Genomic DNA, 121896 nt, shown 5'->3' with positions numbered 1-121896 from the left:
AGTTGTTTTCCCAAAATACTAAATAAGGAATGATGAAAGGGAAAAGCAATGATGAGTAAAAACCCACGAATGTTGCATGAAAAATAAAAATAAAACAGGTTATCTTTAAATAAGCCTATCACAACTATAAACTCAGTTCAGCAGAAAGCACATGGTCAGAAAACTAACAGATACAGATGTGAAAGGTCACTCCCCTCACATCAAACTGAGGCTCATGACGTAACTCATTCAAACTTTTATCCTTCTTTCCTTTGACGTAGCCTTAGTGATATCACTTTTGATGAAATCTAAGGAACCACATAGACACTTTAAATTATGACTTCATGCTGCAGCCTACGCCTCCTCAGACCTCCGCCCTCCTGCTGCGCCCTCAAAAAGTTCCTCCTTTTTTTGCACGCTGCAAAAAATACCCACCTCACTCTAAGCGGTGTCAGTTCATCTAAACGGACAAGCCGCTTAAAGGCGATAATCGAGTTGGTTCAAGGGGGTCGTTAGTCGATCAAATTTGGTAAACGCCAGGCAACAGTGCGTCTGAGTATCTCGCACGGACTGATTTTTTCCTTTTCGTTTTATTTTTTACAGTGTGAGACCTCCTGTCTCTACCCCTCCTGCATCATTTGGCTCCGCGCGCTGCACAGACGCTACTCCTCCTCTTCACCGTTTTTCCAGGAGGGACCAGTCCCTGTCAGGCTCCCACCACTCACACTCACACTCACACACACACACACGCTCCCCTGCACGGAAAGCTGCTGTAGCGACCGACAACCATGGCTGCACGGGACGCTTCCTACCTGCTCCTCGGACTTTTTGTCATCCTGAACACCTGGGGAGGTGAGTACGCTGGCCGGGGAGGGCACTACTTTTACTCAGCAGAGGTGAAGGATGGTGTGTTCACATTTAAAACATGAAAAAGCACAAGAAAGAAAGTGAAAATATATATTCATGACAGTAAGAGTGGGTACAGAAACGCTGATTTCATTTACAAACATCAACTTATTGACAGTGTTTGAGAGAAGGACTGACTTTTCATCATTTCTTTGATCTGAGGAATAACTTCAAGAAACTTTCTTCTGCAAATAAAGAAGTCTAGGTTATCTGTTGCTTATCTTCTGTGCACTTGAAGGATGTGATACTGCACAGCCCCTCTTGCTTACATTACTTTTCACTAAAAATCCCCCAGAGCAGTAAACCATCCAGCCCCTGCAGCTCTGTGTGGCTTGAACCTGGCTGTATGTTTATGCTGAGATGGTTTCTCAGGGTCAGTATCTTTGTAAAGTCTTCACAGAAGTGGATTTAAAACACATCAACTTCCCACATCTTTATTCTTAATTCATGCAGGACACAGGATGTGTTGCGTGAAGGTTGTGTGATGCATGAAAATGGAGGAATGTAAACTGTATCTGTGAAAAAGACTTGAGGAGAACGTGGTGATTCACACATGTTGAGTTCATGCATGTTAGGCTTGGTGAAGAATATCTAACTGGATTTCCTCTAACCAGACATCTCACTTTGTTTATTTTCCCTGGTGAAAGAAGCTAGTTATGGTTAGTTTGAAAAGTTTGCTGCGTGTATTTTTAGCTGCTGACATCCACAGAGGACCGGTTGTAGTCAGGCGACTCAGTCTGCTTTCTGTCAGCTCCTGCCTGTTAAGTGTGTTTCTATCAAACACACACACACACACACACACATTCCCACAGTGAGATACAGCTCTCATGCTGTAAGTTTACAGTCAGTTAACTGTGTGGTAGTAAAGAAAGTTCTCAGTCCATCGGCTCTGCTTTCTTTCTTAGTCAGACTTCTTTTTTTTTTTTATAACAGCTGTTTGAGGGTCTGTAATCAAAGCTGGATGGTGCATAGTGAGGAGCAGATCAAGTTTATTTTTAGCACAGAGCGCGTGAGTGTAGATTTATCTGTGGTGTTATGTAGATGACAGGAGGCACCCACATCATAACTTCACTTTACAGGACTCCTGTTTTACTATTTGGGCTTATCTTGTTTATTTAAACACAACAGGTTATTACCCACCGCCCCCCTCCTCGCATCCACCCTTCCTTTTTTTTGTGAATCTGACCCCCTCCACTCCACCCTCTCTTCATCTTTACCTTTTCCTATTCCTCCTTTTCGTCCACCATATGAGCTCTTCCTGTCCCTGTATTGTGCTGATCTCCTGTTGAAGTGCAGCCTCACTTGAGTCTGTGATCTCCACCAGTGCTCTCTGCTCTTATCAGGTCCACTTCCTGTTCTTCTTCCTCTTGATACTTACCCTGTCACTTGGTTTGTAACTTCTGGTAAGCATGGTGCCCAACTATAGGATGTTGTTTTCCTCTGATCATAGATTATTTCATCTCTGTGGTGCTGTTTTAGGAGCACGCAAAACCATGGCTTATTCATCTCTCATTTTTATTTTCAAGATTGTAGTTTTAAAGTATGGTTAAAAATACTTATAACTCATAACCTCATGTTGAAATGATGTTATTTACGGTACAAGCAGGACTTAAGCTCAACAAGTGCGTCTTATAAGAGGGTTTTTACTTAAAGCTGCCTCCATTTGATAAGGTTAAGATAAGCAAAGACTGGCATGTTTACAGGCCACCAAAAGTAACACCCACTGACAGTCCCTCACAGGCGCTATAAGGATTTCTTGTTTGACAATATCAAAATTGGGATTCTTAGTCAAAAAACGTTTTTTTAATTCAAATTATTCATTTAGGTCTTGGTCTATAAACTGGATTAGAAAAAAAGTTACCACTTTTCATCAGCAGAGGGCGAAATGTTTCTCTCTGACTAACGTGACGTGCATGTTATAGGAAAATATGGCTCCTGATGTAGTCTGTAAACACATCATCATCATTCAACTTTTCACAATGTCTGGTGTTAAAAAAGCACTAAAAATTGCAAAATTGAAGAATTGCAATTTCAATTGAATCTGCACCATAGACTGTAAAAAAAATGGGCATCCTCTAGCTCGGTTCCTAGTGAGGTTGCCACAAAAACTGCTCCCCCTGGTGGCTGGCTGCAGTATAGGTTTAAAAATCTGGCTTTCCAGCCATTCCAGATGGGCTGTGGTCAAACTTTAAAAAATTAGTACACCTCATAGAAATGATTCTCACGTTTGATTGTTGTGGTGATTTGAGGATAATTTTTGGCTGTCTTGTATTCAAGTTCTCTTTTTTTCTGAAAAGTTTCATTTTCATTAGTTATACGAGGTTAAAAACGAGGCTTTACGTCACATTTAACAATGATTGACAGCTGCCGTTCTTGTGTATTTTTTTCAGGGATTGTAAAATATGTCAGGAAGTAGAGTCAAGAAATGAGTAGACTCACGAAAGAAAAAAAATATTATTATTTTTGTCACCCAGCTCCACTCAGATTTACCCAGAATCCCTCATCGTCTCTACTGCGCAGACTCTGGCTGCACAACTACTTTGATGGCAGCGCCTGTGACTGTGGTATTTTGGCTTCAAAACCGTACAATGATAAATGGCGGAGCCACACTGTCCACTCTATATACAGTCTATGATTGGCACCCAAAAAAACAAAATAGAATGTAACTGCGAGAATATTGTCCCCGCCCTTATAGACAGTGATCAAATATTGGTTAATTAATCTATCATACCAGCTTTAATTTGTTGTTGTCAAGCTTCATGATCAAAACAGCCTTTGTAGTGAGTCCGCTGTAAATGTTTTATCAAAAGTGAATCTTACTCTCTGATGTCATATTTAACATATTTAATATTTAACAAATAGCGACTCAGGCCTCCAACGTCTACAGAGCAGCTTCCTTTGAGAAAATTCTCATATCTGTGCACATGGAGAGCAAATATGGGTGATTATGTCTATCCCACATGTCTGGCTCCAGCCCCCCGATGACACTGGGAGACTGTGCTGTCAGGTTGTGACCCTCAGTGGGCAAACCATTCACTTCCTGTGACATCACCTAATCAAGACAGGCCAGAGAGCAGTCACATTAGACCTCGCTCATTTAAAGGTCAGCACTTTCTGCTGCCGCTTCTGTGCTTCAGATTCTCATGCTCAAAACAACCGCTGCTCTTCAGAAGAAGTGAGCTGGTCACGGACAATAAACGTCCTTGTTGTATCTTGACTGCATCATATGAAATTGAAGTAATCTGGCACAGGATCAGCAGTGTGCTGGAATAAAAGTCCCGAAACTCAGACCTCGTCCGGCACACAGCCGAGACTGTGACTGTTTTAGTGCGTGCATATGAGCAGCTGTGTGGATTGCAGGTCAGGCATAGTTAGAAAAGGGAAGTGTTTTAAACTGTATGATGTTTTACAAACAAAAAATGGTATTTATGAGTTCTGTGTATTCATTTTTGAATCGTGGATGCTCATTCTGTTCCTACTCTCTCATCTCCTCTGAGTGGCCAGTTACAGTTTACATTTTCAGCACAAATATCACAAGTATTTTTCAGTGAGTGTTGCTCAATATCTGACTGAAACAATGAATTTGTGTGGATACATTTCATCACAACACAGTGTGTTTTATTTCTGTTGTGACAGAAAGTCCAGAGCTGTTCAGGCTCAGTGTTTCTATGTTTCCAGACTCGTCAGAACTCACATAGAGAAGGAGCACCCATCCACCAATTGTTTTGACCTGGACCATGACAGAGGGACATTAATCTGAAGAGATCAAAAAGCATTGTGGTCAGTTATGTTTGTTAGGATTAGTGAAATTGAGATCCTCCGTGAAACCTGGAGAGGAAATGATTGAAAGACCAGGCAGAATGAGTCCTGTGCCTCAGACAGCTGCAGTAAAGCTGAATTAAACTGTCAAAAAGACATCTATAGCTACAAATAGATTTACAGTTGTGTTTTTTAAATTTCATAAAATACTCTCAATAACAAGAAGTAAAATGTGTGACTTGCAGCCATTATTTGAGACTTTGGCAGATTTCTTTCTTCCTGCTTTTGTTACGCGATGATTTATCAAAGTGGTGAAACATTTCATTGTTTTCAAACACTGCTGTAGTAAAGACAATGAAAGACAAATATCCTGACCTGATCTGATCTGTGTTTGGTCAGGTGGGACAATAATGACATCAAGTGGCTGCTTCAGAGATGAAGGGGATTTTCGTGCAGCATTGCTCAGTAATCCATACGGTCATTGCCGTCTGTGGCATCAGCTGTTGCTCCTCTGTAAACAAACTCAGGCTGGCTTAAAAAGATCAGAGCCAGATAAAAAGTTTTATTTTGTGGCCATACTGCAATATGTCAAATGACTGGCAATGACCAAGACAAAGAACAAGAGACACAGATATTCACATGTACCACAAATACAAATAAGGTAATACACTGAAATGCACAATAGTGATTTGGAAATGTTGCTGGTCTGTGACATTACTAGAGACATATGGGTGTATACTCACTGATACTGAAATATTCTATATAATATATGGATGGCCCTATCAGCCATACACACCAACAGAGATGATCAAATAAACTAATATTGATAATAAGATTCTAGCTTCTCAGCTTCTGTCTGCTGGTACTGACACTATACCGATAACATCGTGCAGTTTAAGTGAGTTTGTATAGATGTGACAAGCGATGACAGATCTGTTTGGTATTCACGCAGTCTTCATTTCCACTCATGTCTTGCCCAGGATGCTGTGTTAGCGAGATAACTGTTTCAAAACTGAGGATGTTGTACTAGTTTGAGAAGAGAAACTTCTTTAGGCTCTGTTCATTCATCATGTAGCACCAAGTACTGATTCACGTGAAATTGAACGGTATGGTTCGGTATCTAAACACATCCTTGTGACTTGGAGGAAGTGGACGAGTAGGCAATTTTCCATACTGGGCATGCACACAGCACTGCAAGTTTGTCTATTGAAGAGAAAATATGTTAAATTAAAAAAACTTTGAGATTTTTCTATTAAAAACAATCATATTTATTAACACATAAACACACAACAGTACCAAAAATTGGAGCTGCTGAGTACCAATACTAATTACCAGGTGCCAGGTAGGGACGTCCCGATCCAATCATGTGATCGGAATCGGGGCTGATCATGTCATTTTTTAACGATCGGTGATCGGGGAAGGGGGAATCAGAAAAAGCCTGGGGCCGTAGTTCTCTAACCTGACATGCCAGACGGACAGTTTCATATATCCACCACAGAAATATTTCACAAGTCCATCTGGGTAGCAGCTCCTCCGATTTGATTTCAGAGGCGGGACTTCAAAAAAAATCCGCAGCTGGTGATTGGACGACCGTTCTGATTAACACATTCACCATGGACCAAACCACATCAAGCCACGGTATGATGTAGCTTATGTGAGCCGATGCTTTTAAGAAACAATAGATGAACAACTACTGGATCACGAGAAACAGCTGTGAAAAAGGCGTTAGACGACAGCTTCCGTTTTTATAAATTTAACTTAAGAATCAAAGGAACGCTGACAAGTACGAAAGTCTGCTGACGTCACGTCTGCTCCCGCCTCTCTTCCCTGGTTGGGCCGGTTAGAATTTAGCCGAGTGAAATCGTTGGTCATTGGAGCCTGGCAAGATGGATCTGCAGGATTTCAGAAACTGAATCAGGCAGGTCCATCTGCTCTGCAAGGTTATTAGTTCTTGTTTTTAATTAAAATGTGTATAATAGCACATCATCATTCATTTTAGAATAGAGCTTTATTTGTCATTTTAACAAGTACAACGAAACTGCAAACAATGAAATTGCAACCTTATTGTCACACACATACAAGGTTATCTTGTGGTGCACTATTGAGAAGCTTTATTTTTATTTTGTTGTTCCAATGCTGCACTAAGTGGAGAAAAAAAAGCTATATGCATGTTGGAAAGAATGATACCTTCATTTAAATAAAATAAAAAAAACTCAAAGGACAACTTGTAGTAGTTTTTTTGTTCTTTTCTTTTTTCTTAATGCATTGCTAAAAGATTGGATTGGGAAAAATCGGGATTGGCAGATATTCAAAATAAAGGAATTGGAATCAGATCGGGACAAAAAAAAAAAAACGTTATCGGGACATCCCAAGTACCAGGCGTTGTTATTGTATCATTTTAAATGTGTAAGGTGTACATCTCTGATCAGGTGTTTTTGATGGGTTTGTTAATAAAGCTCCCTGACTTGAGTAAATCCTGAACACTTGCTTTACTGTTTTTGGCAGTGGTGTATGTTTTAGGTGCATTGTGTGGAAACATAAAGAGGAGGAAAACACACCTATTATTTTGTTGCCAATGCATGTGTGAGAGCTGAAAGCACAAGAAGAGCTGCATTTGTTTTCTGGTGTTTTTTATGAGAACAGCTTTTTGATCTCCCAGCTGAACTGAATAATGGGCTCAAACTTTGCACAGGGGAAGCAGGATTGTTCGAGGGTTTCCTTTTACTGTTTGATCTTCATGTAGCTGGAATAACATCCATTATCACCATTACCTGGGTCAATATAGCACAGCAGAGATGAGCGGCTGTGTGGGGCTGCTCTGATGTGGAAAGCTCACAGGACTTTGTGCTGTTGTCATCGAGGCCATTTTGTGTGCGTTCAGTGTGTCACAGCAAACGACTGTTTGTGTAATGTAGCTCAGGCAGCCGTGCTGTGCTGAGTGATAACTCATTGAAAAATGTTTCCATTGTGTCAAATATATGAGGGAAGTTAGTCTGTGTTTATTTCTTTTTGCTTACAAAAATGAGGACAAACACTGTGCTTTTGATCAAATCTTGTCTCAAAGAAATTCACCACGTATTCATGTCAGCCTAAAACAGGAAAATCAACCAGTGTGAAGGTTTGTTTAATATCATCCTTTATGTCTATACATATACTCAGGATTTCTAAATTTGTGTATTTTAGTGTTTGTTATGACATAATTTCCACACATTGGCCGAATTAGTGCGATCCTGCTAGTGTTGCCCAAAGAAAAGCCTGAACACAGTATCTGCCTTGTCTGCAGATGTACAGTGAGGCGTTTCATCTGTGAGCCATATTGAAGCGCCTGAACACACACTGAACAGCTTTAGTGTACTCTGATGTATAGCTCTATATTTAGCTGCAGGGTGAATCCACCCATAAGACAGTTTGTGCTCATTTTTGGCTAACACTGCTTCTGAAACTCACCTCTCAGTGTGAACGGCAACTGCTGCGCTGCCTTTGAAGTTCCCTGATCAGACAGACAGCTGCCTACACCTGGTGCCTTCAGAGGCCTGAAAACACTCTGCCCCATGGGACCCTGTCTCCAAGACACTTAACACAACACACACACACACACACACACACTGGTCAGCTTTCTGGCCGGACTTAATGGCCTGTTGTCATCATGTGTTATTTTAGCTAAAGCAGCGTTACTGTTTCATTGCCGACCGTGACAAACTGTGACACTTATTAGGCCCCAAAGACTTACTCATGACACTACACAACACTGCATGTGTAAAAACTTCACGTTAATGATTGAGATGTTGATTTTTGAGTGGGTTTGAGATGTTACGTCATAAACATACAAACATAGCCAAAGAAACAAGTAGTGTTGAGGTAAAGTTTGGGTCAGTTATGAGTTTGTCCTCTGATAATTATCAGTCTCTACTGAACAGAACAGTCGTCCTCTTTGGACATGCTACATTAGGTCTATAAAGTCCTTGATTTCTCTGAATTTAAATGCAAGATCTGTAATCCTGCTGTTGCCTGATTAATTTGCAAAGTAAAACAGGGAAATTTTTTTTTATATGAAAAAAATAGTTATATTTTTATTTAATTTTCCAAGCTTCTTTAAGTTGGTGATTCTCTGAATTCAGTGCACATCAGGTTTTCTGAGACAGAAGCACCTCCTGACCCCTGGAACATCCAGCCAAGGTGGGACCAACCCATCGTTAAACCTTTGTCTAAACTGAGACATAAAAACAAAGTCAAAGGCTTTTGTGTTAAGCTGACTCAAGAAAACAGGAAAACTGTAACTTCTCCAAAAGGACCTTCCCTGATTTTATTTTCTGACCTAAGGCCTGTTTTAACAGCACTGTGAGAGTTGAAAAGGTCAATGAGGTGCTTTCAGGGCACAAACAGGATGTAGCGTTTTTATTTGCTGCATCCACTGGTAGCTCAGTTTTCAGTGTTTGCCTCGTCTCTGAAGATAAAAGCAGGATGCCGCCTAATCCGTGCATCATTTATTCAACTGATATTAAATCATTAATCAAAATTGAAACACTGAAAAATGATTTGTTTCTGGTTGTCATTAGGGATGGGAATCAAAAACCGGTTCCTGTTGGGAATCGATAAGAAATGTTTTAATCCATCGATGTTGTTAGCCTTTGGTGCCTAACGATTCCCTTATTAATTCTTTACATTGTGCCGGAGCCGCGGGGCCCTACGACGACTAGTCTGCTGAAGCTATCTCAGCTTAGCAGTTAGATAACTTTTTCCAAGAAAACTCTGATTCAGGATTTTCAGCTTGAAGTTTTACTGAAGAACTGATTTCATAAAGAAATGTACATTACTCTCTCTCAGGAGATTCATATTCAGTACATTCAAAATGGTATAAATCACCTTATTTACCAAAATAACAAAATAGCGCAAGCTTGATGCTAACGTACACGGAAAACTGCATTGATATGCTAGCAGTTAGCATACATCAGTATAACTTCAGCTTCAGAATAGGATTTCAACTTTCATCACAGAAACATATCACATCAACTCTTTGTAAAAAATACTGAGAATTTCAAATGTCAAAAGCTAACAGGTAATTGAAAGGCTCATGGCTGACTTCATAACTACAGAAAGCTTCCAAACAACTTAAACCATTGCTATAACCACTTTGAGACACTAGATGGCCTCCTTGAATGATTAATATATTACAACACAGTACATCAAAGTCACATTGTGTGCAATTTTTACCTGTTTCTGTATAATTATGCCCAGAAATATCCAGACTCAGGGACCAATTACATTTTTACAGTATTAACTCAATGAAATGTTGTTGACACAGAAAACTTGTAAAGCTACTTTTTGTACCAAGAAATTTCACAAGAGGAATTGATAAGGGAATCGATAAAGAATCAGATTGATAAGCAGTATCAATAAGGGCATCGATATTGACAAAATCTTATCAATCCCCATCCCTAGTTGTCATGTCCTCATCCTTAAGAGTCGCTTAGTTACTTTGTCTACAACTTCCTGGTCACAATGATCGGACAAATTGAATAACAAAATCTAAACAAGTTTTCATTTATTTGTCTTCATTTCAAAAAGGAAAAAACAGAAAATGAACTGTTTTTTGTGTTTTTTAATTCATAATTGAATATCAACTGAATGAATGATACACAGATTCTGCCTGGTTTGCTTCTGATATCCAACTCAAAGCAGATTTTGTCTGACAAATATCACAGGACTGCTCATGGGATTTTATCATATCAGCCCTGAAAAACTACAAACCTCCTGTCAACTTTTCTTGTTTGGACAAAGAGAGGAAACTCTCATCAGCCAAATTTATCACAGATACTTGGCGTCCCTGAGGAGACTACTGAGATTACGTAGGACAGAGTTAAGACATGCAGGAGTTCAGTGTTGTAGTATAGAAATAGAAGAAACAGTTTTTGAAATTGACATTTGTTTTTTATTATAATTGAGCTCTGATTTAGTATTGTACCTTAAAGAAGTGCAAACTGTGGAGAGAGCAATCGTTTTTCCTCCTCCAAGCATCCAGTTTGAGTTTTTGTTCACTCTCTCTGTCTGGTTCACTTTGATTTGCAAAAGTGAGAGGTTTTGTTTCTGTCTGACCAGCCCGTGGACCAGTTAGCTGTTTGTTCAAGAAAAGATGTAACAAAGAGGAAGTTGCTGTCCAGCTCAGAGAGGAAGGGTGGTTGTTATTCCTGTTTGTGCGGCAGCTTGTCATTCTTTTAGCTTGAGTGAGCTTTTATCCACATTTACATTCATCACAGCCAAAGTTTTGTTTTTTTGGCTGCAAGTGGATTCAAAATCTTAAACACTGGATGGTTTTACAAAATCAGACCTCAGAACAAAGTTGTTTTTCGTACCCAAATGTAACACCTTTTACAAATCTAGTTTTCTGAATAGATGAAGGAAGCTTTTATGAAATAGTTCAGCTGAAAACAGGCAACCCAAGGGCAGCCTGGCGACACAGTATGTTTGTGCTAAAAGCTTTACTAATGGAGAATCTTGTTGTTTCTTTTGGTTTACCACAACAACCAGTTGGTACAATGGTATTTTCCTCCTGCACAAAAAATCTCTGCATGTCTTAATTTCACAGTATCGAATCAATGAAGTCACAACCACTGGTTGAAAACAAAAAGACAAAATCTCTGTGTGTATAGATTTGTTTTGCTTGAAGAAATCTTTGCAAGCTTTAGGCCACAAGAGATTAAATGTTGAAACCTGGCATTTTACCCTGGCATGGTAACAGTGTGTAATGGCATTTTTTCTCCTTTACTCCAGCTCAAACCTTTTTTTTTGCCCCCCAGTCGAGCCAGCTGTTCCCTCTTGTCAGTCACTCCGACTCCAGTGTCAGACTAATGCTTTCTTCACTTTGCTTTGGCTTGACGAAATAGTGATCATTCTTTGGGGTTTCAGAGGCGTAGACTTTTACCAAAATGTTGAAATCAATACCACTCACACTGTCAGACTAGATGTGGAGAAAGTGATATATGGGCCATATGTGTGTCATAAAATGCATCCGGACTAATACGCATAAACTTGACTGACATGTTGAAACTCCTACTTTTCTTAATTTTTTAAGAATTTATGTCTCTTTGAACCACGAAAGTCACACAAAACAATAATTACTCAGTTTTTGTTAGCCGCTCAAGGATGTCTGCATCATTTAAAAAGAAAATCATTTAAAGGGGCTGTGACGAGTTTCTGAATGATCTTGACAAAGTCTCCCTTCTAGATATAGATACATGCTTGATCATAATTCACACTTTAAAATGAGATTATCAGCATCAATAAAGGTTATTTCTAAATGCTACTTCTTAGCTTCCCAATCGGGTCGAACAGGACTGGATTGGTTTACGGCATGTCTAAGTCTCTATAATAACACCACACCGGCTGATGGAGTTTAGCAGTGAGAAGAGAAATCCATGTTTTTCTCCACTTAAAATAATTTTTGTGATTAATTTTATAGTGATGATGGACACTGGAGCCTAACTGTCAGCTAAACAGGAGAGTGACAGAGCACGAGCTAAAGGCTAAAACACAAGCTAAGCTGTTTGTGATAATGTTCATTCCAACCCACATGAAGCAGTAATTCTGCAGTGGTCTGTTCAAATTTGAGAGTCTATCAATAAAAAGAAGAGTGAGATGACGTTAGCTCTGCTTGGTAGATGACCTAGCTGCTAGTAGTGATTCATATAGCTGGCTACTAACTTGCTACTAACTTGCTACAAACTTACGTCTGCGTGCTGTCACGTTTCAAACTACAGAGCAACGTAACTGTCCTGATAAATGACCCACCTCAGTAGGGCTGAACAATTTATCGTTTTCAGATCGAAATCGCAATTTTAGACGATGCAATTTTGAGATCGCCAAAGCAGCAATTTTTTGCAGCGCTCCTGACTGACTCAAGATCTGTTGTGTCAAGTATTATACACATTCTGTTTTACAAATTTGTAGACAGTCTATATGTTAAAAGTGCTGGTAAGCAGGTCAACAACACGAAGCCTCTGTTTAGGAGTAGAAGTTGATGAAAACAGATTATTTATCATCACTATTGATGATTAAAAAATCGTGAATTGCAATATCTGCCAGAAAAATTAGATCTTTTCCTAAAATCATTCAGCCCTACATGTGAATATCCCAAAGCTTGATTTGAAGAAAATCGTGAATCGAGTTGAAATCACAATATCTGCCGGAAAAAATCGCAATTCAATCTTTTCTTAAAATCGTTCAGCGCTACATCTCAGTGCGTTGTATCCCGTAAAAAATGGTCTTAAACAAAGAAAACTGTTTTGATCTAATCTCCATTATTACCAAAAGAAACACATGCCTTGTTAAAAGTTGCATCTTTACGACAGCGTGTGTGAGACTCCAGGCCTGAAGGTGGCGATGGAGTCCAATTAAAACAGATCCTCCTCACAGCATCTAGAAATCTAGAAACAGCTGCTTTTGAAAAATTAAGCTCAAAAACTTTGATTGTGCTCAGATAAGTTTCCCACTTCAGAAAGAAGAGGATGGACGCACATGCCTTTTGCCTCTGACCACTTAATAAGGAATAAATTATAAATGAGATTGTATGATCCAAATTAAATATACAGTACTGCCGCACTCTGGGTGTGGATTACAGGTCTGACAGAAACACAAGCACAGACAAATACACAAGACGATTCTCTTAGTTTTCTTTTACCACGGTGCATAAAACTCTTAAGGAATATGAAATCCAGATGTAACTGTATGTTTAGAAACTATTCTCTGTGTTTGCTTTGATTGATTTTAAATTTCATATTTAGAGCAGAAGAAGTTAGCTACAGTTATTTAATGACATCCCAGACCATTAATGAAGTCTCCATGGCTCAAGTTCGTCAAAGCAGAGAAGCTTTTACCCTGAGCGTCCAAAGAGCTGCAGGAGGTCCAGTTAGTACATCTGTGATCCTGGAAAGCATCAGTACGACATTAATGCTGCAGAATACAAGCTGTTATAGCAGAGCCAGCACCTGCAGAGCTGGCCTGTGATACTGATCAGATGATGAGTCAGATCAGACTGCAAAGATAGGCTTGAGTTTTCCAATGCCCTGACGCTGGAGACGTGGTTTCCAGACTTCAGCATGAGACGCACCTACAGAGCTGTTGAAGTGCACACGGAGTTCTGCTGTGAGATTGATTTTATCCAGCATGTTGTACAGTCATGTGTGTGCAGTCATGAGAGGAGTTTGTTGTGGTGAGGAGAAAAAAACAGGCATGTGTGCTTTAGATGAGATGTGAAACATGAGTCTTATATGAAACAAGAGCACCACGACAAACTTCTTTAACTCTTGGTGGTGCATTTTTTCATCAGCTTTTAAAAACAAAACTCTGCATAGAGAGTTAAACAGTTGAACTATTGTCAGGTAATGTTATAAAATATACATGATACTTATATTGGTAGCAGTAAAGGAATGTCAGGCTGGCTTGTCTTCCTCCTCACAGGTTGCTACACTTTTATTATCAGGTGGTGAAGTTGCTCTTTTTCACACTGATTTATGTGTTTCTTCACCTCCAGCCTCTGCTGTGAGGCCAAACACACACACACAGAGTCCTCTCTGTTGTGCTGCAAAGTGTTACCAATGTGAGAAAAACACACGGCCCTGCTGAAGGGCCTCTCCTGCTGCCCTCTGGTCTCTTTGGCTGTTAAGAGCGATACATGTGCTTCTTGTTTACCATGAACCATGACTAATTATTGCAAAGTAAAACTGTTATGACTCATAAACCCATCACCTGTCCTGCTGAGCCTCTGTTTGTGGGCTGCCAGTAAAGAAAAATGGCCAAAGGATGTAGTTAAAAGGTAGGATGATTTAGTCAGAGAGGAGAGTTGTGGTCTTTGAGTGATTTCTGTGTAGGACAGATTTGGAACCAACAAAACATGAGCAGCACTTAAGAAGAAATCCCACAAATACAGCACAGACAGTTTTACAATCTAAAAAATGCACCAACAAAAAAATTAAACCAAAACATAAATGAAGGCGCAGAGCAGAGATCATGTTCTCCAGCTTCAACAACGCAAGTTGAAAGTCTGAATTTCTGGAGAGTGCTTTAAAGTGATCACTGCAGGCTCTTTTACTATTGCTGATCAATAAGTTAACCTGTACAAACTTCTAAACAGAAGTCTCACTAATATGAAAGATTGAGATTGTTTGTCTTTCTGTGTTTGTGTGTGTATAAGGATAAATTCACAGTGAGCAGAATCTGTGTGTCAGTAGTAGCCATGTGGACATGGACCCAAATATTCCGCTTGCATTCAGTTTATTTCCTCAAATGGAAAGAATTTAATCTTTGTACACACCTCATTCTGAAAGAAAAGTGCCAATCTGAATGGACATTTAATCGGTTTCTCAGGGATGGAATAGTCCTTTCCTCAAACTGATTGAGGTATCATGTATCCACTCAAATGGAAAGTTGTCAGGGTGTGTTCTTTCAGCGCATGCTCAGATATGACGTAAGACGCAACTAGAGATGTTCCTCAATTTGTTTACGGTTGTTTACGTTTGTTTGCGCATGCCCCATTGACTATTCTGTTTGATTATAGCGGCGCATGTAGACCAGAGATTGGAATATTCCTTTCCATGCATACTATTGTTTTCGGAAAAGTCATTCAGAAAGACGAAAAACTCCTCATGTAACCGTGGCTAGTGTTGCTCATTCTGGCTCTGGAGCTGTATGTGGAACAACCAGTTCAGAGCTCAGCTCACGGTTGTTTTAATTATTGTGGAGTACAGATACCGCTAGACATGCACTGATTGGTGCAGATTTCCTTAATTTTGGGGACCGGTGATTGGCCCATCTTTACATATAAAACTGATTTCATATACCTTTGGGAAGGTCTGACAGCCAGCCATTGTTGCTTTTTGCTCTGAGACCTAAAACTCATGACACTTTATTGGCTGTTTATGTTAAAACATAAAGATTGTATTATTTCACATGTATTGTCCAATGATTTTCAGTAAAATAAGATTGGAACATTGAAGGTAAAATAAAAATCGGTATCGGCCCAAATCAGTCTCGGCAGGTCAGGCTTTTTAAAGATTGGTGATTGGCCAGGAAATTGTAAACGGTGCACCCCTAGCTACCGCCTTTGTCCAACGTACCTTTGTGTCCACCTCCACTGTTTACCTGTCATCTTTTTCGGAGGTAAGGGCATTAAAAGGCACATACTGTCATGAAACATTCAATTTAATGTTTTCATTAGGTGTAGACTGACAATCGGTGCTGATATTCATTGTTTTTATGCATAACAGCATCAGCCTTTTTTAAAAAAAATCCACTAAAAAATCAATTTGATACTATTTTTTTGGCTCTGGTGCAGCCACACATTTCTGTCCGCAGTCACTTCTCTGTCTCCAGCACTGTCCCACCCGTGGTACCATCTGATTGGTTACACACAGAGCTGGCTCAGGCAACAGCCAATCAGCAGTGAAAGCTGTGCATGCACAGTGCTCACACACACTGTGGAGAGGAGGAAATGTTTTGCTGGGTGATGAAGCTCCAGAGAGCAGATATATATTTTGAAGGCAGTTTGATGTTTTGATGTGTTTTATGTTTTTATTTTGCTTTGTAAGACATGCTGCTGAGCCTGGGAGCTGTTTAATAAACACATGGTTAAAAATATTTAATTTGGAGCGCAGATGACCGAGCGGTCAAATCATGCTCCTGCATGGCACTCCCCACTTGCCCTGTTTCCTACTCTATCGGCTGTCCTCCTCTATCCAAAGGCATTAAAAGTAAAAAAATAAACTTTAAAAAAGAGCATTTGAAAAAAGTTCAGTGTTAGAGTTTGTATTGTTTAAAATTTTGATGCCAATAATTTGACTTTTATTGCAAATGAATATCAGCTCAAATTATCAGTTGTCAGCCTCCTTGACTGCGTTAATCGGTATCAGCCCTGAAAAACAACATAACTATCTATCTCTAGTTTCCATTCCAAGCTTGGTTATTGTGCATTTTGCATGTTGTGTAAGGAACAGAGTTTTTAGCTCTCTGGCCCTCTGTAAATTGGTCCTACGGAGACATTAATCAAACTAGCAGAGATTGGAGCTGTAGAAGCACAAAGCTGGCGCTGAAGTCATCCTCTGGGGGCTGGCTCTAGTGGAGATCGGTGGTCCGGTCTGTCTGTTCTCTGAGAGTCCAGCACCCTGCTTAATAATAGATGTTGTTTTCCTGAAATAATGCTCTGCTCTCATCTAAAGCACATTAGGATCCTTTTAACCTAATGCAACCTGTCAGGCCTCAGCTGTGACACCGTGCCGCTGACTCCACACCGCGGACTGATGTGTTTGTGTGGCTTGACAGTGTTAGTTACAGTCAGCCACTGTTAGCTGTTAATTTTAATGGTTGGCTTTTTCCCTCTGTAGGTAGAGTATAAATTCATAGTCTTTAAGTGTCCATATAACGCTTTAGCCACACCATCATTTCTCTTCTCCAAGTTTCTCCCCTTGAAACTGTGACTACTGAAATATTTCTTCTATCTTGGTCTCAGCAGACATCAAGCACAGAGAGATCTGATGTGGTTTGATTCAGTTTGATTCATTTCATTTTTTTATCCGCCCTTTCAAAGTAGAAACAGCTGATGTAATAAAAAGGGATCATTGTTTTCATGGCTTCGCTGCTCCATCGTGCAGCACAAACAAGCCTCAGATCAGGACATGTGAGGTATTTTAAATTGATCTTTTTATTCATTCAGTGATTTAGAGGAAAAGCTTTTGGCTTGTAAAGCATGTGAGCCACGGATGAGTCACAATCAGCATTGATGCGAGGTTTTACCCACAATCTTTTGTAAACTGCACAGAGCACAGCAACACAATTTTTGTGAAAAAAACAAGACTGTAATGCAACTGAGAAGTGGAAACTTCCTCTGATATCTCCTTTAGATATAAGTGATGTAAAAAACTATCTATTCTGGCTGGACTACTGCAGGTAACTGCATCGGGGTCTGGCCCTTTAAGAAGTTTGGATTTCAATAAAAGTCATTTTTCTTTCAGAAGACACTTCTGTGTGACTTAAAAACACACACATACAGACTAAAGCGCTCTATGCACACGAAGGAAACAAATGGATTTCCTTACACGAATGGACCTGCGATTTATTGTCACCCCTTTCACCATCCACCAAAAAAGGAGAGAACTGCTGCTGAGTACCTCGCCCTGTGGGTGAAAAATCTTTCACTGTGCATGTGTGTGTGCGTGTTTGCCTCTGCAGTCTATCTTTAGCCATCGTTTGCCAGCAGCAAGTAATGCACATCTCATACTTTTGAAGCCATGTCATGGGACCGCTCTCTGCCTGTACCCTCACCATCATCTGAGCAAAAAAAGAAAAATAGTGTCCCTGTTGGCCTTTCCCATACTTTCAGCAGCTTGTGTTGTTTTATTCCAGCCTGCTCACAGAGTGGAGACTGAGATGGAGACCATTTTGTCGTCTTGAACGTGGGAAAGAGGATGGAGGGGGCGTTTGTACCACCATGGGAGCAGGCATGAGGAAATGACCCACTTGAGACTCAGCCATACACACGGACACACAGACTTATATATAGAAGTTGAAGTAGGCATAGATTTGTCAGATTGTAAGTGTATTTTTAATGTTATGGATTTGGACATGGGAAGATAAGTGTGGCTCACATTATGTCAAATGTCACATATCAATCTTATTTTTATATATATATATGTGTGTGTGTGTGCATGGACATGCCAGAATAGCTGAGAGTGGAAACTTTGAGTAGAGGGGAGAAGGTCTTGTTTTGTTGCCAAGTAGTTATCAAAGGCAGGGGAACAGAGTGAACTCTCTTCAGAGCGTGGCTGCTGAGAGGAGACCAAAGAGCTGCTCACTAAAGAGGGATTAGCCTCAGGTCAGCGATCCTGTGCTGCTCCTCGCAGCTGAAGGTCTGAGGTTAGATCTTCACAGCTGGGATGCCAGTTCAGCACTCTGTCAGGAGTCTTTACTACCTGAGGTCTTTATAGAAAAGAAGAAGTGAACAGCTACGGCTCAAAATGCCCCAAATATGTGATGTGAAACATAAAGTAGAACAGATCGTTCTCACTGCAGCAGTGCTGTTTCTATGTGTGAAAAATTGGTGGCGCACCCACACATTTAATGCTATATAACAGTAAAACCCAAGTGCTTTTTTCCTATTTTAGACGTGAAATGGACATTTATGGCTTTACAAAGATCTAGAGTGGTTTCTTGTTACATCTATTTCACACATATCCAGGGAGAAAAGGAGGAGAGAGAGATACAGAGATACCAGAATTAAAAGAGATGAGTGGAGTGTTACCGTAATTACCGTTACAAGTCTATATTAAGAAAGCAACATTAACAAACACAAATAAGCTGAGAACAAATAAAGGGACTAGGGATGGTCAGGGCTGATACCAGCCTTTTTTCAAGGTATCAGTACTTGTGAAGGCTACAGATACCAGCAGCCGACACTCTAGGCAAAAAAAAAAATCTTTCGCAGAGTAAGTCCTCCTCGCCATTAGATGCTGCTAATTGCTGTAGTTTAACACCACTGTAAATGTGCACCGGGTCCTTTTCAGTCAATATGAATGAACCAGGAAGATTTAACAGTGAAACTTTTTTTTATTTTGAACTTTAGTTACTTTGAAAAACACTTAAACTCTGACAGTTGTTAGTTTTATTGTGCACTTTTAATATTAGTTTTTTTTTTAATATTGATCAAAAACTTTCTAAACTCAGAGAGAGTTGTTTGTATTTTATTTCGACTCAATGTCAGAGTGACTGTGCTGTCTTTGATCAAAATGATCTGTCATTGTTAATTGAAATTTTATGTATCAAAAGTACTAGTAGTCTCGGTACTCGGTATCGGTGAGTACTCAAGAAGGAGTATTCGTACTGGTATTGGTCTGCATAAAAAGAGGTATCAGAATCACTAAAAGGGACCATAAGTAAACATGGATTATGGTACACAACCATAAACTGTAAAAAAAATAGACGCCCGCTTGCTCGGCTCGAAGTGAGGTCTCCACAAAAAAATGCTCCCCCTGGTGGCTGGCTGCAGTATAGGTTAGAAAATATGGCTTTGCAGCCATTCTAGATGGGCTGTGGTCAAACTTTAAAAAAGTTAAACTCCTCGTAGAAATGTTTGTAACGTCCGATTGTTGTGGTGATTTGAAGATATCATTTGTATTCAAGTCATCTTTTTTCTGAAAAGTTATATGAGGTTAAAAACGAGGCTTTACGTAACGTTTAACAATGATTGACAGCTGCCGTTCTTGTGTATTTTTTTCGGGGATTGTAAAATATGTCGGGAGGTAGAGTCAAGAAGTGATTAGACTCTCAAAAGAAAAAAAAAAAAATCTTTTGTCACCCAGCTCCACTCAGATTCTCCCAGAATCCCTCATTGTCTCTACTGCGCAGACTCTGTCTGCAATTGCTGCCAATGATTGCGGCTGTGACGGGGGTATTTTTGGCTTCAAAACCGTACAATGATAAATGGCGGAGCCACGCTGTCTACTCTATATATAGTCTATGTACACAACCAAGAAGATCCAAACCTTATTTAGCCCAGTTTTTCACTCACAACAACAAGAAACAAAAACATCTAAATAAAAGTCTCCCAATAACTGGTTGTGCTGTCTTACAACAAAATAGTTTACACCACTTAAGGCTACAAGGAAGCATACAAACCTCATATGAATTCTTTCCATGACAACAATCTTTTAAAAATCCCACAATCCCACAGATCACGACTAGATAGCTGTTAGTGACTTTTTCTTTGAAAACCACATTTTGTTTAATCCACAGTTTGTCTTACCCCCAGTTTGCATGATGTTAATAATGTCCAGTTTTTCTTGTAATGTCGAGGTTTTCGGACTTATACTCAGTCAAAAAGTCCACTTTATTGTACTTAATGGTAGTTACAAAAACATGTCTTGTCAAGAAATGGTTTGCTAAGTTACAGCAGTTTAGAAGCTTGAATGACAGCAGCCAGTCACCAAAACCACTTTGAATTCTCATCCAATCAAGTCTAATAAAAAGGCATGAGCTGAGCCCACTTACCATTGTTTCTGTGGATTTACATTTACTAAACAAACACAAAATTTTCCCATATGCAACACACACAAAGATGTAAGAGAGGGGCGGGCCCCACATTGACCCTAGCTCGCTGCAGATGCGAATTGGGAGGAGAAGGACTCATACAATCATTAATACATACAGCGGCCACTGCACTGCAGACATTTTTCACTTTCTAAGTATAGATGTTATATGCTTTATCGAGTCAGGTGTCTGGCTGTTATTGATCTGAGAGCAATTATGTAAAATTAGCTCCTGATGCCGTCTGTAGACTTTTGAGGTTTGTGTTTGCAAGATACTGTCTGAAAGATGAAATGATGTGAAGATGGAAAAGAGCTAGATGACTGTGATGTAAGAATGCCAGTGAAAGACAAAAAAACTTGAAGCTTACAGTGTTTCATGTTGAGTTTCAGTATCAACGTGGTAGTGGTGATTTGTTTGCTGGTTACCTGTACAGTTTTCACCTCCTGAAAATGGTGTTACTTTCTAATGTTTATGTTACATTTAGCTGCTCTTGGGGTTGCATAAAAAGTGTAACTTAAAAGTGTAACCTTAACTTATTAACAAAAGTTAAATTGTTGAATTGGTTACATTGCTGCACATTGCTCTGGTTGAGCGAGGCAGATGTTTTGAATCATGGTGAACTGACAGATTTTACTGTACATCAAACTTTTTGCTTTGCTCACAGAAACAAAGTTCATTCTTGTGACCTCTGTTAGCAGTGACCCCCTAAAGGGCCCATGTAAGGCTTTTCCCAATACACTGTGTGAGTCTGCAGAGCCCTCCTGAAAGATGGACTGGAGCCTGGCGTGCTGAGAACCGAGCCAGGTCTGGTCTGGTCTGATCTGTGTAACAGGTGGTCTGATGAAATGGAATCCAGTGTCAGATCAGCAGCAGAAATCAGAGAGGGATGAGACTCCCTCCTTCACTCCCCTGTTGTGTGGTCTGCTCTGATCCTCTCACTGTATTTACATTCTTTGTATCCTCCGTCTCCTCTGCCTTTTGGAAACCGTTAATTCTGATGGCATGTTGAGTGGATACTGCAGGCATTCGGCTCCAGCACCCTGGGGATCAGTGTGTGTATGTGAGCGTGTGTGTGTGTGTTAAAGAAAGTGTCTGCCAGGTCGGTGTGACAAGTTGACCTTGTTTTCTCTCTGGCATCGTGGGAATGTGCAGTTTGGTTTCTGCAGCTGTCACTGTCCATCTCATTGTCTCTGCACACAGCAATTAAAACATCACCTGAACCCCACACAGGCTTCACACAGAGGGGACACTCTACCTCTTTACACCTCTGCTTTTATGACCTGCTGATTTATTTGCACTCTACAAAAGGTTTTAAAGTGATTACAGAAGCTATAACAGTGGAAAGGGTGTGTTTACACTATCAAAGTGCAACTTCGGTCTCCTCCTTCTTTTCACACATTTCCAGCTTTTTTATGATTTGTATTGCAGGTGAAACACAACAGCATATCAATTTTTACTGTATTGGTGTATTTAATCTGGCTGACCCCATGTTGAAACAGATAGACAGAAACAAGCAGAAATCAACAGAACATGGCTAAATCCTTACAACGTGAATTTATCCAGTGAGGTGCTGCATCTGCCAGTTTCATGCAGGAAACTCACATCAAGTCTGTTACCTTGTTCAATTTTACTGTTTACTTTAAAACATTCAGTGCGTTTATATGCAGTCAGTAACCCTTTCATATTTGGGATACTTGCAATTAGAGATAGACTGATATGTATTCTTCCAGGCTGATACAGATTATTTGGAGTCAAGAAGGCCAATAACGATATTTGAAGCCGATAGTAATTTGCAGTCAAAGTAAAAATACTGGTGTCAAAATTTTGAACAATACAAACTCCAACACTTAAGATACCTTTAAACATGAGTTTATTAAACAGCCCCCAGGCTCAGCAGCATGTTTTATAAAGTGAAATGAAACTTAAAAAAATAAATAGCTTAAGTTTGCTACAGTAAATAAAGTTTTCCAAAATTTCTTTGTAACTGCAATAACTGTAATAACTTCACTGCTGATTGGCTGTTTCCCAAGCCATGGCTCTGCTTGTAACCAATCAGATGGTACTGTGGATGGGACAGTGCTGGGGACTGAGTAGTGACTGCAGACAGTGGGGCAGCTGTATCAGAGCCGCAACAACGCAGTTTTAAATTTGTTTCTTATCAGCCATAGGATTAAAAAAAAGGCCGATGGTGATATGCCTCAAATTGTGGGTCACGCAAGGGCCATGTAAACACCAGTAACCATTTTGAAAAACCGGAACATGCTCATACTGCTGTTTATAAAAACCTGAACCCTGAAAAACACCCCTGGGTTGCTCCTTTTCTAACATGAATATTTGGTCATGTATAAACTTATCAGGATATCCCCATCGAAAGGAACATTCATTTGTGCTCTGCGCATTTTCTGTTTGCAAGGAATCTTGGGCTTTTGAGTGCAGGAAGTCCACTGTGCTGCTTTTGTTGTTGTTGTTGCTATGGATACAGCAAGATGAAGTGAAGATGACGTGCATTCCAGAATGGAGAATGTTCTATAAACAGGAATATTGACCTTAATCTGAATATTGACTGCATGTAAATGTAGTGATTGTTCTGAAACCTGAAACCTCACTTGTTAAGACTTTGCTTTACAGTACCACTTGTCATGCTGCAGTAAGCCCCCCAAATATTTTGGTTTTACTTTTAAGGAGCTGTCACATTGGCCATCATTTTTACAGTCTGTTGTTTACAAACATCAAGTATTAGTCCATATGATCTCCTACAGATGAGCTTCGTCTGGTTTGCTCATTTGCACTCTTCCTGTCTCGATAAGTTCACACCTGAAACTCGTCACTCAAAATCACACTGGAGCCCTGTTTCTTGCTGCTATTTCTGTTTGGTGCTGTTGGCACGTCCTCTGTACTCGAGGGGAGTTACTGTGTGCAGCCAACATAGCGGGAACAGAGCCATGCAGCCAGCCAAAGGTCGCAGCAACAAGACTAGTTTTAGAAATGTCTCCTTTTGATGAAACCCTAACAAGGTCACGAGAGTCCTCGTTAATAACGTAAAGCCTGGCTAACTGGTGACGACTTTTGGAAGAAAAAAAAAGATAAAAAGAGCCATACATATTTATGAGAAAAGAGTAAAACACAGTTTGGTCAAAGAGCATAGTGTCAGGGGAGTTTGTAGAAGCTTCCTAATGAGCACCGTCGTCTGCAATGGATCAAAGAGGTCAAGAATTCAGTTGAATAATCTGGAATAATCCTAATTTCTGTAGATGGAGCCACACAGTCTTTAGCAGCTTACAACGCTGACTTCACACATTTGTCCTTGTTGTTCTCAGAACTGTGATACTTTTATTTTGGTGGCTAGCCCTTTAAACGGCTGCGTGTAAAGTTTATGATGAAATTTAATGTGTGTCTGTGAGTGTGTGTATGTGTGTTAGGACATGGTGCTTGTGAGTTATTGTGAGTCTTTTTCTCTGATTGTGCTACGGGCAGAGGGCACAGAGGACTGTGTGTTAAAAAGCCCCGTGGCGTCACTGAACTGATGTGATTGATGAACGTGTGACAGGGCCTTTAGTATATACATTTTCAAGAGTCTCTCGTAACATTCCTCTGAACCATTAAGCTGAGCTGGGCTGACCCAAACTAAGTGGGGCTACTGTTCTGCTAATGGACCTATGGAGGGGAGACTATCTGTCTTCCAGGAGGATGGGCTGTAGATCCTCTAGATTAGATTTATTTTCAGCAGGAGTGAATGGCTTCTTGTCCTTCTGCTCTGATTTTTACTGAAACCTTTTTAATTCTTTAAGAATAAAAAAAATGTCAATATCAAACTTTCAATAGTTTAAGTTTAGTTTTAGTTGTTTTTTTTAATAGAGAAGGGACTTCAGGACATGACTTCAGGAAACTCATCAGCTGCCTCAGTTTAAGTCAGTTCACCTTGTATTTAGAATTTCATTTGTGCAACAAGCCAAAATATCTCAAGGTGGTAGTTGCACTTTAATACACAGACAACAGATAAACTTGGTGTTTTTCTGGGATGATAAAATGACTTGTCTGGTGTCACTCTTAAACAAATTAGCTTGGATGGACCTGTGTTGGGTCACTTTGAAAGTGATTTTGTTGTCCCACAGAGGATGCTGGTGGGCTTCGCCCTCTTATTGAGAAATTGTCTGGAGGGATGAGTGGTGTTTCCTGTTGTCTCAATAAACATCATCACTCAAATGTATGTTTGCATATTTATTTATCTAAAGCCTGCGGACTTGATCAGCTGATCATTGAGCACACTGAACATGTGTGTTGAGTTTAGGCCTGCACAATATATCGTTTGAACACCGCCATCGCAATATGCACACGCACAATCGTCACATCGCGCATGTGATGTGACTATTGCATTTCCCCCATTTGTTAGAGAAATGGAAAAAAAAAAAAAAAGTGAAACTGAAACCTATTGTATTTTGTACAGAGACATGGCCTCCTGGATCCCTTTCATTAAACAGCAATCTTCATCATTCACAGATAAACCCCCTTAGCCTGGATTAAACGGTATTATAGGAATACAATGGTGTCATTGTGAGTCAACCAAATTCTTCCCAAACAGAGCTATTCAAGTCATCTGGTGAAAACTCTTCTATCTTTAATACTGCAATATATATCGCAAACCCCAAATAAATGTCAGTTTTTTCCAATATCTTGCAGCTCTAGTTGAGTTCATGATTTGTGCAGAAATAAGTGTACTGTGACGGCAAAGTAAAACACTGCTGTAACTAAATATGTTATTTATTCTCTCCTGAAGCTGTGATCCCCTGTGGGTCACTCACACAACCCCACTCCAATCAAACCTGATAGATTTTCTGTTTGTCTCAAAGACGATGCAGGAAGGTTTACACTATTTGTAGTTGATTCCCCTATAGTCTACTTTTTGATATTTTTTAGCATGATTTAATAATTTAAGTACCCCATACCAATTTCCATATCTAAGAAACTTCAGACACTAAGAAATAATTAGATTTTCCAGACTTGATTTTGATGAAGGCTTATTTAATGTTTAATGCATAATGTATTTGCATATCAAATAAAAAAAAAGCAGTTTGTGATGTTTTACTGTCCAGCCCCCCTTCATTTAACATTGGTGGTAAAAAATCAAGGACACATCTGTGTTAGTTTCACAACACGGTTAAATCTTGAACTGTCGGGGAGCAGGTCTAGCCTCGTGGTTGGAGACAAGGTTGGATAGTCCTCAAAATTCAGCAACCAAGGTTTGATTCTGTGAAAGTGTAGTCCTTTGCAGCATGTAAATACCCATTCTGTCCTTTAGTTGCCTGTCCTGTTAACTGTCCCCTCTGCTCAATGAGGCATACAAGATTTATTTACGCTGAAGCATTATACCATGATCACTAGTTAGTTTTTGTGAATATCTCTCTGATGAGGAGCATGTAAAAGCTAATAATCTAAAGCCACAACTGATGAAATCAGTCTGAAAGAAAGTATCTAATCTACAGCCGCCAGTGTAAATTCCTGTTATTTGTTATTGTTACGAACCAGAGAGGTTTCGTCCTTCAGCTCTTCAGGACACAAGCAAGTGGAGGGTCAAGGAGTTCTCACTTGTCTGCATTTTGATCTTGACTTTTCCTCTCAGCACGCTGAGTGAAAATAGTTATCTTCAGCTCGATAACGTTTTCTTCCTGCTGTGAGATACTATAAGTGTGCCATTGAGGGATTAGTGCGATGAAAGTCAGAGGCCACTGACTGTCAGAGAAGAAAACACCTCTTCTTTACCTCTGTCTTTTCTTTTTTTCCTATTTTCCTCTTTTATCATTTCTCATGTTGAATTCTCCTTCATTAACATGTGTACCAAGAGGAGTCTGGCTGAGGCACTGTTTTTCCCATGATCCCTCCCTCTCAGGCTCACCCTGTCCTGGAGCAGCTCTGCTATTTCTGGTTTCTGTTGGGTCAGTGATCTGTAACTCTGCTGTATCATGTAAGCAAACAAGGCTTGATAGGCTATTGTTATTCTTAGATGTGACAGGGCTGGAAGCACGTCCCTGAGCTGCCACTTTATTTCACAGACTGCTTTTGAGGGCTTCAGATGATCTACTCAGTGGAGTGAATGTTGTGTTTGTTTAAATGTAAAAATAAATGTAATTTAATTAAATGTAATACAACCTTTACATGTTTTAACACAGTTAAAAGTCTTCCTCAGACTGTCAGCTTTTTGGCTGCTTGAACGTTAGCACTGTGTCTCTGCACTGATCACAACAAACAGTTGAGGCAGTTAAAACTAACTTCTTGGCCACACAGACACACATCTATTTTTGGTACCTGATCTGTCTTTCTTCCTCTCTTTTAAAATGATCATTGTGAACTTTCAGTGTTTGGCTTCAGCAGAGCTTTGTCCTTCCTGAAGCAGACACGCCAGGGATGAATTAAACATGAATAAGAGTCTGAGCGGGAGAATCCTTGGTATGTAAATATTAATACCTTAAAGTCTACTTCATGAGAGATGGAGCAGGCGATATAAAGACCGTGTAATCCTAACAAAACTGGCCTGCGTCACTCCTTTTACTGAGAGCAGAAGGATGCAGTTTGAGAGCTTACATAAGAATAAGAAAGTAGTGAATGAAACAGGAGAGGAGGAAATATGTCATGTGACATTTCAAACCAGGTTGTAGAGTGGTCGGACTCAGAGGCTCAAGTTCAGGTCAGTCATCAGACAAGGCTTAGAGACGTTTGGGGATGCCTGTGAGTGTGTGTTTGACTCTACGTGTGTGTGTTAATACCAGATCTTGTTGCACATGGGCTCATCCCCACAGACAGGCCAAAGGATCTCAGGTTGTGTCTGGTGACCTTTGACCTCAGCGATCATCCTGTCAGTGGCTGCTGCTGCTTTGATCTGAGTGTTTATTCAACAGATTGGAGAGAGGGCTTATTTCTCACCACAGGCAGCTGAACTGAACTAAGGACATCAGTGTCAGACTGTCCACTCACACGTGAAATATCTCGACAGCAAGTGTCCTGGTTGACCTGAAATTATGTTATGATGTTCAGATCCTTCTTCCACCATCAAGACGCATTTCCCAGACATTATAATGATTCATTATTTTCATATATCAACTGTGAAATTAATATGTTTTACTGTTAATTCTTTTAGATAATGTAGTTAAACTTGCAGACTGCAGTAAAACATAGCGTCAGTTTTTGTGTTCTTCAGGGGATGAAACATTTTGAAAAACCTTTCCTGTTGCATACATTTCCCTTATTATGTCACATCACACTTATAACTTCAAATACTAAATTAGTTTTTAAGATAGTTTAAGTAATATTTTGGAAGGATCTCTAAACCTTTACATAATTGTCCAAAAGTGTTCACTCGTACCTGCAGGAGGTAAAATAAGGTTGAAAAAATGTTGGTCCATGGTTGTGTTTATCCACTCACAGCACTTTGTTAGGTTTAGAAGAACACAGAAAGTAGTTTCCGTATAACATCTAAACAGAACCATAGAGTCTGTAGCTGAGCTCCAGGATGTGTTTGGCAGGTATACATTTTTTGTTTAAGCCGTACCACAGACTTCTCTCCAGTGACAGTGTGCTTTAAAATGAATTTGCAGCACAGATGATGAATGCCCTCCATGTGTTTATCCAGGTCTTGTTTAAATAGTTGCCAGGGTTGCTCCAAGGGTATGTCTTTGACTTGACACAAAGCTGAACTTAAAGATGCTGTGAGGTAGGGCTGAACAATTTATCGTTTTCAGATCAAAATTGCAATTTTAGACAATGCAATTTTGAGATCGCCAAAGCAGCAATTTTTTGCAGCACTCCTGACTGACTCAGGATCTGTTGTGTCAAGTATTATACACATTCTGTTTTACAAATTTGTAGACAATCTATATGTTAAAAGTGCTGGTAAGCAGGTCAACAACACGAAGCCTCTGTTTAGGAGTAGAAGTTGATGAAAACAGATTATTTATCATCACTATTGATGATTAAAAAATCGTGAATTGCAATATCTGCCAGAAAAATTAGATCTTTTCCTAAAATCGTTCAGCCCTACATGTGAATATCCCAAAGCTTAATTTGAAAAAAAATCGTGAACCGAATTGAAATCACAATATCTGCCAGAAAAATTGCAATTCAATCTTTTCTTAAAATCGTTCAGCCCTACTGTGAGGAGGATCTGTTTTAATAGAACTACACCGCCACCGTCTGGTCTAAGGGTCTCATGCACACTGTTGTGACGATGTGACTTTTAGCAAGGAGTGTGCTTGTTTTGTAATTAAAGAGAGATCAGATCAAAAAAGAAATTCTTTGTATAAGACAACTTTTTACAGATACAACGCGCTGAGGTAAGGTGTTTATCAGTACAGTTATGTAGCCCTACGGTTTGAAACAGGACATCAAGCAAATGTGTTTTAGCCTTTAGTCTATGCACTATCTCTCTCTCGTTAAGCTTTCTTCTGCTCTTCTGTCCTTTTTCTGTTTGACAGTTATGCTCCTGTGTCCACCATCACTACAAAATTAATCACAGAAATCATTTTCAGCAGAGAAAAAAAAACAGATCTCGCTTGTAACTTCATCAGCTAGCTTAGTGTTGTCATAGAGACTCAATCCTGTCCTGTTCGACCTAACCAGGAAGCTAAGAAGCAGCATTTAGAAATAACTTAGGGAGACTTTTTCGAGATCACTTACAACCTCCTCACTGCCCCTTTAAACTCCTGTAACCCTACTGATCAAAATTCAGTGATCAGATCAGTATTTATGACTGTTTGTGCCTTTGACTTAAATTCTGTGGTTATAACAGTCATCACTGCAAAAAACAAAAATTGAATCAGTCATCAAAATTCATGGTAGCTTCATCTCACTCACTTTTCTGGGTGGAACTTGAACAGATTTGTGTTAAAGTGGGATCCTTGATGGATTTTCTGCAAACTGAACATGTTGCACTTTGTTGCTTGTATGTGTTATAAAATCTGTGACAGCAAACAGAAAATCTTCTGAATTCTGAATCGTGACTTTAACAGGATGGCACATGATGAATGTTCATGCTAGTGAACACACACAAGTCAGCCCATGATTGAAAACTGAATAGATTATTAGGAGCGCTTGCAAAAACAATGTAACAGTGCTCTTCTTCCTCTTGTGAATCTGAATGCTGTGGGTCCCCACTCTGGACTTGAGTCCAAACTGGTGACTGCATGATGGTTTGACATTTTGTTGCTGATTGAATCTAAGAAAAACATCTAAATGTGACCTAAAGTCATAAACATAAAAAGAGCATGGCTAAATCATCTCTGATGGGCACTTTGATTTTTTAAAGACACACAATTAGTTAAATGGAGACCTCCATGCAGTCATGGGGTTCCTGTTAATGTGTGCAGAGACACGGGCTCCACAAGTATTTCAGAGAACACAGAAAGAAAACAGAGGACAAAGAAGAGGCTTTTTGAAATGTAGTTTCCAGAAACCATCATGAGACTGTTTTCTGCAATCAGAGTCCATGACAGAAATCAGGTTTGAATGGCAGCTATCATTATGGAGGTGGACGTCCTCTCCTCTCCCTTACAGACGGCCATCTGTAGTCTGGGCCGGCTGCCAGAGCAGACAGAGGGGGGGCAGGTCGACTATCAACCAAACTGTCATGGTTAGAAAGTCAGAGCAGATTCCAGCCTTTGAACAAACACATGCCACATCTCATCTTTCTACTGTACCTGTCTGTTTGATTCATACCATCATAACGGTCTAAAAATAGCACAGAGTGATTCGAGGCTCTCAGATGACGGTCGTGCTTTGTGTTTGTGTCAGGTTTTCTCTAAGTTTTCTCACAGTTACAGACTTAAAGAGGAGGCTCCCCAGCAGGAAGTGTTATCATCTCTCCCCACAGACACACTGGTTGTGTATCCAGACAAAAGCTTTGAATTCATTGTAGACAAAACAATGTCTTTGATACGGCTTCTCCAGAGATGATCTTATCCTTTGTGCCTCTGCTCCCCTTTATGGTGTCTGTGTTTGGGGGCTTAGTTTGTCTTATCTTAAAATGTGAGTGTTATGTTTTGTGCTGCCTTTTGAACACAATCTGCCTTTCCTCTGAGGTGTTTTAGGGGAAAAGTGAAGGCACAATGTTTATTTTGTATTGAGATATCACTTGCAGCCTCTATGGGCACAACTATCCTCTCTGCTGACATGTTAATCAAGCTATGCATGTGTGTGCTGTTTCCCTGGAAAGTTTTTATTATCTGTGGTTGTGTAAGTGGTGCTTTTCTCAAAAAGGTTCATTCTGTCTGTCTGTGGTGTGAGAATCCTTTTGACAAAGCTCTGAGGTTTCTGCTGGATTTATGGGATAGCCTACTGACCTGGGCAACCTTCCCTCAGGGGCTGTTTACACGACAGCGGTTTTGGGGTGAAACGCAAAAGTATTGTTACGTTTTGGTGTTGTGTTTACACAGAAACAGTGTTTCAGCCAACCTTATATGTAAACTTATTGAAAACAGCATCAAGAGTGTTTTTTTTCTGAGACACTGCCGCCACTTTTTAAGAGTAAACAGTGAGCCGGCGTTTTTAGTTGTAACGTTGACGTCAGGCTGCGCTTCACACGATCGTAACAACAGTACAACAGTACCGTTATTATGATCGTCACAGACTGCTGTGTTGTGCTTGTGCTGCTCAATCTGCTAATTCTGCTGACTGTTTTTCAACAAATGTGCATCAGTTGCTCCACTTCTGCACTTAGCATTTGCTACTTCAGTGGAGATCTACCAAAAGCCGCTTCTGGACAAGACAGTTATAGCACCACCTACAGACCTGGCATGCTTACTACAGCGTTTTCAGTCCCTCAGCATCTCTGCCTAAATGCAGATATTTTTACTGCGTCTTAGCGTTTTTGGATTAAACGTTGTCGTGGAAACAGGGCCTTAGTTTTTAATGCTTTGTGTTCAAACTCCCAAACCAAGACATAAAGGAATTATTCAGTATTTTGAAAACGGTGCTTGCTTTTTTGCACTTTATGAGAGAATCAATACCAGTGACTTGTCCATAAGGTGAAAGTCTGTTTAAAAGGCTACTGATAGATGGTCTTTCTCATTTAGTTCAGCTTAGCTTGGCATAAAGATTCAAAACAGTGAGAACATTCCTGAGGCTTGTCACTCGAATGTAGGCAGGTAACTAGACTCTGAGGCCACTTTTACACGGAGACTCCTGCAAAGATTATCCCTTAGCTTTTCCAAAAGCAACCCGCGTTTACATGCGGACGGCGTGAAAACGACCCGCGTTCATACAACTCCAAGAGGACAAGTCACAACGATGCAGTGGCCATGCCAGGCCAGTAGTTGGCGATGTGGATATATGTGTGTATGTATGCTACTCGGAAATCAGCCATCATTGTTGTGGTTGTTCTTTCTTTTGTTGACGTTTTATTGTGTGAGACAGTTAGCAATCCAACTTTGAGGTGCATTACCGCCACCAACTGGACCGGAATGGCTTAACTGGAAGTTGTGGCTGCGCGCGCAACCTTCTCCTGAAACTGCGAGTGTGCATGCAGTGACGTCGGCGTTTCACCCTGAAACGCTTTGCTCTGTGTGTATACGAGGCTGGATGGAGGAGCGTTTTGAAAACTCTCTACTCTGGAGAGCGTTTTCAAAAGTTTCCGTTTTTGGACAAAACGCAACGCAGTCTCATCTAAATGCAAAAATAACGCAACAAAATGTTATCGGATTTGATCGTTTTTGGCGTTGTGTAAACGCGGCCTTAGACAGGTGGCAGTAAGTTGCCCTTTTTGTTCATTCCTGCGATGAAAATTGGTCACGTAACTGAAAAAAGTCAGATTACTACAAAACAGGGACTAGGACTGGTGCAAAAAAAAAACCTCTTTTCAAAAACATGTTTTTTTCATCTAGGATATTATGCTCAGTGGCTATGAGAGAATACAATTTAAAGTTTGCTAAAAAATGTTGAATAACTGAGGTGTCAAAATAAATTTAATTTATTGAGGGAATACAACTTTTTTTTTTTCTCCTGTTTAATAAAACACTAATGTTGTATGTTCCGTCATCTATTATTCTGTTCATTTTACTGATGTAGTATCGGTTACAAGGTATTTTAGACTGGTATTGTATTGAATCATAATTTAGGTTTTGTGACAACACCCCTACTGCTTTTACCCATTGTATAAAAGTGACACCAAAATGTTCCATACATCAGGCGTTAGTGTTCATAGCTATGCTTTGAGAGCCAGTTTGTGCCGTGGAAATGGACTGATGGCGTCCTTGTGTTGACAAGACTCCATTTACTCTGATCAAAACACACTTTACCTTCAGGAGGAGAGCGCTCACAGTGCTACAGGAGTGAAAGAAGTCTGCAAAGCTTTCAGTCAGTGTATTCAACACTGTTATATGGTGTTAAATAACCATCTACAGCCGAACCTTCTTAACATGAATCAGATTGATGAAAAGTCACAATAATGACAAGTTATTAAGGAGGAGTTTGGCTTTGTGGCTGCGCTGGAGCTCCAGATGTTATGTCCCGGTAAAAGCTGTCGTATTGTCACGTCTAACTAAGTTCTTCTTGTCCAGGTGTAACTGTTTTTTTTTCACTTATCTCAGTCTATGTCTTTTTATGCTTTGATCTCACACATTAATAAACTTATACCTGATTTCCTACTTGACTTTACCCCGTGTAAGAGCAATAACACCCCAGAGTCATAGTCACTCCATAGTCTGCTCCTCTTTTCTCTGGGTCAGACTCAGCAGCAGGTTGTTACTGCAGTGGACAGAGAATATTTCCCTTCTTGTCTGGAAATCTCACACTCAGCATGTGAGGTTGTTGTCTCGGGGTCAGTCACACTCCTCAGGGAAAGAATATTGTTTGCAGAGGGGCGCTCAGAGAGGTTGAGAGGCGCAGCGTGTTGCTGTCAGCAGGGGACACTTCACTTTTCCTCTGTCACACTGATTTAGGACTGTTATCCAGTACCTGCTCTCTTTACCTCAGAGAGGATCGATGTGAGGCCTTGAAGTGCCAGCCTCTCAGATTGATGCACTGAGGATAAATACTTGTTAAATTACTAATTAGATCTGATTGAGAGGCCAACAAGCAAACAGACTCCAGCTGTCAGACACAGGAAGTGTAAAGAGTTTTAAAAGATTCAGTCTCCAGTCTGAATTTTCAGCCTTTCATCAAACCACCTTCCTCCTGTAGGTGAGTGCTCAGGTGGGGGATGGGATGTTGTGAGTGAGTCAGCGCTGTCCTGACATCGCTAATGGCCAGGAAATGTCTATGTTGGACAGACTAATTGAATTTCTTTAACAGGAAAGCATCCTGCAGGTCCATTAGTTGCTGGTAAACAGCAACACACAGCAGAGGGGAGAAGGGGGTGCAGGGAGGGAGTTTGTGTGATGAAGAAAAGAGGAAGGCAGATTTACTATTTAAGCAGCTCAAAGTGCAGCCAGAGGAAGAGTTTGGATTTGTTTTTGTTTGTAGTAAGTGTTTGTTTTCTGTGCAGGTGATAGAGTTATTACTGGAATGAAGCTAGGGCTGGACTCATCACATTGTCAAGCAGAAAAATGTTTGTTCCAATTGTGTATTTTTTTCTCTCTTGATTACCCTTTTTCTCTTTTCATTTAGAAAAGAAGTGCAGTCTTTTTAGTCAGAAAGTTGTTCAAAGATCCTCCTTTTTTGTTGAGATGTTAAAAAATTGTTTTGCATGGGTAACCTTAGTGTCCTGGTTTTTGAAAGCACAACATTTATAAGAGACTTCCTGTATGAAGCTTGTCTGATAAAACAAGCCGTTGTTGGGAAATAGATAAAATTTCAGATTCCTCTTGGCATGTAATCCTCCAGTGGTTTAAATGAGGTATTAACAGCAAGAGCGTTACAGTGAGCTGAAGGACCCTTCAGATCTTCTGAATCAAGAGAGTTGATTAAAGCTGCAAAGGACTAAGCTTGGTTGTACTATGATACATCATCATCTGCTTTCTCCATGCCATGTGGGGCACTGAGGCTCAGTGGGTGGTGGTGGGGGGGTTCAATCCCAGGTACCACTGTCTATGTACTGAAGTGTCCTTGGGCAAGACACTTACAGGTGCTTTGTAAAACACCATCCATTCACCATGTTGCAAATTCAGATTTTCATTGAATGTTGTCGGTCTCTGCTTCTCAAAAGTTACAATCTGATCATCTGAAAAAACAAAGAATTTCCTCTAGAAGTCAATGGCTCATAAGTAAAAAGCAAGAACATAGTTATTCTTCAGTCGAACCTTAATGTAAAGTTCACTCACCAGCTTCTTACAGGGCTCACATCAGGCCCAAGTATGATCCATCACTTAAAAACTGCTACTCTGACACCAGTCAGAGCTCAGGTCATGAGAAGACAAACTAACTTTGATGATTATAATAATGATTATAATGATGATGCGGTGGAACAACGATTAGTGCTGCAGCCTCACAGCAAGAAGGTCACTGGTTCGACTCCCAGCTTGGCCGGTGGGTTCTCTCCGGGTTCTCCGGCTTCCCCCCACAGTCCAAAAACATGCTCATCAGGCTAACTGAACACTCTAAATTGCCCATAGGTGTGAGTGTGTGTGTGAATGGTTGTCTGTCTCTGTGTGATTGACTGGCGGCCAGTCCAGGGTGTACCCGCCTCTCGCCCAATAACAGCTGGGATAGGCTCCAGCCACCTGTGATTCTGAACAGGATAAGCGGTTAAGCAAATGAATGAAAATAAAATGATAATACTAATTATAATAAACTTTATTTATAAAGCACTTTTCAGAAGCAATGTTACAAAGTGTTGTGCAAAGTGAAACAAACAGTAAAAGAACTAAAAGAGAAGAAATGAAAGAGGAGTAAAAGAGAAATGTGAGGAACTGAAGAAAATACATCATATAAAAGGCTCAGAACCACCACCAAATGAAGGAAAGGAAAACATCAGAAAAATGAATAAATGAAAACAATAAAAACATTAAAACAGATTAAAACAATAAAAGATAAGAATTCAAGATTGATGACACCATCAGACCATTAAAACTGAGACTGAGTGTGTGAGGAAAGAGCTCCTAAACTATTAAATGGCCAGGACTGAACCAAAACAAGATTTTGTATCTCTATAGACATATTTCTGGTAAAATAGAAGTTGAAACAGTAAAAGCCTCTTTGTCCTAAGCGAACGCTGACCCAAACACTCAGTGTTAGCCATGTTTCTGGTAAATATTTCCAGAATATAAGACTCAGTGCAGAGAGTACTTTGTCATGTCTGTTGGGCTCCGCAGGGCTTAATTGCTCCCTCAAAAAGGTCAGTGCAGGACACAGTTGAACCTCATTTACATTCATCTGAGCAGAAGAAATTCAGATATGTCCTCGCATCGCGTCACTGCACGAGAAAATAACAGCTTCATAAACACGACAGAGGGACAGTCAGACAAGTATCTATCAAACAGCAGACATTCTACCTTCAGCTACAGCTCTTGTTGACGTGTCACAGATTACCCTAAGTGCCTTTGGGGGTCCCTCCTTTAGACTCTAAGGATGCTCCACAGTGAGCCCCTGGAGGGGGAAAACCAGTCGTTCCTCAGACAGACTCTGGAGGAACAGTGGAGCTACTATTCTGCCTGTAAATTGAGTCTTTCTTCCTGTGAGAGGGTGACATGGAGGAATGCAGCACATTAATGTGGACATGGGTGGGCTCCTCATTCCTGTCATAGCATCTCTCTCTTCTCTTTGACCCACCATGTCTTTCTTCTCTCTTTTCTTTTTCTCCTGCTAGGATGCATCCTTTCACTTTGTGTCAGCAGGGTGTGGAAACATTAGAGGTGTTTCCTCTGCAAAGTCAAGGTCCTTAAAATCCCTTTTCATGTTTTAAAAAGGAAGTATTGGAAGCCTGTCTATAAACTGTTTACATGTAATAGTATGGATTTGTCTTTTTTACCCTGGCTTTTAAACACACAAATAAATAATTAATGAATAAAAACTTGATTGTCTAGAGTCTTTCTTTCTTTCTTTCTTTCTTTCTTTCTTTCTTTCTTTCTTTCTTTCTTTCTTTCTTTCTTTAAGCAATTTGTCCACGAAGATTACTGGTCAAAACTTTTTATTTATTTAGATTCCTTATCTGAAACAGCACGAGTCACACATCAAGGCTGAATTTTTTTTATTGCACTTCCTGCATTTTTGGTTATCTGAGTTTTTTTTCTGTGTTATGTTGTGTATTGTTTCAGCTTTTGTGTGTGTTGAACGGTCAATCTTAAATACTGTTTTTATCTCAAAAACTTTTATTTCTGTTGTTTTTTTGTTTTTTGAAAAGCATAAATAATAACCAGTAGATCACAGGAAAAAATAAAAAATTGTAAAGATGACTAAAAAAGAAGCAAACACAGAGGCATTGAGATACACAGGAAGACAAGTTAAGATTTTTTTATTGTAGGAGAAATCCAATTTTCCCAGAATTTATTGCTCCTTCTCTACAGAGCCACAGAGTAATTTCCTCCTCTGTGAATAGAGATTGTGATATCTGAGAGTTGTTGGCATGGTTCCTCAATAGTCAGTATTTAGGCCAGGGGTGGCCAACCTATGGCTTGCAAGCCGCATGTGGCTCTTTGCCTTTCGGTGTGCGGCTCTTCAATCTATTCATAAAAAAAGTAGTGGTGTGCTGATCAATCTAAAAATTGATATATTGATGCCTATGTTGGGATCAGTATTGATTAATGCTTGGGTGTTGAGATTGATATTTAAGTGTCAGTTTCTCTTCTCTACATACTCTCAATTGCTCATGTGCTCATAGCTGTCCAGATAGATAGATGGAAATGTATTACTTCTCATTTTATATGATTTATGTGTGAGAGGAAGTGTGTCTGCAATACCATGTGTGTGATGTGGCTCTTTTTAGCACCACAGTAATTTGTGTGGCTCTTGGTCTCTGACTGGTTGGCCACCCCTGATTTAGGCCTTCATACATTTTGTCAAGGTGCAGAGGTGAAAGATGAATTAAATGTCATGCCAGAATTCTTTGGGGTTAAATGCTGAGATATGTAAAAAAAAAAGAAAGAAAGAAAGAAAAAAAAAGGCAAAAGACGGATTAGAAAAATAGACTGTGGAAACTACCCCACAGGAAGATTGTAAACCACTTGATAAGGTTTCTGATTCTTGGGAAAAAAAGAATTTCCACTAGAAAAAAAATGGATTGAGTTTTCATTTTATTCAAGCACAGTGTCTTCTGATGTCACTAGAGCTGCTTTATGTGGCTTCCATAAATATTTGTTTGTTTCTGTCAGGTTCAGCTGTCCTGTTTCTAGATACCTGTAAATATTCGCTTTTCTCAGATGAAGTCTCCATACTCTCTATGTTTGTTTCTTACTATTTAAAAGCAGATGATGCCTTGCTCTGTTCATTGTATACTCATACCGTCCGTCTGTCTGTGTTTTTCTCTTCAGTCCGGGCCGACATAGAGGTGAACATGGAGGACAGAGTGGAGGTTTTTAAAGGAGACACAGCTCAGATCACCTGCATGTTCACGTCATCTGAAGGCATTGGCGGCATGATGATACAGTGGCTCTATGTGAGTTCCCGTTGCACACACCCACACACAGGTATGACGAGCACACGTATGCTATGAGCCGTGTATTTGAACTTTGACCTTTAGGTACAGCGGACTGGAGAGAGGCAGAGGATCTACTACCAAGACTCCACGATGACAGTTATAGACCGGGGCACGGAGTACACAGACCGGATCAGTGTGAACGGGACTGGAGCCACCGCAGAAGTAGTGCTGACCATCGAGGATGTGCAGCTCACAGATGAAACAGAATTTATCTGTGTCATCACAGGTCTGACAGATGGGGCTGCAGAAGGACGTACAATGCTGAAAGTATTTAGTAAGTCAATTTCTTTTTTATTTTTTGTTGAAATGGAAAAAAAGCTGTTTGCAGTCTTTATACATCAGAAACATCACTAAAATCAACAGGTTTCAAATTAACAGTTGAAGAAAATTGATGTGAGCAAGGATGTTTCCTTGTTTCAAACAGTTTAGCATTTATTGAGATTACACACAAATAAACAAATATTCAATTTATTTTAACTTCTGTTTTTAATCACTTTAAACCCTGCTCTAAGTAAAATATACATGTGCATTTCAGTCTCTTAGATGAAGTGAAACAGCTCAAAGTAGATCCATCCCCTGTTGTTGATATTAAAACCTGTCTCTTGTACACTGTCTGTTTACTCCTTCTGCTAAAAAACACAACTTCAGACCCTTTTAGGGCCTTTCAGTAACATGTTGAAGAGTTAGCTCTTCAAAATGTGATGACAACAAAATTATTCAAAACAATCTCAAACTGCACTTTATTTGCCACCAAAAGTTTCAATGAGGAGCTCAGTCTTTCCAAATTTTGACCAGGTTTCTGATTCTTCTGCAGAACCACCAGCCTTACCCTCTATCATCGATAAAGTGCAAACAGGGATCTCGGTCCATGAAGACGACTTATCTAAGGTACAAGCTTTCAGTCATGACCTTCAGATTTAGCAAATATAAAAAAAAACATCAGACTACAGGTTTATTATCTTCATCAGATTGGAACCTGTGAGGTCAAGAATGGATTTCCCAAGCCAAACATCACGTGGTACAGAAACACCACGCCATTACGTGCAGTTTGGAACAGTGAGACTGAGCTACATCTACACCTGAAATTAACTCTTACCTTTCTTTAGCTTGTGTTTCATCTGGCTTCTCTTCCTCTGTCTTGTGTGTTTGCAAATATTTCATGTCCTTCAGAGGTGGCGATAGTGCCAAGGGTCACCATCGAATCCAGCGGTCTGTACTCCGTGCAGAGTGAGCTGCACTTGAAGGTGGAGAAGAGTGACAAAGACGATGAGTTCTACTGTGAAGTAACGTACTTTGTTCCTGGAGGAACCAGGATGACTGAGACTGACAAGATGAAAATCACAGTGTTCTGTAAGTTTCACACAGTAGCAGGCACCAATACTCTGTTTCCTTTCACAAGATTTTGTTAGCCGGCTGGGGCATTAGCTCCAGGTCATAGGACCAAACCTGCTCCCCCCTTTCAGTCTCATCCTTGAGTCTTTGTTGGGATTGGGGTCAAAGGTGCTCTGCAGAAAAAAATGTCTGCACAAAGCTCAAAGAGCTATGAATGGATTTGCCAGTGTGCACACAATGTAATTCTAAAACAGGAAGCTGATTGCCGCCACAGGAAAACTGCTGGCACGGAGTTCACTAGGTTGGAGAACTCTGTCTATTGTCTTAAACATTGTTTGTTATACCATTTAGACTTTCCTCCATTCATTGATGATTATCCACTAAATGAGATATGCTAAGGAAAAACCCTGCAGATTCTTTTTTACTAATCTCAGACTATCAAACCACAGGCCTCCTTGCTAACAGCTAAACTGTGCTCGTTTGTCGCTCAGGTCAGCTCTGCTGCTGATAAAGTGAAAGACTGGAGGTTACCGCCTCGGCCTGCCATGTTTTTTGTAGACATAACTGTCATCTTGTTTGTTATAGCTTACAAAAAATCATGTAAGATACAGGTCTATGTGGTCACATTCGAAAAGTCTTCTGTACTTCAGAGAAAGATAGTCAAGTAACAATATTTTGTCACTGATCTATATTAGCATCAAAAATTGTTTATTAGTATTTAAGAGGAAACTAGAAGTGACGTTAGCCAAAAAAAAAATCACCCTCGTACAGGCTGTGGACACACAAAAGCAAAGCAGACAATTTAAATTAGGTCTGGAAAATGTCAATGCTGGAACAGAAAAAAACATTATCATTGTTCTTATTGAATTCATGTTATAAGAATCCAGACTCCTGTAAAACCATTAAAATGATCATTTCTGAACCCAATAGTCTAAGGGTCTTTTTGTAAAAGCAACGAAATTTGCTACACCGTAAGATTTACAGCCAGAAACAGTGAGCCTAGATAAACATGTTCTCTCCTTTTGAGATAAATTTTTTGGGGGGATTCCCCTTCAACCCCTTGATGCCCGTTGTGCTGAATTTGCGACATACCCTGTCAGGTTTCAATGCAGCTGAGATGACCTTTGTATACCACTAATGCCCGTTGGTTCATACGCTACAGGGTGGGCCAGAAAGATTTACCCATCGTATATCTATTTTGTTTGCTTAGCTTTTGTCCTAGAAACTTAAAATTTTGGATAAATTCTCTTAAAAGGCATAGCTTTTTATGTACCTGAGTTCATTTGTTTACTCCTCATGATTGTCGAGTATGGCATCACAGGGTAAATGCGACCAGATTGTGGTCTTGAAGGAAGCTGGACTGACAACAATGCAAATCATGAAAAAGGTGTATGTTGGTCATAAGACAGTCTACAATGTCATGAAATGATACAAGGAGACTAGCAATACCACCAGCAAGCCAATCCCTGGAAGAAAACGTTCAGTCCGGACCAAAAGGGTTGTTGAGATGGTGGGGAAGAGAATCCAAAGGAATCCTCTCAGGAGCATGAGGGCAACAGCAAAGGAAGTGAACATCTCAAGAACTTCACTGAGAAGAATCGTCAAACAGGATCTCGGACTGAAAGACAACTGATTTCAGCTGCTTCTAAGAAAAAAACAGCTTGACAGGGGGAAAATGATGCTGCAGGAGATCCAGAGAGCCGCAGACAAAGTCCTGGTTTGGTCTGATGAGAAGATCTTCACCGTTCAGGCAGTGGTCAATTCCCAGAATGACAGGGTTTATGCACATAGTGCACAGCACCTACCTGAAGGTGCAGAGCTTATTTCCATTGTCAGAAGCCAGCTGCAGTCATGGTGTGGGCTGCTGTTGCATCTGATGGCTCAAAGTCTCCTTTGGTCTTCATTCAGGAGGGTGTGAAAGTGAACAGCCAGTGTTGCCTTGGTGTACCAATGCATTTGGAAACCAGTATGTCTTCGCACAAGATGGTGCACCATCTCACACATCCAGAGTTAACTCAGAAACAGACATTACGAGATTCCACTGTGGACGTTGGTGGGTTGTTTGAAATTCACTCCACTTCTGCTGAGTTCATGGGTGTGAAAATTGAAAAATATTACAACAACAACTTCAGTGTTTGCTTCATAGCCCTGGTACACACAGGTACAAAGACTGAGGCGATAAGAGCCTTTAGTCACCGCCAGTAAAAGTTACTGCTATCCTGTGATTCTTCCCCATTTTTAACTGGTCTTCCCCTCTTATTCCACAACAACTCAATGCAGGAACAATTGCAGTGTTGTTAGTTTTTATTGCCGTGGGAAAATTTGGAAAACTAAAAGAGTTTGTTGCCGAGATGGTTGTGGCCTTCACATATAATCGCTTCCTAAGTTCATGTTGTAACTAGTTTTTGTTTTTTCAGACCCTGCTACAGAAGTCAAAGTTTGGGTAGAGTCCCCAAAAGGAAAAATAAAAGAAGGGGACACTGTCGAGCTTCATTGTCAAGACAACGGGAACCCTCCAAGCTCTATTATTTCATTCAGACATTTGGAGGTAAGAAACTCGACTCTCATTTGAGAGATTTGGTGATTGCTTTCTGGTTTAAGCGAGAATTCAATATTCGTGTGGGTTTTGAATTTTTGTTTTGCAGAGTAACAGGCAAGTAGACACCAATGTGTTTGTACTGGAAAATGTGACCACCAAGGACAACGGCCAGTATGAATGCACTACTTATGATACAGAAACCTTCGAGCCCACCAAGGGAACTACCTCTGTGTTTGTGCACTGTAAGTACGCTGGCCTAATCAAAAACTATGACCATTGTCTAAAGCTACATTTTAACAGCAGGTTCATTACTTTCTCTGCTTTCTCCTTCTGTTGTGTGTAGCTCTTTCTCCTGCTGTGGTGGAGCCGAAAGGCCCTGTTGTTGTGGCACAAGGAGGGTCGCTTGAGGTCACATGCAATGCCCAGTCCTCTCTGCAGACAGAAACCACCTGGTTTAAGGTTACGTACGCATACAGAGCAATGATTCACACAAACTGCAACAGCACTTTATCTAAAAACTATACCACAGTTGTTAAATCTGCAAACAGGAAATCCATGTAGTGTGTAAAGAGGCAGCATGTGAAAACACTGAGCACAAGCAAGAGGGAACGACACTAAACTAATTTGGTGACGGATTACTTCATCAAACAGTATTTTCGATTTCAGTTGTCATTGGTGCTCCCTGCATGAATGTACACGTCTTTTCTCTCTGAGACAGTGCAGAGAGTGAACAGCATGCAGGTGCAGAAGCAAGGGACTTATTTGTTTTAAAGGTCCCATATTGTGCTCCTTTTCTGCAGTTTAATATGGATCATTGATGTCTTCATGAAATGGTAGTAACATGTTTTGGTCCAAAAAGCCAATAAATCAAGCACAGCAGCATTGTTTCCAGGCTCTCATAGCCCCTCTGTTCAGAACGGTCTGATTTAGTGGGCGTGACCTTCATATGTAAATGAGCTACCGCTGATACCACCCCGCTCTTCAGCATCACTGAGAGCGGCGCCAAGAGCCCCGAGTGCACAATGTTTAGAAAACAGCGACACTTGTTTACCGTAACATTACAGGTTAAAACAACAGGCTAACCGCAGCTAAAGTTAGCATCCTGAAGCTAACACAGAGACAGGGGTACACTGAAGAAAAGCTCTTACATCTGCTCCACAGCACACAAAATGTGATATTTAATGACTAAACCTGTTGTTGGTTATGCGCCTGGATTCAGGACCAGTCCACTCACTAGCCCTCTGTTGTACTGTCCAAAGTTGGAAAAGCAGTCTGTCATGAAGAGTTTTACTGAGTGTAGCTGGCACATTTCCTTGATAAATGAACTCGAGCTACTTAGTCTTGTCTTCTTCTGAGATGGGAAGCTTGTGTATTGAACTATGTAGCTGTTTACAGCCAAAAACAGAGCAGTGATGGCTCTTCAACTTCAGCATTCTTCTCCCCACTGCTGGAGAGATTTTTTTCCAGCAGTGGGGAGAGGAGTGGGTGGGGAGGGGGTTTGGGGGTATCTACTCCGGTGGAATAATCAGGTCAGACTTGCTCCTGATTGGTCAAAATAGGGAATCGCTGATGTTGACAAATCACGGAAATTCCAAACAGCTCGTTTTTGGTCAGGATTTTACATTCACAAGCACTACTAAGTACAGATTTTGTCATTAAATATCACAATTTGTGGGCTGGGAGGAAAGCCAAAGACCCACAAATTTCACTAAAAGACTTAATAAAGTGTTTTTTTGCACAATATGGGACCTTTAAATCTTCTGACTCAAGCCTGTTAGTTAATAATAGTGACATTTATCACTGAATTAAGTCAAATAATCACTATTTATATGCTTCTTCACTTTGAGTCATGTGTGGAAGAAAGCTCTGTTTCATCAAAGTTGCGAGGGAAAATAAGTAAGAAGATTCAGAAAGTAAACTCTTTTGTGAAATAAGTGGTTCAAATGTAGAGGAACAGGCTGTTGTCTGTCAGACAACAGGAACAGGAAATTATTACGCATGTGATACAGTCCAAATTTGTGTGTGAAGCAGTATTTAAAGATAGTGAAAAGTAGCAGCTTGGCCACTGAAAAAAAGAATACGAGCATTATTTTCATTATGTCAGTCGTCTCACAGTGACAAGCTATATTAATACACTTTTCACCATCTTACGTAAACTCTCAACAGCTCTCCCTGTCAAGGTGTTTATTCTTGAGGTTTTTAGGAATTTATCTGCACAATTTCATGTCAGAAATTCATTCATGCTGTTACCTGATCCATTAAGAACAAGTTAGCTGTAAGCCTGTGCAATGATCATATCCATGTCAGTGTTTGTGTTGAATGTGCTTTTGTTTTCCTTTGTGTGAAGAATGAGAAGGAGGTTTCAAAGGGCCAGACTCTGATGTTGAAGGATGCTTCGTTTGACACGGCAGGGACGTACAAATGTGTGGTGACTGTTCCTGAGGTCGGACTGAGTACCAGCGAATCGCTTCACATCAATGTTCAAGGTCCGTCTGATAACACGCATTTACATAAGATGAGAGTATTACTTTTTCTAGTGCGCAGCCGCGCTGTCATTCTTTGTTTTCTTGACTTTGTTTTGGGGTTCAGTGTCATTTATTCCTGTTTAGTTCATTTATCATGACTAACTTAGAGTTTTTTGTGTTTGTGTGTTGGCTACTGTGACTACTTACAACATGTTCAGCCTTCTTTTAAAGTACACTTCTTGTTCGTCTCCCTGCAGGCCCACCAGAGTTCTTGAACACTGACAACACAGACCTAGAGAAGTATTATGATGAGACTGTGGAGCTGAGCTGTGAAGCCAGAGGTTTCCCAGACCCAGAAATCAAGTGGACTACATCAGATGAACAGGTACAGCAAAGGGAAGCATCATGTTCTTGTGCTAGTTACAGCTGCAAAAAAAAAAACAAAACAAAACAAAAAAAAAAAAAACAGAAAAACAGAAAAACAAACTTTCAAAAAACACAGACTCCTACAGGGAAAGTAGGGGGACTGTCTTAAAAAAATCGTTTAGAGTTAAAAAGTTTAATCTGGCCTACACATAGGCTTTTAAAGATTACCAAATCCACGCTACTTTGATAAAGTGCTTTATGTAGGACTGCAAATTTTGTCCACAGGGTTCACCAAAACCTTTGTTAACTTAAAGTTTTTCATAACTGTCCCACATTGAGTATTCAATAAGTTTGAAAGTCATCTTAAAAAACTCTCCCTTCTAGATATATGCCTGATCTTAATCCACACTTTAAAATGAGATTATCAGTGCCAGTATTGCTAGTTGCATTTTTAAATTGCTACTTCTTAGCTTCCTGATTCCAAGACCGTATTGATGCATGGCTTGTCTAGGTCTCTGTGACAACACCACGCCGACTGATGAAGTTTAGTAGTGAGAAAAGATAAAACTCAGAGATCTGTGTTTTTCTCTGCTAAAAATGATTTCTACGACTAATTTTGTAGTGATGGTGGACATTGGAGCCTAACTGTCAGACAGAAATGGACAGAAGAGCAGAAGAAAGCCAAAGAGGAGAGCGATACAGTATTACTGTATAACACAGGGGCTAATCTGTCAGTGATAATGTTCATTCCAACCCACATGCAGCAGTTATTCTGCAGTGGTCTGCTCAAACTTGAGAGTCTACAGGGCTCTCAAGTGTCACGCATTGAGTGCGAAGGTCACTCTTTTGGGTCTTTTGTCACACACTCCTGCCACACATTGTATTGCTCACGCTGAAAAAAATGTCCACAGAGAGACTTCAGACTTGACTTGGACTCGTGAACAATCATTATGATCTCTCTTTTCCTGGCGTATAAACATTAGAAAAACTATGAAATGTCTGATCAGCTACGGCGCATCATAGAAATGACACGCGTCTGGCGGTCCCGCACATTAGTACATCTGATGCCGCCACAATCCGCTCTGTGGACTATAGACTAGATATCTTCCATTTAAAGTGTGGCTGTTACTGTTGTTGTATGACAGTAATGTCACTTAACAGTGCAGCCGATGTTCGTGTGAATATCTGACCTAAATACCTCCCGAAACGCTCAGCGTCTCTTGGGGCAGCGCCCTGCGTGCTAGTGAGAGTAAAGACGCAGACAGAAAAGTCCATCTCCAAGCTGCTGTTTTTAGTCGCTCACTGAAATAATAAGTTCAACCTGAGGCATCCTGCATCACGTACTGTGTATACTGGGGTGAAGACAGCTTCATTTTAACGTTCGCCTTTTTTCTGTAAAAGTTGTGAGGATGTCCAGGACACATTAGAGGTGATTTCTTGATCATAAATTTAAAAAAGATAAAGCCACTGAAATTCTAAGTTGAAAAAAGCACATATATAGCAACTGGCCCTTGATTACGGTCTCAGTGGGTTTTTTTGTATGACCTTTTATAAACAAATTAAGAGCTGTGAAAGTTGTGAGAGGATGTCCAGGACACATGAGAGGTGATTCAGTGTCAATAAATTAAAGAATGACAAAGGTGCTGAAATTATAACAGAGAAAAAGCACATTTTCCTCGACTGGCCCCTGGTTATGATCTCAGTGTTTTTTTTAATGACCTTTTATAAAAAAACTGTGAAAGTTTTAAGAGGATGTCCAGGACACATGAGAGGTGATTAAGTATCAACAAATTTAAAAATGAGAAAGCTACTGAAATTTTAACCTGAAAAACTGTCTTTTTAAGGCAAAATATTGTTGATGATGAAGATTAGCTGAGTTTCTTTTAATTATTACGTAGTATTTATTGTCGTGATATGTTAAGGGCTGTCACATCCTAAAATAGCAGTGGATTGAGGCGAAAAGTTATAAAAGACCCCCATTCCTATAACCCGCGGGGGTGGGGGGTCACTCTAGTGTGAACTCAAAACTTGAGAGCCCTGGTCTATCAATAAAATGAAGAGTGAGGTCAAGTTTGCTCTGCTTGGTAAATTACTGGCAGGGCATAGCTAACTAGGATTCGCTAATGTTACACATTACAGACATGTCTCAGAGCGCCAGACTGCCAGCTGCGCTAAATAGAAACGGCTAATAACCTACATACAAACTGAAAGTGTTTACTTGTTGTCATGTTAGCCTACAGATTTGTCGGGGCTGACGATGTTGCTAACATATAGCCGGCTGCTACAAGGTTTGCTTGATGTCATGTTTCAAACCGTAGCGCTACGTAACTTTACTGATAAGTCCCTTACCTCAGCACCTTGTAAAGAGTTGTCTTGAACAAAGAACATTTGTTTTCCATCCGGTCTCCATTTAGTTCCAAAACAAACACACGCCTTGCTAAAAGTAATTTACAAAAGTGTGCAAAGACTCCAGGCCACAAGGTGGTGAGGGAGTACATTTAAAACAGATCCACTTCATAGCATCTTTAATATTTATGTGTGGAAAAATGTTTGAATCCAATCTTAAGTTGTGAGCAGAAACATCAGGTTTTATTTGAGTAAAATTCAAGGTTTTATTACAAGATTTTTTTTAAGTCTTATTATCTTTTCTGAACAGGATTTTAATACTTGATCCAATTTGAAACTTTAATCAGATCCAACTTTTAAAACAGGAGTTTACGTGAACATTTATTTATCCTTGCAGGAGTTGCAGGTTATTGGGAGTGCCTTAGAAACACATACGGAGGATGGGATCAAGAGTATGGTCAAGATCAAGGTCACCTCTGACATCACTGCTTTCTGCAATGTCTCCAACGACCATGGCGCAGACGCCCGGATCTTTAAGATTAAAGCCAGTGAGTTCCTTCTGCTACTGCTGCTTCGTGTCTCTGCTCTGTCAGTTTTCTGCGTGTATGTCTTTTATGTTGTCCCTCGCTTCCCCCCCTCTCTTCCTTTTGTCCCTGTCCTTCTTGTTCGGGTCACTTTGTTGTTTATTTATACTTTGTCTGAAGGCCTCTGGCTCTGTTATGTGCTGTAATGTTTTGCCTGTCATTCTGGACATGTCAGTCAGTGTCGTCATTTCTGGACGGGCACGCTGTGAAGCTGCGTGCGGCTGTTCGATGTTCTCCCTCCCTTCCCCCAATGTGCTAACAATCTATGTCCTACCTTCTTGTGTGTGTGCCTCTACCTGTTTTCAGCTGTAAAAACCACCCCAGCACCAGCCACCACTACCACAACCATAACCACTACTAGGGCTACCACTACCAGTAGTATTTCCTCAACCACAGGTAAGACCACATTCATGCTAGTTTGCCCACCACAAACTCAACTGAACTTTAAAAGGTTGATAAAAAGACTTAAAAGAAGACCTCTGATGAGAGGATTCAAGTGAGAGTGACTCCAGTTATTTGTCAAGCTTTATATCTTGTGTTCCCTCCCTGCAAGTTTTTTTTGGTTGGAAACAAAACAACTTTAAACCAGTGACCACGGAGCTGTTGAGAAGACACTGTGCATTCGGTTTAAAAGTGAAAATATCTTCATCTTCTGTGTTTGTAGATATTTATTTAATGTCTTTGTTTGGATCAGATTCCATCGGGAAATCTGCCTCTGATGACTTTTTCACATTCATGACATATTACAGCGGCTTTGCATCTTGTGTGTAGTAAACACAAATTCAGACTTGGCTCCTCCTCCTTGGCTCAGTGCCAGCGGCAGCACACACCCACAGTCTCTGAACATGACTATGTGAACACACTCAATAACCCAGCAACCACCTGCAGCATCATGATTTTTTGCGAGACTTGAGAGCCAAGCACCTGACTTGGCATGTTACGAGAGTTTGACACATACCTGCTCAGTAAAACCATCTTGCAACGTTCTTAGTCCTGAGCTGCTCTCCAAAAGTCAGTAAAAGTTTGAGCCAAGCTTCACCCTCTTTTAGTAAAAAGCTTAATCTGTTTGGCGTTTTGTTTCAGTTTGGTTGTCTTTTTCTTTCTCTTTAGAAATTCCACTATAGCCGCTCGGGATAGCTTCTTCCACTCGCTAATCCACATGCAGAGTCACTTGTGCATAGGGTGCTCTCTAATTGGTTGATGTAACCACGTCTTCTCTTTGCCCAGAAACGTCCAGATACAACTAAAACATCAACATACAGGCAGAGGAGAGGGTTTGAGGAAGAGACTGACACACATAGAGGCTCAAGACTCACAAACTCAGTTTTCTGCCTTGTCCACAGGGTCAGGGTCAGCAACCAATTCCTCAGTTAGCCAGTCTGCTGGCAGGAAACACCCACCCAGATCACACAACTGTTTATGTGATGCAAAAACACAGAAATGCCAGCTTTGCCAGTCTGAAGAATCCCACTGTTCCCTTTAAGAAATCACACTGTTTACATTGTGTCTTTTGTGTCCATATCTGATTTCCTCCGGTGCTCAACTAAATTTCAAGGTTGGACACTCAGTTAGTGCTCAGTGAAGTGTTTCTGTTTGAGTCAGGCACAAAGAACGAGAGTGAAGAGGAAAATGAGAGAATACCTTGAGGCTCAGCGCTGCGACTGAAAAGTCATAATAGCAGTTTTTATTTGTGATCGCTCTGATCAAAAACTCAGCTTCCTACCAAGTATTTGTAGTTAAGATGGATAATATTCCTGAGGTTTGTTGTCCATGCAAAGTTTCTTTGACTCAAGCTGTTAGCACTGATCTGATCCTGCTATCACTGATCTGCTCATCTTAAGCTTTTTTTTTTCCAAGAAAAGCAAGTAAACTAAGAAATATTGACATCATTATTCTAACACAAGTACAAATTATGCTTCTCTGTGAGCGTGTTGTACAGAAACACGTGTATTAGTCACAAACACACACATCACAATGGCTAGAAGGCAGCTGATGCTTTAAAACACTCTCACACGGAGTCTCCTGACTCCCATTACAGCCTCTGTCTTGTGCTTTCTCTGCTGCTCCTGCTCTCTGTCTCTCTTGTACGTCATGCCAGTAAATCTCTCAGCCCCTGAGAAAAAAACGCCTCACGTTGTTTCTGGCAAAGTGCTGGTTAAATGAGATTAACCTAGGCCTCTATGGGAGGTGTCTGTTGTGATCTAGACCACAGTGAGTCCATCAGGCCACATGCTTGGCTTCAAACCCATCTCTGATCTTCTGGGGTTAAACATTTGTGCTGTTTCAGTTTGGGTTTCAGCTGGAGCTCTGGACTTTAACTGTAAATATGTGTATGTGTGTGTGTATAATACATCCTGATAACTGTGCCCGTGTGGTTTTCCTCAGTCAAGGCTCAAACAGCAATCCCCCCAGAGAAAGTCAAAAAAGGTTTGTATGCTCTGCTGCTGAAGACTCACATCTCTTCTTTTTTCGGATGCACAAAGCTTCTCCTTCACTTCTCCTCGGCACCTCCCTGCATTCATCAGATTCTTCCTCTCTCCTGATGAAAAAAACATCAAATCATGTTGAATTGTTTTATCTCCTCCTCTGTGCATGTTGTCATGTATGAGCACACCTCTCCTCTCCTTCCTCCCTTCCTCCTGAGTGACTTCCTCTCTTTAGGGTGCCAGGTTTAGGTCACCGCAGTGATGCTCGAGCTGCTCTCTATCCACACGCTGTTAATGCTCTGTAGACCACCTGCACGCTGAATGCTGCCTGATGCCGCCCTGTATTGGACCCTGCTGCCTCATACCGTCATCTCTTTCTTTAACTAGTTACTGTGAATAACTCTGTGCTTGTTTTTGTGCTTTTCCTCCACTAGAGAGCAGCGGTGTCATCATTGCAGTCATCATTATCTGCATCCTGCTGCTGGCCATTCTGGGCAGTGTCCTTTACTTCCTCTACAAAAAGGGCAAACTCTGTGGAAGGTCTGGCAAGCAAGACCTGTGAGTATAACGATCAGGTGATGTTGATGGGTAAAGCTGTAAAGACCTCAACTTAAAGGGGCTGTGAGGAGTTTCTAAGCGACCTTGCAAAAGTCTCCCTTCTGGAAATATGCCTGATCGTAATCCACACTTTAAAATGAGATTATCAGCACCAGTATGGGTTATTTTGAAATGCTACTTTTTAGCTTCCTGATCAGGTTAAGCAAGACTGGATTGACGTCCAAGTCTCAATGACAACACCATGCCAGCTGATTGAGTTTAGCAGTGAGAAGCAAGATCTGTGTTTCTCTCTGCTGAAAATGATTTCTGTGATACATTTTGTAGTGATACTCACAGAAGCCTGACTGTCAGACAGAAAAAGGACAGAAGAGCAGAAGAAAGCTAAACAGGAGAGTGATACAACCCGAGCTAAAGGCTAAAACACAGGGGCTAAACTGTTAGTGATAATGTTCGTTTCAACCCGCAGCAGTTATTCTGCAGTGGTCTGTTCAAACTTGAGAGTCTATCAATAAAAAGAAGAGTGAGGTTATGTTAGCTGTGCTTGGTAGGTGACCGGGAGGACATAACCAGGATTCACTAACGTTACACATTACTGACATGTCTTACAGCACCAGGCTTCCAGCTGAGCTAAATATAGCTGGCTACTACAACATTTGCTTGATGTCACATTTTAAATCATATCGCTTCATAACTGTACTGATAAATACCTTACCAGTAAAAAGTTGTCTTGAACAAAGAAAAATTGTTTTGATCTGATCTCCATTTATTTCCAAAACAAACACACACCTCACTAAAAGTAGTTTATGAAAGTGTGTGTGAGACTCCGGGCCACAGGGTGGCGATGCAGTCCAGTTAAAACAGATCCTCCTCATAGCATCTTTAAGATTCTTTAAGAAAAGACTTATGCTGTGTTGGGTACTGCTGTAAATACACTTACATGAGGTGCACAAAATCTAACAGGATAGTTTTGTCCCAAATCAAACACTGCAGCTTCACACTTACCAGAAACTACGATGGCATTCCTCAACTGTTAAGGGGTAATCTTCTGCTCTTCATTCATTACATCCATCAACTGTTGTTTTATCTGTTCTAGCCTATATATGCTCTACATGGCCAATATGGCGATCATTGGGTGCGAGAAATGTCCACTGTTTCACACTCAACTTTTTGTGTGATTCAGGACAGAACATTACAATTTGCTTTAGAACTGCAACATGTAAATATACGCAGCTGCTCGCTCACATACAATTTATAGGCATTCAAACAATATTGTCAGTGAATAGGCACCTCATAAAAGAGCACTGTTGGTTTTTGGGGTATTTCTGAGTCATAAACCTCTCTACTCTCGCAGCACCAAGGAGAAGTCGAGCAAAGATAACATTGTGGTTGAGATGAAGAGTGACAACACTGAGGAAGCCGTGCTGCTGGGGGTCAATGGAGAGAAGCAGCCTTCCAACAACCAGGTAGATATCCACAGTTGAACTCAAATATGGTTTTGTTGATCTGATTGTCTAATTATTAAGTTATTAAAGTGTGATCTTTGCCCCCTGGAGTGAAAGGTGGAGCATACCTCGACGTGCAGAAGTGAGGAGTAGACGGCTGCTCTTGTTCTTCCCCTCAGAGGCTCAGACCCGCCACTGCTTTCAGACTTCAACCACTGCTCCTCATCTGCAGCTACGTCATGGAAACGCTCGGCTTCCTGCTCGTCACGTTGGACTGACAATCAAATTATCCAAGCTGCAGCTCTTACCCACAGCTCCTCACGCCGTATCCCTGTTGGAGTGCAACCTGAGCTTTAATGAGAGATGGTTTTGGCACTCGATGACATAACTTTGCTTATAAATCCTCCACCCTGAAGCCTTTAGGACGTCCTCTGGGCTTCTCCATCACATGAGCCTTGTATACTGCTGATCATCCTTAGAACAATAGTTAGAGCACAACTTGACCAGGGACTGTTTTTATATCTGACTACGCATCACCTCAGGCACAGTGATCACTGAAGAGCAGCCTGACATAGCTCTTTATCAAGTGTACATATTATAATCTATGTATATATTTCTTTATTTAAAATAACTGCTAAAAAAAACAAAAAGAAATGACCAGACAGTGTTTATTTTGTTTGGGTGCTTTATGTGAAAGAAGTGTTTATTTTTCTTTTGTTTTGTTTTGTGGAGGTTTCCAGTTTTTCTAAAGTCTGTACACTGAAATTTTTAGGGATGCAGCAATGTTTCCCACAACAGCCAGTTACAGCCTCACTCTCACGTCGTCTTTTAATGAAGTTAATGTATTGGCTTAGGTTCAGGAGCAGGACCACGCTTAAACCACTGTTTCGACCACCTGACACCATGACACCGTCATCCAACTCCACACTGTCTGTGCTTCTTCACCCATTTCTCCCCCAGCTTCCTCTTCTTTACCCTTTAAACCTGCTCCACAACAAAAGGCATGAAACAAAGCACTTTTCACATATAGATACATTCATATTGCACGTCAGATTAAACAGGAGAAACTCAGCTAAAAACGATGTTGAGTCATACTTCAAACAAACTTTCTGTCTGTTTGAGTAATACTTGAGTTATTACTCTGAGCCAGAGACACAATAACCAATACAGACACCTCTGAACAAACTCCAATATTCTCTTTATCATGATTCAAATAGACCTTGTAAATGCAGAGATAACGTCTGTCCAATTTAGGTTTGTCATCTTTCTGGCAGAGACCCAAAGAAGAGGCCAGAGTGTAAGGGGTCGACCCTCCTCCCTCATCCTGTCTTAGGCCTTGTCCATATGTAGCCAGGTATTTTCAAAAACGAATATCCCCTCCTCATTCATTTTTTAAAACACTTTCGTCCACACACACTGGGCAAATCAGCCGAGAAGTTCGGCTCAAAGCATGCCAAACCCATATTAAGAATACAATAGAATAAACCTTTATTGTCATTGTAACAAAGAAATTGAAGTCACAGCAGCAATGAAGAAAACAAAAAGTAAGAAAGTGTATAGAAAGTGCAAAAAGGTCCATAAGAAAATAGATGACAGCTTGTCCATCATTCTCCAGTTCAGCCAGCCTCCACCTCCACAGGGTCCAGGACTGAGCTTCTTCAGTCATGCTCCATCTCTGTCTCCTGGATCCTGTCTGCTCACAGCAGGTGAAGCTCTTCCAATGTGGCGTTGGTGTCTGATGTTAGCTCCGTTAGCCATGTCTGTGAATAGCATGATGCTACTCTGCCCTCTGGTATTCCCTCTGTTGCTGGGTTAGCATGGCTAGCTTGTGCATCTTATTGGAGATAGATCTCACGTTCCCAATAACGATGGATGGAAGGACAGGTCAATGTCGTCATTTCTTAGCTCACACCTGAGAACCAGCACGACGTCCTCACCTACTTCTCCTCACCTTGTGGGAAGACATCAGGCCTTACACCAGTTAGCATTGACATGCTACAGGCTGCTAACAGCTGAGTTCATATATAAACAATGCAGCCATGGTAACATGTAGGATCTCCAGACAGCTGTGTTTTACAGACATAAAACCTGTGCCAGCCAATCAGGATGAACCCATCATTCAGCTGTGACGTTTGAGAAATGAAAACTCTCTTAACAAGCGTCTACATGAAACCTTGAAACCAAAGTTTTCCAAAATCTTCTCTTCGGCCGGATTTTTTTGAAAACATTGTTTTGTTGAGGTAAAATTTGCTGGTGCGGTGGATGAAAGTTTTTTTTTTTAAATAAGGTGGGATATTTGTTTTAGAAAATACCCAGCCCAAGTGTGTACATGGACTTGGTCAACCCTTCATGTACCTCCCCGATGTCTTGGTCCAATTCTGGACATAGCCCGGGTTAACGTGTGGAGAATAACACTTGAGCTAAACCCCTTCCTGAATCTCTCTCAGCTGATCCCCCAAGTACATCCTCCCAGACCAGCTTAACACACACCGTCCTTTCTCCACCTCCGTCACTCATCTTCATACGCATACATCAGTCTCAATAAACGTTCTCTTAAACATTCATGAAATATTTAGACACATACTGCTGTGGTGTGGTCCTTGCTTGTGAAGCTCTGAGTATAAACATGCAGGTCGTTCAGTTACATATCGTTCTCATGTACAGGCTAACACCCTTTACACCCTTTACTCTCCCAGTGTGTCTTTTAGGAATGAACTGTGTTTGCAGGTTTTTAATCTGTTTGACATCTGACACAAGCGTTAACGTTATGAGTAGTTCTCTTTGCTTCGTTTTCCTTAAATCACTGACTCATCATTATCTGAATGTGTTTCAGTTTGAGCTTTTTTTTTTTTTAAACAGCCAGTAGAAAAAGTTTCAGGATGCCTTAAAAATTCAATCAAGCCTTTGAAAATCCCAGTATTTTGTATTGCCAGCTCTGTTTTTATTTAATGTTTAGTGCACTGATTTCTCTATTGTTTTTCTTTATGCATTTGTGTTTCTCCAATGTGAAAAAGTTTTACATTTTGTGACTTTATTTGGATGAAATTTTTCTCTGAAGCTGTTTTTGTTCAATTCTTTAAAAGAAGAAAGATGAGGGTAAAACAGATTATTGGTCCATGATGAAAATGGTTCATGGAATGAAGTTGCCCTCCTTAGTCTTGTTTTCTCTTTAACTTTTTTAGAGTTTATTTTTTAGATTTTAGAGGGTCTTAGATCCCCCTCATTTTGAAACACTGGGCCTCATTCACCAAAATCAACCTGTTCTTGTCCTGCAGAGTTATCCATAAACTGAAGATGTTCTTGCAGGGCAGCGAGTATGCACAGGAATAAGATTTTAGGATGAATCCCTGTCATGAAAAAAGTTTGTCTGAAGAGAAGTTGATGAATGAGGCCACCTGTGAGTAAAATATACAACTAACGAGGAAGGGGAAAAGCCTGTGATTCCAAATATGCAAAATAAGTAAACAGACAATCAACATGTAACGTAAACCTGTTTCCACCTGTTCGTCTGTGTTGTTTTGTTTGCTCATTTTAAAATGCTTTAAAATCTGTAAAATACCTTTAATGCCTTGAAGTTGTTTAAGAAATGCTATTGAGGACATCCAGGCTAATTTTCCGACAAATTCACTGTAGGTTTTTGAAATTATACCAAATAAAGACTGTTATTGACTGTTAGTGTGGAAAAACTGACAATGACCAAAGCGAATACATTACTTCAGAGTAACACTAAGCCTTTTTAATTGTGACTTTCAATCACCGTTTTAATTCAGAACATGAAACAGTGCCGTCTTTTTCAACAGGCAGGGAACAATTGAAAGTTTAAAGATAGATTACTAAGTGAGTAATGTAGAAATACTTTGGTTTACATTCATCTTTTTGTGCAAAGTGAAAAGCAAAAATAGTAATTAAATTTCTCCATAAATAGATTTGAACAAGAACGTTTTTGTTTTCTCTCACATGCAGACACATTCCCTCCCAAACACTCTGATGGTACACAGACTTGTTTATTGGGTTATGAGTTCTATAAATGGCAGAGATGGAGCTGATCAAATCCTCTGTGCAAGAAATCTAATCATATTTTGGTCCTTAATGCATCTACAAAACACATTACTAAACTTGAGACCCTAAAATACAAAACCTGCACCAGCAGCACTGTCTAAATCAACCTCTACACTTGTTTTGCAGAATTTTCTTTCTGATTCTCTTCAACACTGTGTTGTTAATTATCATTGTTTAGCTGTACTTCATGAAGTTAACGAGGGCTCTGTTCCTGGGATTGTCACAGTAAGTTGAGCCAATGAGAGGGCAGGTGCACTGACACACAGCAGTCATTTCAAGTATGACTACCAGTGGTTTTTCAGCCAAAAGTCCAAATACCTTATGTTAAAAAAAAATTACAATTAAATTGCACCAAAAATGCACTAAATAATAGATTCTACATTTATCCCAATGTTTCTTTACAAATAAATTTATAAGTTCATAAAGCACCTTTATTCTAAAATATACCTAAAATCTCTCATTTCACTTTCATATAAATTAATGTTTCTTTTTTAAATTTATTCAGGTTTTCTTCACCAAGCTTCAGTTTGTAAACATGATTGAAGAGTAGAGACACATGAGGGTTTCCGCTTATCATTTATTAACAGCACTGTGCATACTTCCAAAGTGATATGAGCTTTAAAAACCATCAAAAAGTTAATGAATGCCATTTACTGACGAGAAGCAACACAGCTACATGGAACAGCGGCTCCCTCTTCTGGCAGAAAGTTGAAGTACCCCAACGAAGGGACAGAGGGGAACTGGGGCTGGTACCCATCAGGCATCTCTGAGTCTGAGCGCTGATCAGAGATCAGGATTTCACTGATACCTTTTACCGATTAGCACTGGGACTCACAAACTAGGTCTGACAAGGTAGAGAGGACAGATTAATTCAGGCAATACTGCACGAATCTGGCCTTCAGAGATCAACACCTAGAAACTCTTCAAAACCAAGGCTTGACTCCAAACATAACAACCATTTTTAAACATATGGCACTGCTCATTGAACTATTCACAGAAGTAAACAAAACCTTTGGAACAAAATACATGTACAGGAATGCAAAAAGAAAATAAAACAGCAAAATTTCTTTTCATATTACCAACTTTATACAATTAGCTCTTCTTTAAAGTGACAGTATCAAAGCACAAACTGGTATCCTGTGCCAAAACAAGACAAAAAGGTAAATAAGTACTTGACATGCTCTCTTAAGACGTCAACAAAACATTGATTGGATTTCGAGGATTGGGGACCTCCTCAATTACCCATCATTCAACGAGCTTCTCAAGGCAACTAGGAACAGGAAAATCTAGAGGATGGCTGAACAGCGTGGAGATGAACTCATCAACGGCGTGTGTCAGAAGAAGCTTGGGCTGATTAGCTATTGACAGGATTAACACCCGGCAGAAAGTTAACATTCTTCTTCATATACTGAGGGCGTTTCATGTCAATGTACCTAAAAGCTCCTGGCATCTACTCCCCTTTATCATTCATAGTACCTGAAAATGAATCTGCTGTTTCATCCTGCAAACACTGCAAACAAATGTGCAAGTAATGATGAGAGGAAAAAAAGGTAATAGGCTACTTGTGTGACTTCATAAAGTGGATACTTTTGGCTACATGTCATCTCAGGTGAGCAGGTTTCTCCTCTGGTTTGTGACTGCCAGGCTAAACGCCACTTTTTCTTTTTTTCTTTTTATTAGCAAAGCATTATTCCTGAGCGAGTTTTTACAGTTGGCCCAAATACTGATTTCAGTGTAGACTCGGGAATGGGCCACAAAACCCATGAGCCTACTTAAAGAAAGAAATAAACCTCAGCAATCACTCTCTTTCAAGTGGAGGCGGACCCCTGCAGAGAAAGGAAAACTGACATAACAGAGGAGGCTAAATCTGCTGGAAAATGGCAGGTTTCCATACCCAGAACCTTTTATTTGCTTTTTTTTGTCTGTTGCTTTGCTGAGTCGACCTTGAGAGAGACTGAGAAAATATGAAAAATAAAGGTTTAAAACGCTGAAGAGAGGACAGCTTGAGAGGGCTGCAGGCTCACAAGCTGCTTGTACTTTCAAGTATGCTACATTACAGAGTGAAGAATCATGTGATACTGTCACTTTAAAGAAACAGAGTTAAACACAATATTCACAAATGTACATTTAAGGCGTAATTGTTTAGCACTAACAATAGTAGCAGCAGTGAAGCACTTCTGAATTAATTATAATAACAATATTTATGACCATATTACAATAATATATTACCAAAGAAAATCAATTACTTTTTTGTTTCATAAAACTGGACTGAGCCGGGTAGAGAAACCCCAAACCAGCCAGTGACGTTAGACAGAGACAGATAAACATTTCAGCCAACATGGATCACACAACACTAGCCTGTCTGGTACTGCAGGATCGTCGGCATCAGCACGTCCCCTAATAATCTCACTGTCGGGCTCTACGGCTACGCTCTGCCTCGTCACGGGGGGAGAGAAGTAGTACGTTTACAGAGCACGGAGTATACTGACTGTAAAACCACATTCATGTTGTACAGGAACACGGGTTCGTTAAGAGCAGGACATGAGGAGCAGGTCTGGCACATACATCCACACACACACACACATACAAACATACACTGCCAGACATGATCAGACCAGAAACCATCATTATGCTACTTCGAAAAATACAACACAACAAAGTAAGCCTGCTTTTTTTTTTTCCTAGAAAAAGAAACGTACCAAAGAAACGTCATTAATCAAAAGGCCGGAGCAGACTGAGTTGATCCTGAAAAAGTGTAGCTTCTCCTCCTCTTAGCTGCTGCTGACCATGAAGAGACCACCTGAACTCTTCCTCACATCTTCTCACATTCCTCTTTCCACCTTAAAGGCAAACCCCCACGTCAATCTGGTCCCTATCCACCCCATGATGCCTGTACCAACAGCAACCCTCAAAGCTGAAGTCATTTTTTACACATGGTATATGCACATACTGTATATATTACACACATTTAATATATATTTACTTATATATTAAATTTCATATAGACATACATTTTTAGTTTTATTTGTGAGGTGTTGGTTACATTTTCAGCAAGAGGCTTCAACATGAAAGATAACAATCTGTCTTCCCAGGATTCCTACGAAAGTCTCGCGTCCTGTGGCGTCCCGTCATTGTTCCACACGCGTCGGAGATGTCGTTGAACACAAAGAGAGGCCTGCTGTATCACTTTGAAGGAGGCCAGACACTGTTGAAAGCGCATGGAGTGCAGGGTGGGGCCTCCCAGAGGTGCTGTAAGCCAGTTAAAAATCCACAGGGGGGCGTAGGGCATCAGCCAGCACCGAGCGAGTGCTGCAGGCAATGAGCTTTGGGATTCGGGCCGGGCTGTGCCAACCTACACCCAAACCAGGCCGGGCCAAGCTAGGGCAAGAGAGCAAACACGAGAGAGAGGCACGAGGAGTGTGCTATGTCAGAACATGCGCAGTGGAGGGAATGGAGACAAACTCGCGCAGGATATTCTTGGCCATTTCGATATTGTTCTGTGCAATCATCAGTGCTTTCTGAATGTCCTGGTACGAGTATCCCTGACTCATGAGGTGCTCGATCTCACTGCTGATTTGAGGGTTGGTTTCTCCTCCTGATGCCCCACTACAAGGTGGAGTGGGGACAGGGGGGACGGGGCTGGGTCGGCGTTCTGAGTTGATTCGTCTCGGTAAGGGCTTTGGAGGTCTCTCTGGGGCTTCCACTGGCTCTGAGAAAGCTGAAGAGAGAAAAGAAGAACAGACTTGTGAACAACATTATCATCAGCGAACAACCTAAGCATGGATTTAAAGCCTCCTTTCCACCAAGTGGTTCAGTTCAGTTTTGTGTGGGTGTGCATTCTGTGGCATTCTCACAGACTAATCCTGGGACAGGTCCCCAAATGGCTGAGACGGACGACCTACTGTTTGGGACCTTTCCATTGAAGTGCCAGACTTACCGTGCCACAGCAGCTGCTGTATTTCTCCTAGCGCCACATATCCTTCTCTGAAACAAAGCTCCATCATTGCTCTTTGTTTACTGTGTTGGCGTTTTTCTTCTTTGATTTGCTGGGGGGGTACACTCAGACTGTTAACTGTGTCGCACTAACATGTGTTCATCACACTATTACGTAACTGACACAGCTATCGGCATCCAGCTTACACGCTGCCTACCATGAGGGGGCATGGTTGGGCTTGGAAACGCAAACAGGATCAGGCTTTTCCGATTCAATCTGTATCAAACCGTGCGGATCTAAATCTGACAGCTTGGTGGATCTTAAATTAATGTGAATGATTTCCTTTATTAGAGATAATTTGACTGAATATGTGAGTTAATTGGACACCTGTCACATGCAGCACGCTGAGTATTGTCTGAACCAGCCACATGCTGTGTGTATGTATATATATGAACTGAATGACCTCACCACTGCAGCAACCTTTAATAAAGCACTTATAAAGAGTCTAATTGATCAGAGAGCTTGCCAGCTTGTCTCAGAGCCTTGTAATTGGTTCTCGGATACACAGATGTAGGTCTTAAGTGGAACACTCAGACAGCAGGCAATCATCACAGGTGCTAAATGTCAACTCACTGCAGAGACGAGGAGATTAGTCAGAGAAAAAAAAGGCAGGCTTGTGAGAGAAGTGCTGAAAAGGCTCCTCATGAGCACAGCTGAACGGAAAATCTACCATTATCCTCTTTGTTCGGTTGGCCAGTGTCTGAGCTGAAACTGTCTGTTCCTCCTGGACTTGCTGTTACACTTTCTAAAAAGTGTGAGATCCAAAACCAGACTGTGACAACCTGGTTGATGATGATATGTTCATTCAAAATCTTAAAATTTGACTTATTTAGCATCCTGAAGGCATCGCTTGTTCTTCTCCAACATATTGTGAGGTGAATTCTGTTTTCTCAGTAATTTGTTGTCATAGAGGACATCACTACACTTTTGTTTTAGCCTTTACATAAAAGCTAGTAACCAAAACGTTATAACTGTATGAGAAATAAAAAAACTAAAACATAGAGATCTCAAGTATCTCTTTTGTCCTCCTTGCCTGAGAAAGTGTGCTACACAAGTTAAAGTACAGTTACTCTGCTGACATTTCTCTGAAGAGGTAAAACTACCTCTTAAGTGAAATGTACTCCGTGAATTTATTAGGGCAAGTCAAAAATACTTTATTCTAATTTAATTAATAAGTACTGAGTACCTCTTTTTAATTCAATGGGATTTAAAAATGATAATATAACTCCAAATTACCTACATTATCAGTGGAGTGATGTAAACATTTGTGAATGCAGGATTCCACCTTTCTTTGTTGCATGGAAGTTTACCTGACTGTCAGCCGATCAACCTGCAGTCACAGAGCTTCCCTTAAAAACGTTGTTCATGGTAATTATGTCAGCACTCTGACCATGATTAAAAGTGTCATGGAGAGATGGAAATACTCACCTATTTTACTCTCAGGTAGAATTTCAGTTATTAAAATAAATGTACTTTCTAGGCTAAATTTCTACAGTTATATGTTACTTCTAGCACCACCTCTAAAATAAAAGAAGCTTGTTTAGCTTCTTGTTTTATGATTTACTCAGTGACTGTTTATATTGTAGTAAAGTAAAACACTTTTCTAAAAGTAAAACTACAAAGCTACTCAGTTACAGCAGAATGTGTAAATGCTGTTACGCTTCACCCCTGTTAGCGATGCATTTCTATTTTTGACCTGCCAGCAGTAATCTGATCAGAAGTTTTGGGACAAGTGTACTTACATGCTGCAGCTACAGTGTCTGAATCCATAGAAAGGCGGCTGAAAGCAGCAGTGGAGGATGAACATGATGAGGAAGATGAAGACGAGGAAGATGACCCCCCCAGCTCTGACAGAGTTCGTCTTGCTGGGGGCATGGGCAGCCGAGGTTTGGGGATGTCGTAGCCATTTTCCTCCTCCTCCCTGTCCTCTGCAGCCTGATCTCTGGGACCATTTGTCAGTGTTGCAGGGGGCAACTCTGAATAGTCTATGAGAATAAAAAAAAAACAAAAAAACATTTGTTAAATTTCTAGTACAGGACACCCCTTTAAGTAAACTAAGGTTTTCCTTTTTTTAAATACATTTTTTCTTGCTTTAGACGAACAGATTATTATTTTTTCCTATGAGGCTTCAGATGAGTCAAAACTGAAACCTAAAACATGACTTTCTCATTCTCACATTGAGAGGATGTGTACTTGACAGGAAGTGCGTTTTTTTGAATTGAAGTAAAAAGTGTTACTCAGATAATGAGATTGGCTGGTTAAAACGAGTGTCTTTCCATCAGTGGTAACTTTTACAGCAGAGATTAAAAAAAGTAGATGTTTGCATGATTGGAAACTTAATTGCTGCATGAAATCTAGATTTAAATGAGTGTACATCAAAGTGACTCATGCTGCCGACCTCATTTTCCGAATCCATTGTTCTGATTGTGAACACCGATCAGTGATCTAAATACCTGAATCTCTGGCCTGTTGTGACCTGGACTGGATGTTGTACATGGCTTCATACATCTGAGGTCCATCCTCTAACTCAGCCAGTGTCAGCCTACATAAAAGAATATACAGAAGAAGAAAATCAGACCTGTAAGAAAAAACGTTACTTGTTTAACACATGCTGCTGTGAGTGGTTTACTGAGTGTTTTAAGTACAGTGAGTTGTGTGTGGAGGTCTGGGCCTGAGTCTGGAGTGCAGATATCGGTTGAGGCTGGGGAGGCCTTGGGACTGGTGGCGTCTCTACAATAGGTGCAGCCGTGATGGGGGGCAGGACGGGGCGGGAGGAGGGGATCATGTACTCTGACTCCTCCTCACTGTCTCTTGCCTCCTCTCCTGACACCAGCCTCGAAGCAGGAGACGGTCTAGCAAACAGAACAAGTCCAGTAAATGCAGACATGCGAAATAAAAACTTACAGGTATCAAATAAATCAGAATTTATTAACTAAATATTTGAACTCTGAGATCAAGTTATTTATATATAAACTCTAAATGTAATTGTGGTGCTAGAAAAACATACCTGATTGCCAGTGAATAGATGGCGTTAGCTGAGGAAGAGGGTTTGACTTTGGGGTTGTCATAATCTGGACCAACAATAGCAGCCAAGTTCTGAGAGGAAAAAGAAAAGAAAAATAAAATTTACAAATTAAACCCATTCATCTCAAAGTATCAGATGATTTATGAGAGAATTATCTTTTATCATTTCTTGGTAAGAGAAGAACACAAGATGCTACTTCTGCACCCATATTATTACTAAAAGCAACATGTAGTTGCTTTATCATCGTAACATCAAAGAAGGATAAATAATGGACCAAACTCTCAAGAATAAAAAGATTCACCTTAAGGTAACTTACTTATCTTTTCACATCTCTTTATATTCAAGTTTCAAACTCTGAGATTTAAAATATTTTTCCCCCCTCACCTCTGGTGTAATTAAGTATACTTTACTCTTAGTTTACCAACAACACAGTGTTCAGTACTGAGCTTCAGAGGTGCTTGACTTAGAATTTTATTTGTTAGTCGGTGCAGTGCTAAGCAGGCTGCTCAAGTCTTCATGCTAAGCTTGGCTACAAGAGTTTATTTGACTTATTTTTACTCCTCATAGGGCCCAGCGTTGGACAGACTATACAGTACCCTGTAATGTCGAAGGCTGCTCTCTAGGTATCTGACCTATCAGGTACTGCTTGACTTCAGTGTGTTCTTGTAAATAAAGCTAAATTAAATTTGTTTTAATGAACACTTGTTTGGTGTGTGGATGTGTGTAGTTCCTCTAACCAGCTGGTGGTCCAGACTGAGGGAGCTGTTGTTCTTCTGTGAGTCTGGTCTTGTGTCCAGAGCTGAGGGCAGCGCCAGGGGGAGGGAGTGTCTGTTGGAGAGCTCCCTGACACCTGCTCGAAGGTCCACTCCCAGACTGGAGACCTGGGTGGTCGAGGAGGATGAGGAAGATGAGGATGAAGAGGAAGTTGGAGCCTTAGGGACAGGCCGTGAGTTCCAGTCAGCCAGTGGCCGGTTAGGCGGTGCAGGGGGGAGCTTGTCTCGAAGGGGCTCCCCGGGAGTGCAAGGTAGGGGCCGCCTCTGCAACCGCCCATCAGGGGTGTTCCCGGCTGTGTGAGGGCGGTCGGGAGGGGGAGGAGGGGGGAGATCTCTCAGTGCTGGCGGGAGGGGCAGAGGCTTGTCTTTGTGGTGGGATGCTGCCTGGAGGGGAGAAACCGAGATGGAGGGAGCTCATTTAGAGCAAATACAGTATTGATGTGAAATTGAAGGAAGCTCAGTGCAGTTTTATACTGCGCTGGAAATAATCTGTTTAGCAACAAGACGTTTGTGTATGCATCCATCATTGTGATTAGAAATTATTACAGAGATGAAAAAAAAACAAAACAAGGAAATGTATTTACAATCTGGAGACAATTTTAGCTTTCTTGTAAAAAGTCTCAATTTACCTAAATATGAGCAGAAACATGAGGAAATATGAGCGGTGGAGGGGGTGAAAACACTCAGTTACATAACATAGAATACACAGAATATAGTTGCTATTCTATTTTTATGAGGGTGATAAGAGAAGTCATTATTTCATCAACAGACTGCATCAATCTGAAGTCAACTTATTTGAGACAAATCAACAACCTCCCTTTATTTCTTGAACCCTTAGTTAAACACTCAAACTACACACATTAAGACCTGGCCTGGCCAAGCTCTCACTTTCTGAGATTACCTGTCAAAGCTGTGAAAGTTTGTTACCTTTGTGGTGACCCCTGGGCTGGAGGCACCAGGAGGGTTTGGAGGTCTGTGAGGAAGCAGGTCGAGTCTGGGTGGCACAGGAGGAAGAGAGGACTGAGGAGCCATGGACATGGGTGATGGAGGGCGCTCCACCTAGGTTTTAAGTAACAAACATTTAATAATATTAGAATTTGTCAGATATAAATTTGGCCCCCTGAATGCTACTGTAAAAATAAATTTTGTTTCAAAGCTTCGTTTTACATGCTGCTTTTAGACATAAACAAACACAGATCATCACAAGTGACGTACAAAGTACAACCAAGTACCTCATAGCACACAGGTACATTTGAAGAAATTTAAAGAAGTTGAGAAAAAAGCTACGACAGCTATCAAAGCCAAAGAAATCCCAGGAATCACATCAAAGTGTGTGTGATCTCAGGTAGTCACCTACTGTATAAGCAGACTGACACACACAGAGTCTCTCTGTGTCACATAAAAGATTGAGGAGAAGAGAATGCCCTCACATATCAAATACTGAGAGGCACAAAAAAAGCTGCTACCTTGGCACCTTAAGAGATGGTGATGAAAGACTGGAGATATGAGCTCTGAGTTTGAAGAGCCAAAAAATAAAAGGGCTGGAGCAGCCGAGTGTTTCATCTGTGCAGGGATGGGTCTCTCACAAAAACAGAGAAAAGAGGAGGACAGTAGGAACCCATGGGGAACACCTCAGGCATCAAAAAAACTTCGCCAGGTACCCCAGTCTTTTATCAATAAGAAATAGCAGAACAGCTTGGCCTGGAAAACTCATGACTTAATGACACATAAGTTATCTTAGTTTGGAAAATCTTTCCACAACCTCACCTTTGCACAGGCAAGTTTGCTCATCATGAGGTGGGGGTCTTCAAGTCTGTCGTCATCATCATCGTCATAACTGGGTGATGGGGCACCCTCAGCTCCAAACTGGCCCCTACAGGAGCCCCCGCTGTTGTCCTTAGGATCAAAGGGATCCACAACTATTGGTTCTGTACCCTTAATCTCACAGCGGCAGAAAGGGCAGCCTGTGCCCTGACCCTCTGATTCCTGTAACACAGACAGAGAGGCAGATACAGAGCTTAAAGCTTTTGTTATTTGCTTGTATTGTCAGTTAATTCTGCAGAGTACAGCATTTCAATACTCACTCTCCTCTCAGCAGGTATGAGTTATGATACTTGAATTAAAGCACCCAACCCACACAAACCCTTTAATCAACCACCCACTCTCCTACCTGCCAGGCAGTGAGACATGATGTGCACATAAGATGACCACAGGGCTCAATCTTCACATCCTTGTCATTCTCAGCGCAGATCTTACACAGCTGGAAAGTGGAGCCCATCTCACAGTACAGCTCATATTGCTCCTGAGGGGAAAAAATGAGACAAGCGTGAGCTTCTGGTCCCTAAACACTCAGTGTAACATCATCCTGCGCTAACAGCACCTGAGATCGTTTAGAAATAGCCCGGAAGGTTTTGGAGTGAAAAATGTGGAGGCGTGTTTTTAGTTTCAGTCTTGTGTTCAAGCAAAAGGCTTCTGACTTCACTAGAAGAATCCTGACATTTAACTTGGGGGGAAAATCAGAATATGTGAAGTTACAGTGTTTTAAAAGGTGACTCAACATTAAAGCCAAATTTTCTGCTAAAAGTGCTGCATGTAAATTTCTTCCTACGTATTAGAAAGTATGAAATGAATCCTCAAACGCTGACACTCAGCTTCAATCTGCCACCTTTACTGCATTCATGTTAAAAGTAGAAGTTGGACCTGTTTGAAACTCTGCAACATTATCTACTTTACCACTTCTGTCAGTTCCTGTGTAGTCTTTTTTGTTGCCCCTTACTTCTGCTTTCTTTTTTCCATGCACTGCAGCATCAATGCTGTTATCAAACTCACATCTTTACTGATCTGTGTGTTGGAATGTGTGCGGTAATAAAAGCTGAATATGGTCAGAGGCACACTGCTCTGACCTGTGTGACTTTGATGTGGTCTTGAGGCGAAGGCTCACAGAGTCCAGTCAGGTCCGGGTTTTGGGTTCGGCCATCAGGGAATAAGTAGCTGGAGGAGAAAAGAAAGACAAAATTAGTGAGTGAACGACATTAAAGTGTATTTGGGTTCATTTAAAAGTTATGATTGTAATTAGCAGGTGTGATTAAACTGCGTGTGTACCTCACAGGCTGCAGTAATGAAAACATCTGTTCAGGCCATTCTTTAATCTGGCACCCTGTTTTAATATCATCACAGAGCTGATGCGTGTACACTACAAGACTATTTTACAAATGAGTCACATGCCCTAATTACTATTTGACTAATGTTTTGTAGATGCAGGCAGTTAAGCGTAAAGGTTTTCCCAGTTAGACTTGATTACAGGTTGAGACAGGCCAACCCCTAGCTTTCATTAAACAGAGGAATCAGCACTGGCACAGAAAGATCAATGTCACGCCAGCCAGCTGAACCGCTGACTGAGCTGCACACTAGAAACCAACATTTCTATTCTGGTTATGATAACACTGAAATGATGGGAACAGGCAATATGATACGCCTGGATTGGTTTAGAGTTGAAAGGCAGATTCAATTGTGGGATGCAAAGCAGAGCTGCATAGTTAGCTCAGATATTTATGCTTTAGTGGAAGAAAAGAGGAAAACAGGGGATGAGGCAGAAAGAAGAGATACCTTGCATATGACAGGAAGCTTCACTTAAAGATTATTTATTCAAACCACATCAAGTGAGGACCAAGGAGACAAAGAGGAGAGGTCTAACACAAATGCTAAACCCACCAGAAAATGAGACATTTGTGCCAAATAACAACGCCAGCACACTTACAATCCTTCCCTGAAGCCGTCTATGAGAGCCTGGAAGAGAGGTTTGTTGTGGGGAATGGTCTGGAGTATGTTTCCATCTGCTGTCACGTAGCCTATGGCCCACTGGCCCAGCCGTGTACAACTCAGTCGGAAGATGTAACTGAGAGAAGGAAAAAGGGATGACAAAGTCATGGTGAGATATAAACGTTTGGTTCACTCTTTGCTGCTCTGAAAAAAGAAAGAGGAAGAAAACGATTTGCATAAATTATGCATGAGAAGAAAAATGGTCTTCAATTGCGCATCAAGTAGTAGTAACACTTATGTATGAAGTTATGTAAATATGTAAAGTAGAAAGAAAAGAAAGGCAGTGAAGGTAGCCAGACAATATTTTAATCACACGTTTAAAACAAAATGGTTCAGATAAGATGAAAAAATGTACAAAAAGCCATATGTGTTGCTTAGATTCTTTGATTTAGACATTTGATAACCCATTTTGTTTGTCTTGTCAAATAAGTGAGGTGGTCTAAGTATTCTCAATGCATTTTATACTCCAGCAATGATCTACACATTGAAATTCAAAGCAATGCAAACACCATGCACTGTTAGGAAGAAGCCTACATGGTAGTAAATACGGCAAATGTTTTACAAAGGCAATAAGATCAAGACATCCCTTTCCTCCTTAGAGCTCTAATATGACACTCTCATATCAAAGAGTCCCCTATGAGAAGTGACGACAGAAACATAAATGGACATTTCACACAAGACAACTTTACATATGACCATATGGAGGAGCAAGAGGGCTGGACTTTAACACCAGTGTCACGTGAGGTGTCTCTCAAAGACAGCAATGGTACAAATCAGGTAAATAGAAATACTGTGTGTTAAACCTGACATAAAAGAAGTGCCAGAAGAAGCCACATTAGTGTGAAAAGACGTAGAGCCACTTTACACCTTCACACACCTCAACAGAGACGTGTTACAGCCATTTCTTTTAGATCAAACTTAACACATCTTTGTCAAAACAGGCAATTTGATGTTTTTCAGATATGGAATATTAACTGAAACCTCTGTCCTTGGTTAAATCCTCTACCTTCAGCGCAGGGGTAAACCTGAACACCATTAGTGTATGACTTGTGACAGCCAAAAAATGGGCAAGGGGCAAGGGTGCATGTGTGTATTAGGAATTCAGACAAAGGAGCTGCTTCACACCAGGAAGATCAGTGTAAGTGATGACAGCAGTATACAACTTAGAAGTGGACCAGCTGCTGTTCACTTAACACAAACATGACACTTCTGACAGTAACTGTGTGTCATGGAGTCAAAACCCTTCACTCATATTGACCAGTAAGAGCTCTGATGTCAGAGCGGCCCTTCGCAGACCAGGCCAAAGAGTGACATCAGCTTTCAGTAAACAAGCAGACCATTGATGTTAGATACCGGTGCCATGCTGCTCTGAGTCCTTCACACTCACTCACACACACGCACACTGTTGCATAGTCAGTAGGTAAAAGTGTTACTCTTATTTGTCGAAGTATTTGCATTTGTGTGTTTTTGCATGCACCAGGTCCACCTGAGTCACATCAGGTTTAAAATGAAAAAGACCTTCACACACTTCAACAGAGACGTGTTCTTCCAGGTGGAGGCAAAGAGAACAGCCAGGAGCTATTCAGTCAACTCACAACCACGCTGCTTCCTTTGGAAACATGTGAACATGGTGATGTAATGTACTGATCACTGTTTATTAATAGAGACAATAATAATAATCACACTGCCAAAACATGTGTGAACAGAAGCTGATGATTGACGTAATACTTAAAGACGATGAGGGGCTGAAGCCATATTCTATGAACTGATCAGTGTGGTTTACAACAACAAATTAACAAATTATAGCAAGAGGATTCAGATCAGTTACAAGTTAGGTTTGGGTTTGTGTGTGTGTGTGTGTGTGTGTGTGTGTGTGTGTACAGACGTGTTATTGTCTCACCTGCCAGGTTTGTGGATGAACTTCTGTAACCGTGCTTTGACCTCATCATAGGTGAGAAAGGCCATGTATCCCGGGTGAGTAACTGCCAAGCTGTTCCAGTTCCGCAGCAGGGACGACCAGGGCTACACACACACACACACACACACACACACACACACACACACACACACACACACACACACACACACACACACACACACACACACACACACACACACACACACAAACACACACACACGAACACACACACACACACACACACAAGAGAAATGTGCAAGTGACTCATCTGATGTGTGAGTCAATGGACACAGCATTAACAGCATGGGCAGAGTAATGGAGAAATATACTGCATCATGGATGACGCTAGAACGGCCTTCTGCTGAAATCCAGTGTGATTTATCATGGCCATTTCATCGAGGGTCAAGCAATGAAAAGGGTCTTTAAGCTAAATTTGCAACACTTAATAAAGCATGCAACTCATTTGGCACCATCTGGAGCAACAGAATGAGGGAGGTTAAATGGACACCGGCAGCCTGCTGAAGCAAAGTGTAAATAAAGCAGACAAACGTTAACTTCACAGGGGTTTCTCTCTTTTTATTTTTTACTTTTAAGAATAAAAGGTTAGATGAAACTATGCCACACATAAGGGGAAAATATTAAATAATTCAAACCACCTCATTCAGATCAAGAGTGGTGGTAGGTGTGTGGTTCAGCACCTATCCTGCTGATCTGATGTGTGAAAGGAAGCAGAACTGACACAAACAAGACTGAAAATAAACTACAGGAGTCACAGCAAAGGCTGATTATTAACAGTGTCATTACAAACTTCCTTTTTTTATTACACTACGTCACAAAGTAGGACTGTCCTCACAGTAGCTTCATCCTAGTTGGTCAAATTAAAATCTTATGTCAGTAATTTTTTGGCACAAAGAAAGTCGAATTTGTCTCCTCTAATACAGTTTGTTTTTTTTTAAACTGATAAACTTATCAGGGAACTCATAAGCACAGGCCTACCACCAAATTACTGTAAATTTGAATGTGTTTTGCTAAGGGGTGAGAGTTAAATAAATGCTTGTTTTACGGAACATATTACACAAATCTTTTTGTGCTGATGGGCTGTTATGTGGTCTTTTGGGGAAATGGTGAGACACGTCAACGTGTTCAAGACACTCAGCATTGCCGACAGCGCATTTCAAGAACAGTAAAGCTGAGCAGACTCTGGACTTGTTTGAAAATAAAGAATCAAACTAGATTTTGAATTCTTGTAATTCAAAAAGTAACCTTTCATGCAGCTCCACAGCCAGACTGATGAAGCAAAGAGTCAGTGCCATCAGCTGTTTTCTGTAATCAGTGATTATCTCTGTGCTCAAACAGTATCTTATGGCAGTTTGGCTTTGGTTTAGAAACACGAGCACGTTAAGATTGTTGCTTATCTTAATTTCTTATTTTTGATTGATTTTCCATTTTATAAGTGTTGCCTGAGTTTTGGCTGTATCTTTCTTTGTTTTTTTTATTACTTGGTCTGTTTGCTGCAAAGCACTTTAGATCAGGTATGTCCAGGCTTCAACAAACACTTTATAGATGCTGGACATCTTTTTGAAAAAGAACACCCTGAGCTCCTTTCAGCCATTGATGTAAACACCTTCACAAAAGCAAAGGCTCACGAAGTGAGTGCTAAGAGCCGCTCCCCTTGCTTTTCCTTTCGACCCATCTTTCACTCTGAGGTGTTGTATGTGTTGTATTCCTTAGATTTCCGGGGCTCTGCTGGTGAGGACAACTTACACCCTTTTTTCTCAAACTGGCAGCTCCATTATATCTGAATGGTTAGCAGACATTTTTAACCAGTCAATTCCTACTGGCAGATTTCTGAATTTGTGGGAATTTGCTCATGTGGTTCCTTACACACAGGTGGTGACAGGGAAGATTTAAACAACTACCACCCAATCTCCAAATTACCCTGTTTATCAAAAGTCTTGGAATCCCTGGTCAATAATCAACTCAAGTCCTTTCTTTCAGATCACTCAATCCTCGACCCACATCAGTCTGGCTTCAGACAGAATTATAGCACAGTTTCAGCCATTGCATTAGTTACCAATGGCATAATATCTGCATTGAACAAGAGGCAACATTGTGCTGCTCTTTATTTTATAGGTCTTTAAAAAAGCTTTTAAAACAGTTGACCACTTCCTGGTACAACAAAAACCATCAAGTATTGGTCTGGATGAGGCTTCGTGTACTTTTTTAGGACAATTCTCTTGAGAGATCTCAGTATGTTAAAGTGGGTCAGGCCAAATCAGATTTTTGACAACTGATAGGGGTGTACCACAGGGGTCGGTTGTGGGCTCTATGCTTTTCACTGTGTATATTAATGACGTTGTTTCCACTTTAAAAAACTGTCAGGCACATCTTTACGCAGATGATACTATTGTTTGTTGTATTGCAGATACTGTTAAGTCGGCCATAAACAACATGCAACTTGCATTGAACAACTTTTAAGTGTTTAGAAAACTAAAAATTGTACTTAACTCAAGTAAAACAAAACTCTAAGATAATACAACTACCTACCTCTAATGGATCATAACTCAAGAGTTTCAGAGTTTAAATATCTTTGAGTATGGCTTGATGAGGAATTATCCTCATCAGAGAACAAACACAGTTTTTTTTTTTAAAGCCCTTACTAAAAAACTACTTCCCAACCTCTCAATCCTGTTAGAGTTTTATGAAGGGTCCTACATGACTTGTTCATCTGACCCACTAAATTTTAAAGTCCCTCGAATCTACGCTAAACTCAGCAAATCTGCATTTTTATTTGATGCCTGCAACTCTTGGAATACACTCCAAAAAACTTTAAAAATAACAGCATTCCCCTCTCTTACAGAGTTTAAAATGTTGATTACTTCTCAGAGTTCATCGCACTTTAGCTGTGATTGTTTTGTGTTTTTATTTGATTTATGTGTGTTGTTTTTAATATTTTTTCATACAAAGTCTATGATCTCGACATTGAAAATGAGGGTAACCTAAATGTGTTTTTCAAGAATTAATTAAGGTTTGAATGAATGAATGGATCAACTGTGTTATGTGTGAAGTGCTGCATAAATAAAAGTGATTTTATGTTACAAGCCTTCTTTAACTTTATCATCAGACAACTTAATACTGGCCTGGGTCTTTTCCCTTTAAACTTTCCTGTGCTCAGCACAGGTGTTGTTCTCGGTCAGAGCAAATGCATCTGTTAATATTTACACCGAGGTCTACTTGTGTGCAGCCGAGCATTAAGAACGCTTCAGCTTTGATTACTGTAATGGTGCTAAGTCACAGCTGATCCTGCCCGCACCATGCATCGCTGTGCTGATCTGTGGTCACAGAACTCTTTCTTGAAGCTATTTTGGGGAATTTCTTTATTCTTTATTTCTTTACACTCATTATTATTCCTTGACTTACATAACCCAGATAAAAACTAAATATATTGTATAACTTTAAATGTTTTCAAGCTAAATTTTATACTCAATAGTGATACTGAAGCAATTTTGTACAGGGGGAAGTTTGTTAGCCAAGACTTTTGGAACAAATGTTTAGAAAGAAGCCGGAGAAAGTCCTGTTTATCAGGTTTTGAAAGGCTTGAGACAAACTTTGTAAGAGTGTCCGACATCACCACAACTTCAGCATTTAGTAAAACCCAGGTCTGGAGGCAGTTATTGACAACAGTTATAATACATGTATTTCTATATTTTGTGTGTTGAAAATTGATGCCAAAAAACCCCTGAACACTATCAAAGCAAACTGAGACATGCCAGAGTTAGGCAATACTGATGTGCATCAATTTTCTTTTCATTTCAATATTAAATCATGTTAATTACTTTTAATGGGAAAATTAGAAATCTGGTGCTACAGGTGTCACCCTGTAGCGCTTCCTGCAGAGCCACTCTGAGTCTACAGCTCACTACACTTTAAGCATCATCCTCTCCACATGTAGCTAAGAGGACAGATCTGCATTAAAATTAGATGATATGATGATGTTACGCAACATTTTAAACTCTAAAGTTTTACATTTATATATATCAGTGCCTTTTTATCATCTGCCCAAAAACAGTAAGCAATCCACGGCATGCTTCACATTTTTAGGACATCAATATGTCTGCTTTGTTTAAGGTAAACTGAACAGAGCAACAAATGTCATGCAGTAACTGATGTACAATCAGCAACACGTTTGTCTGCCTAAAGATATAATATGAAACATTTGAAGGTCTTTTCACTGTAACAAAGAACAGCAGCTTATGCTCAGCTATTGCATGTCAGGCCAGAGCACAAAATGGCCTCAAGCTCACTTCCTCTTCTAGGTTTGAGGACATTTTGAGTTGGGCATGTATACGAGGGAGTGTCATAGGAAACGTCTAATCTGTTTAAGCTTCACTAACCCTATCTGTGTCCAGCAAAAAGAAGCTGATTTAATGTCACAGATGGGATGGAAGACATTTACTGCTCCGTACATTTTTTTTTACTACCACCCTGTGCATCAAATGTTCAGAAAAGTAGGATGGGTCATTGTATCACACAGTTGAATATGTTTCACGTTTTTGTTTGAAGCTACGACAATCACTGTGCAAAAAGCTTTGATTATGAGCAGCATAACCTTTGCTTTCCCAATTACTTTGTCCTTTCTACCTCTTTATGGTGCCTGATCTCTCGCTGGGTTACTCTATGCTAAAGAGGAAGACAGATTTGAAAATGGCTCTGAGGCACCTGTATCACCACCACGAATAGTGATATAAAAAGTTAGTTTGGTCTATGGATTTCAGTTAGTTAAGTTATAACAGAAAGGAGAAAAAGCAGCTCATAAATTGGCATCGTATCAAAACACTCGAGCAGCACAGTGCATGTTTTGATAAATTCCCATCAAAGAAGGTATTCCACTGACTTTCATCCTAGCTGTTCATTCAAATTAAACCTTAAGGGAGTTCATATAACAAATACAGTCATCGAGAAGGAATTTGATGCAGGCAAAACAAAAATAAACCTTTCTAGCCTAGTATGAACAACAGCCACCACAGGAAGAGAACAAAGTCACTGCTTGACTAGATGATATGCACTACGCAGAATAAAGCTCATCACAGTCCGTGAGTAAGGCTGCAAGTTTTGGTAATAGTTGATAAAGTTAAATTCCTACACTAATGATAACAAACAGCTATGACTGACCCTGAGCCTCTGACTTTTCTTCCTCTGCCTTCATGAGCTGTCTCACAGCTTGATAAACAGCTGCGTGCGGTTCCTACCTGGAATAGCCTGGTAAAGATGTCAAACTCAAACACAGAGATATAGTCGTTGCAGGTGAGGTCTATGGTGGACTTCAGAGCCATGGCCTCCAGTCCAGAGCTAATGGGATGAAACTCGTGGAGAGACTGACGGAACATCTTCCAAGGCACAATGGTCCTGTAATACACAAAACCAAGTCAAACAAACAAACAAACCATTTTTCCTTCTATCAAAAAAATAGACTCTTACATTGAAGTCAGTTTTTGTAGTCTCGAGCAGCTAGGTGCAGTGGTTACATGTGTTTTTTGTGCACCATAAATAATCTAAAGACCAGATATGAAATGCATTTCTAGAAAAGGGAGAAAAATGATTCACATGTGGTAAAAAGAAATGCTATTTGTGTACAGCACACTTTAGTGCACCAATATAGAGGGTTAGTGAATCTAAATACGAACCGTGAGTGACTTTTTTTCAGGGAGCTAATTCTGCACACAGATACTCATCTTTGAACTCAGAGCAGCATTTGTCAAAGTTCATGCTAAAGGTCTGAATTGTATAAAGTACACATTTTTCCAATAGATGGGCTTTGCAAACATTATGAGTCAGATTATGGGTTCAAAACACATGGCCATATCAATCACAATTTGATATTTTTAATAGAAAAAAAAAAAAACACGACAGTGTAGCATGGCAACAGTAGTGGAGGCTTCTGGAGAGGAGAGAGACTTGGATTGACAGTAGCTTTAATAAAGAAGATCAGATAAAGGCTGAAATGACTGTTTCAAAGACAATCTGAGATAAATAGTTTGTTGAGCTTTAAATCACACAAAGCTACCACAGTATTATCAGAAAAAATAAAAATTGAAAATGAGTAAAACACTTCCTCTTCGAGCACTGTTAAAATGTTTTATTGTAGTTGTGAATCCAAAAGTAATGAGTGTTAATATCAAATACAAATTTATTTTTATACTAGCCATTTTACATGCTAAATAAGTAACTTTATTGCAACTCTGTAAGACCCAGTTTGAAACTATTGAGGTCACTTAAGTAGTGATTAATTCTGACTCACTTGTCCGTAAAGGCGCGTCTCCAGAACTCTGCCGCGTCAGCCTTCGTGATGCGGAAGTTGTCACCCTGAAACAGACCACTGGGGAAGATGGCCTTCAGCTCAGCCAGCATGTGGCTGAAGATCAACGACAGTTTGGTGAGGTTTCGCCTGTGAACGCAGCAGAAGAAAAAATGGTGAGAATGTTTTTAGCGTTGCTCTGCGGTCAAGGTGTCAGATGCAGATTGTTTATAATACATGACTAAACGTCTATGAAACCACTGAGTTATATCGAGCTTGATTGTGTGCTGGTAACGCCACCTGCAAAGTTAAACAGAACACCAAAAAATGACCCATGGGTAAAAAAAAAAAAACCTAACTATAGCTGAAGAAACAGTTCAAAAAAGCATTAAATACAGAACATTAAACATACTCAGAAATATGTCATAACAATTTTTTCAAATCCGTCCTTCTAGATGCTTCCAATCACTTCAAATTGTACTTTTCTGATTAAAAATACAAGGCACAGTCACAGCATCATATTTTCACTTGACCTTTTCCGTCATGTGCGTCTATTTTTGTCATTAATACAGTCTGTGCATCAATCTGCAATTTCCCCTGTCAGCTGTTGGAAGTAGCCTGTTCAGCATTCTGTTTTTGCTTAGCCCTCTGTGGCAATTAAAAAAGAGCTGCAGTGATGTGACGTGGCTGACACTTATGCTAAAACAGTCTTTCTAAATATGCTTTCCTACAAACAAGTGTCACATATTTAGGTCCTGAGTTTTTTTTGAACTTTGAAAATGGGGCAGAGATGAAAGCAAATCCTTTGAGTTTCATATCAGATCTTTGCCTCAAACCCAGAAATGTGCACCACCTTAATTCAATGACGGATAATAAACACAACTGACTGTGTTCCTACTTTAAATTTGGATCAACTTAAGAGTTGAAAATACTTTCATATGGTGTGCATGAAGTCTGACTACATCCTTTCTGTTTTTTTAGTTCATTTTTTTTTTAAGTTGGACGATTGTCTCTGCACATCTTACTGCCAGGGTTAATGATACTTGTTAGATTTACTACCAGACTCTTCACCCCAAGAAGAAAAAAAGTCTGATATTTAAAATCTCGTCTTAGGACAGGGATGACACCCAGCTCAGGCTTCAGGTCCTGTAGTGTGAGTCATCAGTGTAATTACTTCATACTTGTCTCTTTACTCAAAACATTTCTAACACATAACAGGTTATCATATCAGGAACATGGAATTATTCTGATGGCTGTTCAAAGATGGGGATTAGATTTGAATTACTGAAGCACTCAAGGCCATGTTTCTGCTTTGTGTTTTTCTCCAGCTGAGAATTGTCCCTAGCTGCCTCTCCAATCCAGAAATAGCCACAGGTCCGGAGAAGCAGCACAGCAGTGCTCACAAACATACATGCAAACACAGAGTGAGATGTCAGAGAAAAGACATGTTTGTATGAAGATCTGATACCAGATACAAAGAGCTGTTCGAAGCACAGATGAGGGAGAGGACTAGGAGATAAAAAAGTGACAGCAGAGGACACAAAAGCGAGAGACGAGGAAATGTTAGAATGAAGCCCCTCACTGTCACCAGACCCCCTGCACCCCATCACAGCATTATGTTTGTTATGCTGAGAAAGCCATGATTTACGAGGCGACACAGAGGGAGATTGTACTTAGCTGTTGGGCAGGCTGAATTGACATGCACAAGAGAGACAGCAATGAAAGCATGGCTACACTGCAGCTGCCCTGCACTACACTACACAGCCTGTGAGTGAAGAGAGGGAGGGGGAGGGGAGAGAGTGAATGAGGAAGCAGGACAGTCACTGAGGATGGATGAATAAGATTAGTGTATGTTGAGAAGCTGCCAAAATAGACGGGCCCTTATTAGGGTGATAGTTTACTTCAGAGAGAGCAGACAAGAATCTGAAAGAGAAAATGCAGCGCTCACAAACTGCCATAAAGTGTTTTATTTATACCCTCTCAGCAGTAAATGATCCTCAAATAGTGAACACTCTAGTAGCTGGGTGTCTCGTCTTTTGAACTGCTCTGCCCACTTCAAATCTTCAGCGCGGGACTTGAAGCCAGATGTAGACTGGGTGTCTTTGAAGTCAAGGCCACCCCTCATCAGTGATGCAATGTGGAAAATGAGACCTTCAAGTACTCCCCGAGGAGCTCGTGCAGACGCAGTAGGGAACGTCTCTTCTTTTTAGTGTCATCTCAGGGAAGGCAGCCGATTGTGACTCTGCATGTCTGTGTCTTTTTATTCAGCAACAAGCATCTCAGCAGGAGGTCCTCCTCTGTTTCTCCTGCCTCCTAACCCCACTGGCCTACTGAGCCTTAAAGCTTCAGTCTCATCCATTCTGCTGTCAGCCTCTCTCTTCCCTGTGCTTTCATCAAAGCTACTACAACCTCCGCTCATGCTCACCGTCTTATGAAACCCCTTATTCTCCCTCCTCATCTTCCTACTTGACACATTCATCGCAGTTATTTGAAACCTTAAACTTATGAAAACCTCAAATCCACTATTAAATTTGATTTCCAATTCTCCAGAAAATGCTAATATGTTTGAAGATTTGAACTAGTGGTCACATTTTCCACGGCAAAATTTTGCACTGAAATGTGATCTGACGGGAGTATGGATATCAAAGTTTTCATTTAGAGTACAAACCAAGGGCAAATACGCTCCGTCTAAAAATGTATAAACAAAAATTAGTAAAATGTAAAAACGGATGCTCTTTATTCCTGAGCCGGCTCAAACTTCTATTAATCTCAATCATAAATGTTAGCATTGTGTTGTGGAACCAAACAGCAGAGTTGGAAGATTTCCTCTTTATTTTTTGGGGTACTGTGTGTATAAATTCACAAACTGAGGTCAATAAGGTTTCTATACATATGTATATTTTTTTACTTTGACCACCAATGGATGATCAGAGGTAAAAGCCTTGCTTTTTTCCGTTATAAGACTCTCAGAATCTAGCCTGCATTGCTACACAGAGTGTAGCTGTTAACGCAGAGGATGATAGACCATCATACCTGCAAAAGCACAGGAAGCTTCATGAGTAATGACGTGTACACTTCCCTGTCAAACATTACACACACAGACATGCACACACACACACACAGAGCAAGTCTGCAAAGACATCCGAAGGGTATCGGCGACAGAGAGAAAGATTGAGTGTGAAAGTGGACACTGGTCTGACTGGCATCAAGCTCACGGGGTGGCACAGCTGTCTCTAGCACGAGATCTGCACAGTGAAAGAGACTTTGTTGAGTTTTTGTGAAAGAGAAAGATTTTAAAGAAGGTTAAATGTGACTTAGAAACTTTCATACACTCATAAATTTAGCCACAGCTTTAAGTGAAGCAGTTAATTATGGAGTAGCAAAATGTGATTTTGCATGTTGAACTTATTTCTGTCTCTACCTTTATCCTACAATAACATCTCTGTACTGTGAGTGCAGTGTGTGTGTGTGTGTGTGTGTGTGTGTGTGTGTGTGTGTGTGTGTGTGTGTGTGTGTGTGTGTGTGTGTGTGTGTGTGTGTGTGTGTGTGTGACCTGGGCAGTAGCCAGTTCTCTACAACTGTTGCTGCTATTTAAGCTGCTGTGCCAACCCAGACAATGCAGAGTCAGTGGGCTCCAGACACACACAGAATGGCTTGCTGATTTGCTCAGGATTGACATATATCTGGAGTGTTTTCTTTCTCTCTCTTTCTTAACCGCCACTACAGAAACGAGCCAAACCTCTTTCTGAACACTGGGTTTTTGTCCACCATCCCCCTCATGCTATAGCTTGACCTCTGACCTTGCAGCTGGCTGCTCCCTTCCTGTTTCCTGCTGGTTGTGATAAAGTAGTGCAGCTAGCCAGCCAGCACCGCACTGCGCTAATACACCACAGCACAGCCAGCCAGGGTCAAGCTTACAGAATAAGAGCCTGTCTGGATTGGCAAGAGTAACAAGTAGCTGTAATATCATCATGCAGCTGTATTATCTTTTCTGCTCCAGGCTTAAAGGGAAACCACATCAAACAAACTGAAGCCTGCAACAAAGTTAACACGTTATTTTCCACAGTGTGCATCATCAACAAAGAGAAACAAAACGCTTTTATGAGGACAACTATGCACTGAAAAAAATCCCATTTGTCATCCTTTGGACCACTCTGATGTGGGGATTGCTTCTTTATTTCATTTGTGAAATCCCTAAAGGACACAGGATTTTAAATTGCAAAGACATATCTGTAAAAATAAGTTTCGGCATGTGAATTGTTTTGAATATTAAAATGATTTAAAAAGGTTTATGAAAACCCAAAGAGGACACCCTTCTTGGAGATACTGCAAAAATACTCGAAGATCATCAAAGCCAACAAAGACGCTTCATAACCCATACTTTTATTTAAAACAGCCCTTTTCTAAACGCAAACATAAAAAATGCCTTAAAACGAGGTTCAAGAAAAAGAAAAAGACAGGCATCTCATTGCTAAAAATATATTTCTCTTTTCCAAATATAAATAATGCCTCATACTTTTAGTTAAAAAAAGGGAAAAATCTTCCAGGTGTTTTTTTTTGTAAACAAAAAGAAAGAAAAAAACAGAGGTAATCTTTTCTTGTTTTATTTGGGCTAATGTAAAAATATAAATAACAGCCTAAAAATAAAGAGAAAGAAAACGAGAAGTAGCCTTCTCCTTTTCTTTTTTTTCTGTCTGGGAGCACAGCACAGTCACAGCATTTTTGCTGTTTTGATCTGAGAGGAGGAGTGAACTCGGTCTTTCGCGTCATGACGCATGTGGCGTACATAGTTAGCATCTTGACAGGTGTTGGACTAATTGCAGTGGCCCAGTGCAGCACTTTATTTAAGATATTAATAGTCTGTAGAACAAACTCAGCAAAACCCGGACATTTTAAGGAATTTTATAAAATCCTCCCAGAAATAATTTTATGCCATAAAAGGAGGACCTGCCCAGGCAGGAGGGGATGTACAGTCAACCTGAGCTAAGATGGCAAACTGTACATGTCTGAAAAAAGTATATGTTTAAAAACAAACTCAAAACCTACCTTTTTAGTCGAGCTTTTACATGAATTACCTTTTAGTGTTTTATTTATTTTAAGTACAGACCACTTTTTATTATTTAATCTTGTCTTATTTTTTATCTTTTCTTTTTAAAATCTTTTCTTTTTTCCTTATTTTTTTCTCTAGTTTTTCTGTTTTATTCCTCATTTATTTATCATTATATATATATATATATATATATATATATATATATATATATATATATATATATATATATATTTATATTTCAATGTAATTTCAAGTATTTTTTATTCTTAATTTTTAAAAATCATTTTCTTATTTTATTTTATGATCTATTTAATTTCATACTTTTAACCTAACCTCCAGTGTTTTCTCATTTTTAAACCTTTAAGACAGCGTTTCCTAAGTAGTACTGGGTACAGCAGTGTGCTGTATTATTGTCTTTTATCTATGTTGCTTTTTATCGGCGCAGCGTGTGGATTGCTGTGTGGGTGGGTTCCGGGGCTGGGTGGAGTGGGTTTGGGTTACAATTCCTTCATTTAATTCATTTGTCTGTTTGTAAAGCACTTTGTGCTACATTTTATTTGTATGAAAAGTGCTATATAAATAAATTCTAAATGATTGATTGATTGATTGATTGAAGGAGCAGCTACTACAGGCAACAAGGTGAGACTTCCACTGCATCAGAACCACAAGTCTGACTTTTATCTACCAGGTTCCAGTCACATGCAAGACGCACTAATACAGGCACAGGTCATATTAACCCCATCCTTAAACCTTTGCAGTATGATTGAAACTGCTGTGGTGTTTGTTTATATGAGGATACAGGCCATGTGAAAGGGAGAGCCTGTTTCAGACAGTCAGAGTGAACACTGTTTTAGATACTGAATTAAATTATGTGGTGAATGCCTACGCAAAAAAAAGACACAAAAATCAAAAATAAGTGTAGTAGTTGGAAAGGGAAACACAGCGAAGAGTGTGGTTGAAATTCTGGCTCACAGATTTCTGTAGTCATCACTTTTTAAATTTAACTCTCCGGAACTGGCTTCAGTCCAGATCTCGTTCAGGAAACAGGCTTGACACCACATAACACACACAAAACTCACATAGGCACACACACAAAAACACACACCACACAAGTGCGGGCACACAATATTGTTTAACGGCTTCGTTGCACACAGTTATTGATATCTAATCTCTTTGATCTCTAGAGTTAGCTGGATGGATGACTGTAACTGAAACATTATGTCGGGGACAAAAACAACAGAAATCACTACAGTTTAGTCCAATCTGCACGGTTGAACAAACGTATCTTGGTGCATATCTGAGCTCATTTATCTCTGTGTGCATAAACAGCAAGTGCTTGTTGTACCCTGCAGGGCAGACAAGCAAGTGGGTTGCGTCATGCTAATCACCATAATCTAATGGTGTGAGGACAACATGAGTCGGCTGCTCACGGATACCGCAGTGACATAAATAACCATGATGCTCTGCTATTTGTGTGTCTGTGTATGTGCATATATCTGCTCATGGAGCCTCAAGCTACAAGAGTTGGCAAATGTAATTGAAGCTGAAACACCCGCAGCCGTAAATGTGAACTGTGTTTTCCATTCCCTGCACCGAGAGACGTTTGGCTGCGAGGCTTACCACTAAAAGCTTTCCTTACTTTACGCCCAACTCTATCGCGACTAAAGCTGTGAGGACTCCCTACTGTGCTGCTACTGAGAGAGGCAAAACCTTCGCTTCTCTTAATTCCTGTTCTTTTTTTCTGCAGAAAGATATGAGCCATAAACTCCAGCATGCTCAGAGGAATAAGGGAGTGAGCACAGCACAGAAAAGCAGTGGTGTGAAACAGCACCATGAGCACAGTGCTGTAGTGAATCACTGTGAGAAAAAAACACTGAAACCAAAATCCAGTTTACTCACACGATGAGTGTGTATGAGGTCTTTACCCTGTTGAGGTGAATACGCACTAAATAAGGCAACACATATCCTGTTTAATATTCTGAGACTATCTATCTTTAAAGGGATTTATTTGTCAAGTGTGAGACTTACAAACATTAGGTTGTTCTGGAAAATATATGTAAATCATTTTTACTCCTCAGCTTTTTTGTCATTTAGATAGTTTTAGAGCTGAAATGATTCCTCGAATGATTCGAGATACTCGATTACAAAAAATATTTGAGTAATTTTCTCTGCCTCAAGGAATTGTTTAATTTTAAAAAAGATCAAAGAGTGGTATTTCAAATAGAGCTGAGGCCATATTAAGAGAGTTTTAAGACCCCTCAAGCTACTTCTTATAGAAAATAGGAACTAGCAACAAATCTAGCTTCTTTTCTGGAGTTTGGAGACTAATGGGTCATTCTACGAAACATTTGATGAGATGTCCAAGGCACAAAAAATGTGTCAAAGTGTGTTTACAAATTTTGGAGCTACCAAAGCAAGTGCTCTTATTGAAATGTTGTATCCAAAAATTATATTTCTAAAAGAGAAACATTTTCATTTGAAAAATAACTGCTAACTAAACAAAAATGTATTTTATCCAATTACTCGATTAATCGATGGGATTTTCAGTGGAATAATCGAATACTAAAATATTCGATAGCTGCAGCCCAAGATAGTTTGAACACAAAAACCAACCATCTGTAGGGAAACTTAAAGATTTCCTGAACTCTTGGCTCAGCAGAACCTGATAATATTTATCCATCACATCAGACAAACTCTGACTGAATTTAGATTTTCAAAACAAGTTTTAGTTACAGAAGTTCAACTAAAGTTACATCAGAAGCGAGCCACAAACCTAGAACGACAGATATTTTCATGCAGACTGTAGCATGTAAGGGGTCAGACTCAATACATTTCCTCACAGCTCCAACTAGTAATACTTCCAGGCCTGTTCCAGCAGCGCTGTCGCTGCAGTGATGAGATGTTTGTGATAGACAAAGTGAAAGGCTGTGCTGTGAGAGACAAACCTTTGTTACACGTGGATGTCAAGTATCTTTACAGAAAATAGGAAGTCATATTTCAGGACAGGCCTCTGTAGGTGAACCAAAATAGGAATGGGTGCAAATGACATTTGCAAATACCAGAGGTACTGAACCATACAATGACAAGTTGTTCTCTGCACACACAGGCTTGACTACATCAATCATTGATGGCACTGACGCACAGTGTCGCTGTGAACTGCTACACAATGGATTTCATGCTTCAATCTTTCAGTCTAAGACAGAAAGCATAAGCCAGATGTGACATGAGCAACAAAACATAAAAGTGAGAGGAAAATCTTAAAGCAGAGATGAACAGACTATCAGGTAAGGTGACAAAGCAGCAAAAGCAAACTGTAACTGGTGTGGATCGAAAGGCACAGCAGACCTGAGAACCTGACCCAACCACTGACTGTATATAGAATGGACAGCGTGTCCTTATTTTAGCCTCATTGTGAGATATGAAGTCAAAAGATTGCCTCTCTGGGCGCTGACATAGTGTGCTGACACTTACAGGACAAGTGCAGCGCGACCAGGCTGGTAAAAGTAGGAGGCTGACGTCACTTCCTTACTGTGAACCAAAACTAGCATTGAACTTTCTGGTGAAACGCCAAAGACTTCAAGTCCACAAGTAGCGGTGGAAAGTACAATGACTGTGGTGGTAGTGTAGGTAATATTTTCTACACCTTCTTCCACAACTGATCATTTTTAGTACATAATACTGCAGCAACACCGTATTTGTAAACAGAGCTGTCATTCATGACGTCACATGCAACTTATCAAAAGTAAACTTCAGAATAAACACATGGTCATTAATCTGCATCATTAGGACTCACTGAAGAGAAGTTTTTGATCATTATTTTGATTTCATAGTTTGACTCTTGTCCCAAATGTCTTTCGCCCACAGTCAGTGAACACTAGTGGTGTCATTTTAACAGTCTTAGATCCCCATCACCGAAAAAAACTTGCTTTTAGAGCCCTATTTTTATTTTTTGGCAACAACTGTTTCTGGATGTTTCTTCAATTCATCACTTTGGTGTGAGAAATATGATCAATGATTAATGTTGGTTACAAGTAGGGATGGGAATTTACAGTAATTCCTGTAATTGAATATTCTAAATACCTAATGAACGAATATTCGAATACTCGCAGATTATGTTTATTTTTATTTTAACTATTGACAAAATTGGGTTCATTGGACATGGACCCCCCATAAATAAAGTCACTACAAACATCTTTTCCATTCTCATAGATGTTCCCTGTGGCGGGGGCATGTACTCCCGCTTGACCAACGCCATCAGCTCTCTGAAGCCTCCACTTTCAACAAAACTTATTGTGAGCTCACCTCCGGTTATTAGCAAGCAAATCTTCTCTGCCGTGGTTTCGTCAAAACGACGTGCTAACAGGGCTAGCAACTGACGCCCATGTGGTTAAGCACCAAACTAGTTATTATATCGCATGTAAGTTTAACGCATATATCTTGCACTGGACATTAACTCAACAAGTCTAAAATGTAGCACTTGTTGTGCTTTTGCTTTCGGTGTAATAACATGTTCCTAGAGGGCAGCCGTAAAACAGTTGAGAAGTCGTAAGTTGCCATCCTGTTAAAAATTCTCCTATCTAGAAGCTTCGGTTAGGCAAAAACAAAACGCTGGGTCACACGTGAAGCTGTGTGTGTTTAAGTCATGTCACCAAAAGCAGCACTTGCACGGGTGTGCGAATAACAAAATGTTATTCGAATAATGGGATTAGTGACGAGTATTCGAGTACTCGAGTACTCGATTACTCAATTACTCGATTACTCGTACCCATCCCTAGTTACAAGTTTGTTTTGCAGTTAACACACGGCTCTTAACTTGATAAGTAAGTATATTTATAGAGCAGTAAATCAGGAATCTATTCAAACACCAGGATATGATGGATGTCATGACGAGTTCAAAGACAAAGGCACCTGCCAGTAAAGCTGAGCTGAGATCCTGCTGTTAAAAGGCTGAATGAGCAAAAGCGACAGGAAGTAGTTTCTACCACCTATTGTAAATATATCACTGAGGCATGTCTGGAATGTATTTTCTATCGTACAAAGGATATGACAAACAGATCATGTAAGAGACGGTTAAAATGATGAAGGATTTGAAGTGGTAGCAGTGAAGTGCATGACTGAACAATGTGTGGATTTAACTGTTCACTACACGTGTAAGTCAGCAAACAACAATAATCTATCATAAAAGTCTTTAAAATGTCAGGAAGCAGTAAAAAAATATACTCATTGAGCTCCGTATGACATTTTAGAGATCTAGCTTTGCCAACCAAAACCGAAGAATCAAAACATCACATCTATGTCATGAAGAAGTCATGTCACCACACGTATTGTATCAGTTTAACCACCACGTAATTTTTCTCATCATTCTAAAGGTCTTTAAAATACCACCAAATCAACCAGCCATAGATGTACATACATAACAGAAGACAAAAACTTAATCCATGCACTACAGCTAATCTAAACAACATATTTTAGCTCTCAGGTCCATCGTTTTCTGTAGTGCAGCTCGTCCCACGGTGCAGTTGCATCACCCTGCAACCCATCAACCCACCACTTCCTGTAACCGGCAGGACCTATGTACAGTGGTCAGGATACAAAGGCAGAGCAGCCCAGGAAGACAATCAAACAGAGTCTCACTGAGAGGTCAAAGCAGCATCCAGTCAGTAAAGATCTTTGACCCCCTCCCACATGTGTCTGAGGGCACATTGATCAAACCCTCAGCTGTATTACTCCACGCAGGGTCTGTCTGATCTCACCAGAAGTGAGTTCAAACACTGGCTAAGGACAGGAAACGGTGTCGGAATCAAGATGGGACCCAGGACGTGACGCCACCCCTCCTTAAACATGTTTAACTGAACCTAAACCTTAGAATATAGAGAACACAGTGAAAACTCACGACTTCCTGTAGCCGATGCTTGCATTGATAGCATCTAGATTTGAAGCTCAAATGAATGATTGATTGGAGTAGCTGATTAGGAAACTGTTGGTTCATCAGTTGATGGATCAGAAGATGTTAAAAAACTTGAAAAAATGTCCACTTTAACTTCCAAAATGAGGTGTCAATATGAAACAGACAGCGGACACAGTCACACTGAAGAAGGAAGCAGCAGCACGTTGTTTTTGTTGAGCAAGGACTGAACCCATTATTACACAAGTTTTAAAATCTTTTGGTTTTGATAAATTCACAGATGAATTAACAAATCGTTTCTGCTCTGACTCTGGCCAAACGTGAGCGAGCCTTTTCACAGACTAATCTGGTTGGGATTATAGTGCCCTATGCTTTAGTCATGAGTTTATTCAGAGCAGAAAAAAAGGAAAAGCTTTTCACACTTGGGCTGAAAGCTACATTTTCCATCAAAGCTTGCTCATTTCTGTGCAGGTCTTTGTCAACTCTGAGGTCAGAAAATGTCTCAGCTGTGCTGTGAAGACAGAAGAGGAAGTGAGCAAGGCGAACAAGGAGGAAGTGCTGACTGCGTTCTGTTGATTCTGACTGAATATGGGCTGTTAGTTAATAAAGTCTCACTCACAGACAGCACACTCACTTTCATCCTTTCCTTGATCCCCTTCTTCTCCTTTCCACTGCAGTCACTCAAAAATGCACAGCACCCTAACTCCTGAGGGAAAAATCAACAGAGCATTGCTCAAATAATAACAAAACTTAAACAAATAAAATAAGCTTTTACTTCACAACCTCCAGTTAAGCTCATTTGCCAGCTAAACAGACACTTTGGGACACTTTGGAATGGGGGGCCAGATGAGTAGCGTGTCTAAATCTCCAGGGAACATAATTCCAAGAAGTCTGCACGGCACGCCATCACAACCAAGCATGTCCACCCACACTGCATTCAGGGTGCTCATGACGCACTTGAATCCTTCACTCTGATTCACAAGAAATAAAGAAGAAACTAAAACTGATGTTTTCTGATATTATTCTGTTTGTCCCGACTTAAGTTAGTAACTATCAAGATCTGCACTAGGAGAAGTACAAAGTTAATGTTGTCATACTCAAATTCAGGCTGGATTAGGGAACACAGTGAAGCTGTGTATTATCACACTGTGCTTTCAGGCAGTGAGATTATCTCTTATGCTCACAGTTTAACTTCTCACTCTGAGCATGTGCTGAGCTCAGCGGCAGTCTAACCACATACTAGAGTCTGCAGCGGCTCAGTGTCATTGGTTGATTCTATAGCATTCTCAAGTGGGTTGATACCCATTGGTTAGTGTCATTGCCACTGCCTTCTGCACACAAACAATAGCAGTCTTTGTATGTGATGCCTGGCTTCTGTGTGCGTTTCTCTGCTTAGACCAGGAATTTCTTTCTGCACAGCCTCTTTGTGATATAAAGCTACTATGTAATTTCACAGAAAAATGGTTAAAACAGCGCAGAGCAAGTTTGACGGTTCATGTTAAATACATTGGTGGTTGTTTTAAAAGCTTCCTCTTCTCTCTGTTCTCTCAGTTCAGTGGGTTTTTTTTTCTGTGTGTAAGATCAACGTCATCCTGGGAGGAGGAACAGACCGACTGAGGAACTAAGTAACAAGAAGAGGATGTATCACTTAGGATTGATGAGATTAAACTATTATCTAGTATTCTCAAAATAAGACAGTAAAACAAAGAGACAGCAGGTTAGGTTAACATGCAGAGAAACTGCCTAAGTTTATACTTGGGTTTAGAGCAGTTAAAACTTAATGGCATTAGATAATGGATATGGTTATAGCCAGCAACTCAAAGGTAAAGGAGCTTACCAGAAAGCTACTCAGTTCATTGCTCTTATCAAGCAGTTTCAGCCACATAGATGTGGGCTTCTGCTGGCTGGTGACGTACTTACAGTTCCACTACTCAAAGCCAGGCTGGCATTTCTTCTCACGTGTGAAATCTATAGCTTTGCCTCGAGTAGTGTATAAAAACCCCTTGCTGATGCTACACGTAAGCTTCATCACAAACACCTTGTCGGCTTGTCAAGCCTCACTGCTCAGGGACCTGAGAACATGACGTCCACAGACATTATTCTTATTCATTAGTACTGAATATCCTTGAAGAGTTTCTATTATAATAAATTGAAGAATAAAATGCTGTTTCGTATTGATTCTGTTTCTAAAATAAAAAGACTGTCTCAACTTGAATTAACAAGATTAATTCTACTCTGCTTTACAATGATAGAGAAGTGTCCAAAATGTAACAGCCAAAGATGTGATATCAACATATTACACATAAGCAAAAATCTAATGTAGTGTATCCCCTACCCTGTTACCAATTTCTTATCACTTCCCAATTTATCACACAGCTTAATTCAGGATTCAGTTCAGTGTGCTTTAAAGTCAAAAAGGGGCAGTGACAAGTTATTATTATGAAATTTAGGCACAGCAAAGGGTGCTAAGATTGAGCAAACTTACTTTCATACTTCAAACTATTTTATTAGCAGGTTTTAATAAAATAACTAAGTAGAGGAAAGCATACTTCGACAGAAAGAAAAAATGGTCCATAACAAACAACACCTGCAGCAAATATGTTATGCACAAACTGACATTTAGCAAAAATGTACTCAGGACCAAAAAAAGTTTTCCTTCAACCAGACTAAAAGACAACACATCAATAATTCCCTGCAAACTTTTCAGGCTATTTAATGTGACACAGGAAACATCCTCGTGATCCAGTAAGAACTATTAGCAGGTCAAACTGCTGCGCACTAACCACACTACAGATATATTTTTTATAGCTTTACAGCTTTGGAGAGAGGCTTTTTCACATTGTAATGTATAAAGTGAGGATTTGCTTCTTCTTCAAGTCCAAAGTGTAGCAACAGCAGAAAAGAAGAAGTTCTAGTTATACGTATATAGACTGATTTTACAAAATATTTAAAAAGAAAAAACAGCTTTTTGTCTCCAAAGGCTAATGGATGCAGCATGCTCCAAATTCTCACCAGTATCTATTGAAGGAGAGTTTCAAAGCAAAAACTCAGTCACAGAGCTGTGTGAAGTGACTGTAATCTGGTTTGTTCTGGATAATGTTAACTTTATGTGGAATAGAAACAATGTACCTTTTTAATTTTTTTACCAGGGCCTTGTTGAACTGTCATCTACTTAGTTCAGACTCAGGTTACGATCCATTCATGCTTATTTCTCATTAAGTCTTTGTTTGATAGACCCTGGAGAAAGTAAAGGGGGCATTTAAAACTTAAAGACTGTTCAGAGTGAACCCAATGAATCTCTATTACTATTCTATTACACAGTTTATGACTTCTGTTTGTGTCATGTTTCTCAAATCTTTCCATAGCTTTCTGTGAAATAAGAGAAAAATATGTGATAAAAGCCCTTTCTCACCAACACAATTATTTTGTGAAAAGAAGCAGCCCTGATTTGTCTTCAGGTCTAGGAATGTCTGTTCTTATTTGGCTTTTCTAATGAAAGGGAAACAAAACAAAAGTTTTCCCTCTGCATTAAAAACAGGATTTCTAATATTACTTAGCACATGTGGGTCTGTTTTCTCCAGAGAATGATAACTGGGTATGATAGGGCAGAAAGAGATGAAGACTGAAGCCTGGGTTTTGTTTTTTTTTTCAGAAATGAAAGCACTGCCTAACAGCCATATGAAGAGATGATGCTAAAGTAGATGGTAGGGATAAGAGGGCACAAAAACAGAGTGACAGGCAGGTAGGCAGCTGTAGATGAAGTGCCATCCTGACCACAGAGAAGCTCACATGCACAAACCACAACACCTCTCTTTTCTTGTTTTGATGTTTCTCAAGCTAGGGGCTAGGGGCTGGAGAAGGGTGCTGTTGTTCACGCTGTGTCTGCTCAGACGTAATAACTCAGGATGAATGAAAGAAGCTCATGTGTGAAGTTGTTTGTGAAGCAGCTATGGCGTCTCTTTTCAGACGGGGCTTATAATAGAAATCAACATGATGCCTCAGACGTGCACAAATTAAACCACTTCTACACCACTCATGGCTTGATCATCTTTGTCCAGGTGTAGTATTTCTTAACTCACCTTGGCTGTGAGTTCTCCTCGTACATGCGCTCTTTTCCCTCCTTAAACAAGCTGATAGTCTGCTTGGTCTTCTTGGTGAGGTTCTCCATGAAGACTCGGAAGTACTCGTTGTCTCCCAGAGTCTCCATTTTGCCCTCATAGCGAGATAAGATGGTGCGCAGGTGCTGGTAGGTGTCTGGCAGCAGGTCCAGGATGTAAGGGGGGCTGTTCTTCAGAGCCAATTTGGGGTTTTGGCATAGGCGCACCACCTGCAGAAAGAAAGGATGTGGAGGGGGCGCAACAAGATACAGTTAGAAACAAATGGCGGGTGCAAAAGCAAAGCAGATATGAGAAAAGATGTGATGCACAGAGGGTGGTGAGGGGGCGGTTAAAGAGCAGTGACAGAGAGATGATCCAAGTTTTTTCAAAACTTTAAAACAAGCTTTCATTCTGCATCAGTTAGGCATTATTAATACCTTATAGACGGAGTCTTGTATAATACAGCACTTTCTGTATTAGACCACTTATCTGTAGTGCAGAATATTGTCAGAAAGCCCAGAGAGGAGACATGCAGAATGGAAAGTGCCATCAAAGGTGAAGACTGAGAGAAAGGGCCTTAAAAGCCCCGTCAGATGCAGGCTCGGTGCTTTCAGAGTGGAGCAAGTCTGCACATTACATAATGGAATACACGGTTTCATTGATTTATTCCCCTATGGCTCTAGGAGTTATTTCCCAAATGTCACACTACTTCCTCTTGTGATGAAACAAACAGTAGATCTGCATATATCCAAAGCATCATCTGTTCTCCATTTGAATCCTGTCATCTCTTTATTCACTGACCATACACATCTGTTTGTAGACATGCCTTGTTATGTGGCTGCAATTTCAACAAACACAGGTTACCACAGTTTGGCTCTGAACTTCTTCAGCATGTTCAGAGAAGCTGCGTATATTTACACTTCCTCATTTCAATCTGCACATCCCACACAACTTCTGCATGAAATATACCGATTTATCATTGCAGAACATTTAAGCAAAGTAAAGATGAGCAGCTGGAGCCCAACCTGAGAGACTGACAATGTGGGTATGAGCTACGGCAAGTGTGCGTGTTGAGATATAAACTTTTCAAGTTTGAAAGACTTTGGAAGAAATTTGCTGGAGTCTGTATGCACATCAATTATTTACACATCAGAGGGGGGAGTTCTGCAATAAGTGAGTAGGAAATAAATCTTCTTTCAAGTGACTTTATAAAACATTAAAAATTGGGGAATCAGCTACATGGCTTGGGTTTAACATGTTCACCAGACTGCATGAATACATGTTACATCCTCAGTAATGTTCAACCACACCTCAGCCCTCTCACTGTACTGCTGCACTGAGTCACCTCGTTGACCATTACAGAAGACATTGGCGGACAGCCTGGAACATTCACACATGTTGAGCTCTGTATGTGGTTATCACTGCATTTAAGATTAACTTCCCCTCTTACCGAACGACACTTGCATGAAAAAATTCAGTGTTGCGTGTCCTGATCTAAACCAATCTGTCAGCTCCAATGAGCGCTGAAGAAGTCAGCAACAGAACATGTGATTAAGGTTTTGTGGATTTGATTGGTTGAAAGGAAACCTGGCAGGAGCAGCTTTATGAGAGGGTCAAGATTAATTTAATTGATTTGTAGAGGTGCAAGAATATGACTCAAGAGGGTTTTGACAGCTTATGATCGGTTAACTCTTAGCTCCAGTGTGCTGAGAATCACATCAACAAAAGTTGCTTTTAAAGTTTTTTTTTTTTATGTTTATAAGTCTAAGTAGCTCTATTTGATAGAAGATCCAGTTTTCTTTTTGTACAAAGCTTTACACAAATCACATGATACCTAAAAGCTTATCATATTTAAAAGTCATCCATATATGGTATGGGTTTCATCTGATGTGATGTAGCTGATTAGCACCTTTAAGCTTCTTTGACACCAGCTACATGTTTTCATAATGTTACTGATCATTACAATTACTTACTATTCATATCTCTGTTAATGTACTCTAAGAGGACATGTCCCAGCTTCATATTTTGTAACATATGAGAAATATCCTCTGTCAGTTTAATGGGCTCCAGCTCCTAACCAGAGGAATGAGGCCAAACTAAATTTCAAATTATTCTTTTCCCCCTAATTTGAAAAGCAAGTAGCATCACCACACTGAGAGCGAGTGTGCTTAAAGTGTCAACAGTCCTACAAAGAATATCCTCTCCAAAATTTGTACCCGGTGAGAGTTTTACATCATTTGCCTGTGGTTGGTATCCAAGTGTGCGGCAATTTTTCATTTGCCTCCATGTGTATCTGAACTGAAAGATAACGTGCCTGATATTTCAGTATCATTGCCAACGCCATCCCTCTACTCCTATAAGCCTTCCCCAGGCCTCCACTAGCAGAAAGTCTGCATTGGTTATGTCTGACACTAGATAAGAGTGTTGCCAAGGTGACATCACTAACATTATCATCTACCATGCTAACACTTGTACTCAAAACTCTGCCAAATACGCATGCATGCTTGCACATGTACAAGGCCAAAACAACTGAGTGCTCTCGAATGTCAATGCCAATCAAGGCTGAAGTGAGATATTGACTGCCTCTATACCAGTCTGCATTCCACTCTTTTTCTCTCAGTCTCTCCAGCCTCATCCACACCTGGAATGAAGACACCAGGTACTTTTAGAAATAAAATAAAATCTAAATATCTTAAAAAGGCCTTGGTAACAGCTTGTTAACATGCAAGTGGTGTTTTATTGTTTCTGTGGAGCCCGGACATTAATTCAGGAAAAATAACAACATTTTACAATAAAACTGCACATATACATGTTTATAGCTACATGAGACCGTTTTAAAATATGTATGTAGGGTCCACAACTCACTCGTTTGGGCAGCTAAGGAAGTACATGTTTTGTCTCCCACTGTTTCAAGAATAAAACTTGAATCTAAAAGAAGCTACATCGTTTTTGCCTCAACAATAAAATTTAGAAAAAAAAAGGTCAGCTACAAAAGTCAGACAAGCTTAAAAAAAGAGGAATCTATAGAACCCTCTATAGACAGACATGTATTCGACATATATTTATTTACAAAGTTATTCTCTGATCATAAGTAGCTTACTGTTTTTTTCTTAAGCAACAATTTATATATTGCGCCCCATCAGTATAGCAATATTGATTTTTCTGACACCAACGTCCAGACATCCTAACTTAGAAATAAAATGCAAAGAAACAGGTTTAATTTACCTCAATAATGTAGGCTATGGCAACAAGGCATGCTATATCACAGTGACTAGCCTACTGTTGTTTTTCTTGGCTACTTAGTTATCTTATTATGACCAGAAAACAATTTTTGGTATCTAACAATGACAAAATAAACGAATCCACTACTACAAGACGACCTTTGAACCCTGAAGAAATATGACAAATGAGTACATGTCTGCTTAGGCCTTCTATACGCATCATCAATGAATATAACCTGATATAATAATATGATAATATGATAATAGTCAACGGCTGAGCTGGTAGTTTATAAAAATTAACAACATAAGCTACAACTAACAAACACAAGTAAATTTAATTGTGCAGCTGAAGGGACAGCAACTCATGACCTATAGGTTGAAATTATAAGGCTTTACTTCTTAAGATCAAACTCAGTTCAGAAGGCTTTACTAAATAACATGTTTAGCAGATTAAAAGGGACTGAGCTTCAGTCTGGTATGCTAAACAGTTTAATCATGTTACACAATTTTGATAAAATTTAACCAAGTACTCTGCGGGAGGTGCTTTTTTGAAGGAAAGAAACTATTATTGTGCAGGAGTCAGTTCAGACTATGCTGGGCTGTGGTTTTACTTTAGAAAGCACTAAATGGCTGTGGCTATTTAAACATTTATTGAGGTAAAAATATTTTGGTCTGTTCTCTTTTGCTAGGTAAGGTAAGACTTTCTCTTAACTCGCTGGTGATACTGACGTGTGTTAGACTGGGTCTGGTGAAAGTGGTAAATTATTCTCACACTTTAAACTATAAAAAGGTAACCTAAATGTGCAAGTGGTTTAGTGGTGTAAGGTCAGCTTCGGGGTCACTTACACTAGCCTGAATTACAGGGTCACACGCTCAAGTTATTAAGTTAGAGAGTTACCGAGCAAAAAAAAAACCCAGTTCCCTGTCATATTTTCACAACTGTCCTCTAATATCTGTAAGCTATAGTAGCCCATGTGTGTGTTATGGTAGAGCTTTAAATGTCAATAAGTCCAGTGGATAATAAACCACAGATGTTAGCTGAGTAAAATAAACTGGAATGTGTTTTTTAATAATAGCTTTGACTTGGTCTCTTAACATCAGAGCTCTAAACTAAGGCCTCAAAGAGGAAGACAGGACACAAAAGAGTGTCTTGTCTTCCTATTCACTCGCATATTGCTGTGTGAATCTCACAGGAAACTGGGGGTCAAACTGTTACAGACTTTTCCGAGAAGTTAAGCTGTGAAATGAGTCTCCCCTGTGAAAGCGCATAATTGGCCTCGTTATATAGACACACTTTTTTTCTCAGTTTTCTTACAGTTTCCAGAGACATACAGACTGTTTAATGTAGCCACATTAGCTAAAATGTTCAGGAGATACGAAGTGCTACTTTATCCAGAGTTGCCTTGTTTTCAATAGACCTACTTTCATCGGCTTAATTCACTCCCCAATGGAATACTTTGACGCCCACAGTACTGTCTTTGTTAATGTTTGTGATAAAACCTTGGGATTTAAACGTGGACACACAAGCTACATGAACTGTAGTGTGACAACTACTTAGCATGTAGTGGCACAGTACTAACAAACAGATGTTTCCCCAAAATCTTTGCTCTGTGTGTAGGCTACCGTATTTTAGACCAAACAGTGTGTTTATAGTCAGACACGTGTGATACAAAACAATAGAGTTAGGTTGGCTAATTAGCCCACGTTAGCTCAACCATGTCTCACAGCTGACTAGCTTGGTTGGAGTTAGCGACGACAGACCTGCAGCAGGCGAAGATTAGCTAGCTTATCGCTAGTTAGCTGCGGTTAGCTAGCAGCTCCCCATGGCATTCAACGGTCTTTCTAACATCTATGCTTGGTAACATGGAACACTAGCTGACTTGCGTACCTTGTCCATCAGTTTCCAGCATTTCTCCACTGTCTTTTTGTCCACGGCCCCGGGTTGGTGATGGGAGTGGAGGTGGTGATGGTGTGGCTGGAAGGCATCCTTCATCATACCGATGAGTCCTCCGCCTTTTTTTAGGTTCCCTGCCATGTTCGAGCTTGGCTTAGGTCGGCCAGAACGGCAGGCAGGCGAGGTAGGGCGGGGGTCAGGGGGACCGAACCGCCGCCTGGCGTTAGCTGGACCGGGCGATGGTGATCCGGCACCCCCCGGCGAGGACAGCGCCCGAGTGGCGAATCCAAGCCAGGGTCCGACAGGGGTTGAGGGAGGGAGGGATGGCTATCGCATAAAGGCTCCCATCAGTGGACTCAACATTAGTTTTGTCAGATGTTAACCCAATTGTGGCTACAAGAAGTCACTCACACCCTGTGCAGCCACCGTGTGCTTCAGCTAGCTGTGCTGCTGCCTCTCTGCAGGGACCCACGCAGGCTAATTAGCTGAGCACAGACCTGTCTGCTCGCCCTCGGCTGGAGGACAACGGCACCGTGTCTCTGCCCAGAAGCCTTGTGAACCAGAGTACGTCCTCTTTTAACAAACCCCGATGTCGTTCCCCTTTTGGTCAGAGGCAGTAGCTCCTTTCGCCTGTGCTGTGTGTTGACGGGAAGTTAAGTGTCTGTGTGACAGTGTCAGCCCTCCTCTGCGGGCTGAGACACTGACGACGCACGGCACTCAACGATGACCGAGGAGAGGAAGTTGCACCAAAACTAAGAACGCTTCACGACCATATCAGACACATAAAGGAATAAATAAATTATGGAATTAAACATTGCCCTTTTTTGTTTCCCTGTGACGTGTATGTGCGGCCCTCTCTTTTCCTGTACGTCCCCTTCCGTTGTCCCCCACCCCCTTCTCAACCCAAACTCCACGCCTTCCATATGCGTGTTCGCGAGTCATGAATGTGGCCGGGCGCGCGCCACAGCCTGTACGGCATTCATAAAACGTTGAGGAGATGCTGAATGCAGCCTGTAATTCCCGCAGTGCTGGCCTTGGTCGCCCATGGCAACAACTGACGCTTTAAATGTCATTCTGAAAGTAAGGATCCAATTACATGTCCAAGTGTGCACGAGCAAAGAAGAAAAAGCCAGTCAGGATGTCACTGGCTGCTAATGAAGTCAGTCATCTATCAATCAAGCTGGACAGCTTGAGCCATGGCAACTCACTCAGCAACCGAGGCCCAGCAAGCAACAAATGCTCATCCCGGCATGCTATGTGAGCCCATTCACTGAGGGAAACTTTAACCCCCGTTTCCACCAAGCGGTTCAGTTCGGTTCGTCTCAGCACGGCACTTGGGCGAATTAGTGTGTGTCTTCAAAGGTGTGAACAAGGAGCCCGGTAGAACGTAAACATGGCCCCAAAGAGGAAAACAAAAAAGACCGCAAAGAAGATTCCAGAAAAATGTAACGTCACATGTAAGGCTATACAATTGTTTCTTTTCTTGCATGGCGCCACATCATCATTTTTTCTTCCAAATGTTCTTGTTTAGATATAGGTCCAAACGACCTGGAAGCAAAGTACAAGCGCAGTGTTCTGGATATAGCCGTCCTCGAGGACCGTATTGGTGAGCAGTGGTCTTAAGTTTGTTTACTTTGTGTAATATAAGTTTGTAGAGAGATAAACTTTTATATTTAGACTTTTTCTCACGTTTACATACCTAAAAGGGGGAATTGTTTTTTTTTTTCCTGATAGAGCTACACACTCACTTACACCTGCTGGCTCCTAATGTACCTGCTTATTTCTGATGAACATATTGACAAACAATTCAGCGTTAAGACTGTTTTAAACTAACAATTAAACCAACATTTCATCAACCAAATAATAATTTTACTATGATAAATATATTCAACTGATCAAATTTTTAAGACCAGATGAAAAATTGCAAGAATTTACATTTTGCACTGTTGGAGGTTTTAAGTAGAACTTTAAAATGCAAAAAAAGTAGAAATTGGGCTGGAAAAAAATTAACAAGCAATTTATTAAAAACACCAATGAAGTTGAAATAGGCTGTTCATCAGCAGATCAAAAGTTTAAGACCGCAGCTCAAAACACCTCTTAAACCCTCTGAAATAGAAATTAAAGTTTCAACAAAGGACTCAGTAATGAGTAGCTCCACCGTTTCTGTTTATTGTGAGTGTTTCCAGGAGGCTGGTGGGAACATTGCTCCAAGTAGTGAAGATGGCTCCATGGAGAGCATGCACTGTCTGCAACTGATGTCCATTTTTATGAACTTTCTTTGCGATCCATCCCCAAATGTTCTTAATGTGATTTAGATCAGGGGTGGTCCAAAGAGTGATGTTATTCCTCTGGAAGACGTCCTTTGTCAGGCGGGCATTGTGAACTGCTGCGTTGTCCAGTCATTATCACACAGACCAGGGTCCTCAATCATGAGGGACGCTCCCAGCAACTTCTCACACATAGGCAGCTGCTGTTTAACACCCTTGCGCTATCTGAAGCTCCACTGTTCCATTGAAGAAAAAAGTATCCCAGATAATGATGGCATCCCCCTCCACTATGCAAGATAGAAAACATCTCAAGTTAGATGCCATTGGGACCACCAAGGTTCAATTTTTCTCATCAGCAAAAAAACTTTCTTACACCTTTCAGTGTCCCAGGTCTCCTGAAAAGTCCTCACATATTTTTGTGGTGTTGGAGGAGACAAGGCCTTTGAAGAAAGTTTTTGTCCTTCCTTCGCAGATACTGTCTGATGGTTACTGGGCTGCAGTCAGCACCAGTAACAGCCTTACTTTGGGTCGAGGATTGTCCAGTGTCTTGATGGGCAGCCAATGAGATCCTCGGACTCAATGCTGGTGAAAATTTTTGGGACACCCACATGAATGTTTTGTTCCATATTCCTCAGGATGACTGTCTTGCTGCGTACAACCTCAGCAGCAATGGAATATTGTGAGAGGCTGTGCTTATGCAGCTTAACTATCTGACCACGTTCAAAGAGAGAAAACTTTTTTGCCTTTGCCATTAGGACGTCATGACAGGGTGAATAGCTGAGAGAAAATGACATCGGATCCACATTTTTGGACAGATTTTGTCCTTTATAGACCGTGGTCTTAAACCTTCGAGCTGCTGATGAACAGCCTATTTTTAGTTTTGATTGTTATACTAAATTGCTTCCTTAAGTTTTGTTTGTCCCACTCCCATTTTTCTTTTTTCTTTTTTTTTTTGCATTTTGATACTACTTAAAACCTTTTTAAGATTCAACAGTGCAAAATTTAAATTTGTACAATTTTTCTACTGGTCTAAAATTTTGACCGTGTATCCACAATGTGTTGTAGCCAACTAGTTGTATTCAAAAACATAGATTTCACACAACTGTTAATAAAAATAAGCTTCTTATCTGAAGTGGTTTGATGGGATATTGCAATTTATTTTCACATTAAGTGTTTATATTGAGTATGGATTTAACATATTATCTGTCACATGCTAAATTTGTGCAGTGATTTTAAGGTACTTGTATTTTTTTGCTCTGTATGTACTTTAACTTCGTATCAACACTAAAGGAAATGTAGTACTTTCTCTTCAGTGGCTTCTAGTGACATTTTACCCATCCGATCCTGTCCTATCAATAAAAATCAGTGATGTGTTGTTGTGTTTTAGAGAAAATGATTCCAACAATACTAAAATGCTTGTATTTATTGAAGGTTTCAGGATGTTTGTACACACATCGAAGTGCTTTTATAAGGTGGTAATTTCACTTTCATTAAGCTAAGGCATCTAGATTCACCCGTCAGTGTAAGCTAATTGCACCATCTGTACCACCAAAAAAGTTTTTTGTTTTTTTTTTAAATCTTTTTTTAGATTTTTTTTAAAAATTTCTTTTATTTATCAAAAATAAAGTCCCAAGAAATCACAAGTACACAAGTATACACAGCCTTTGCTCAGTATTTTGTTGATGCACCTATGACAGTGACTACAGCCTCAAGTCTTCTTGATATGATGCCACAAGCTTGGCACACCTAACTTTGGGAAGTTTGGCCCATTCCTCTTTGCAGCATCTCTTAAGCTCCATCAGGTTGAATGGGGAGCTCCGGTGCACAGCCATTTTCAGATCTCTCCAGAGATGTTCGATCAAGTCTGGGGTCTGGCTGGGTAACTCAAGGGCATTCACAGAGTGGTCCTGAAGCCACTCCTTTGATACTTTGGCACAGTGCCTGTTTGCTGAAAGACAAACTGTTGCCCCAGTCTGAGGTAAAAAGTTTTTGGGGGCAGGTTTTCAATTAGGATGTTTCTGTACAAAGCTGCATTCATCCTTCGCTCAATCCTGACTGGACTCCCAGTCCCTGCTCTTGAAAATTATACCCACAGCATGATGCCGCCACCACCATGCTTCACTATAGGGATGGTATTTGCCAGGTGATTAGCGGTGCCTGGTCTCCTCTAAACACAACACCTGGCATTCACCCCAAAGAGTTTAATCTTTATCTAATCAGACCAGAGGATTCGCTTTCTCATGATCTGAGAGTCCTTCAGGTGCTTTTTGGCAAACTCCAGGTGCATTCCCATGTGCCTTTCACTAAGGAGTGGCTGCCATCTGGCCACAGAATGGAGACCACAGACGATATTGGCCACTGTGCTTATTGGGACCTTCAAAGCAGCAGAAATTTTTCTGTAACCTCCCCCAGATTTGTGTCCTACAGCAATACTGTCTCAAAGATCTGCATACAAAATCTCTGACTTTGTGCTTGGATTGTGCCCTGACATGCACTGTCACCTGTGGGACCTCATGTCAAATCAGCTGATTTTACCACAGGTGGACTCCAATTTAGCTGTAGGAACATCTAAAGGCTGGTCAGAGAAAACAGGATGAACCTGAGCTCAACTTGAGCTTTGTAGCAGAGGCTGGATACTTGTGTACATGTGATTTCTTAGTTTTTTATTTTCAAGACATTTGCAAAAGCTTCCAAACCCCCCCATTTTTCACATTGTAATTTTGGGGTGTTGTGTGTAGAATTTTGAGGAAATAATAAATTTATTCCATTTTGACATTAGGCTGTAACATAAAATGTGGATAAAGTAAAGCACCGTGACTACTGTCCAGATGCACTTTAGGACTGGAGGAATAAGAATGCAATTTCAACCTAAGAAAACAATGAACACCGTGGTGTATTTGTAATGCATGCATGTGTTTGTAATTACCTTAGCATTGCAGGGTGAATTTGTAAGAAAGGTCAAGTCCGATAGAGTCGACCTGAGGAGATGCATGAAAGACATGGAGCAGAAGCTGGAGCACGAAAGACAAGACCACAGGGACATCAACTCTGGTACGCAACAGATGAGGCATGAATTAACAATTATTCTCTCTTTTAATAACCTGAGATAAAGCGTGGGTCCCACCGGGATGGGAGGACAAGTAGCGTGTTTGCCAAGGTTAGGGTAATTTTTGGGGAACAAAAAGTCTAATTAGCTGGGTGCATAAGCTGATTGCTGCTTGAGCTGTGCAAAGAAAATCAGCAATGGAGGCTAAGTCTGACAGCGCTGACACAAATGTCTTTTTAGACCTCAGTCGACAGTACAAAACCATGCAGATGGAACTGAGCAGCAAGGTGAAGAGGCTTGAGAAGGAGGTCAGCCAACTGAAAGGGGAACTTGGTATGAATACATGTCTATCAAACACCTATACAGATTCACAAAATTACAAGGAGCCAAATAAAACTGACAGCAAGCTTGTGGATGTTTGTCTTCCCAGTCCTGTGCCAGGATGAACTGAAGAAAGAGAAAAGAGATCGTGAGCATGTCGAACAACAGAAGGATGACATAATATCTGAACTCAATCACAAGCTGGTCAACATGGAGATGGACTATGAGAGGATCCTGCATGTGAGTCAAAACATCTCCACAGATTAATGGAGCTGAAACAAACACCAGCCACTTACAGGGCTCTGTAGGTTTGACCGGACTACTTTGAGGACCCTTTTACCGTGACCATGCCTGTGGTGTAATAATGTAGAGCTGTTTTTATTAAAAAGTAGTAAATGTGTAAAAAGTAAATTCTCTGTCACACTTGTCACATAAAGGAGATTTTTTTCCAGCTTTCAGTAGCATACCTTTAGGTTAACTATGTACTCACCACCATCACTTTATACATAACAAGGTAACAGCTGGAAACACCTTTAAAAAAAGCCTTTTTACAGTTAATCAAGTTTAACCTTTATCCAAATGTCAAACGTAATGATTTTAATTCAAAAGCAAATATTAACACTCAAAGTTGGTGCCTGGCCCAAATCTACATACCAATCTGCAAGTCTGCTTGGATATACTCATAAATGAGTCACCAGAATAAAAGTAATGTAGATAATTAGAAATTAAATTACCGGCATTTTTTTTCTTAATGGTTTCTGTTGAATCAGTTTCAAACAGCATCCTCAAGTCCCAAAGCTTAACAACCCATCATAAAGCTGTAAATGTAATGCAAACCTATAGGTGCATTGTACTACCTCACATATGAATAATAAGTCTGTAGAATATAAAGACACAGAATTGGCTCAGTATGGGCCTAAATAGGTACAGCCCAGCAAGCTCAGCAGACACCAGATGCAAATTGTCAGAGTGCAGATCTTCAAAGATAAGTGGTCAAGCCTGGAGCCCCTTTCAAAGACTCAGACTGTGATTATGGAGCCAGGGTTTTAATATGCAATTATCATTATTTCTGTCTCTCCCTGCATGACAGAGAATCTAATTATGCCTCTTCTTTATCAGCCCGCTCCTATAGCTCATCTGAGTTAAAAGTGTTAAAAGCGGGAGGAAGGCTATCAGGTTGGACAAATTTTAACTCATGTGTCATCTTAACTGATTGGTTTTCCTGCAGGAGACTCTTGACAGCTTGACTTCCCAGCTGTCTGTGGCTCAAAAGGGATGGAGGAGTGAGAGCACAGAGCTTCATCAGAATCACAAGGACATGCTGTCTGAATTTGGCCTGACTGCTTTAGACATCTAAACTGCAGATCCTGAAGAACAAGAGGCAGCCACTCGTCTCAGTGTGACACATCTGTTGGCTCCGTGTTTGGTCTGGATAGTAGATGTTAATGTTGTTAAAATGAAAATGATCAACCATTTCCAGCTAACGATTTTGTATCTTGAACACTAGTGGTTATTTTATTCATCAGAATATGTTGTTAATGCATGTATTCATAGTTTACTGTGGAAATTGTGTAATGTGGAGTAATGGCCACTAGGTGTAGCAAATAACTTTCTGTTTGGGTAGAGGGAGAACAGATACATTGGATATTTCCTTTTTCCCCCTTCCATAATATTTAGATGTGGCTATGTATTAGGCTCTGTTCTTCAGATATCTGACACGTATATAAAGAAAAAATAAAGTATAAAGTATGTGAGGAACACAGGAAATGTACGAGTGTGCCAAATAAAATGACAGGAAATGTACGGTAATCTACAACAACAGTTAATGATGCATGACAAATAATTTATCTACCCAGCCTTGATGAAAGTCAGGGTTCCCAGCGGGAAGCCAGATAAACAGATTTCACTTCCAAGGCTGTCACTTGTGCCACTTTTCCACAGCCCACCTCTATTATTTTAGCCTTTCATTTGTGAGGTAATGAATCATTTACTGTGGGATTAAGATAATTCTCTGCCACTCTGACAGCCAATTAACAACAGATTAGAACAGTATTTTTGCCCCTAAACCACAAGGAGCTGTGTCTTCAGAGGGAGATGTTTTCTGTTTGCTCAGGGTTTAGTGGAATTCACCGACGTCCAAATAGAGCTTTAAGTAACATAAACATGGTGCATATGGAGAGACCTTCAGAATGACTCAATAGCAGTGTGCTACGTGGTAATATTTCTCCTATAAAAAAATCATGTAAGATTATTTCTGCTATATTAAAAAGATGCAGTGGGAGCAGAAGAGAGGGAATACTTGAGTAAAAGTAACAGTAGAGGAAAAATATCTTTATTTCAAGCAAAAGCCCTTCAATTAAAGTTCATTTAAGGGACCGAACTGGGGCTTAATGTATTATAATGATCAGTAATCTGATTATTTACTTTGTCAGGTCAGTGGAAATGTCCTGTGTAACAATCACCCTAAGTTAGGATGGTAAATGTGTCATATCTAACATCTTTAAGATGAAGTGCTGCTAGGGCCTATTTCCACACTGTCTCTGTAAGCACACAACAATGAACTTCTGGTGAAAGCTTCAAGAATGTAATTTAGAAGCTAAGAAAATAGTTTTGTAAAATATTAAATGATTTCATCTGTGAAATTTATAAAAACTCACTAAGGTTCGTTCTTTTGGGACCAGCTGTAAACTTTCCCTATGACCTGAATAAACGCTGAGCTGAGAAATGGATCCTCTTCATGTGATCTTTGGGAGTTGTTCAACTAAAGAACTGGATATATTTGATTAAAAAAATGCCAAATTGTCCCCCTAAAATGCACTTCAGTAGAAGAGCCAACACAAAAATGAAATGGTTAGCTAGCAAAACAAAGTAAGAATAAATCCCTCCCAGCACTCTTATGGTTTGTACTTAAAAAGTTTAACCTTGCACAGCCATAGTGCAGGTGTTTCATCCACGGTGAATATGATTGATGAGCAGCTCCTAATTTCAGCTCTGCTAATGTTTGTGTGCTGTCACTGATTTATTTTCTAAGAGATAAATGATGCTTTTACAAAAGTGGAGTCATTAGAGAAAGTGACTGATTGGCTCTCACTCTTGAAAACTTAAATTCAAGGTGAACATGGACTTTTTTTTTAACCATTTCAAAATGCCCCCTGGATACTTATGACTAGCTAGCCGGTAAAATATCTCATAAGAGAGCTCATACGGCTTTGTTAGGCCATACCCTGTTGATCGATTTCCACAATAAAAGCTGTCTGCTTTCATTTTTCTGAAGGATACCTGAAATATGCACTGGCTGCTGTGTTCCTTCAGGAACTCGACTTGGCTGTCTGTTCAGCTTTTGGGTAATGATGCAACCAAAAGCCTCCAGCTGATGAATCCAGATACCCTCAGTGATTTCCAATGGAGGCAAGAACATTAGAAAAAGCCTGTCCAAAAAAAACCCACCCACACAATGAACACACACACTCACCCGTACCGACACACACCCACAGAAACACAAAATTAGGTAATCGATGCTTCCCCTTCTGTGAGGGCATCGATCAAGGTGGGAATGAATAGTGAAGGAACAAAACACAAAGTAAATGAAGCTCCATTTTATTTCTCTGAAAGACAAACAATGCCAAGATGTTTTGGTCAATAAGTTCAACAACAACTGTCAACAACAAAAGGCTGTATAACAGCCTCGACAGCGCTTCACCTGGAACAGAATTCTTTCACTCTGAATACCTTTTCTTTGAGCACACCATCACCAGCACAACGACAAGCCTTTTGCAATTAGTTGCTGGAAAATCAATGGGAAAACTCTTACTTAAAAAGTGTGCCTGTGTCATTGTAAATTAGGTTGGTTCCACTAACTGATCACTGTGTCTCTCCACCATTAGATCTGCTGTTTATGGGGCTAATGCAGGGGTCTGCAACCTTTACTATCAAAGGAGTCATTTTGCTTCAGCTCACTTGAATTCATGTCATTCTGGAGCAACAAAATCTACTTCATCTTTCCCAAAAACCATATGTGTATACAACTGTAAAATATATTGAATAATTAGCCTAACAAGATTTTTTTATTTTATTTATGAAATTGTAGAACGACAAAAAAAGACTTGAATTTGATGATATGGCCTACAATGCTAATGTTGCTCTGTTGGTTATTTTTTATCGTCTGCTAATTTCTTGCCATCAAGCATGTATATTGAGCTGGTACATTGGCAGTTAAATGAATCCATCCACACAGAATCAAAATCTGTGTTTTCTTCTAGGTTTGACTTTTTGTTAATTTAGTTATCCTACCAGGGGTGTACAACTCAGACACAGGTAAACGTAAAGGCGAAGTTCGTGGGCTGTTGATGTTGTAGGAGGTAAGGTAGAGGGGTGGCAGGCTTAATTGTAAGATGTGATGCAGATTTAGTTCAACAAAATGATAAATCATGATTTTGTTTAGTGTGAGGGTTAGGTTAGGGTGAGGGTTAGAGTTAGTAAGTATAGGGTTTTTAGGATCAGGGTCAGGGTTGGGTGGTTCTGGGATAGGGTTGGGGTTAGGTTTATCACAATTTTTATTTAGTTTTTTAGACTTCAGTAATATCCTCTGTAACAAAAATAAAAATTCTTTATAATTATGATGTTAACTCAAAGCTACAGGGAGCCACTGCCAAAGAGTCAAAAAGCCGCATGAGGCTCCAGAGCCATAGGTTGCAGACCCCTGGGCTTATGTATACATGCAGACTGCTAACCTTCTGAAATCTGTTGTCAGAGAAGAATAAGCAAGTGCTTGATAAAAAGACGCAATGTTGGCAGAGATGGGATAAATGAATTTGAAAACTGCTGTTAGAAAGCATTTGAACGTAAGCACTATCCACGACATTGAAAATATATACTACAAGGATCTTTAAGCCTCCTAAAACTGAGCCTGTAAGGCTAAAAAATATGATTGCTATGAGGGAAATGCAATAAATATTTGCTTGCATGGAGTGGGCTGATTGAAAATTTTCTTGTTGAATGTATTGGATGTGAGCTGTTAGCAAAATGAATCAGAATCTGTGTTTTGAAAATCAAATCTTTGCAGCATGATAGTCATCTTTTAGGAAATTGGCATTGCCAGTTGCTACACAGTTTAAACTAGAGGAGCAAAGCAGATATTCACACACTCCTGCAGGCACTCGATGCTCATCATGGCCTCCATAAATCCAGCAGCAGTTACTCCTGGTCTCCGAAGGTGGGTCGAGATGGGATGGATTTATGGACCTGGAGCAGCAGGAGCATGAGCACAGTTAAATGAACTTGACACAGCAGAGACACAGGTGGCAGTGAGTGTTGAGGTGTGTTTGCCACTCTTGTTGAGAATTATGTGAGTGCAGGGAGGATGCACTGTGACATGCAGGCTGGTGACTGAACTGCACTGGCGTGTCTCGCTAAAGAAGGCGAGACAAGCACTCAGAGAGCAGAGAGGGAGTCTGAATTAAACCATAAATCAGATGCTGTTTGCTGTGTGGCATTCAATCACTATCCTGAGGAGGCAGAAATATCCACTGAAAATCAGAGTGATAGATGGACTGCGGCTGAGTGGAAGCAAATATAGCACGAGTGAGTTGTTAAACTCATTAGCCTCCCGTTAAGACTTCACACCCACGCAAATTCTCAGCTGTTTAGCGGATTCGCAAGTGTGCAGACAATAATTCAGTTACTGGAGAGAGAGACGAGATAGATGCATCGGTTCCCTCTGGTTCACTCAGCAAATCATCATGTTTACTCAGCTAGAAACCCCATACATCCTCATACTGCTTCCCTGCATTTCAAAACAAAAACATTTCTCCTGGCTGAATATTAAAGCTTGAAAACAAAGTGCACTCACAGGCTTTTTAGCATGGCAGATCTACGCAGATAAAGAAGGTCAAATAAATCAGCGGAAAAGAGAAGACAAACCCAGAACCCCACAGAATGGAGGTTGTTTTTAGAAATGTATTTATAATGGGATAAAAATGTCAAAATAAGAAAATAAAGCATATAAAATATAGCAGCCAATCCCTGCAATCTCACTCAGAGGTCTCCCAGCGAGGGCCGCCCAGTGTTTCAGTGGGATTTGTTTTAATTCTTACTCCACTGCTCGTCGTGCCTTCAAGGTAATTGGCAATCTCATTCCAACTACGCTTGATTTAGCACCCCTATAAATGTTTTGAGTGTTTAAGGAGTTAGCATCGGGTGCAGCGAGAGCCTCCACACTCCCATGAGTTTCTAAGTAACATTCAGCAAATGGGTAGAAACTTCTTTTAGAAAACTGGTGATGAAATGTGTTTTTTCTGCTATTTTCTTGGCAATTTGCCTTTAACAAATTATAAAAAAAAATATAGAAAGTCAACATTTACTGTCTGTGTGGAGTAGTGCTGTCCTCATTATGCTCAAAAATCACTGTGTATGTGTGTGTGTGTCAAAATGTGTGACACTGAGTCCATTATACATTATACACATGTGGATCTCTATGTTACATCTGTTACAACACTTTGGACCATTACTGGGAAACCCTGTAGATCAAGCTGTGTTTACACACTGACTCTGAGACATTAATAGTTAATTAACTTAAGATTAGGGGCATTGGCACAGTTAACACAGTGCCAGTGCGATCCCATTAATTTCAATGAGGTGCCGAATCAAGCAGGTTCAGTGCTGTTTCAAACACCACTGTGCACTAGTGGGATTTCAGACACACTGCAGACCTGAGTCTAATGCTGGCTGAACTGAGTGAACTTACAAAGAGTCTGTTGGAGGAAAACATTTAGAAAAAAATGGGAATCCAGTCAGAAAAATGGTAAAAACAATAAAATAAAACAAAACAAAACAAACCCAATGTGAAACGATGCGAATAATACAGCTCACTCCAGATCTGAAAGTTGTTGACTCACCACAGTTACATGTGTTCACCGGTTTCTGAAACAGCACACTAATCACAGCCCTTCATGCAAGAACAGGTGCTTAAAAAACTTAAAAAACTGTAGAGGCAGTTTAGGTGAAGTCATATACAGGTAAGTTACTGCGCTGATGAATTATAAAAATTATAAACTCCACAACAAGACAGCAGTTTCAACAAACACACAGATATATGTCAGAGAGTTTCGCTTTTATGGCTGATGATACAGAAACACACTGGAACATTGTGTATTATGATGCAAGGTACTAATTAAGATCACACTTTGTGGAGGAATATATTTCTTATATGACAATATTTAATATATCCCTGTGTTAGAAATGGCAACACTGCATTGAGGCTTATTGTCTGAAGTCTTTGAGGCCCATTTTGGCAATTTTTGTCCTAAGGCAAACCATCTTGTTTGACATTTGTATTTTGAACAAGCCTTTTCTATTTATGTGTCATTCTACTACCTCAGGTCTATGAATGTGCTACCTTGATTTTTGTATTGGTATTGTCACTTGCTTGTGATTTTTTCTTTAAGAACCTTGTATGGAAAATGGGAGAGTTGTCAGACCATTGAGGTCCTGAGAATAATGTAGGCTGGTTGCTTTACGTGTCAAAGAGAGATGCTTCTGCTCAGTTTTGTTCGTGGGTGGATGCTAGGGGCAAGTTTGGATTGGAAAGGAGGTTTTGAGTTATGTGTAGGTAGGGTGAGTCGTTTTGATTTTTTTGACACTCAAAGAATGAGGTCTGACTGACAATAAAGTGAAAGAGAAAGACATGAAACAAAGAGAGCGATGGAGGCTGCTACTTTAAAGAGAATATGCAGAGAACCTGCAGGTGAAAATTGACAGATAGAAAGTGAACGCGGCTTATAAAAAATACAAGCAAAACTGCAGCAGTACCTCCAAGCTGTGCAGAGTTTGGTGGCCTAGTTTTGAGGAATGATGATTGACAGAACCTAATGGGCATTTTTAAAATGATGGACAGATCAGAGATAAGAAGGGAGCAGTGTAGACATGAGGATGACCGCTCATTCCCTCTGTGCAACAGTCAGGCTATCACACAGTTACACCTCCAAGCAGGTGGGTGCATGATGGGAAAACACAAAGTCACAGTCTCTGAAGATGGTTAACTAAGAACCCTGTCACTGAAGGTTTGTTCTTTTATGTAAGCATGGATTATATGAAGCAAATGAGAGCAGAAGACTGAAGTCACAAAACTGAAAAATTGCAGAAATTAAAATCTTTGGGGCTTGCTCTTCATTAAACAGATTTCCAAAACATTAGACCGGTCAGAAAATCAGTCTCTGGCTTAAAAAATTAAGAGTTTAAATGGCATTTATTAGAAAATAAAAGCTTGAAAACGTCAAGGAGCTGTTCAGCTGACTTAAACTGAAGTGCTCCTTCAGAGCAGCGTGTGGAACGTTTTCAATAAAAGTTTAACTGCTTCGAGAGTTAACTGAACTCAAGTCAACTGCTGATATAAAACCTTTTGCTTTACCGCTACTTTCTCAGTTGATTCTGATATATTCTGGATTTCACTCCCACACTGGCTTATCCACATTTTTAAAATATGAGATGAAGGAAATCACCCCTAACTTCAAACACAGAGTGTGCGCTCTGCAGAGGATATATTTTCCGATGAGATCGTAAAGAGGAGAAGTGATGAGACAATAAATGCGTCATGGTGATTAAGATGTCAGACAGATGGAGGGAGGAAATAAATGGATGTTGTTTTCCGTGTGTGTTGTGTGTGTAGCCATCAGCATTTGAAGCGGATATTCAAAACAGGAAATCAGACTTCCAGCAATTCAACCATCAGCAATCGATCAGACAGTGAGCTCCTGCCAACACGTCTGGACATGCATCGCTGTCTTTCAGAGAGACCAACAGTTAAAACATTTTTTAATATAATATCACTACTATAAAAAGAGTCCATTTGTCTGAATGTCTCTGTTCTTTTGTTTTTCTTGGTTCAGTTTGTTGTCTTCTCAAGGCTGAGGTGTTTTTCTTCAGCCACAAGATAACACTCATGGTTTTTTTTGGCACTTTCAAAATAAAAGGATCTGAAGGATGACCTTGCATTAGTCTGTTTGTCTTTGCAGCTCTTCAGAGGCAATATATGTTCATACAGTAAGTAGTCAGATAAAAAAGGAACTTGTTTAAAGTTTTCTTCTTAAGAACAATAGAATATTAATATTCAGTACTGATAATCCAACAGAGGACAGAAATAATTTAAAAAGAAAAAAAAAGAAAGAGCACAATGATAAATGACTGAAACTACTGCATAGTACAAATGCCCCATAGCTGTTTTTGTCCGTCCTGTTTTACGGGGTACAAAGGGCCAACAGGGACAAACCACAACCAGACAGACTCATCAGTTTTTCCTCTGTCCAAGGTAAAAATTCACCCAAGGAGATTCCAAAATTGCCGACTGGCTGTGCCTCTAGGGCAAAACAAAGTTCCCAGCAGCTTCCTGCCCTTTAAGATAAAGCTCTGAATGGCTGAATCAGAACACCATGTGATCCCTGGGAAGCAGAGAGGTGGCTGCTGGAAAAAGTCAGTCCTGTTCGAGCCACTTGGCGTTATTCAGGTTCACTGCTATTTGTGGTCTTGTCCCACTCTATGCTTTCCTCACTGTGCGTGGGAGAAGGGAGGGGCCCCGTGGCTGCCCCAGGACGCATCCTGAGTCCCTGGAAGCGCCGGCACTCAGGGCAAATGCGGATGTGACTGCAACCTCTAGCAACCAGAGCGGCCTCCTGTGCAAGTCTGTGTGAGAGAGGCTCGGGCAGGCCGGTGCCTCCACACAGCTTCCCGTTACTGAGGCTGACGGCAGCGGCTCGTGCCCGGCGCTCCTCCAGGGGCAAAGGCCTTGGCCGCATCATGGAGGCTGACCGTCGACGTCTCACCTGCAGGCTGTCTCGACAAAGGACGATCCCCTGGAGCTCCCGCAGCATCTCCTCACACACTGACTGCTGCAAGCACACACACAGGGAGAAAGAGAGGGGAGAGGGGATAAGAGAGGGAGAGAAAGGGAGAGAGGCCAGACAACTCACTGACTGACTGACTGTATTAGGACAGACTGATGGACGTCACACACACGTAACACAAACATTTCAGGGTTATTTTTAAAGTCACTGTTAATTGGAAGGTCAACAGGGAGATGGAGGGAGACACTTTAACACACAGCAGAAAAATACGACCACATGGGATTCAGACATGCAGGAAACTTACTTTAAAACAAATATAGACTTAAACACACGTTTTATCTCCTGAACTGATGATCCAGCGCTCCACTGGTGATAAACCGACTGTAAACTGTATGTAAATCACATGGAGAGAAACGCTTCTGGAGCTCGTGATCGTGACAGAAGAGGCTTGTAACCGTTACATTAAAGCTGCACACTATCATAGGAACATCTATAAAAATGCACACAGGTATAAATCACTTGACAACACTCTCATACTCACACGAACATAGAGTGTGCATGCTCGGAGGGAAAAATCAATTTATGCCTCTTAAAAAGAAGAAATCACATGAGTTGCTTTTTGCCTTTCACATTCTGAATGTTTATTGAATTAAATCACAGTGCGGAGTCCATTTGAAAAGACATTTATCAAGTATCTTTTTAAAGGCATCACATCAGATATATGAAGTCAGAACACTGCATGCACATCTTTCTTTGATATATTCAGTCAGTTACTGTTTGCAGCTGGGCAGACCTCCTGCTTCTCCTCCACAAACAAATCCAAACATTTCCTGGAAATTTAAATCAGTTTAAATCGAGAGTGGTCTGATAAAAATGCCTCTTCAAACAAAAGGAGTCTTTTTGATAAATCAGATAAAAAGCGCTTTAAGCAGGAGTTCTGTCTGGAGACAGGATACACACACAATGCTGCTTCTCTGTCCTTACTTCAGATGAAGGTACACTGAAATATTGACCCATTGTATATAACGTTAACGTATTTAGCCTCAAAAATGGGAGGATTGCAGTAGTTAAACACTAATTCTATTAAGCACTTGACATTATGCACAAGGAATAATATTTATATATATATATTCTTTGTCTATATGAAGAATACTTCTTTTAATTTTATCCCCTTTATCCCACAGCTGGTTGTATTAATGGTTCTGATATGGATACAAACTTCTTGCTAAAACTAGTCTTTGACTGTCTCTTCCTCACCAGTGATGTGATGAAGGACTTGTGGTTCTAACAGTGTGACTATACGTCAAAGATGGCACAAAGTGGTGGACATCTTTTCGTTAAAAAGATAAGGTAACACTTTGTTTTGATAGTCTGTTTGTTGACACTCAACAAGCTATCAGTAGATATTCATTGTAAATTTATCAACACACAAGTAACATACATTCAACTAACTACTAGTAGACTATAAGGTGCATTTCAAGGTTTTACGACCTTTTACAAAAACTGTCTCCCAACTCAGGATGTTAATTGACAATCGACCATCTGTAGATTGTCAACTTCTTCATGTAAGTTGATGCTCTACTAGTGCGAATAGATCTGTCAGTTGAAAGTCGACAGTGAAATGTCAAGAAATCTCCAACATCTATCACCCATCAAATGACTGACTCTGTTGATACTCTGTTGGTTGTCAACCACTGATTAGATTGATTGACCATCAATAGACAATATATCAACGCACTAGTAGTTGACTATCTGTTGATTGTCAACATGTATATAGACAATGATCAACAGACTATCACTTGGCATTCTTGACCAAGCATTTGTAAACCTGGGTTTACAAGTGAAAAACATTTGACAACAGTTCAAATTCCACAAGCCAGGGGTGGCAAACCAGTCAGAGACCAAGGGCCACAAAGATTACCGTGGTACTACAAAGAGCCACATCACACACTGTCTTACAAACACACTCCCTCTCACTCATAAACAAAAGGACACAAAATGATAATCAATACATTTCCAATTTTCAAAGCAACATTTATTGTGTTTGTAAGTCTGCTTAAATTTGTATTTGGAGCTGGGTCAGAGACAAATTTCTGTTTTTACTGCAAAAGAGACAAAGTTTTGTCTATCTATCTATCTATCTATCTATCTATCTATCTATCTATCTATCTATCTATCTATCTATCTATCTATCTATCTATCTATCTATCTATCTATCTATCTATCTATCTATCTATCTATCTATCTATCCATCTATCTATCTATCTATCTATCTATCTATCTATCTATCTATCTATCTATCTATCTATCTATCTATCTATCTATCTATCTATCTATCTATCTATCTATCTATCTATCTATCAAGCTATGAGCACATTTGATTGAGAGGAGCACATGTAGAGAAGAGAAACTGAAACTCAAGTATCAATCTCATCATTACCCAAGTACTGATCAATACTGATCCCCAACATTCAATATATCAATATATCAATATTTAAGATTGATCGGCACACCACTACTGTATATATATATATATATATATATATATATATATATATTTACGAATGGATTGAAGAGCCACATATGGAAAGGCGAAGAGCCACATGCGGCTCGCGAGCCACAGGTTGGCCACCCCTGCTATAAGCTATAAACAGAGCCAAACAAAGACAAGTTTGCACTATTGTATATTATAGAAGGAACGCTCATTTATTTTAAGAACAAAACATACCCAGTAGTCACTCAAAACTATGGTAACATTTTGGTATACCTATACTTATTTCTTCCCCGAAACAACCATACTTTTTTTTTCTGAAAAAGATGCCACGAGGAAAACCAGAGGCAGCTTGACTTTGTCTTATCTGTGGTTAGCATTTCAACTGACAGATTGAGTCTTGTTAAGAATAAACTGATATGAAACTACATATCTACTGATAATGCACCTTATAGTCTACTTATAGTTAGTTGAATGCATTTTACTTGTCTGTTGCCTAGTCTTGTTATATATTGACTGACACACAGTTGACATGAAAGTACTTACCTGCAGATAGCTTAAGTGTCAACAGATGGACTATTAAAATGAAGTCTTAGCAAAGATAAAGATAAGGCTAAGATAAAATAAGCAGAGTTATTTTCATGAGTAAACTCTCATTGGCAGCACCCTTTAAAATCGATTTACCATCGATAGTATTCGACTACATTCATGATTTCTGTTATGCACCATATTTTATATCATAAGTAAATGTATGAATATTTTAATGCAACAAATAGGAAATAATAAGTAATGTTTTAACTCTTTGTGAGGTATATCTTTGGTTTTGTGCTGTTAATGTCTTACAGGCTGATGAAGAGTGTCACATTTAACCCCAGGAGGAAAGAAAAGCCTGTTTAATATTTTGTCAAAATTGGTTGCTGGAAAGTCTCACAGCTCCCCGGGGGTGAGGGTGCCAGGGAGGGGAGAGGGAGACAAAGCAGATGCAGGTTAGATAGCCCTCTCTCACCTCATTTCCTGGTGCCTGCCTTAACATCCAGACAAACTCCAGCACCGCCATGAAGATAGCCACCAGCAGGCCGCACACCAGCACCACAAAGATCCCGCCGATATTTTCCATGCCCAGACCTGGGGACGACGGGACGTGATGGGAAGGAGGAGAAAGGAGAAAGAGGAAGGAGATGACAGGAAAGAAAAGGATTTGTGTAAGTGTTGGTCTGAACACAAGGTGAAGAGGAGCAGAAGAACAAGCAGATGAGGATTAGCTGAAGACAGACCTTTGGCACGGTGGTCCTCTTCTTTTGGACACTTGCCACCGTCCCACCACTTCCGCTTGAGGATCTCCAAACGATTGTCCTCCTGCATTTTGAGGATGGCTAGGTCAAACTCATCTCGGTATACTGACCCTGCAGGAGAGAGATACAGATAGATATTATAGATGTTTCAAGGTAGGTTGAAGGAAAGCGTGATATTAACATACATTATAACTCAATGTCTGTTTTATGACTGTCTCTTCCGTTGTGCGGTAGTAAATTTGTATTCATGTTACTCCGTTTAAACACTTCCCACAAAGAGATTAGGAAATGCGTCTAAGTATATGATTAGAGGGTTTACAATGGTTCTGCTGTGTTTTACAGGTCACTTCACAGTGTGCGGTATATAATCTGATCCGTGGAAAACCGGGTTTATCTATCCTTTAAAGATGAAAGGGATTGAAAACGATCTTGTTTACCTAAAGGTGTGTTTTGCTGCCACAAGTCAACCTGAGATCAAAGTGTAAATAAACCCTGTGTTTAACCTCTTAGAGCACTGAAGCAGTCGTACAGTGAAAGGAACAATATTTCATATTCCCTTTCTCTCTTCCCTTCACAGCAGGGTAACAGCTGCTCCTTTAAAGTCTGCTACCATTTTTTTGGGGAGATTTCTCACTTTTTGCATCACTTTCTCCCCTGATAGTAGCTAATGGTTTGGCTTTTCTGAGGCTTTACTTTTCTATGTAACTCACCCATGTGGCATTTATGGTGTATCCCTCAACTAAAACCCTTGCTCTTCAATCCAACCTCCCGAGCTTTGGTATGAATTATGCAGTGTATTTAAGCAAACCCATCAGCTTTTATCCTCTGTTGCTTTCATTTCACACTGAACCTCAAATCCCCTTTATGTCTTTATTAAACTTCATAACATAGCTTCATAGGATTTAATAAAAAGCATTTAGCCACTGATACCAATCAGGTGTTTTACTCCCTCTATCTCACCGAGTGGCATGCCGATGCCGTAGCCCTTTGTGTCCAGCAGTCCTCCGATCTGTGTCAGGTTACAGTTCCTTTGGCGGTAGTACTCGTTCATGGTGCTTTCCAGCAGGTAGGCATAGTTGGAGTTGAGGACACGGGCAATTCCTTCCTCGGTGCTCTTCACAAACACACTGGGCTGTTTGGAGTGCATGAAGTTCCACATTCGCTGGTACGTCTGGTAGCGAGAGTTCTGCAGAGACAGACACAATCAACAGTCAAATCCAGATGTGGGAGACAGTAAACAAAAGCCCATCAGGCTCTTCGACATAAATTTTCCATTTTCACAGAAGTGGAGATTGGTTTTATTTCTTTTTCATTTTCTCCTCTGATAGATTCGCTCAAAGATTTGTTGTGCTGCAGTTAAATTGTAGTTGAATGATGACGTACATGAGTTAACATCCTCAAATGTCCTCTATTTTCTCTTGGCGTGTCCTCCCTGAGACACAAGGTCCAGTGGAGGTGAGCATGTAATGAAAGGCAAGGATAATGTCTGTCCTTCACTTCATACCATCCTTCACTGTCTTCCTCCCCTCACACTATTTGCTTGTTTCTCTGTCCTTCCCTCTATGAGGGCAAATCTTCAAAGTAACATAGTGGATAGACTGTGTCTCTCTTAAGGCCATGGACAGTACACATTTCCCCAAGGAGAAGGATATTGAATGGTTGTGTCAGAGAACAGACAGGAAACAGATAAAACCTGTGGTTAGATGAGGAAGACAAGAAGGACAGGAAGGTGATGAGGAGGATAACACAGCAGATGGCCCATTGATCACTGCAGGTGAGCTGTGGTGTGTACACGCAAGGCTGTGTGGATGCTGAAGAGCATAAACAATCGATCATATGCAACTACATGTTTAACCCCTGACCTGAAAGAAGGTCATCGTGGATCCTCCGTGCATGGTCCCGTACTCAATCGCCGTCTGATCTGCCAGGTCATCTACAGACTCTATTGGCACCTCCATCCGCTGCACCGTGAGGAAGGCAGCCAGGTTGGCGGTGTAGGATGAGATGATGATTAATGTGAAGGCCCACCTATTGGGGAGAGGCAGGGGACAAGAACATATGTATTCACCTATAAAAGTATGTAAATGTGCAGGTCAGTTTATGAAGACAGATGGTCGGGACGAAAACAGAAAAAGCTGCACACCTGAGGAAAGAAGACACTACAGGATTTTCAGAGGATGACAGGGTGGAATGATGAATGTAGTGGTGAGTACAGATGAAGGTGACAGTGTTCAGTTTTCGCTGCAATGGCAAACACACAAACACACGCATGCAAGAGACTCAATACCAAATGTAAAAGGAGGCTTCTCATTAAAAGAAAAATTGCATTCAATTATGAAGTAATGAGCAGAAAATTAAACATAAAGGTTAGATCTGTGCTGATTCAAACTAAAAACACATAAATACACTCAGGTGTGTCTGTCTGTGTGAAGAATACACACCACACTCCGCTGACACATCTTGTAGACAGAGCTCGAGGAGCAATTGTGGATCCTTGCTGCATGAAGCCTCCAACAGGAAACCAGAAACTGTTCCCCAGTGAGTACTGGTTGATCAGCAGGTTACATCGACCCTTTAGACAGGGGTGGGGGTTGTACCACTCATAAGGCGTCAATCTGTGGAGAATGAGACCAAAGAGACGGACAACAGATTGGATCACTGGAGGAGTACAGCCAATATAAACAAGAAAGAAAGGTGGATTAAGTATTCTGATGAGAGGTAAAACTCCAGAGATGGGGCAGAAAGAAATGGAGGAAGAAAGAGTCAGACAGATAACGAGTGAAACAACTCAAACGTTCGACTGTGCACAAAGTCACCTCAGCTCTCCAGAGAACGAACCAACCTGCTTTTCATTCCCCCTGTGCTGCCTACTTAGAGTGAAGGAAGAAGTGTGATTTTTATGTTCAAATGGTGCCGCATTAAAGAGGCTGTGAGGAATATCGGTTTAAAATCTTATTTCTAACACTCCTCTTCTTTGTTCAAGACAAAGTTTTATGGATACAACACACAAGGTAACGTAGTTGTTAACAGTTATGAAACGCTGCTGTTAGAAATGTGACAACAAGCAAACATTTGTCAATTTGTACCGTAATTTAATAGCTGGCTATATTTAGCGTTTCTCACAGCCCAGTGCTCTGAGGCATATATGTAACGTGTAACGTTAGGGAATCTGGTCATGTCCTGCCAGTCATCTACCAAGCAGAGCTTATGTAACCTCACTCTTCATTTTATTGATAGACTCTCAAATTTGAACAGACCACTGCAGAATAACTGCTGACTGTGGGTTGGAACGAATATTATCACAGACAGTTCAGCCCCTGTGTTAGCCTTTAGCTCATGCTCTATCCCTCTCTTGTTTTTCTTCTGCTCCTCTGCCTTTTTTTCTATCTGATAGTTAGGCTTCTGTTTCCACCATTACTACAAAAGTAATCCAAGAAATCATTTTAAACAGAGAAAAACACAGATTTCTCTTCTCACAACTAACTTTGTCAGCCTGCGTGGTGTTGTCATGGAGACTTGAATGTGCTACATATTAATCTGGTCCTGCTTGACCCAATCGGGAAGCTACAAAGTAGTACTTCAAAGTAGCCTATATTTGCACTAACAGTGTGGATTATGATCAGGCATAAGCTCAAGGTATGTGTCAACTTTGTTACTCATGCTGTGTCTTTGTTTCAATAAAGGTGTATTTATTTATGATCTGCCTAATTTTACCAATTAGAAGTTGCAAAAAGAAGAAATAAATAAAATAAATGAATAAATAAATAATAAAAAAATAGAACTTTAAGGATGACTTTAAAGTGTTTTGTCCAATAAAATCCTTTAAAGTGCAGAATAATTAAATAAATAAATAAATAAATAAATAAATAAATAAAAAGAGTGTGTCATAAATGAACTGTCTTCCTATTTTACCTTCTCTTAATGGATGAATAGCAACATATATTACAAACAGAGTACTTTATTGATAATAATAAGACATTTGATTCATATACCCTTCATGTCACTCAAGGTCACATATATTTCCACTGCTGAAGCAGGACATTAGCTTCTTTGGAAAGACTTTCTTATGTATCTGGGACATTTTTGTGACCAAGACAAGGGATCTATTCACACCTACTGTTCAACCACTGTCAATGCAAACCTATTTTTGCAACATGCTTGTACAGAATAAACTCTTCTTAATACATTTTAGAGTTTAATATTAATACACAGCATTCACACAAAGGCTAGTAATTTCCCCTCTAAGCTTTATTATGCATTTTTATAGAGGAGCTGCAGCACGCCACTCTGAAACTCTCTTTAAAGACAAAATCCACCCAAACCTCCCGGGTGCCATAATAAATTTACAGGGTATTACATAAGACTTAAATTTCCATCTATGATGATGCTCCATCGTAATACAGCGTAATCTAATAATTTCAGTTGTGTGAGCAATAACAGCATGCTGCATGAGTTCAGTCAGTTTCTTTCCCGATCAGCAGGTGTCAGTATGGAGCTGAAGACACACTTCGAGGAGCAGACACTCACTCTCTCTCACTCTCCTTGATGTTGAAGATCAACTGAAGAAAAGCAAGGGAACAGACACCTGTTTCCTCCTCTGCATAACCCCCAAATAAACTTGTTTGTGTTCTCACTCTCTGTACTCTAACCCTTTGTCTGTCTCTCAGTGTGCTCTCGCTTCCTCTTATCTGTAAGGAGTGTGTTTTCTGGTTGAGCTCTTTACCTGGCCACCAGAAAGAGGACACAGCTGACAGCTAAGTAGGCTAGAAGCATGAAGAGCCAGACACCAGGAGAAAAGGGATCCAGGAAGGAGAAGTAGCCTGGTCTTCGTCCCTGTAACACACAAACACAGAGCGCAGTCCGGGGTTAAATCATTGAAGCTTTCAAAGATCGGGTTACGCTTTGATACTGTGTTCAATCACACACGCCAACTCGACATGTGCTTACGTTGAAAGTGTAGATGAGAGGTTAAACGCTTGCTTGTAAAGGTGAAGATGATCTAATTAGCACACTAAAAAATCATTACCAGTCTCTAACGTCACCTCTATAGACTGAGCGCTGCTCTTAATTAAAAGAAATGTTGCTGGGACTCACTGGTGATTATTTCACCCTGGGCGCAATTCCGTCCTTGTTAAACCACATTTAATTCTGCCTGCGTAATTTGGAAACAGTTAAAAAGGTGACTGGGACTGTAAATAAAAGGATTTTCATGTGATAGGCACAGATTTTTCTGTCCTAAACTGATAACACAGTAATTATATGAGTCTCATTCGCGTGTAAACATTCAGATCAACATTGTATGGAAGCACAAACTCAGTCTCCCATGAACTGTCAACAGAGTGGCACAGGACTGGGTATTGATACAACATCACAGATAAGAGGTTTGATTTCCGGGATTCTGGCACTGAAGAAAAATAAACTGAAAAGCCTGCTGATTCCCATTATTATATTGTATTTTTCTAGAAAGTTATAGAACAATAGGGCAGAAAATGAAATGTTAGCTTTGAACTCAGAGGAATGAAGGTCAGACATCTTCATAGTGACACTTTTTTTTGACCCCATGCAGTGTTGGGGAGAAAGGTCCAATCATCAGCTAAAGCATTACAGCTGCATTAAACAGAAATTCATTTCTGTGACCTACAATTGACTTCCTGTTTGACTCTGAGCGCTCAGAGAGAGTCCCAGCATGGAAAAAAATGAAAGAGATTAATAGCTTTGGCTTGGAAAGAAATGCTAGCAGTGCTGAAGCAGCTATGGGCTCCTGTGTGTGTTGGTTTGGATTGGTGACCAGTGGAAGAGGAGATAAAGTGGCTGAAATTGGGTTGGCAGCTCACAGACCACTGGGAATATTGGGGGGCTAAATCCTAATGTTTCATTATCCAGCACCAACAGCTATTGTCCTCCAAATGAAACCAATTACTGGTGAACCAGTGCCAGCTATCAGAGCCATAATGTGTGTGTACATGTGTATGTGTGTGTGTGTGTGTGTGTGTGTGTGTGTGTGTGTGTGTGTGCTTATTTATGTGTGTTTGGGAATGAGCATATTTTTTGTGCATGTTCAGCATGTAGCCGCAAACATCAGCATGGGAACAGCACACAGATGCACGTCCACCATCTGTTAATGACTGTGGGATGAAGGTGGCTGTCAGGGCCAGCCGGACAGTTAAATATTGAAGGTGATCAAACAGCCAACTGTCCAAGTGTTGTTCTGAGAGAAAGAATCACTCAGTCATGTGGAAACTCCTTATCTCCTGTTTCTGTGTTGACAAGTAGCT

General features: G+C 40.3%; 4 protein-coding genes across 9 annotated transcripts in view; 2 read left to right on the top strand and 2 right to left on the bottom strand.

Moving 5' to 3' along the window:
• Positions 1 to 456: 456 nt before the first annotated feature.
• On the top strand, positions 457 to 54593 carry mcamb (melanoma cell adhesion molecule b). Of its 2 annotated transcripts, XM_074678966.1 has the most exons (17): positions 459 to 831; positions 38097 to 38221; positions 38306 to 38537; positions 39078 to 39151; positions 39232 to 39319; positions 39434 to 39613; positions 42013 to 42143; positions 42241 to 42376; positions 42478 to 42593; positions 44482 to 44620; positions 44857 to 44984; positions 47709 to 47859; positions 48202 to 48291; positions 50281 to 50322; positions 50756 to 50879; positions 52231 to 52342; positions 52433 to 54593. In XM_074678966.1, exons 1-17 carry the CDS (start codon positions 768 to 770, stop codon positions 52433 to 52435), a joined length of 1935 nt encoding a protein of 644 aa, XP_074535067.1. In that variant the 5' UTR covers positions 459 to 767; the 3' UTR covers positions 52436 to 54593. The 2 variants fall into 2 exon arrangements, with proteins under 2 accessions (XP_074535068.1, XP_074535067.1); XM_074678967.1 differs by lacking the exon at positions 48202 to 48291 and having other exon boundaries at positions 457 to 831.
• A 4795-nt stretch (positions 54594 to 59388) lies between these two features.
• cbl (Cbl proto-oncogene, E3 ubiquitin protein ligase) lies at positions 59389 to 97236 on the bottom strand. The gene is made up of 16 exons (XM_074678965.1): positions 96366 to 97236; positions 91239 to 91486; positions 76208 to 76354; positions 75159 to 75315; positions 69892 to 70013; positions 67930 to 68067; positions 67076 to 67163; positions 66343 to 66474; positions 65940 to 66158; positions 65100 to 65231; positions 64137 to 64556; positions 63382 to 63470; positions 63020 to 63226; positions 62828 to 62916; positions 62117 to 62359; positions 59389 to 60098 (listed from the first exon to the last, which is right to left on the bottom strand). Exons 1-16 carry the CDS (start codon positions 96510 to 96512, stop codon positions 59803 to 59805), a joined length of 2874 nt encoding a protein of 957 aa, XP_074535066.1. The 5' UTR covers positions 96513 to 97236; the 3' UTR covers positions 59389 to 59802.
• A 48-nt stretch (positions 97237 to 97284) lies between these two features.
• On the top strand, positions 97285 to 104694 carry drc12 (dynein regulatory complex subunit 12 homolog). Of its 2 annotated transcripts, none has more exons than XM_074678969.1 (6): positions 97285 to 97816; positions 97903 to 97977; positions 101570 to 101689; positions 101925 to 102017; positions 102115 to 102245; positions 103234 to 104694. In XM_074678969.1, exons 1-6 carry the CDS (start codon positions 97765 to 97767, stop codon positions 103360 to 103362), a joined length of 600 nt encoding a protein of 199 aa, XP_074535070.1. In that variant the 5' UTR covers positions 97285 to 97764; the 3' UTR covers positions 103363 to 104694. The 2 variants fall into 2 exon arrangements, with proteins under 2 accessions (XP_074535070.1, XP_074535069.1); XM_074678968.1 differs by having other exon boundaries at positions 97285 to 97828.
• Positions 104695 to 105600: 906 nt separating this feature from the next.
• Positions 105601 to 121896, bottom strand: part of grik4 (glutamate receptor, ionotropic, kainate 4) — a 348334-nt gene continuing 332038 nt past the window's right edge. For 2 of the 4 annotated variants that reach the window (XM_074678961.1, XM_074678962.1), the window contains exons 15-21: positions 120345 to 120454; positions 118063 to 118236; positions 117484 to 117649; positions 116582 to 116807; positions 115604 to 115732; positions 115336 to 115454; positions 105601 to 111883 (exon numbers count right to left, since the gene is read on the bottom strand). In XM_074678961.1, the coding sequence (XP_074535062.1) occupies positions 111494 to 111883; positions 115336 to 115454; positions 115604 to 115732; positions 116582 to 116807; positions 117484 to 117649; positions 118063 to 118236; positions 120345 to 120454 (1314 nt within the window). In that variant the 3' untranslated portion in view covers positions 105601 to 111493. Of the gene's footprint in view, positions 111991 to 115335; positions 115455 to 115603; positions 115733 to 116581; positions 116808 to 117483; positions 117650 to 118062; positions 118237 to 120344; positions 120455 to 121896 lie in introns of all 4 variants that reach the window. The other 2 variants (XM_074678963.1, XM_074678964.1) reach the window with 2 other exon arrangements.

Source organism: Halichoeres trimaculatus, unplaced genomic scaffold, assembly GCF_033239565.1.
Source record: "Halichoeres trimaculatus isolate MK-OKI-2021-1 unplaced genomic scaffold, fHalTri1.1 fHalTri1_scaffold_9, whole genome shotgun sequence".
Classification (NCBI taxonomy): Eukaryota; Metazoa; Chordata; class Actinopteri; order Labriformes; family Labridae; genus Halichoeres; species Halichoeres trimaculatus.
Note: the sequence above shows the minus strand (reverse complement) of the source record. Positions and strands in the feature narration are given on the sequence as shown.

Excerpts from the sequence above, each read along its gene's own strand:
- drc12 (XM_074678968.1), top strand. The coding sequence starts at position 97,765 with ATGGCCCCAAAGAGGAAAACAAAAAAGACCGCAAAGAAGATTCCAGAA. Across the intron at positions 97,978-101,569 it reads CGTCCTCGAGGACCGTATTG|CATTGCAGGGTGAATTTGTA; the intron begins GTGAGCAGTGGT and ends TAATTACCTTAG. Across the intron at positions 102,018-102,114 it reads CCAACTGAAAGGGGAACTTG|TCCTGTGCCAGGATGAACTG; the intron begins GTATGAATACAT and ends TTGTCTTCCCAG.
- cbl (XM_074678965.1), bottom strand. The coding sequence starts at position 96,512 with ATGGCAGGGAACCTAAAAAAAGGCGGAGGACTCATCGGTATGATGAAG. Across the intron at positions 91,487-96,365 it reads GCTGGAAACTGATGGACAAG|GTGGTGCGCCTATGCCAAAA; the intron begins GTACGCAAGTCA and ends TTCTTTCTGCAG. Across the intron at positions 66,159-66,342 it reads CATGTCTCACTGCCTGGCAG|GAATCAGAGGGTCAGGGCAC; the intron begins GTAGGAGAGTGG and ends TCTGTGTTACAG.
- mcamb (XM_074678966.1), top strand. The coding sequence starts at position 768 with ATGGCTGCACGGGACGCTTCCTACCTGCTCCTCGGACTTTTTGTCATC. Across the intron at positions 832-38,096 it reads CATCCTGAACACCTGGGGAG|TCCGGGCCGACATAGAGGTG; the intron begins GTGAGTACGCTG and ends TTTTCTCTTCAG. Across the intron at positions 47,860-48,201 it reads GATCTTTAAGATTAAAGCCA|CTGTAAAAACCACCCCAGCA; the intron begins GTGAGTTCCTTC and ends ACCTGTTTTCAG.